This window comes from Aquarana catesbeiana, linkage group LG05 (assembly GCF_042186555.1).
Source record: "Aquarana catesbeiana isolate 2022-GZ linkage group LG05, ASM4218655v1, whole genome shotgun sequence".
Lineage (NCBI taxonomy): Eukaryota > Metazoa > Chordata > Amphibia > Anura > Ranidae > Aquarana > Aquarana catesbeiana.
Window position 1 is genome coordinate 116645213 of NC_133328.1, and position 117500 is coordinate 116762712.

At 44.6% G+C, this 117500-nt stretch overlaps 2 protein-coding genes across 3 annotated transcripts in view; both read left to right on the forward strand.

Moving 5' to 3' along the window:
• The window catches only part of CCDC126 (coiled-coil domain containing 126), an 83523-nt gene extending 67685 nt beyond the window's left edge, over window positions 1-15838 (forward strand). Inside the window, exon 3 of the mRNA XM_073630103.1 lies at window positions 13901-15838. Within this exon, the coding sequence (XP_073486204.1) occupies window positions 13901-14079 (179 nt within the window). The 3' untranslated portion in view covers window positions 14080-15838. The remainder of the gene's footprint in view (window positions 1-13900) is intronic.
• A 35025-nt stretch (window positions 15839-50863) lies between these two features.
• On the forward strand, window positions 50864-96403 carry FAM221A (family with sequence similarity 221 member A). Of its 2 annotated transcripts, none has more exons than XM_073630105.1 (7): window positions 50864-51063; window positions 62799-62972; window positions 72413-72603; window positions 78165-78371; window positions 87100-87192; window positions 90922-91010; window positions 96026-96403. In XM_073630105.1, exons 2-7 carry the CDS (start codon window positions 62881-62883, stop codon window positions 96086-96088), a joined length of 735 nt encoding a protein of 244 aa, XP_073486206.1. In that variant the 5' UTR covers window positions 50864-51063; window positions 62799-62880; the 3' UTR covers window positions 96089-96403. The 2 variants fall into 2 exon arrangements, with proteins under 2 accessions (XP_073486206.1, XP_073486205.1); XM_073630104.1 differs by having other exon boundaries at window positions 50865-51051.
• The last annotated feature ends 21097 nt before the right edge of the window (window positions 96404-117500 follow it).

The window sequence follows — 117500 nt, forward strand, 5'->3', positions numbered from 1 at the left end:
ACTCCTCTCTGAATGAACTCAGTCTCTGCAAAGCTCTCCCTTAAAAAAAAAAAAAAAAAAAAAAAAAAAAATCCCCCTTCCCAGCACAAATCTCCTTCCACCCCACAAATCCATATCCCAGCACAGCTCCTCATCCCAGCAAAGATACCCCACCCCAACATCCCCCAAGCATAAATTCTCTCCCCCGAATCTCCCCTTCCAGCACAACAATCCTGGAACAATTCCTCTTCCCTTGTCCTCAGTCCTCCAAGCCCCTCCTACACAAGTCCTCTCCCCAGTTCCATCACATGTCTTCCCACCGAAATCCCCCTGCCAGTACAAACTTTTCGCCCACAAACACAAATCCTTTCCCCCTTTCTAATCCAAATTCAAACCTCCATACGGTCCCAGTTTTAATGGGCCTTTCTTGAGATTTAAACAAAATCCCAGCATCCCATGAATCCGGGCTGAGTCCTGGAGCCCAGTGCTGGAACAAGTTCTGGCACTAGGCTTGTCAAGCAGGAGCTTGTGTGGGCCTCCAAGGTAAATGTCCTCCATCTCTCGGGGTCTCAGATGCCATGATCATGCCCTCTGTGAGAAGGAGAATATCTGGGAGGGAGATGGCTAGTGCTGGAAGGGGGGGGGGGAGATGGCTAGTGCTGGAGGGGGGGGGGGGATGGCTAGTGCTGGAAGGGGGGGGGGGAGATGGCTAGTGCTGGAAGGGGGGGGGGGATGGCTAGTGCTGGAAGGGGGGGGGGATGGCTAGTGCTGGAAGGGGGGGGAGAGATGGCTAGTGCTGGAAGGGGGGGGGGAGATGGCTAGTGCTGGGAGGGGGAGAGGGCTAGTGCTGCAAGGGGGAGGGGGTAGAGGGCTAGTGCTGGAAGGGGGGGGTAGTGCTGGAAGGGGGGGGGGCTAGTGCTGGAAGGGGGTCTAGTGCTGGAAGGGGGAGGGGAAGAGGGCTAGTGCTGGAAGGGGGGGAGAGGGCTAGTGCTGGAAGGGGGAGGGGGGAAGAGGGCTAGTGCTGGAAGGGGGAGGGGGGAAGAGGGCTAGTGCTGGAAGGGGGAGGGGGGAAGAGGGCTAGTGCTGGAAGGGGGAAGGGGGAGAGGGCTAGTGCTGGAAGGGGGAGAGGGCTAGTGCTGGAAGGGGGAGAGGGCTAGTGCTGGAAGGGGGAGAGGGCTAGTGCTGGAACGGGGAGAGGGCTAGTGCTGGAAGGGGGAGAGGGCTAGCGCTGGAAGGGAGAGGGCTAGTGCTGGAAGGGGGAAGGGGGAGAGGGCTAGCGCTGGAAGGGGGAAGGGGGAGAGGGCTAGCGCTGGAAGGGGGAGGGCTAGTGCTGGAGGGGGGGGCTAATGCTGGGAGGGGGGAGAGAGAGGTCTAGTGCTGGAGGGGGAGAGGGCTAGTGCTGGAAGGGGAAGGGGGGAGAGGGCTGGTGCTGGAAGGGGGAGGGGGGAGAGGAGGGCTAGTGCTGAAAGGGGGGGTTGGAAATGTGCTGGGGGAGAGGGGGGCTAGTGCTGGAAGGGGGGGGGGTTGGAAATGTGCTGGGAGGAGAGGGGGGCTAGTGCTGGAAGGGGCTGTCAGGTTTCAAATTAATCCCACACTGATTTCTGGCATATGTCCTTTCTCATACCAAAGCACATATCCTCCTAATCCCCCAATCACTCCACCAAGTGTACATCGTTTTCATTTCCTCCTTCCAAATCCCAGCCACTCTCTCCCCCCTCCTCCCTGTCTATCTATAAAGCATAGAAAAGTCTGTACAGACCTGAAGTCAGCGCGTGTTCCTGCTCCCCCTCCTCTTGTGTATACAGAGCTGGAGGGGGAGGGGGAGGGGAGAGCTTTGTTCTGCTGTGTGTGAGTGAGACAGGCTGCTGCAGGGACTGGAGACATGCATCTGATTGTGCAGACAGCAGACATGTCACTCCGAGGAGAGTGCTGCCAGAGGTTCCGTAATGCAGTTCCGGTGAGTTACGGCTGAAAAAAAGCCCTGGGTTTGGGGGATCGTATGCTCAACTGGATCACCAAGATAAACTCACGCCCGACAGCCCAAGTTAAAGCCAATGGGATTCTATCAGACACTTTCTTTGTAACAAATGGGACTAGACAGGTGTGTCCCTTATCCCCGCTGCTTTTTTCTCTCTCTCTGGACCCGGACATCACTGGTGTTAAAGACGGCGACACACAACATAAAGTATCGGCCTACGCTGATGACTTGCTGTTTTCCTTCTCCAACCCATCGGTGTCCCTTCCAAATTTACTCCATAAATTCGATACTTATGGCCTGCTATCAAACTTGAAGATCAATTTCGGCAAATCGAAGGTTACGAGGGTGAGAGTTCCCCCCACGCTGCTTCAGACCTTGAGACTGAGCTTCAAGTTTAAATGGACTGAGATAGTTTTAAAATATTTAGGAACATGCATCCCTTCTGACATGTCCCGGGTCTTTGAACTCAATCCCCCCCCCTCTCCTGACCAGAACCCTTGTTTTGTTAGAGCGTTGGCATCGGGGCTTGTATTCATGGTTCGGAAGATGTAACCTTCTCAAAATGTGTATTTTACCTAAGTATTTATATCTCTTCCAAACCCTGCTCAGATACCGCCCCACTACTTTAAACAGATTCACTCCTTATTAATTAAATTTATATGGGCACACAAGAGAACTCGCACACCCGATGCCAGCTAACCCTGCCTAAGCACTGCGGGGGAATTGCACTCCCTGACGTTCTGAAGTACTAATAGGTGATCCACCTGGGAAGACTTATAGATTGGAACCGTCATTTGGCTGGTAAACTCTGGGTGCAAATTGAACAAGCCCAGAAACATGTGTAACTGAAAGGGGCACCATGGTGTTTTGACAACCTACCGTCCGACATAAAACTACACCCCCTAATAGGTCCCACAGTCCTCCACTTATGCTCACATATTTTTACACAAATGTCTCTCACAACCTCCGATTCACCCCTGCTGCCCATCCTTGGGAACCCACGGTTCATCCCGAGTCGGAGAGACCATCATTTTCGCACCTTACATTTTCGGGAATCGCATTTTCTAACCTCGGGACATTGACCTTCCATCTCTTGGTAAATGGAACCCACCGGTCCCTTTTGCTTGCCGTTTTGGAGTGCCTTACAACTTCATCACTTCCTCCATTCTCTGCAGGTCCCACAGAGCTTTAGTCGACAGTTGTGCACATTTGAAGAATACTGCTCGGATGATGGGACACTGACACAAGTGCTCTCAACAACGTATAGTCTACTGATTACCATTCCGGAGCAACTGCATCTGTCTTGGATGGGGAAATGGGAGAAGGAACTGAATTATAAGTTCACACCAGACTAAACACAAAAGATTATTAGGTTCTCGCTGAAATCATCCATCTGCACAAAAATTCAGGAAACCAATTACAAAATACTGACGCGGTGGTACCATACTTCACAGATGTTACATAAATTCTACCCTGAGGTGGCTGAACACTGCTGGAGGTGCCAGGAGGAGGGAGGTACGATGTTGCACATCTTCTGGTCCTGCCCCAGGATAGTACCATATTGGAGTGAAATTGCTACATGATACGCCTATTCCAGCAAAAAAATATAAAAAATCAATTGTCCTCCATTTGTTGTGTAAGGCGGAGTTGTGCATCTGCCTTAACTGGAAAAAAAAACAGTTACCCCCAACTGTCAGTTGCTGGCTCCATAAAGTGGAAGAGATCAATAAAATGGAAAATCTCACACTATCAGCACAACATAAACATGAAAAGTACTCTGAGTTGTGGAGACTATGGAATATATTTGTCCTCTCTGATGAGGGTCTAGCCTTGCTTGGCACACGAGTCTCAGGCAGCTGTATCAGGAATGGATGCCTGATTAGCTGATGTCCAACTCCAACTCAAGATCCCCTTTCTCCTTCTCTCCCCCCCCCCCCCCTCTTTTCCTCCTTTTTTCTTTCTCTACTTTCGATTAATTTTTCTTCCTTCCTCTCTCTGGATACTTGGAAAATGGTAGAGGCAGTCCTAGAACCTACTGCTGACAGCTTGCCCCTTGGCAGACACACTACATTGTTAATTTACATATTATCTGTACCCTGCATTGATATTCGGATGCATACAGTTTTAATCTCATTTGAATGTCTATAGAAGTGCTATTGGTTAAGCATTGTCAATGTAATAACTTGGATATGCCTCTTGTGTCTTAAGTAAAATATTAAAAAAAAAAAAAAGAAAAAAAAAAAGAACAAGGAGTTCTGATGGTTTGGACCCCACAGAGCCCTGGTCTCAACATTGAGTCTGTCTGGGATTACATGAAGCGATAGAAGGGTTTGAGGCAGCCTATATCCACAGAAGATCTGTGGTTAGTTCTCCAAGTTGTTTGAAACAACCTACCGGGCGAGTTCCATCAAAAACTGCAAATGTATTGAGAAGAATTAATGCTGTTTTGAAGGCAAAGGGTGATAACGCCAAATTTGATTCAGATTTCTCTTCTGTTCATTTGCTTTTCATTTTGGTAATTGATAAATATAAATTTATAACACTTTTTTTTTTTTTTTTATTTCTGAAAGCATTTTTCATTTACATCTTTTTTTTTTTTTACACCTACCTAAGACCCCTTTCACACCGAGGGCGTTTTGCAGGCACTATAGCGTTAAAAATAGCGCCTGCAATCCACCCTCAAACAGCTGCTCCATTGTCTCCAGTGTGAAAGCCCGAGGGCTTTCACACTGGAGCGGTGTGCTGGCAGGACGTCAGGAAAAGTCTTGCCAGCAGCTTCCTTCTAGCAGTGAAGGAGCGGTGTGTTTACCGCTCCTCCACCGCTGCTCCCCATTGGAATCAATGGTACAGCGCTACGATACCGCCGGCAAAGCGCCGCTATTGCGGTGCATTGCGGGCTGTTTTAACCCTTTCTCGGCCGCTAGCGGGGGGTAAAAGACAAAGCCTTTTTGTATAGATATAAAAAAAAAAAAAAAAAATTTAAACATTCCCCCCCCCCCTTTTTTTTTTTTTTTTTTTTTTAATAATGATCACATTTTCTCTGTTCTCAGCTGCATAAGACCTGGGGGAGGAGAAGCAGCACACTGAGCTTGCCAGTGAATGGCTGTGCAGGGGAGAGTGTCAGGACAAGTCTGATCATTGGAGGAGAGTACAGGGAGCTCCCAGCGCCACTAGAGAACTGACCATGCTGTGGTCTCCTGCTTAGTGTGGTCAGTTTTTAAAGAAAAGCAAAGGGACTAGCAGGAAGGCCAGGGTTTTCACATAAAGGAATCAATACAAAGAGAACAGGATACGGTCTCATAAAGCAGGCACATATCATAAATATGAAGTGTTGGGGTAGCAAACGCTTAAAGCACTGCTGTGGGCTGGCAACAGACAAGTTAACAGACTTACAATTCAACACTACCACACATTTTGTGGTAAGTTATCCTTGCTATCTGGGTGCGTATCCTTTATGATATTGGAAATTGTTTCATAAATGAGATACTGAATGCCATTGCATTCTCTATCTTCCATATGTGTTTCCTCCACTTTCTACACAATCCAGTCTCTAGCCACCTCTCACAATCTGGTTTTAGGTTGATGTTGCACTGGTAAATCAGGATTGCCCATGTGATGTGGCTCTTGCTGTATTCTAGCACAAAAAAAAGGAAGAAATTAAAAATGGGCTTTTAAGGTTGCTCCTGTAATCCCAATAGGAAAGAAAATGGTCTCACGTTATAATAAAATATCAAAATGTATGTATGTATGTATAGGTATGCTGAACAAGGAAAACGGCATAGATGGCCCATAGAATGGTATCACTGTAGTTCAAGAAGATCCCTTCTGACTGGAGGTCAAACTACCGGAATCACAGTATCAGCACCAATGGATTGCCTTGCTGTATCCTCTCTCCTCCACTTTCACAATCCAGTCTCACTGCCTCTTTTGTCCCCCTCAACTCTGTTTAGCTGTGCCCAGGGCTACCATTAGAAATGATCGGGCCCTGTACAGCCTACCTGCCTCTCATTGTCTCCCCATACACTTTAAACATCCCCAGTGTCCCCTGAAAGTGTTACACTTGGCTGTTGCTTCTCTTGCTCACTAAGGCCCGGTTTACACTGGTGCAACATACGCTCCAACTTTGGGAGCACATGTCGCATGACGTGTACAAATCAATAGTTCCCTATGAGAGCCGTCTTAACTGGTCTGACACAAGTTGGTTTGACTTTAGAAAAGGTTCCTGCACTACTTTGGTCCAATTTTGGTCCGTTTTCAGTCTATTCAATAGACTTTGATCTAACTCATTGAAGTCAGATCAAAGTTGGATCCTTGTCCTAACTATCCAACTTGTGACATCTGACATGGTGATTACAGCAGCAGGAAAAGGAATTTATGTTGCACTGGGATTGTTTTGATTGATTGGTCAAAGGACAAGCCGGAATATCTCAAAGTTGGAGCAAAATTGTATCCTGTTTATTCAAGTTGATGGAAGTAGGACCGATGTCGCAGGGCAAAGTAGGATGACAGTCGTACCAGTGTGAACCCGGCCTTAACCTGAAAAATGTATCGAACGATTGGTAAACTCTAATGAAATGTCAGATGTGATGTGAATGCTGGAAGCACAGTTTCTGCATAAGATTGTGATGTGTACACATTGCGCATTTGTGTCATGTTGCTGGGTGGAAGAAGGCACCAGTCACTGGCTAGCACACGGCAATGTCGGATAACCTGAGTGCACATAAATGCACTCATTGCTACATATTCTATTATTTCATCTAATCTACAAGGACTGGCAATGGAGAGACTCCTTGATTGTATCTCCAGTTCAAACACTTGCGATCCTATGACACCCACTATTGGCGGTTCTGCCTATGATAGTGTCCTACAGGGAGCCAATGTACAGGTGTCCCTTACTGTGCATTCAACTTGTTCTCCTCTTGAAACCATCAGCTCTTGGGCTGATCTCGCCACAAAGCACTCCAGTGCTTGCACATTGAGTTTACTGTTGAAATGGAGAGACTTCTTGAATGGAGCTGAAGCAGCCCTTGCCTCTCCCTCTGTTCTTATGACTGCAGCTAGTAATAGATCACTATTAGACGTGATCTGTTGCTGCAAAGCTGCATGGGTGAGGGTCTTGATCAAATCAGCACTGAACATATCCAGACCTCCCGCCTTCCAAGATGGGGAAAATCAGTTAAAAGAAGTATACAAAGTGTATTTGTTTTAAAGAAACTGTGTAAGCGTCATGTGCTCGTCTAAGCACATGCAATGTCATTTGGAATTTTATCAATCACAAACCTATAAAAAAAGAGTGCTCTCCAGCCCCCTTGCAGTTCATTGAGAACTACAAGCCGTGTGCCATGGTGGACAGGAATTGTAGTTCATTCATTCACAGATTCCTAGAATGAATAATGCAGCTGTGCGAATGGAGCCACGCACCGCCTTGCTGTGTTTAAATTGTGACAGAGGGTGCAGGAAGAGCAAGAGAGGAACCCCCCTCCCCCTTGCTGTCACAGGAAAGGGGGAGATCAGGGGGTGCGGGGGAGGTTGCTGAATATGTTACACCCTAAATACGGGTGTAACGTATAACCTGGTCAGAAAGGTGAATTTCCTTTCACTTTGCCTACAGCTGTACCATTTTGCTACATTGCAAAAAATCATAGTTATTGGAAACCCTTTTAATCAGCAGATTTTGATGGTTATATTTTATGGTACAGATCTGGGACTGCTTTACTTACATTTACTTACTTTTTCTACTTATAACCTAGAAAATCAAATCTGCTATGAAATTAAAGCTTTATCTGACCTAAGAAAACCAATGTATGACAGGTTAGGGCAGACTACAAAATCTCAAAGATATAAGGTGCAAAACTGAGACATCGCTGAAACAAAAAAACATCTATAGGGGTAAAAAGGCCCTGGGATGCAAGTGGTTAAATCGATCATTCCCAGTTCATGTGCTTGTGTCTTGAATGTATAAACTGTAATCTGCTCATATCATTGTTGATGCAGCGTGTAAGTACACAGGAATGCTGAAAGTGCAAAGTCCTTCAGAGTGAAATTCTTATTGGTGTGTAGCAAAACAAGTGAGATTTCATTGGATGTAAAATGGGGAGTTGTACGGTAAAACCTTGGTTAGAGAGTAACTTGGTTTGAGAGCGTTTTGCAAGACAAGTAAAATGTAAAAAAAAAAATTGACTTGATATACAAGTAGCGTAATGTCGCAAATGAGTATAAAAGAGAAGAGAAGTGCCTCTTAAGTGTAGCAATATGGTTACATTTAATGAAGGTACAACATTTAGCAACTCACATGGTTGATGATTAAAACAGGAGAGGTTCAAGCCGCGCTTTCAGATCGCTCTACTGCAGGGTATCTTCCCGGTCACGATTGCAGATTGACAACGGTGAGAGCTGGCGGTGTGGGGGATGGTGTATGTGAGCAGCAGTGGTTAAAAAGGGCACATACTTAGATGTGCCCCTTTTAACCACTTCCATACCGGCACTCCTCTCCTACATGTAAAAATCATAATTTTTTTGCTAGAAAATTATTCAGAACCCCCAATCATTATCTATTTTTTTTTTTTTTTTAGCAGACACCCTAGGGAATAAAATGGCGGTCATTGCAACTTTTTATCTCGCACTGTATTTGCGCACCAATTTTTCAGACGTGTTTTTTTTAGGGGAAAAAAAAACAGTTTCATAATATAAAAAATAACAAAACAGTAAAGTTAGCCCAATTTTTTATATAATGTGAAAGATGATGTTATGCCGAGTAAATAGATACCCAACATGTCACGCTTTAAATTTGCGCACACTCATGGAATGATGCCAAACTTCAGTACTTAAAATTCTCCATAGGCGACGCTTTAAAATTTTTTACAGGTTACATGTTTGGAGTTACAGAGGAGGTCTAGTGCTAGAATTGTCTCTCGCGCTCTAACGCACGCGGCGCTACCTCACGTGTGGTGTGAACGGCGTTTACATATGTGGGCAGGACTAATGTGAGCATTCGCTTCTGAGCGCGAGCTACCGGGGACAGGGGCGTTTTAAATTTATTTTTTTTTTATTATTTTATTTTACTTTCCTTTACAACATTTTTTTTTTTTTTTTCTTATCGCTTTTATTCCTATTACAAGGAATGTAAACATCCCTTGTAATAGGAATCATTCGTGACAGGTCCTCCTTTATGTAGAGATGCGGGGTCATTAAGACCCCACATCTCTCCTCCAGGCTGGAAAGCATGAGATTGGAAAAAAAATCCACGATCCCATGCTTACCAGCCACGATCGCGGCTTTGTTTACAATCGCAGCCCGGACGTGATGTCATAACGTCGCGTCCAGGCCTCCGACGTCATAGAGATGACCGGTGACCATCTGGTCACCGGAAATCTGTATGCTCGTCACCTGGCAGCGGGTGATTCTTTCTCCGGGTCGGCATGACACGGGAGAGCCCGGAGAAGCACCTGATAGTGGCAGGAGGGGGGGAATGTCCCCTCCCATCGCCTGTAAGAACGATCAAGCGGCAGAACCACCGCTATGATCGTTCTTATGGTGCACATAGCTGCAGGCATCATTCAGATATTCCCTCTGAAAGTCCTTGGGTGGGAAGTGGTTAATCATCAACCATGTGAGTTGCTAAATGTCGTACCTTCATTAAATGTAACCATATTGCTACACTTAGAGGCGCCTCTCTTCTCTTTTATACACTGTAGCTTCTGCTGGATTTTGCTTCTAATCCCCTTGTGGGGGCTACCATTTGTGGATGGACATTTTATGGTTACACAACCTATCACATAGCTATAATCTTTTATTATGGACTATAAACTGAAGGATTTATTAATAAATGGTTGTGGAACTAATCATTTGAGTTTCCATCATTTCTTATGGGAATATTTGCTTTTGAGTGCTTTGGATTACAAGCATGTTTCTGGAACCAATTATGCTTGCAATCCAAGGTTTTACTGTATGTATTTACTGTACTTTTTTGTTCTATAGTACAGTGGTCATCAACCCTGTCCTCAGGGCCCACTAACAGGCCAGGTTTGCAAAATAACTGAAATACATCACAGGTGAAATCATTTGCTGCTCAGTGATTGCAGTATTCTAGTCTGCATCTCCCAAAGGTAATACATAAAACCTGGCCTGTTAGTGGGCCTTCTGCTTGGGACACTCATGCATTCCCTCTAGTACGTATAGCGACATACCCTGTGATTACTTTGGCCATCGGCAGAGCACTTCGCAGACCAGGGCACAGGGCCAATGAAGGGCTAGTTCATACTATGTGTGGTGACAGATGTTTTACTGCATTGTAAAATGTCTGTCACTGTAAGAACACATTGGGACAAAGAACAATTGTTTTCTTTCACACTGCAATGCAGCCTAGGTCTGCGCTAAAATTCAGACATGCTGCATTTTATTGCAGCGCACCGTACAGAATCGCATGGCACTGTATAACAGCGCATAACCTGATAAAAAGTCAAATGCAGGTACTTGCACTGCTTGCACAGCACATTTGATGCCTTATTAAAGTGGTTGTTAAGCCACTATGTTATGTTTATACCATCCCCATTAGATAAGAACATGTATCCTAGTGTCTGTGCTTTAGAAAAAAAGAAAAGCAGATTTCTACCTGATTTCACAGCGCCTCCCCGCACTCACGTGACTGCTCGGCTCTCTCCTTTCCCCGTCTGACAGCTCCAATGAGAACTCCTGCTGACGTCAGACGGGGGGGGGAGAGCTGAAAAGTCACGTGAGCACCAGGAGGTGCTGTGAAATCGGCTTTTTTTTATAAAGCACAGACACCAGGACACATGTTCTTATCTAACAATGTGGATGGTATAAACATAACATCTTTTTGTATCAGCGGGGAAAGGAGCAGAGCAGCACTAGTGAGAGCTGACAGGCAGGGGGGGGAAGGGGGGGGAGGACCGAAGGAGACACATGAGAGCTGCAGATAGCAGCGGATGACGGAGACACATAAACTGACCTCAATGTCAGGGCTCAGCAGCCATGATAAACCGTGGTCAGTTTACAGGGGGGAGGGCAGGATCAGCAAGGTATTTCAGGTGATGGAGAGGTCCAAATTACCCAGCACAAGCACTGTGCTGTATAACATGCTTTAAAGGAACAGGATCCTTTTAAAAAAAAAACAATTAGGGTAACAAACACTTTAAGTACAAAGGAGCTAAAATGTTTGTCTTTTAAAACCCCAATTCCAACAAAGTTGAGACGCTGTGTAAAATCTACATAAAAACAGAATGCAATGATTTGCAAATCTCATAAACCCATATTTTATTCTCAATAGAAAACATATCAAATGTTTAACCTGGAAATGTACAACTTTATAAAAAAAAATAAGGTCATTTTGAAATGAATGGCAACACGTCTCAAAAGGAGACCAGTTGCTGGAGTTTTGGGAGAGGAATGTGTCCCCATTCTTCCCTAATATTGGATTTTACCTGCTCAACAGTCCTGGATCTTCTTTGTCATATTTTTCATTTGAAGATGCGCCAAATATTTACAATTGGTGAAAGATCTGGACTCCATCAGAGCTGCAGGCTTTTGAACTGAGCGTTGATAAGAAGCTGGAAGGTCCCTCTCTTTAGTCCGGAGGGCGCAGTGCTCATGTTGCCAAAAAGAATGTAAAACTTTGACCTTGCGCACAGTTATTTCTCCAGATTCTCTGAATCTTTTGTTGATTTTATGTACTGTAGATGATAATACTTTTAAAGTCTTTGTTATTTTATGTTGAGGAACATTATTCTTAAATTGTTCCACAATTTTTTGATGCAGCTTTTCAGATTGGTAAACCTCTGGCTCCCTAAGAAGATATTTTTAATTTTTTTTATACCCAATCATGTTACTAGCCTGTTCCTAATTGGTTGCAAAATGTTCTTCCAGCTCTTCCTTGCTAGTACCACTTACTGCGCCGCCTTTTTGTTGCCCTTTCCCAACTTTTTTGAGATGTGTTGCTGCCATCAATTTCTAATTACCTTATTATTTTTTTCTTAAAATGGTACATTTTCTTAGTTTAAACTTTTTGTTTTTTTTTCTATTGTGAATAAAATATGTGTTTATGAGATTTGCAAATCATTGCATTCTGTTTTTATGTAGATTTTACACAGCATCCCAACTTTTTTGGAATTGGGGTTGTATATTTTCCTGGAGTTTAGCTTTAACAGAAGTAAGAGTCAGCAGGCTGAGTGTTAAAGTGGAGCTAAACTTGCCTTTTTTTCAACAGTTCCTGTCCCTCACCAGCACCAACATCTTCTTTTGGGTGCCGGTCTTCAGCCGTTTTTAGTTTTTATCAGTCGTGCAGAATGCCATCCCTCCTGTGCATTTGCAGGAGTCTGTCATCCCAGCACACAGGCACTGTTCCGGGGATGTAAGCTGAGTTGTGTATGCTATAAGAAGGTAGATAGGCGTATTGTATTTCAGAAGAGCCTGCCTGCTCACAGTTTGTGACAGCACTTTAAAGCGGTAGTTAACCCTGCAATAAAGAACAAAAAAAACCTTTCTCCTGAAAAATACCATAATGTGCTAGTAAGCATCACATGCGCAGTATCGACCTGGCTGTGAAGGATTCCCTTACCGGCAATGGAAACGCTGGCTGGGGTGCCGTTATCGCTGGATTTCAGGACAGGTAAGTTTCCCAACATTAAAAATCAGCAGCTACACTATGTGTAGCTGCTGACTTTTAAATTCTGGAGGGGGGGGGGGGGTGGCGTAACTCCGCTTTTAAGATTAAAAGAGGAATCCCGTGGGATTTTGGAATCTACTGCTGGCCATACACTATACGAAAAATCGTCCGAAATTCAGTCATTTAGATAGTTTGTTTGTTTTTCAGCCAGTTAATGGGCACAAAATCGATAATTGTTGGGACGTTTTTGAGCCGAAAAAATGAAGGACAAGTTTGGAAATTTTCTGCTGAACGAACAATACATTGAAAGGTTAATGTGTTTCCCGTACGAACTGTCTTCACTAGGTATATGTAAAAAAACAAATTAATTTTATGTTCACTGAACGATTTATCTGTCATTACATGATGGCACTATCGTTTGCGCTCACGGCCGAATGTTCGATTTTCGAAAATGGGTTCGGCCGATTTCGTATAGTGTATGGTCAGCATTAAAGTGGAATTAAACCCACAGATTTAATGGTTTCCCAAAACAGTTACACTCAAGGCATGCCTGGAGTGATAACTGTCACAGTTACTAGTGCACTTATGTTATCTCTCAAACAAAATGTCAGTTCATCAAATAGCTGTTATAGTTGATCACATGCAGCACCAAGGCAATGGCAGATTAAACAGAGGCTAATGCCGCACACACACACACGATCGGAAATTCGGCCAGCAAAACACCGATAAGAGCTTTTGGTCAGAAAATGCGACCGTGTGTATGCTCCATCGGACTTTTGCTGGCTGAATTCCCGCCAGCAAAAGATTGAGAGCAGGTTCTCAATTTTTTGGTCGTAAAAAGTTCCCATCCCAAAATGCCTTCGTCTGTACAAATTCCGACGCGCAAAATTCCTACGCATGCTCGGTAACAATTCGACGCATGCTCGGAAGCATTGAACTTCGTTTTCTCAGCTCATCGTAGTGTTGTACGTCACCGCGTTCTTGACGGTCGAAAGTTCAGAGAACTTTTGTGTGACCGTGTGTATGCAAGGCAAGCTTGAGCGGAATTCCGTCGGAAAAACCATCCAAGTTTTTTCCAACGGAAAATCCGATCGTGTGTACAGGAAATTGGATGGCAACTTCCTTGGCTGTAAAGGATAGGAGGGTTTGGGTCTGCTTTAATATTTTACCTAATTATGTACAGATTTATCCAATCCCTCACTGAACTAAAGCAGAACATCTCTTTAAGGTGTACAATCAGTTTAACTGACCCCAGTCATCAATGTGTCCAGTGCATGTTTTCTGCCATGTATTAATCAGAATTTTCCTTTAATCTTGAACAGCTGATCTGAAGAGGACAATTGCAGTTCTTCTGGGAGACATCCTGGAACGCCTCGGAAAGTTAGAAAACAAAATTGACTATTTTATTGTGAATGGATCATCCAGTAACAGCACTAACAGCACCACTGGGAATCCAGTTCTAACTACTAGCAAACGCATCCCAGCCACTGGAAAGAGATGATATCAACAAAGAAACCAAGTACTCCATGCCAAGCTGACCGAAAGATTCTACCACAACCTCTCCAGCTATAACAATGGGTATAATAAATTGTTAATTCAAGAGCTTTAATATGAGGAAAGACTGCGCTAATGTCAAGTGTTTAGCACTTGTCACAATTCAAGCATACCTGGCCATATTTTTTTTAAACAATAGGGTATGTTTTCTATAGGAGTGAATTTTAATAATCTGTTGATTTGCTCTAGATTATATAATTAGTACTGTTTTAGTGATAAAAGAGAGAAAATATTTTGAACCTGTTGTACAGACGTGTATACTTGTATATTTATATTTTGCTACTCAAGAGTGTTTTATGCTTAAAGAATAAGTGCACTTTAAGAAACCTTTGGTCCTGATTTATCAAGCTGCATTTGCATTTAAGGTACCTTTTTAGGGCTCGTTCACACTTGCGGCAGTCCTTTCTGACCCTATGAAAAGCAATCTGCAGTGGATCGCTTTTCAGAAGGTTGTAGTGCAGTAGCTGCCAGGCATTTAAAAGGCAATACTTCTGTTTCCTGAATTCCCGTTTTTTAAAATTTTTTTTACAGTCAAAATTTTACATGTAAATACCATGCTGCAACCGCAAGCCAAGCACTTGGCTCAAGGTTGCAGTGCAGCCCCATTCATTTGATTGAGTCACATTTGGTGGTGGTACTGGCCTCCAAGCAGGGTGTCATTTTTGCCATGGCATATCTACAGCCATGAGCGGCTGCATGTTTTCTGTTGGGTGGATGGCTGGGGGGGGGGCAGTGAAAATGTCACTCAACCACCGTTTTTTACCGTCCAATGGCCACTCGTGTGAACAAGACCTTAGAGTGAACTTAAGGCATGCTAAACTGACTTTTTAACCAATATTATCATGTTCCATGCCTTAAGCAACATTTAGCACTGCTTAACTGATATTGCAGCTTTCTGAATCAAGGCCCTTAGCTCCTATAACCTATCTGGGCAACAAATCAAGCATTTTTGCAAGGTTTATCTGTCTACTCGTCTCTTCTTTCCCTATAAAAGCAGTGAAAGGATAGATTTTTTGTTTTTGTTTTTAGATCTCATACATACCTAGGTGGATGCAACATTGTTCCGATGCTGCATCTGTCCCCTGCCCCATGTAGCCCGAGAACTGAGCGATCAAACACCGCTGATCGCTCAGTGCTCCCCGAGCAGAGAGCTGATTACTGTCAAATTCCAAATCCACATATGATAAGTCTAATCAGAGTATATTGTTAGTGAAATCTGTATGTCAGCATGATCCGTATATGCAAAAATCTCATGAGCTACAGTTCTATTCAAATTTTGACTTTTCCTATGAAAAGTCCCTTCCTGTTCTACCTCCCAAGCCTCCCTATTGGTCTTCTAATGTCATAGGAAAACCGGGGTCGGGATTTGCATACAGTTTCAGCTGTCTGTATCTTTGAATCTACTGATTATGGTTTTTATTGAATTCAGTCACTGCTTTTTCATTTTTCTTCTCATTTTTTTTCTCTGCTATATTTGCGTTTTTTCCCCTTGAGTAGGCACTTGAAATAACAAAATATACGCGTTAGCATAACACTGATTATTTTGTCAGAAAAGTACACTCATCCTTTAAAAACAAAGATTATTGAAAGTGTGACCCAAAGAATGTATTTATTTGCACTATTTGTTAAAGTATAACCATAGAAGACGTGCTGTACTGCTTATTATTTTTATGAGCTCACATAACAAATAAAAAAAATAAGAAAAATTGCAGGTTGTTGTATTTTAATAAAATCTGACACTTTAAATATCTCAGTTCAGAAATCGATGTCTTAAGCCCCATACACACGATCCGAATATCGGACGAATGATCGTCCGTTTTTGTTTGCCTGCTAATCTCACATCGAATCTGATGAGTTTACTAAAGTCCCGAAAATTCCCGTACGACAGAATAAAAATTCGGAAACGATGTCATGTGTTGTAATGCATTTGTATTGCATTTTCGAACGATAGCTGTACCGATTAAACGAAAATCGTACGATCGGGCATCGTACGGAAAAAATTTCCGTGCATGTCCGATAGAATAATATCGGATGAACTGTCCTGATCGGCTCTCGAAAGCTCTGTACTAACGATCCGATTATCGTACGATCGTTTCGAATGCGGCATTTTTCGTACGATTTTCGGATCGTGTGTACGGGGCATTAGGGGTGACTTAATTTGTATAATTAATTCCAAGGTTATCATTATAAATATTTGTCAAATGAAAGTGATTGTAAACTATCACCTTGTAAAACAACCCATTGTTTTACAAGGTGCACACTGAGCTTCCCAGTGAATGGCTGTGCGGGAGGGGGGCGTGTCAGGACAAGTCTGATCAGTGGAGGAGAGTACACTGAGTTCCCGGCACAGCTAGAGAACTGACCATGATGTGTTCTCCTGCTAAGTGTGGTCAGTTTCTCAGTTTCTAATAGGAGAGCAGAGGGACTGGCAGAAGTACCAGGGATTTCACATAAAGAAAGCAATACAAAGAACAGCATACTTTTTCATACAACTACATGGTACACCAGGCACATATCAGGAATATGAAATGCTGGGGTAACAAACTCTTTAAGTTTTTATGCCAATGGCTGCACAAAGACCAGGAAATATCAGCTGCATATGGGAAAGATTTACCATTAGTTTAGGAAGGCTATAATAGTCAAAATACTAAAAAAAAAAAAAAAAAAAAAAAAAAAAAAAAAAAAGCCCAACTCCAGGAATTAGACAATATCTACCTTTGCCAGGTATTTCTGATGGGAACCTCAATGTAGGGGGGTATTCTGGTGTGCTCAAGTTATTTTCTTTGTTTTTACTGAATTTCTTTTTCTGTTTTTTTATTTATTCGTTTATAAACTGATTTTTTTTTTTTAGCCTTCAAATATTTGTAAAAATATACAATGTGACCCTCATACTGACACATTTGGAGGCCTCTGCCCTAGACTGAACAAGCATTTAACCATTGCAGTGCCTCGCTTCAAGACTTTTTTTTTTTTTTCACTTAACCCAAGTTCCATTTTACCCTCACACCAAGTTTATGCCTGCTTATTTGTACCTATTCTGTGCCAGTATTGGTTTTGAATACACTGTTCTCTGCACTAAACCAAAGTACTGAAACAAACAGAATGAGATGCATTAATACATACTGGACTTGTGGTATTCAGATGCTACTTTTGGAAGTTGTAGGATCTATCATCTATATCTTCTTATTTTGTACAGCTTTGAAATTCATGCACATTCATCAATGTTTTATCACTATTAAACAGATGCAAGTACAAAAAAAATAAATAACTTGACATGCCAAAAATATACATTACTCAGTCCTACCTTATTTTTGCCATGAGAGCACAACTCTGAATGTGGGGTCTGTCAGCCTTGCCTACTTTAAAGTGATTGTAAGGTCTCGTTTTTTTTCTATTAAAAAAAATAAACGTTATACTTACCTGCTCTGTGCAGTGGATTTGCACAGAGCAGCCCCAATCCTCCTCCTCTTGGGTCCCTCTTCTGTGCCCCTGTCCCCTCCTTCGAGTTGAGTGCCCCCACAGCAAGCAGCTTGCTATGGGGCCACCCAAGCCGAGTCACGGCTCCCTGTGTACATTCAGACATGGACCCATGGCCCGGGCCCTGCCCCCTCTCTCTTCTGATTGCCTAGCTGACTTTGACAGCAGTGGGAGCCAATGGCGCTGCTGCTATGTCTCTGCCAATCAGGAGAGGGAGTCTCAGATGGCTGATACACTCATGAACATCGCTGGACCTAGAGAGGGCTCAAGTAAGTATTAAAAAAAACTAATATAAAAAAACTATGAACTTTAAATATAAAAAACTAATTTATTCATCAGTTTAGGCCAATATATATTCTTCTACATACATGTAAAAAAAAAAAAAAATCCCAATAGGCGTATATTGATTGGTTTGGGCAAAAGCTATCACGTCTGAGATTTAGGGACTTTTTTATATATATATTTTTTTAAATTGTTTTTACTAGTAATGGCGCAATCTGCGATTTTTAGCTGGACTGCGACATTGTGGCGGACAAATCTAACCCCAAATGACACTATTTTGGGGGACCAGTGACATTATTACATTGATCAGTGCACTAAAAATGCATTGATCAATGTAAAAATGACACTGGCAGGGAAGGGGTTAACACTAGGGAGAGATCAAGGGGGTATTCGCCTTGTTTCAAAGGCAGATCCCCTTTCTGCTTTTGTACTAGGCGATTGCGGGTCGCCTGCGGACATCAAGTCCGCACGACCCGCGGGCCCGAGCCAATGTACAGCTACGGCGATTTGCGCAACCTGCCGCTGTATAACGACGGCGGCTGGTCGGCAAGCAGTTAAAGCGGGGTTCCACCCAAATTTTGAACATTATCTCTATGCATTCTCTTCCTTGCCTAGATGCTGACATGCTGTGTAAAAAAATTTAAATCGCCGTAATTACCTTTTTTTTTCTAATCTTCTTTGCACTTCCTGGTTTTCCTCCCATGGGAGTAGGCGTGTTTCTAGCCTCTCCCAGACCTCCCACAGTCCCTGGGAGCTAGTCTCAGGCTTCCCAGCATGCATTGTGCAACAGCGTCATCACAACATCTCTGCTCCCAGCATTCACCGCATCCAGGAAATACATGCTTGTGGGCTTTAAATGCCCACAATGAAGATGGAAATCGCCTTCAGTGAATTTTATAAGTTATTCTTTACAACGAAATCGGACACAGGCGGACTTATTACACAGAACATGTGAGTAGATAATCATGAGAAGAAAAGTTTGTGAATGAACTCCAAAAAAAAAAAAACGATAGATAGGTGGACCCCCGCTTTAAGTTCTTATGTATTACAAAGAACACCCCCTTGCCCCCTAGATCGATAACCCCCTCTTTGTGTACAGGCAAAGAGCATGGGAAAGTATCAGCTCCCAAAATTTATGGCAAAAGCAACAGGTACTGTATATCTTAAACATACAATATAATCATAGACACTGAGTTATAGGCTGCTACCTTCTGGTGATTAGAAACTGGCAAAGCTTTGCTGGACACACCCCCTGAGTGTATCCTTATATCCCTACCCAATTCAGTCAGACCTGAGGTTTTTTTTTTTGTTCTAAGGTGATGGACCAGTTCTCCCTTATGGAGAAATCATTCTATGCTCAACTAATTTATCATTTTACTTAGAATTCTTTAAAGCCCAACCTCCAGAATATTAGCAACCTCCCTCTGACCCCACCCCCACCTCCTCTAACTAACCATTGGTAGGAAAAAAAATTAAACCTATCCATATGCCCATTTTACTTGCCTGAAACCACGATCACGTGATGATCCCTCTCTCATTTGTTTACTTCCTAAGATCCCTCCTCAGGTGTCCACATTGCTGCCTGCTTGATGTGCACACCTTCTGATGGAGGCAACACTTCCAATGGCTGCTTTCTTTCTCATAGCAGGAAAACTCATTGGGGTGGTGAGGGGACCAGTGTTTAAGAAGATAATGAGCAGGGAAAATACAGGGGGTCCCCTAGTTACAAACATCCCACTTACAAACGACTCCTACCTACAAACGGAGGGAGACAACAGGAAGTGAGAGGAAATCTACCCCTAGGAAGGGAAATTCACTCCTGTAAGAGCTAATATGGGAAAAAGGTACCTCCACTGATGCTTTAGTACCAAGGCTTGATTCAACAACAACCCAAAATTTTCAAAATCCAATTGTCATTGGGACAGAAAGTGAGGTGAAATCTTCTGAACAGGGGCACACACAGCAAAACAAATGTTACAGGGGTGTTAACCTTTCCCTATGATATCCAAAAAGCTTAAAAATAGTTTTTTTGGCTGGAGCTACACTTAAAAAATGTACCTGTTCCAACTTACAAACAGATTCAATTTAAGAACAAACCTACAGTCCCTATCTTGTTTGTAACCCGAGGACCCCCTGTATCTGGTCTCCAGGGCAGTGGGTTTGCTTTTCATCTTAAAGAAAACTGTAACTTTAATCCATTACACTGCAGGATGGCTTAGGAGATGGCGTTTGAAATCAAGACTGTGGGGTAAAGTAAATTGATGCACAAAGCACTATTTAAATTTAATTATTTATCCCACTGAGTAAATAGATACCTAACATGTCCTGCTTTGAAATTGCGCACACTCGTGGAATGGCGACAAACTACAGTACCTAAAAATCTCCATAGGCGACACTTTAAAAAAATGTAATGGTTACCAGGTTAGAGTTACAGAAGAGGTATTTTGCTAGAATTATTGCTCTCGCTCTAACGACCTAAAAGATCCCAAATTCCTCCTTTGCACTTCAAAGTATTCAGATCGCCAAAAAAGGACGCTTCTGAATACTGTCTTTCTTTTTTTAAAATCTGAGCCATTGCCAGCTGATTAAACTGGAAGTGACGTTGTTTCCATGTTTTTACATAGGAGACTGGTTTCCGGCTTTGTTCCAGTTTCAGCCTAGCCGATGGAAGTGCAGGATCGTGGATCGGGTCTCCCGATGGGACGGGAGGCCCGGGAAGAGTGGTGGAAGGTGGCGGGAGGGGGGGCACCCTCTCCTGCTCCTTTAGGATAACAGCCCTAAAAGTTATCCCTAAAAAGCCGACCGCCCGCTCTAAAAAAAAAAAAAAAAAAAAACCCGGTATAACCCCTTCAAGCCGAAGCCCCATATGTGCGTACGGTCGGCACTAAGGGGTTATTTTCAATTTTTTTAAGTTGGGCTTTAATCAATTCTTCAATCAACTCCTCACTGTCTTCTAATACAAAAATGGAAGCGGTCGGAAAGTGAAATACTTCCTCTGAGGACCCAGACATAGAGGCGAATAAAGAGAGCTCGGGTGGTGTTACAGTAGACCACAGAAGATTTATCTTCCCCTGGCTCTCATACACCTAATGCTATGGCCTCACATAATATGTTTGACATTATAGAAATTCTCACTTCTGCTTTTCGCAAAAGACTTTTTATCACCTTGTGTGATATGTTGTGGTGTCAGTCATTTAGAATAGTAGTAGGTCCTGACAAATGTTCACTGGAGCACATGTTCTGCAGTAAAAAAGAAAAAGGTGAAGGTCTGGTTTTAATTAAATTTCTACGCATTGTCAGCCTGTAAATGGGCTTCCCCATTAAGACATTGCTACAGAACAGCCAGGGGTGGGGGGACCCTTAACATCTTAAATACCACCCTGTATACAGCCCTTCATTACCAGGCCATTTTTTTGTTTTCAGTGATGTGATAGTTTGACAATTACCATCATGCAATAGTGTACCCAAATGAATTTTACCCTCTGGATTTTTTTAATGTTTTACTCTATAAAGGAAACCATTACAAAAAATGTTAAAAAAATGTATTCCTTACATTTTTTGTATTCCTCATGCAAGCTGGGGTCCAAAAAAGATGGTCGAGGTGGGCCCACGGCTGCAAATTTTTTGTCCCTGGAGGACCCGTCAGAGTTCCAGCCCTTGCCGTTATGCAACTTACAACACTTCGTGATACTTTCAAAGGGACTGAGAGTTCTTAAGGGGCTTTTACATTTTTATCTTCAGAGACAGTCAGTGTCCAGACAGTTCAAGATCTTGTACATAGGGAGGAAGTCATTGGTTATTGTTCATTGATTCAAGTTTGGCATCCCATATATCCCTTCACCCCATCCAAGTTGTTACCCCTACTAAAACATAAAAACAAAGTCAAGGTACTGACTTCTTGTGTTTGGATGCAAGCGAAAAATGTGTGTTGCCTGGCTGTGCAGGGTAGGGGAACCGTTACTAGCGGTCCATGTGGGGGTAGTGCTACATGAACATAAGTATAGGTACCTTTAACTATGCTGTGAATTAGCAACAGGGTAATAGTCATGAGCCCGTTTTGTGGTAAATGAACTCAATGTATTGGTATGGGTGGTTCGAGCATAATGAGCATACAGAATGTAGGTTCAGACACAGTCCACTAGACAGTATAATCACTATACCAAAGTAACTTAGAATAGAGTTCTGTACCACTAGACTGGAATGAACTCAAATTAGCAAGTCAACAATAAACAGTGCAAATAAACATTACCTGCAATGTGAATAATAATACTATAATTAGTCTAGAGTGGGCTAGGATATGGTGCAATGTCCCCTGAGAGGTACCTCTTAGCATAAGCAATCAGTAAGTGTCTCTCTGTAGCAGCTGTAAAAGGGCAGTCTTTAGTCCTAACTCTCCACCTAGCTAGCGGTGGGGCCCAGGGATACCATTGATGTATATGAGAATAGTCCCAGTCAAGCCTGCAGGCAGCAATAAGGCTACTACAGTGGGTATAGAAAATAATTCACCCCCTTTAAAATAATCACATTGTGTTGCTTTGCAGCCTGAAATGAAGACAAACAGTTTTGTTTTATCCAGCTGTATTTACTCATTGTAACTTATAACATCCAAGTCCAACATGTCAGAAAAATTTAAAAACAGAATTACTGAGTGTCAGTATTTTGTTGCACCACCTTTTGCTTTAATTACAGCCTTTAGTGTGTTGGGATATGTCTCTACAAACTTTGCACATCTAGACTTTGCCATATTTGCTCTCTTTTCTATACCCACTGTAGATGGATGGATGGTGAGTTCCTGAAGGGCTCAGTCTCTTAATCCCCACAGCAGCAGCTCATCAGCCCCAGCGATATTGCAGCTCACCATCCAGTGACAAACACCAATCAGTCCACTCTCTACTTAGCACCGAGGTGACCCTGGCTGCTGGCACCCCAATCTCAGCACTCTGAATCCCACTCAGGTCGCCCATATGCTGCAGTGGTGGTGCACAATGGACAGCAATGTGCACTCTCTGGCCACCTTCACGGCAAATGGTTATGTTCTGTACAGCCCAGGAAAATGCAACTCTTTTCCCCTCCTCCTAGAAATTTCCTCTCTGGGTAAGGCCTGGTTCACACCGATGCAGGTCACGGGTGATGGGTTTTCCAGGTGCATCTTTGCATTTTTTTATGTCCAGTTTTGACGCAATTTTAATGTATTTTTGATGCATTTTGGGAGGTGTCTGTTGTCTTGCAGCAGAAATGCATAAAAAATGCAAGCACCGCAATTTGATGCATTTACACTGAAGTCTATGGAACCAGAAACACAACCTGCGGTGGGAGTAAAAGTCCCTGACCCTTTCCGAAAAACGCACTGTGGAAAACGCAGATGTGAGCGGGACCCATAGGAAACCATGTTACATAGACTGTAGTGTATTTCTGCAAAAATAAAAATGCATTGAAAAACAAATAGGTGTGGCAGACCTTATGTAGTTCAAAAGCTTTTGATCACCACAGCATAGTCTCTCCTATGGACTACAGTTCTCACAGTGCATTGCTCTCCGATTCAGTTTATTAAACTCTTCCTGCTCAGCAGCTCCCCCCTCTTGCTGAAACAGCTGTTAACCAGTTAAGCACTGCATGGCAGCAACTACAGAGAGCAGCTACAGCCAGTGTTTCTCTCACTCTCATTCTTAGTCAAGCACTTAGAATGAGCATGTACACGTGCATACTCACACAGCATGCAATGTCTCCTGTAAGACAAAGGATTGGAGACTTCCTCCTACTCAAATCTCTTCAAAGCCTCCAAGCTCCAGATCCTGATCCGGGATTACCAAACGCAGAGAAAACTGAAATCCTGGTCTTCTCCATTCAGAAACAATATTCTAGAGCGTACTCTGCCTTAGTGCGAATCCTGTGTGTTTTCTGCCTATCCTCATCCAGAGGCAGGGCCTAGCGCTGTCACACAGCATATGGATGTGCAATAATCAGGACAGAGGAAAGAGTTTTCTCATGGTGTAATAGGTCTATTTTAAAAAATGCAGTTAAAGGAGGAGTATGGCCAAAGCTTTTTTGTCCCTACTTCTATGGATCACAAGATTGAAGTTCGTACTGCACTCCTGTGACCTGTTTTCAGCCACTAGCGGCCTAAAGTCAGTGTCAGAGTCAGCCACTATTTCCCACACCTTGTTATAATGGCCTCCTTCACCCCATTCCTGTGTTAATGATGCAAATAGGGGCAGGCAAGTATAGTTAAGCTGGCCATACACTATGAATTTCGCTCAATGAATGTCAGCTGCCTCCTGCCCGACACACTTCGATAAAAAAAAAAAAAAAAAATCAAAGGAATCTGTCAGAAAATGGCCAAAAATTGCTGTCTCCAATCAGATGCAGTTGCTGTTCAAGTATTTTGACAGCCTGTGGAGAAATGTGTCCATCTGCCCTGTATAGTGTGGATGGAGGAATCTGTTATATTTTTAATTCAGCCTACAGGCTGAAGGGAAACAAAATTCTAGTGTATGGCGAGCTGTACTATCAATAAGGCCTTAGTTACACTTGTGGTTTGGAGGTAGTAAAAACTAGCAGTTTCCCCTAAACTGCAAAGGAAGGTGGAAGGGGGTGTACATGTGCTGTGGCATGGGGTATCAACTTAATGGGGGGGGTCTGCAAGCACATGCAATGCATGCATTTGTGGTGCGCTGGTGCAGGGCAATACAACCCCTGGCAAAAATTATGGAATCACCAGTCCCTGTGGATGTTCCTTCAGTTGTTTATTGTTGTAGAAAAAAAGCAGATCACAGACATGGCCAAAAATTAAAGGCATTTCAAATGGCAACTTTCTGGCTTTAAGAAACACTAAAAGAAATCAAGAAAAATAATTGTGGTGGCCAGTAACAGTTAGATTTATAGAACAAGCACAGGGAATAAATTATGGAATCACTCAATTCTGAGGAAAAAATTATGGAATCACCCTGTAAATTTTCATTACAAACATTAACACCTGCATCAGATTAAATCTGCTTGTTAGTATGTAGGTAAAAAGGAGTGATCACACCTTGGAGAGCTGTTGCAACAAGTGGACTGACATGAAGCATGGCTCCAACACCAGAGATGTCAATTGAAAAAAAGGAGAGGATTATCAAACTCCTTAAAGAGGGTAAATCATCACACAGTGTTGCACAAGATGTTGATTGTTCACAGTCGGCTGTGTTTAAAACATGAACCAAATACAAACAACATGGGAAGGTGGTTAAAGGCAAGCATACTGGTAGACCAAGGAAGACATCAAAGGTGAAATATATATCACAGCAGCTGATGAGAACAACTGCCGTGATAAACTCAGTGAAAATATGACAATAGAATGTGATAATTATGACATAATGGAGTCCAAACACCAGTGAACGAAATCCAAATAAACTCTTAAAAGTAATGTCCACTCAAATGGCTATGATGGAATCCTTTGTGACTAATGGTTGGAATGATGTAAACACAAGAATAGCTGTGCAACACAGAACATGACGGATGAACATTCGTCTATTGAAAGATTATGGATGGGCACTTCTTACTAGACAACGTGGACCCACCTGTCATATGACAGTGGGCCAATGAAGTGTGTATGTTTACCGAAAGCCAGGTGCTCATCAGTACTACCGACTGAGAGGTGGACGAAGCCAGTGGAGGGATCACTCCAGGAGCAGGCGTTGTGTCAATCAGCCAATCAGGTTCCAAATAGGACGACCAAATGTCCAAAGCTCAGGCAAATCTTCCATGCTAAGACAGCAGTGGGGTGTCAATGGGTCCTGTTTCTGTCAATCACAGCCAGGGAGCCAATAAGAAGAGAGAAGGGGCAGGACTTAGCTGTGGCTCCATGCCTGAATGGACACGCAGAGCAGCAGCTTGGTAATCAACCTGCTTGGGTGCCCCCACAGCAAGCTGTTTGCTGTGGGGACACTTGGCAGGAGGGAGGGGCCAAAAAAATCAAGATTATGCAACACAGCATTAAGATTTTCGTTTAGTTAGGGCAAATTTTTAAATTGCATGAGTACCTTTAGATTTAGCAAAATATTTTATTAAACTAGTTTACTTTTCCACTGCAAATGCTTTAGTATCTATATCTATATATCTATATAGATATATATATCTATATAGATATATATGTCTATATAGATATATATATCTATGTAGATATATATCTATATAGATATATATAGATATATATCTATATAGATAGATATATATCTATATTTTTTTTTTTTTTGTGGAAAATACTCCGCATCCAGTTGATTTATTTAAAATACCATGTAACACTTTGTAAGGAATCATTTTTCAAACATACCTCTCCTGCCACCTTGTGGCAAAAGTATCCAAATGCATTTTTCCTTATGTGAACCAATCAAGCAGATTGATCTAACACTGAGATGGTAGCTTACTTTCACAAGCAGCTAATGCATTACTAATGATCTATTATACTTTAGTACTTGTGATGGACACAAGCATTGTTCAAAAAGTTTTGGGTCACAAAATACCGTGCTGGGCTTACTCTCATGTCCTGTTTAGTTCAATAGGCATGCCTTCACAGTTGCCAAAGAGTGTTCTTGTTGGTACTTGTAGCGCTCTCCCCGACCTCCAGAGGCCTGATGGTGACCCCCAGAGACAGGGAGGGTTGACATTCCTCCTCAGGGTGCAGGTTACTAGGCATGGTGTGTGTTGTGCAGAATAGAAAGATGGGCGCCAGTCACTTTTAAAAATGAACAGAGAAGTTTATTTCTCTTAACAGGAAAATGTGGGAGAGAGGGGTAGGGCTCAGGGCACCCTTAGGCAAATGCAATGGCAATTTAGCAGACTGGCAGACTCCTCAGACAAAATGCAGAATCAGGCAGACAGCAATACAGAAAAAGTGCCTTTAAGCTGGACCAGGCGATCTGTATTCTATAGCAACAGCTGTCTCCTGTAGCAACAACTTAACTCACAGTATCCCACTGTATTTCCTCGGATGAGTTCTCTCCCGAAGCTTTTCCAGCCACTTCATAGTCCCCTATAAAAAACTGCATAAACATAAACTGCATTCTCTGTTATTCATCACACTGATGCCAAAGGTAACAGTGCCACCTATTGACAAAAGGGAGAAATCGCCCTTTTGGCCGTTAACACCAGGCTTAGGGGAAACCCATATGATCAATAGATTACAAATTAGCCAGGCTAGCTGCCCCCTAGCACATCTAGATTTATTAGCAGTCCTGTTTAGGACAAGGGTGCTACATACTAACAGACTCAAAAGTTTGAAAAAATACAAATTCTATTAACCATCAATGAAAAAGTAAGTATGCAAAATAATACACCAGCTTGATTTGGCCCTACAGTTGTAAGGCTTCAGTCATAGTATTTTCATGGTATGCCCTTGATTGTAAAAAAAATGTTCCAGGCACACTGCCACTGAATTGCATAAAGTAGAATTCCAGGTTTATGTCTATCACTTTAAACAGTTTGTTTGGCCAAGGTGGTCCAAACAAATTATTTACATGTAACAATGATCTGGTTGTTAGAGCTGTTGTAATAGACTGAAGGAGCATGAATTACATACAGTAAGTGGTGCTGTGTTTCAGCAGCAGTATGGGCACTTCCTCTCTGCTGCTGGGTATAAATCAAGTTGGTCTTAGCCCATCCCTGCCATTCAGGAGAAGCCTTGTGTTTTTATCAGCGAATGTAAGGCTTCCTCTGACTGGCTGAGGTGAAGATCCCTACATATCCACCCACCTCTCCACCTCCGGCAGTCAGTGGAAACTCTGTATTTAATGATAACAATACAAGACTTCTCCTCAATGGTGGAGATGCACTAAGACAGACTTGCACTTAATAATTATGCTAAGGTCTCTTTTTATTATTTTGGGTTTAACAGTGTGAACTTAACTAAAGCAGACAAAGCTGCCCTTTGTTTGAAGTACATCACCACACATGGTACGGTGAAGTGCTCCATAGCACCACATTCCTAAGTGCACCAAAGCACCACATCCTCATTCCTCCTATTGCCATAACTGATAACTCTGTATTTATAATGTCAGGTAGGCCTAAAAGGGGAGACAGAGGCATCTGCACATGCAGCTAGTAGGGGGTGAGCAGATTCTGCATCTTCAGGACAAAGGTGGTTGGGCTGTATCCTTGAGAGGTGGGGCACATCTGCCTTTTTTCTTGCAGCCAAAGCACCTGGAGGAGGAAGTTGAGTGGCCAAGCAAGTCTTCCTGATCTTCTTTCCATCAGATAAAGAATGTCAAGTTTTCTGAAACAGCTGCAAATGCACCCTCTTCGTCATCCTCCTCTACTACTAATCCTATTGTAGCCCACCAACTGGCATGCAGGAGTCAGCTAAATTATTTCAGCACGCTTGCTGTACGAAGATATTTGAGAATTCATATTGTTATGTTACTGCCAAGTGGGCTCAAGCAATGAGGAGGGTGGGGATGATGAGGTGGCAGACCGTATTTCAGTGCCAGCAATTGTAGACGAGAAAAGTGGGGGCCAGAAAAGCAGTGAGTGAAGATTTCCTCCAGGGACAGGGGCAGGTTGCAGAGAAATGGGGGTAGCAGCCATCCAATTCCTTTCGGATGGTACTGCCCCATGCGAACAGACCACTCCTATCCCCAAGGCTGCTCCACATAGCTCAGAACAGCATTGTGGTCTGTATCCTCTGCCTGCAGCTTATCAATCAAGGTAAAACTACCAGTCATTTTGGTACCACATTAAGGTTTCCACCTTATCTTTTAAACCCAAACACATATTAAATACAGAGGTTTTGTTGCTGATTAAGGTGGTAATTAAACTCACTTAGTGCCTTATCTGCATTAAATTAGTCTCAGAACCTGTTTAATATGTGTTTGGGTTTAAGGGGATGAGGTGGCAACCACATGCATGAAGAGACATATGAATCTGCTCTACAAAGCTCAGTGGAGGCAGCCCCTCAGTGATACAAGTTGGCCTGCCCTCCTCCTCTTCCTCCTTGTTCTTCACTTTCCACCTCTCTCCCCACTCTGCAAAATTTTTTCCTGTCGCATCATGGCAGCATACACTTTGGGTTGTGACTCCGCCCCTCACAACCTGATAGGACCACATAGCTATAAGTTGTAAAGATGGCCCCGCCCCAGTATTCTCTTATTTTTCCTCACCTGAATGACTGAAGATGTCAGAAGCACCCCCTTACCGAATTCGCCCCAGCCAGGTTCTAGCCTCTCCTGGGTGGAAGTCCTTACCTGTACAGCCTCTAAATGAGCTAGATGGAAGGAACCCCACTCTGGTGATCTCAGGGTTATGTTGCGGCTCCAGTATAAGCCTTAAATAGGCTTAGTTGTGTGCAGCGGTCTCCATTACACTTTTCATTCCTTCTGTGTATGCGGTGCACACTCTCAGGGCGGCCTGGTCGGTTCGCCAGGTTCCAAGATGGCGCCGAGCGGGGCGCGCCGCTACTGAGCATGTGCGGGCGGGTCGTGACCTCGGCGGCCATGGTGGTTCTTTTAAAAGCCTCAATCTGTCATTATATGATGCCTCTGGTTCCTGAAGACACCCTGACTGCTTTATCAGCTCTGTTTTTCCTTCTGGCATTCCCCCTTGGGGTAAGTGGTTTCTCCTTTCTTCTGGTACCTGTGTTTGGCTGACTGCATGTTTATACCTGCCTATATCTCTGCCAGGTCTATCTGGTACCTGTGTTTGGCTGACTGCATATTTATACCTGCCTATATCTCTGCCAGGTCTATCACAGTTTCCTTTCCATGGAGACCGCTGCCCCAGCAGATCACCATCAGCCCAATAGGTAAGGGGGGGATTTCCATGGTAAGTAGTGAAGATTGAAAAAGAGAGCAGGATCGTACTAATGCTGCCTAATTGGTCAGCCCTACCAGGTCATCAAGGTCGTCAAAATCAAGACGAAGAGAGACCTCTCGCAGGAGAAGCCGCTCCAGCCATAGGCGAAGCCGCTCACGCAGCAGAAGCCGCTCTGCCCACAGAGGAAGCCGTAGGAGGAGTCGTTCCTACTCCAGGCATAGGCGTTCCTATCACAGGAGATCCCCTGCACGTAGACGTCAGTCTCCTGCATATCCCTCCTGGCCGGCAGGGAATGCTTGCTGGGTATGCGGGGCCACAGCCCTACCAGACAGATTAGCCTGCCGCAAATGCATGGACAAAGCCACCAGAGAGAAAGAACTGGTCACTGTAGAGCCTACCGGAGTCCCTGCTACGCATATCTCAACTCCAGACGTGGAGGTTACAGCCCTAAGCACCTCCCCATCCCATCCCAGTACATTTAGGGAACAAGAATTCCCGTCAGATGAGGAAGAACTGGAGGCGGCAGCAGGCTTTGATTTTTCGCTCATAGGCCCCTTTGTGAAATCGGTCAAGGAAGCGATTAACTGGGAAGAACCTGAAGACGTACAACAGAAACAAAGGAAGTATTTTCCAAATCTCTAGAAAGTACCTGAAGCCTTTCCATTCATAGAGGAACTGGATGAGCTTATTAAAGATGAATGGCAGAATCCAGAGGAGAAAGTTAGTCTCTCTAACAGGCTTACCAAGTTGTATCCTCTAAAAGAACCCAGGGTATCTCCCCTGGTTTCCCCTCCAGTGGTGGATGCCTCTTTGATGCGCCTAGCCAGGCATGTGACGCTTCCCATTGAGGACGCAGTGACGTTCAGGGATGTCCTGGACAGAAAGGTGGATACGGACCTTAAAAGGGCTTAGGTTTTCGCAGAGGGTGCCTGCAGACCAGCAGTGGCACTGGCCGCCGTCGGGAAAGCTATTTCCAGGTGGTCTGCAAACACCGCGAAACTCGTGGCTGAAGGCGCAGATCAAGACCAGATCGTTAAAGCCCTACAGGAGACTTTGTGGCGGAAGCCTCGGTGGATACCATTAGGTCCGCTTCGAGATCTATGTTAGCCACGGTAATGGCCGGGAGGGCGTTGTGGCTTAAACCCTGGTCAGCCGACCCGGCCTCAAAGTCCAACTGGTGCAGGATTCCATATGATGGAATTAACCTCTTTGGCGCAAAGCTGGATACAGCAATATCCAAAGTGACAGGTAGGAAGTCTGGTCTTATCCCTTCAGACAGAAGACCAAAACAGCAAAGAGCGCCTCCCTTCAAGCGCAATCTTCCGGAAAGATACAGGGATGCAAAATCCTATAGACCTGGGAAGGAGTACAGGAGAACTTGGAAGAACCCTCAGACGTCCTTCCTCAAGTTCCAAAAAACCAAGACCCCGGCCTCCAATGAACAGAAACCGTTTTGAAGGTACACCCGCCCAACCAGCGGTAGTGGGTGCCAGGCTCACAAGTTTCAAGTTGGTTTGGGCGGAATTGATAAAAGATCCATGGACAGTATCCACCATCCGGGTCGGGCACAGATGGTCGTTCAAGAACCGCCCTCCAAGGAGTCACTTCTGCGCAACCAAACTTCCTCCTTCCAGAGAGAAAAGGCTGTCCTTGGTCCAGTATATCCAGGACCTGTTAAGGAAACAAGCAATAGTGGAGGTCGCACCATCTCAAAGAGGTCAAGGTTTCTATTCCCCACTCTTCCTGGTAAGGAAAAAGTCAGGGGACTTTCGTCCCGTCCTGGACCTAAAGAAACTCAACCGGTCAATTCGGGTAGAAACATTCAGGATGGAGAGCCTTCAATCAATTCTCCAGGCGATAAATCGGGGAGACTGGAGGCTCTTAATCGATCTTCGAGACGCATACTTACATATCCCGATTCACACAGAGTTCCAGAGATTCCTCCGATTTACGATAAACAGCTGGCACTTCCAATTCCGAAGTCTTCCGTTTGGAATTTCCACCGCACCCAGGACGTTCACGAAAGTCCTATTGCCCGTGATAGCCCACTTGAGAGAGAGGGGATTAAGAGTCCACCATTACCTGGACGACATCCTGCTTCTCTCGGACAACAAGGAATCTCTCATCCAGCATCGGGGAATCCTGGTCTCCACCTTACAGTCTCTAGGGTGGCTGATAAACTGGGAGAAAAGCAGTATCCATCCCACTCAGAGAATGGTCTTTTTAGGGGCCGAGCTGGACACGAGAGAGAACACGGTGGAGCTTCCAGAGGAGAAGATTCCTCCCCTGATTCAGAAGGTGAAGAAGGCTATCTCGGCCAAGAGGCTACCAGCCAGAACATGCCTTAGTATCCTGGGCTCTTTGGCATCCACCATTCCGATGGTTCAGTGGGCGCAGTGGAACTCGAGGCCTTTCCAGATTTCCTTCCTGCGCCAGTGGAATGGGATTTCAATGTCCCAGTCGATTCACATCCCTCAGGAGGTGAAGCAATCATTGCTGTGGTGGACTCGGCCTCGCAACTTAAGAAGGTGCAAGAACATTATCACCCCTCACCAGGAGACGGTGACCTCAGATGCCAGTCTGCAGGGGTGGGGAGCTCACCATCAGCACTTTGCGGCTCAAGGCCGCTGGCCATTCAGGGCACAGGACACAGTGTCAAATGTGTTAGAAATGAGAGCAGCACTCCAGGCGCTCCTGTCCTTCAGCTCCCTCTTGAGAGGAAGACACGTTCTTCTGAGAATGGACAACAAGGTTGCGGTTGCCTATGTCAACAGGCAGGGGGGCACCAGAAGCAGGTCCATGATGCAGGAGGTCCGTCCTGTCCTAGAGTGGGCACAAGTGAACCTGTTAAGCCTAAGGGCAATCTATGTTCCGGGAGTCCAGAATGTGCTGGCCGACTCGCTGAGCAGAAATTTCACCTCCAACCACGAGTGGTCTCTGAACCCACAGGCCTACGCCCTCATATCCCGGACTTGGGGTTTACCAGAGATAGACCTGGCGGCAACCCCAGAGAATGCGAAATGCCGGAGATTCCTATCAAGAATACCATTCCCTTCGGCGGAGGGGACGGATTGTCTCCTGCACTCCTGGAACTTCCAGCTGGGATACATCTTCCCTCCAACTCCTCTCATAGCGAGGTTTCTCCTGAGACTCAAGGAGTCATTGGCACTGGTGGTGGCAGTGATTCCCTTCTGGCCGAGGAGGCCATGGTTTACCACTCTGATGCAGCTGAATACGGCAGATCCCCTGCCCCTTCCGTTGTCGTCAGACCTACTCTCCCAAGGTCATCTTCTTCACCCGAACCCGGAGAAGCTACATTTGATGGCTTGGAGACTGAAAGGGCTAGGTACCTAGAGCAAGGCTGTTCCCAGAGGGTAGCGGATACCCTTCTCCAGGCCAGGAGGCCTACCACGAATAATACTTACAGGTGAGTCTGGGAGAAGTTTACCGCCTTCGCTCAACAGCAAGGTTGGAACCCATCCTCACCATCGGTGTCACAGGTCCTGGAGTTTCTTCAGTTCAGGCCTAGAGAAGGGCCTTAGGTCAAGTACCTTAAAGGTCCAAGTCTCGGCCCTGTCTGCCTTGACAGGAGTCAGATGGGCACAAGATCCCCTTGTGGTTCAGTTCCAAAGGGCCTGTCTAAAGCTGAGGCCGCCTAGGAAACCTTCCTTCCCAGTCTGGGACCTCTCAGTCGTACTGGAAGCTTTATCTAAGGAGCCGTTTTTTCCTAATGAGAACATATCCTTATGGGATCTGACGCTGAAAGTCTCATTCCTGATAGCCATAACATCGGCTAAGAGGGTGTCAGAGATGCAAGCCTTAATGGCCAGTGATCCATATCTGATTGTATTGCCAGACAGGTTAGTCTTGAAACCTTCGGACCGGTTCATCCCCAAGGTATCCTCGTCCTTTCACTTCAACCAGGAGATTAACCTTCCGGCCCTCAGTACGGAACAAGGCGACCCTCACCCTCTGGACGTCAAGGGTAATGTCCTGCAGTATCTTTCAGCTACCAGATCCATCAGGAAGACCGAAAGTCTCCTAATCATTCCACATGGATTCAAGAGAGGTCAAGCGGCATCCTCACGCACAATTGCGTCATGGCTGGTGAAGACCATCAAAAAGGCCTACTCACTAAGCAATAATCAAGTACCTGAGGGCTTAAGGGCACACTCCACTAGGGCAGTGGCAACCTCCTGGGCAGCATATTGTCGAGTCTCGGCAGAGACAATTTGCAGAGCGGCCACCTGGTCTTCCAGGAGCACCTTTATGTCCCATTACAAGGTGGATTCCGCCTGCTTATCCACGGTGGATTTCGGAAGATCCGTTATCCAGGCCAATTCTTCTGTTCTTTGTTAATAAACTTAGTTTGAATTCCCACCCAGTCTTTGCGAGTTACTCCCCAAAGTGTATGCTGCCATGATGCGACAGGAAAACGGAAAATTGTATACTCACCTTTCCGTAATTTTCCTTTCCTGTCGTATCTTCATGGCAGCATACAATCTCCCACCCATCTGAGGTGATATATACGGAGAATACTGGGGCGGGGGCCATCTTTACAACTTATAGCTATGTGGTCCTATCAGGTTGTGAGGGGCGGAGTCACAACCCAAAGTGTATGCTGCCATGAAGATACGACAGGAAAGGAAAATTACGGAAAGGTGAGTATACAATTTTCCGTTATCTCTGCATCAGCTGCAACATCTGCAGCCTCAAGCTCAAGGAAAGAAATCTGAAAGGGAAGATAGGTTTGAGAAGATTTTCACATCAAACAGGGAAAATGGTCATCATAGGGCCACGCAGAGTAGGGTCAATCATAGGCTTGAACCTCGCCAAAAGTCTCCTAATGCCACCTTGCTGTCTCTAGCAACATTCTTGTCCAGACAGGTGTCTCTTCAGCAGGAGGTGGAGCAGCAGAAAAAAAAAATCCCTTAATCACTCTCATGCCCAGTGTCTCAAAGCCATCTTAACCCAGCTGCTATTTTTTGCCCAAAAGGCCATCCCCATATCCTACCAATATGTGGAAGGACCAGCAATGAACCATATGATCAGTGGCAAGGTCTGCATGGGTTGATTTGCTGGTGGCTGAGAAGGATGCAGGATGAGGCACACTACCTGGACTGGTGGTGCCGCCCCATGCTTTACACATTGATGATGTTGACAGAGCAGTTACCTTCACCCTCACCTCCTCAGTGGCCTCATCTGGTTACCTTTCAGAACCATTAGTGCAACCAAGTGCCCCAGAGCCAGCCAGGAAAACTGCTGCCATGCTATTTTGTAGCTAGTATGCTTAGGTAACAGGAGCGACGCTGGGCAGAAATTCTGGCAGCTCTTCAGGGGTAGGCCAAGAGGTGGCTGACCCTATGCCATCTTGTGACAGGCAAGGTCTTGTGTGACTACCTGCTGCCCACCTTTCGGCAGGGAAAGTTCACACACGTCTTGGCTGGTACATGTCCTAAATCTGTGGTACAGTGTAATTTCTGTTTAGGTACCCTAGCTTCCAAGATGTTCTGTAACAGGCCAGAAGAGTGTGTGGTCACTTTAAGTGGTGATATCCAGCAAGTGTTTTTCTGGAAAAATGCAGCAGCAACACAAGCTACCTTTTAAAACCGCCTGATATGCGATATACCCACACCCTGAAACTTGACGTTAGCCATGCTGCAGTGGCTGCAACAGCACTGGCAAGCCATGAACAAGAATTTATGTGAAAGTATGGGATAAGAAAGGCTTTGGGTAGTTGGGGATTTTTTCACCACGTCAGTAGCTTATGATAAATGATGCTTGCTATATATTTGTCACCTTTCCATTGCTATTTTAAGATAAAAACTGCATTGTCTCCTCTGCTTATGTTGTGACCTACCCCAGCTGCTTACATACTCTCCTGTGGCTGTACAATATTTGTCTCTGAAATAATGCACTCAAATTTGTATTCAAAGAAATATTAAACACAAAACCAGAAATGTAAAATATTGCAGCTCACCAGTCATTAGATATGGTTGCGGCATAAACAAGTTCTTAGGTTGTGGCATAAACAAGCTGCTTACATACTCTGCAGTGACTGTACTATATTATTTCTGATAATATACAGTGGAACCTCGGATTACGAGCATAATCCGTTCCAGGACTATGCTTGTAATCCAATGTACTCGCATATCAAAGCGAGTTTACCCATTGAAGTCAATGAAAACGAAAATAATTTGTTCTGCATTGACTTCAATGGGATGCAATACCGCATGCGGCCAGAGGCAGGTGGCACCGGAGAGCCTCCGAAACAGCCAAAAAGGCCAGAGGGACACTTCGGCGGACCGTGGCAAACATCGGAAAGACTCCGTTCACGAGCCTTTCCGAGGTCAGTTGAACTGTCCTTGGGCCTTTCCGTCTATTTCCGAATGGCGCCGATCGGCGACTTTTGGCTACGCTCGGCTCCCCCCACTTCAGGCCAAAAGCGGTACTGCACACCTCTTTTGGCCTGAATCTTGCTCATTTTGCGAGACAACACTCGCAAACCGAGTTTGGACTTTTAGAAATACAGTGCTCGGTTTGTGAAACACTCGTTAACCGCGTTACTCGCTAACCGAGGTTCCACTGTACTCTAATTTGTATTTAATGATATACAATTTCCTGTCCCTCCCTTTTAGGTTTCAGCCCAATCAAGCTGCTTACATTCTCTCCAGCCACTGCAATACACACTATAAGCAAGGTCCATAAAGATATGGATGAGCGAGTTTGGGGTGGAGCAACTTAGCTGGCCTGCACAGAGACCTAACCTCAACCGATAGAACACCACTGGAATGAATTAGAGTGGAGACTGCGAGCCTCATCCAACATCAGTGCCTTACCTCACAAATACACTTCTGGAAGAATGGTCAAACATTCTCATTGACACCAGTGGCGGCTGGTGCTCAAAATTTTTTTTTTGGGGGGGGGGGCGCAAACAAAAATTCTGAAAAAAAAAACATTTGATGGCAGCAGCCACTGTGTCATCAAATGCAGCCACTGTGCAAATCAAATGCTGCCACTGTGTCCATCAAATGCTACCAGTGTGCCCATCAACTGCAGCCACTGTGCCATCAAACGCTGCCACTGTGCCCATCAAACGCTGCCACTATGCCATCAAATGCTGCCACTGTGCCCATCAATTGCAGCCACTGTGCCCATCAATTGCAGCCACTGTGCCCATCAATTGCAGCCACTGTGCCATCAAATGCTGCCAGCGTGCCCATCAATCACAGCCACTGTGCCATCAAACGCTGCCACTGTGCCCATCAAATGCTGCCATTGTGCCCATTAAATGCTACCAGTGTGCCAATCAAATGCTGCCAGTGTGCCCATTAAATGCTGCCAGTGTGCCCATCACATGCTGCCAGTGTGTCCATCAAATGCTGCCAGTGTGCCCATCAAATGCCGCCACTGTGCCATTAAATGCTGCCAGTGTGCTCAGCAAATGCTGCCAGTGTGCTCATCAAATGCTGCCACTGTGCCGTTGAATGCCGCCAGTGTGACCCCCCCCTGCACCCGTCGTCTGCCTGGCATTTACCCTGTCTCCGTGGGGCAGCGGGTGACAGTGATGAGCGGGGTCCTCCATGCGTCTCCTGCCATCCTCATCTCCCGTCCCCTCCTCCTGATAGGCGTCCAATAGCGGCATCTGTCGTTTCAGCCAATCAGGTGACAGGTAACAGACCCGAGCACCTGATTGGTGGAGAGGCGGTTCAGTGTTAGGAAAGCGAATATTCATTCGCTTTTCTAACACACCTGGGTGAACTGCGAGCCCCAAGCAGAAGGGGTGGCTTGAGAGAGGGGGCGGCGCCCGTGCGCCCTTACGGACGCATGGCCACTGATAGACACACTCCTAAACCCTGTGGAAAGCCTTCCCAGAAGAGTTGAAGCTGTTATAGCTGCAAAGGGTGGGCCAACTCAATATTGAACTACAGACCAGGCCCAGACTGGGCCCAAAAATAGGACCGGCATTTTAGACTAAGCAGGGTTGGAGGCGTTCACGGGGGGGGGGATGGTTGGTGACGAGATTTGGGGTTTCAGGATGTGTTGATTTGGTTAGGTACCTGTTTTAGTTTAATGTGACAGATTGGGGCCAGTGTAGGTTCTTGGCGATCGGAATTTCCGACAACATTTGTGCGACCATGTGTATGCAAGACAAGTTTGAGCTAACATCCGTCGGGAAAAAATCCACGGTTTGGTTGTCGGAAATTCCGATCGTCTCTACGCAGCATTAGAGTAAAATTTCCTATGGCTTTTAACTTTTAAGGAATTGGTGTTTTTTAATGTCACCCTCGACATTGCATAAAAGGAGGACCTTTTAAACATTTTTACTGTATTTGGTTCATGTCCCCTATTTCAGTGCTTTTCTCCCCATGCCATTTAAGTGACAATTCCTTCACAATTAGCCTTAAAAATAGCCAGATTTCAAGATTTACCCCAATAGACTGGATTTGAAAGCAAACCCAGACGTATTCACTCATCCATTTCTCTGACCCTCCAGAGAGTGCATGTGACCAGAAGGTAAGAATGGTGGAGGGAGAATGTGCTGATGTTTTATCGCTTTTTATTGCACATGGATTGACTGCTTGTTGCCTGTATATTGTCACAATTCTCTCTTTGCTTGTATATTGCAAGAATTGCTCTTATTTTAACCATATATTGTCACTATTGTCTGTTTGTTACCTGAATATTCCCATGACTGCCTATACATTGCCTACATATTTTCTGGACTGTCTCTTGATCCTCATATTATTGTCCATGTTATTACTACAATTCAGAAGCTCACAGGGTTACAGAAGTACCTAAGTTTGACATTGCTGAACTCCGATATAGAAGATATAAAACGGTGTCCATGAGCATACTAGTGCAGACAAAAGTACATTAGAAAAAAAAAGGATGTAACTTGCAGATTGCAGACAATTGAATAAGCACACATTAACACTTAAGACATACATATGTGCGGCCAACCCCTCCCCTACTTCCCAAAGTAGCAGAGACCCACAATGAAACATGGCTGTGACCACTTTTTAGTTCTGCGTGTGTTTAAACTGAAAATCTGTTGCAAGTACAATGGTAAATCTCTAACAGATGTGTGCAAAATTGTCACATTCAGCTGTCTGGGATTACAAGTACAGAGACTACAAATATACACAAATCCTATCCCAAATCCTTTGTGCTAGATAGCCAGCTGTTTCTTTCAATATCCTGTTTTAAAAATGTTACACTAAGTTTGTATTCACCAAAAATATTATGGGTTTTGGAAATTATAATGGGGTTATGTTTTAAGCCATTATATTTTGGTGCAAATAGCAAAGTTTGTTGTACATTCAACAAAAATCCATATATTATATAATTATTTTACCTCTGCTTTTGAAAATTCTATCCCACATTGCAATATACACAGCAGTCATCAAAGCTGAATTTCAATGTTTGCAGCACCCTACAGGCTCCTCTACATTGAGTCTAGGTTCACATCTATGCGGCTGCACTTAATGCGTTTTTCAGGCACGTTTTGCAGTGCGTTTTGTGTTTTTAAACCCTAGTTTTTTATGTGTTTTTGCATGCAGTTTTCATGCACTTTGTGTTTTTTTTCTCTTTAAACACACTGTAAACACACCTGTATATAGCTGGTTGCTAAGGAGGGGGCCGGGAAGCCAGACCCTTATCCGAGCATGCAGTAGGTCAGGAAAGGGAGGGGACGAGCAACTGCCCCCCCTCCTGAACCATACCAGGCCGCATGCCCTCAACATGGAGGCATGGGTGCTTTGGGGGGGTGCTCTGTAAAGCACCTTGCACCCATGTTGATGGGGACAAGGGCCTCTTCCCGGCTACCCTGGCCGGTGGTTGTCGGGGTCTGCGGGCCGGGGGCTTATTGGAATCTGGAAGCCCCCAGAACCCCCCCCCCCCATATGAATTGAAATGTAATTTATGGTGAGGGCATGCAGTCTGGTATGATTGGGGGGGGGGGGGGGGGCGCTCACTTGTCCCCTCCATTTCTTGACCTGCCGGGCTGCATGCTTGGATAAGGGCCTGGTACGGACCTGGGGGGGGGACCCCATGCTGTTTTTTTTCACAAATTTATTTTTGCCAGCAATTTTTTCTTTTTACATTCATCTTGTAGCGGGAAATCCCGCTGACAGCTGATGACTCATCGGTTGTTAAAGCGGGGGTCCACCTATCTATCTTTTTTTTTTTTTTTTTTGGAGTTCATTCACAAACTTTTCTTCTCATGATTATCTACTCACATGTTCTGTGTAATAAGTCCGCCTGTGTCCGATTTCGTTGTAAAGAATAACTTATAAAATTCACTGAAGGCGGTTTCCATCTTCATTGTGGGCATTTGAAGCCCACAAGCATGTATTTCCTGGATGCGGTGAATGCTGTGCTCCCAGCATTCACCGAGATGTTGTGATGACGCTGTTGCACAATGCATGCTGGGAAGCCTGAGACTAGCTCCCAGGGGACTGTGGGAGGTCTGGGAGAGGATAGAAACACGCCTACTCCCATGGGAGGAAAACCAGGAAGTGCTAAGAAGATTAGAAAAAAAAAGGTAATTACGGCGATTTAAATTTTTTTACACAGCATGTCAGCATCTAGGCAAGGAAGAGAATGCACAGAGATAATGTTCAAAATTTGGGTGGAACCCTGCCGGCTTGCCAGCCTCCTCCTTAGCAACCAGTTATATACAGTATTTTAAACAGAAAAATGCAAAATGCAAAATGCAAAACACATCAAAAATCCCATCACAACAACACTTGCGCTTCTGGTGCGATGCCATTGAAGTTTATTACATGCAAAATGTAAAAAAAAAATCCCCGACCCTTTCCAAAAACGCACTGGCCTGCAAAATGCATAGATGTCAACCCGTACCATAGGAAACCCTGTTAAATGGACTGTAGTGCTTTTCTGCAAATTGCAAAACGCTCTAAAAATGCATAGGTGTGAACCTAGGGTTAGGGAGAGTGCTTGTTCTCTCAAACCATGTTTTTTAGTTGCTTAACCCCTTTCCGACCGGCGCATGCCAATGTACGTCGGCAGAATGGCACGGCTGGGCAAATGGACTTACAGGTACGTCCATTCGAATTTCCCGCCATGCCATTGTGTGCTCTGGCCGGGAGCTCCGTGAGTCGGGTCACGGGTCCCGCGGACTCGATCGCCGCGAGGATACCCGTGATCACCTCATGGAGAGGACGAACGGGGAGATGCTGATGTAAACAGCATCTCCCCGTTCTGCCTAGTGACAAGTGTCACTGATCACAGCTCCATGTAATCGGGAGCAGTGATCAGTGTAGTGACACTGCTAGCCCACCCGCCCTACAGTTAGTAATCACTCCCCTAGGACACACTTAACCCCTCCCCGCCCCCTAGTGGTTAACCACTTCACTGCCAGTGTCATTTACACAGGAATCAGTGCATTTTTATAGCACTGATTGCTGTATAAATGACAATGGTCCCAAAAATGAGTCAAAAACGTCCGACATGTCCGCAATAATGTCGCAGTCACAATAAAAATCGCTGATCGCCGCCATTACTAGTAAAAAAAAAATTATTAATAAAAATGCCATAAAACTATCCCCTATTTTGTAAACGCTATAACTTTTGCGCAAACCAATCAATAAGCGCTTATTGCGATATAATATAGAAGAATACGATCGGCCGAAAAAAAAAATTTTTTATATATTTTTGGGGGATATTTATTATAGCAAAATGTAAAAAATAATGCGTTTTTTTCAAAATTGTCGCTCTTATTTTGTTTATAGCGCAAAAAATAAAAATCGCAGAGGCGATCAAATACCACCAAAAGAAAGCTCTCTTTGTGGGAAAAAAAGGACGTCGATTTTGTTTGGGAGACACGTCACACGACCGCGCAATTGTCAGTTAAAGCGACGCAGTGCCGAATCGCAAAAAACGCTCTGGTCAGGAAGGGGGTAAAATCTTCCGGGGCTGAAGCGGCTAAGGGTCCTATCACATGGGTCTTACTGTCAGGTCCACCTCTCAGTTAATCATGTGGCCCTGATCAGAAGTTCCATGTTAGTTTATTGGTAGGCAGATGTAAATGGACGTATGTCTATTTATATCCACTAACCTCCAGGTCCACCCAGCTCTGGAAGCAAAAATGGAAAAGGACAGTGTCCTTTTGTGTTTTTCTGGACCTATACCAGGTCCGGATCTAGCCTACCTGATCTGGGGGTGAATTATAAAAAGTCAGGGGGATATTGTCAACAGTGTGACAGAGATGCAGGGAATTGGTATTCCCTGTTCACTCAGCATGCTTCTGCACAACCTGGAAATATCATCTGATAGGAAGTGCAGAGGCGGTACAGGGGTGAACAGGGAACACTAGTATGTATTAGGCCGTCATTAGATTAGGATGAATAAACAGAACATGTGCCTCCTTATAACAAGTCTCACTACCAGAGCCCCCTTTACATAGCTAGTCAGGTTGAAAAAAGACACAAGTCCATCTAGTTCAACCATAAAAATAAAAAAATAATATCATGGGGACGTGGTCTGGACATGACCGAGTAAGGAAGTGTGCTTGCTGAGCTCCCGACCCTTCTCAGTTTAACCTGGCCTATACCTTTCGGATTTCCCTGGCATGTACTCAGTTAGGGAGTAAGAGTAAGGGTAAAAAGAAGAAATCCCCCAAGCCGCAAACTAGTGGTGAAATCCTCCGTTATCTCTCACACACTCCAGAGGCTTCCCCGGCTACCAAGATGGTGGATCCTGCAAAGCTTCACCATGAGGGCCTACACTCACAGGAGCCCTCCACCTCTCCAGCAGCCTCGACTACATCAGAGGCCTATTCTGACATTCTGGCGCTGTTTCACACTGATCCCCAGGAAACACATCATTTGCCGCTCACGCTGAGAGTTGACACCGAATTGAGGGCACTTCTGCAAGCCCTACCCTGAGCATGTCTCTGGCGTGGGAAATTTCAGGGCTCAGGTAAGTAAAACAGAGGCCGCTAACTGCCAGGTGTTTTTTTTTCACCTTAATGCATAGGATGCATTAAGGTATAAAAACACGAGGGGGGCGTGGTCTGGAGATAGAGACATGTGTTCGCTGAGCTCCTGACCATCTCCTATCCACCCAACCTTTTCAGTTTGATCCAGCACAACATGCACTCCTCTAAGAGGAAATCGGCCAAGAGGAACACCAAATCCACTAAACCCACTCCCTCTATGCCTTCCGGGGAGGTTGTCATGGTTATGCAATAGAGTTGGTCTGTCAGCTTACCTGTCTCCATGTGTTCATTTCTAGAGACCAGCTGACTCTCACCTGACTGCTTTTATAATCTCTCCTCTAGCATGGCTCCACCCCAGCTCCTATCAGAGAACTCTATATTAACCTCTGCACTGCAGGCCAGCCCTGCTGATCAACCTTTGTGTGTTTGGCTTCCTGTTTGCCATGTGTTCTATGGTTGTTTCTGTTACCTACCTTGGCGTTTTCTCAACTATTCCTGTCTGCTCGTGACCCTGACCTTTGGTGTGTCCCCGGCTATCCCTGTTTGCCTGTGACCCTCAACCTTTGGCGTGAACTCTGTTGTCCTTGTCTGCTTGTGGCCCTGACCTTGGCTTGTCCCTTACTATCCCTATCTGTTGCCTACTGTGCACGTGAGCTGGGGGACCCTGGGGGTCGCAACCTGGAGCCAGTTGCAGCTCAGTCCATCCTCACCACTAGAGGCTCTGGTGAACACCTGCTGGCTCTTAGACTCCGCGCCCTAGGGAATCTTACGCTCTAACCCCGGTGGGATCTGTGTTGGTGTTCCAGCGGCCCTGCCTTCCTTACCATCCTGACTACCATCCGCAGCAATCAGCCGTAGGGTCCACTACCTTGCGGTGCACTCCTGATTCCAACGGTGTGCATCTGTCACCTAGCCTCAAGGTGACCTGACAGTTTGATCAGCCATGGACCCGGCTGACGTGCCGCTTCCTGCAGCCGATCTATTGCAGGGCATAGTTCGCAGACTCGAGACCCTGGAATCTAATTAGACTCCGGTGATGCGATTCCTTCAAGATCTGGCTTCCCACTTCGAGCAGCTCCAGGCCTCCTTGGGAACCTCCGAACCTGCAGCCTCAAGTACAATCAGCAGCTGCACCTATTGCACCAGTGGCAGCCACGCATTCATTATTACTGCCAGCTCCGTCCCGTTTCTCTGGGGACTTCAAGGCCTGCATGGGCTTCCTCAGCCAATCCACCATTCATTTTGAGCTCCAGCCTCAAAACTTTCTGTCTGATCCGGCTAAGGTAGCCTATATCATTTCCCTCCTCTCCGGTGAAGCTTTAGCTTTCCAGCCTGTCCGATTTCTTGAAACTCTTTCGTAATATCTTCGAGGAGCCAGCTCGGGTTTCTTCAGTGGCTAGTGCCCTTTTACGCCTTCGCCAAGAATCTTGTTCAGTGGGACAATATGCGCTTCAGTTCCGTATCCTCACAGCTGAATTGAGCTAGAACAATGAGGCCCTGGTCGCAACTTTTTACATGGCCTCTCTGACCAAGTGAAGGACGATTTAGCAGGAAGAGCCATCCCCACCGGTCTGGACAATGTAATTTCCTTGTGCAATCAGATTGACATTTGTTTCCAGGAGAGGTCCCTAGAAAAAAGACGCCAGCACTCTCTAGGTCCTTGTCAGCCTGAACTCTTCCCCCATCGCCCTGGGGAGCATCCTCTGCCTGCTGAGGAACCTATGCAGCTGGGCCGGACCAGACTAACCCCCGAAGAACGTGCTAGACGCAGAACTCTGGGCTTGTGTCTTTATTGTGGGGGCAAGGGTCATTTTCGTGACTCCTGCTCGATTCGTCCGGGAAACGCTTGGGTCTAATACATTTAGAAGGTGGAGTATTGGACCCAGAAACATCACCTTCTCGTCTTCTTCTTCCGGTGTTCCTCCATGTAGGCACTTCTGCACAATCGGTCTTAGCATATTTGGACTCCGGGGCTGCCGGCACTTTTATGGACTGGAGAACTTCTTCTATGAAGCCTACCCTTTCTCCCCTCGCTACACCACTCGTAGTCTCAGCAATTGATGGCACTGTGCTCCCAGGGGGCCCTATCCGTTTCCAGACGCTACCTATTAGGATGTCAGTAGGGATACTCCACCAGGAGTGGATTTCCTTCCTCATTCTACCCAAGGCCTCTACCCCCATTGTATTGGGCCTTCCTTGGCTACAGCTCCACTCTCCACATGTGGACTGGGTCTCTAGGCAGATCCTGGCTTGGGGTCCTTCGTGTTTCTCATCCTGTCTTCTCAAGGTGGCCCCCAAGGAGAGACTTCCCATTGCTACCACATCTGTATCTTCTGATCTTCCCCGGCATACAGCAATTACCGGGATGTGTTCTGTAAGAAGTCTGCTGAGGTGCTTCCTCCCCACAGATCTTTTGACTGTGCCATTGACCTTGTCCCTGGAGCAACTCTGCCCAGGGGTCGTACCTACCCTCTGTCCATTCCAGAGACTCAGGCCATGTCTGAGTATGTCGCCGAGAATCTGGAGAGGGGTTTCATCCAGAAATCCTCATCGCCTGCAGGAGCAGGGTTATATTTCGTTGCCAAAAAGGATGGTACCCTCAGACCCTGCATCGACTATCGAGGTTTAAATGCAGTGACTATCAAAAACCGATACCCCTTACCTCTAATATCTGAGCTATTCGACAGGTTGAAGGGGGCTTCCATTTTCACCAAGTTGGATCTCACAGGTGCATACAATCTCATTCGAATACGGGAAGGTGAGGAATGGAAGACTGCGTTTAACACTAGGGACAGGCATTAAGAATGCCTGGTTATGCCTTTTTCTTTGTGTAATGCTCCAGCTGTGTTCCAGAACTTTGTCTATGAAATCTTCAAGGTTCTACTGTACCAGTTTGTTGTCATCTATCTGGATGTCATTCTCATCTTTTCCGAAAATCTGCTTGCTCACAGAAACCATGTCCGCACCGTACTTCAGCGCCTTAGAGAGAATAACCTCTATGCCAAGCTGGAGAAATGTTCCTTTGAATGTTCTGAGGTCCTGTTTTTGGGATGTTTTGTTTCTAGTTTGGGTTTTCGCATGGATCCCGGAAAGGTCTCGGCCATTACCAACTGGCCCCTTCCTGCTAGCCTCAAGGCCACTCAGTGCTTTCTTGGCTTCACAAATTATTATAGGCAGTTCATAAGGAATTACTCTTCCGTTGCCGTGCCTATTATGGCTTTGACCAAGAAGGGTGCGAATGCCAAAGACTGGCCTCCCGAGGCTGTCTCTGTATTTCACGATCTGAAACAGGCCTGTTTCTGGACCTCTCTTGAGGAGACCAAATCCTGGGGACCCATTTCTTATTGAAGTAGACGCTTCTTTGATGGGGGTGGGAGCTGTGCTTCTTCAGTTCTTTGAGAAGAGACGTCAACCATGTGCGTTCTTCTCCAAAAAATTTTCTCAGGCAGAGAGAAATTATGCCATTGGTGATCGGGAACTTCTCGCAATTAAATTGCCGTTGGAGGAGTGGCGTCATCTCTTGGAAGGTTCCCCTCACTCCATAACGATCTTTACTGATCACAAGAATCTACAATACCTACAGAATGCTAACTGACTGAACCCCAGACAGGCCAGGTGGAGTCTCTTCTTTTCTCGTTTTAAATTCACAATTACGTACAAACCTGGTTCCTGCAACGGTTGGGCTGATGCGCTCTCTAGGTCATTTGACACTTTGGACAAGGAGTCCACCCCTGATCCTGAGCCAATCATTCCGACCTCATGCATTGTTGCCCATTCTACCACCCTGGAATCAAAAATTCCTCCTGGCAAGACCTTTGCTCCCACGGAGCTAAGAGCCTTCATTGGGGACATGATTCCCAGGTGGCAGGTCATGCTGGGTTCCTCCGATCCTTCCTGCTTATCAGTCGTCACTACTGGTGGCCTAATCTCCGCTCGGATGTTAAAAATTACGTTAAGGCTTGTCATGTCTGTGCTCAGTCTAAATCTTCCACACAAGCCCCTGCTGGTCTTCTCATTTCCTTGCCCATTCCTAAGGAGCCCTGGTCACATCGCCATGGATTTTATCACCGATCTTCCACTGTCGGAGAATAATACAGCCATTTGGGTGGTAATCAATCGGTTCTGCAAGATGGCTCATTTTGTTCCTCTTCCTGGTCTCCCTTCTGCCCCTGCCTTGGTTGCCATTTTTGTATGAGAGATTTTCTGCCTTCATGGTGTTCCTTCCCATGTCGTTTCAGACAGGGGTGTTCAGTTCACTTCTCGTTTTTGGAGAGCCTTTTGCAAATCCCTCAACATTACCTTGGATTTTACCTCTTCTTACCATCCTCAATCCAATGGCCAGACTGAGAGGGTCAATCAGGAGTTGGAGGTCTTTCTCCATACCTTGGTCTCGGCTTATCACGATGATTGGGCATCACTACTCCCGTGGGTAGAGTTCTCCCACAATAATCATGTCAACGTCAGTTCTCAGAAAACACCCTTTGTCACTGTTTATGGAAGACATCCCCAACTCCCTCTTCCTATGACCTGTTCTTCCGACATTCCAGCTTTGGCTACTGTTCAGGAATCATTCAATTCCATGTGGGCTGACGTTCATGATTCCCTCCAGAACGCTGCCAACAAATTCAAGAGTTTTGCTGACCATCGCAGGCGTAAGCCACCTTCTCATCAGCCAGAAGACAAAGTCCGGCTCTCCACCAGGAACATCAGACTCCGGGTTCCTTCTCTCAAATTTGCCCCAAGATTCATTGGTCCGTACACCATAACTTCTAAACTGAATCCGGTTTGTTTCAAGCTCCAGATTCCCAAAAGCCTCAACTCTCTAACTCCTTCCATGTTGCCCTTCTGAAGCCTTTAGTCCTCAATAAGTTCTCTCGTCCTCTCTCTACCGCAGCGCCAGTCTCTGAGGAATGAGGATAGTACCTCGTGCATTGGAAAGGGTTTGGTCCTGAGAAGAGGTTGTGAATCACGGCTTCTGAGGTCTTTGCCCCTCGTCTGTTGAGGAAGTTTCATTTGAAGTTCCCCTCTAAACCTGGTCCCAGGCGGTGAAGGGGGAGGCCTCGTAAGAGTGGGGGTACTATCATGGTTATGCAATAGAGTTTGTCAGCTAACCTGTCTCCATGTGTTCATCTCTAGAGACCAGCTGACTCTCACGTGACTGCTTTTATAATCTCTCCTCTAGCATTGCTCCACCCCAGGTCCTACCAGAGAACTCTATATTAACCTCTGCACTGCAGGCCAGCCCTGCTGATCAACGTTTGTGTGTCTGGCTTCCTGTTTGCCGTGTGTTCTACGTTTGTTTCTGTTACCGACCTTGGAGTGTTCTCAACTATTCCTGTCTGCTCGTGACCCTGACCTTTGGCGTGTCCCCGGCTATCCCTGTTTGCCTGTGACCCTGAACCTTTGGCGTGAACTCTGTTGTCCTTGTCTGCTTGTGGCCCTGACCTTGGCTTATCCCTTACTATCCCTATCTGTTGCCTACTGTGGGCGTGGGCTGGGGGACCCTGGGGGTCGCAACCTGGAGCCAGTTGCAGCCCAGTCCATCCTCACCACTAGAGGCTCTGGTGAACACCTGCTGGCTCTTAGACTCCGCGCCCTAGGGAATCTTACGCTCTAACCCCGGTGGGATCCGTGTTGGTGTTCCAGCGGCCCTGCCTTCCTTACCACCCTGACTCCCATCCTCAGCAGTCAGCCGTAGGGTCCACTACCTTGCAGTGCACTCCTGATTCCAACGGTGTGCATCTGTCACCTAGCCTCAAGGTGACCTGACAGTGATCCAGCGCTTATTTCGGCTGCAATCTCCGGAGCTCAAGATGGCGGATCCACATGCTGCTCCCTCGGGAAACCATGCCTCCCACGGCTCGCCTGGGAGGCATGAGCTCAGAGGCTTACCTTGACATTCTGCCAGCCTTCCTATTGGACCCACAGAGATCGTCACCCTATCCACCTGCGACCTACTGAGAGGACAATGAATTGCGGACACTCCTCCAAGCCCTGCCAACTAAGTCCAACATAGAGGCTGTCATTGGGTGGGTTGAGGCATCCCATAGAAATGAACTTCAGGTCGTGAGAAAGGAGGTACAGGCGCTCTCCTCCAGACACGGGGAAAGCCTTGCTCTCCAGGCTGAACCAGCGAGTGTCTGCACTGTAAGCAACACAGAGCACGCACACAGAGGCGGCAGTGCATCTGCAGGGTGCACTTTGAAAGATATGGAGGACCGGAGCTGCCGGCTCCAGGGCTTGCCAGAGGCCACTGAAGCGGAAAATCTAGCCGCCATGGTAACGGACATATTTAAAGGCATAGCGGGGGTGAACCTACCGGAACGAGTGGAGTTAGATCGGATCTACAGGGCGCTGGGCCCTAGATCGAACAACACCACCAGACCCCGGGATGTGATCTGTAAGCTGCATCATTACACATCGTCCGGAAGGCCTGGGAGGTAGGAGATCTGGAATTTGACAGAGCCCCGATCAAGATACTTCCAGACCTCTCCAGAGCTATGTTGCAATGCCGAGCCATGCTCTGACCTCTCCTTGATCTGGCCAGGCGGCTGGATTTCACATACCGGTGGGGTCAGGAAAGGTTCCCTCTTTTTGTGGAGGGGACCAATACTCTACCTAAGTGCACTTCTTTCTGTGCATTCACATACACTTTTTTGGTTTGCTTTTGGTGTTTTGTTTTTGTGCATAGCACTGCGGGCTTGTAAAAAAAAAAAAAAAAAAAATGGCACTTTGTAAAAGTGAGGCTATTAGGAACTACTTGCATCTGTCAGACATGTCATTAAAGCTAATAAAACTGATGGCAGGGCTTTTCTGAATCTGGCACTGGATGTTTGAAGGGGCCATACTGCCAGAAAAACCTCAATAGGAATTTATTAGTTAAAACTTTTTTTTACCTTAATGCACCTTAAGACAAAGGCATAATGAGCTAGTATGCATAGCTAGCTCATTATTTACCTGCAGCCGTCCTCATACACAGCTCCGGCGGCCGACATCGCTCCCGGGGTCACTTCCGGGTATCGCGGGCTGTGGCGCTGTCATTGGCTGGAGCCGCGGTGATGTCACGCCTGCGCATGCGCCGCTGGAAATGGCAAACTCACTGAAGCAACAACTTCGGCACATGCAAATACAGGGGATATCTCCTAAACCGTCCAGGTTTAGGAGATATCCAGGGTAGCTACAGGTAAGCCTTATTATAGGCTTACCTGTAGCAAAAAGTGTGTTGTAAAGGGTTTACAACCACTTTAAGGTTAAAAATGACCCACTACCTGTTCGCCCCCCCATACTTATCTGACTCCTTTACCAATCCAGCAATATCCCATCTGCAACATCGCTCTCCCCTCTTCGGCTAGGTTCACACTGTTGCTGGTGGTTGTGGGCGTGTAAATCACACCTATTCCCATACAAAGTATGAACAGCGATCTCTCATCTCCCCTTCACTGTTAACCCCTTCACTGCCAGTGACATTTTTATAGTAATCAATGCATTTTTATAGCACTGATCGCTGTATTAATGCCAATGGTCCCAAAAATGTGTCAAAATTGTCCGATGTGTCCACCATAGTGTCCCAGTCACGATAAAAATCGCAAATCGCCGCCATTACTAGTAAAAAAAAAATAATAATAATAATAAAAATGCTATAAATCTATTCCCTATTTTGTAGATGCTATAACTTTTGCGCAAACCAATCAATATACACTTATTGTGATTTTTTTTTTTTACCAAATATATGTAGAAGAATACATATCGGCCTAAACTGAGAAAATATTTGCTTTTTTTAAAAGAAAATGGGGATATTTATTATAGCAAAAAGTACAAAATATTGTGTTTTTTTCAAAATTGTCGCTCTTTTTTTGTTTATAGCGCAAAAAATAAAAAAAGCAGAGAAGATCAAATAGCACCAAAAGAAAGCTCTATTTGTGGGGGGAAAAAAAAGACATCAATTTTGTTTGGGACATCGCACGACCGCACAATTGTCAGTTAAAGCAGCGCAGTGCCGAATCGCAATAAGTGCTCTGGTCAGGAAGGGGGGGTAAAATCTTCCGGGGCTGAAGCGTTTAAGGAGAACAGCCATTAATTCCTGTATTGAGGCGAGCCCCCTTGTGTTTTTCCAGTCTAGGTCTGGTACTGAGCAGTGACACATCCCTGGGAAATAATTTGAAATGTAGTCAGCTGTATAGTGTGGGCATGCTGGGACTTGTAGTTCTGTAGAAGTGCAGGCTTGTCTATGCAGGCAGCTGGGATCAGACATCCCTGTTGTAGCAGGTTGGTGAGGAGCCGCCCACATGGACAGCCCAGGCTCCTTCCGTGTCAGCTGTCTTCCTGGGTCACCTCCTCCACCTGCCCCGACACCATGGAGAGACTTCACTTCCAGGGGGCCGCAGGGGCCATAGACGACTACGTGGAGTACAGGAGGTGAGTACCCCGGTCAGTGGGCACCGTTCATTATATGATCTATAGAGGGGAGGGGGAGGGGGCTCGTTCTATCTCACTGTCTAATTCATTCTATACACGGCATTGGTTGCTAAGATACGACAACTACAACTCCAGTCACTGTCTGTTCAGCTGATGTGTCCTTCATTCTACTAAATCCCAGCAATATGGGACAGCACTGTGCATCGCCCTGTTACTGATTATTGTCCTCACACATAGAGATCTATAGGGGTCATTGGGGGGATTTATTGATGACCAGTCATACCTTTTTACATGAGCCTCAAAAAGCGCCCATGCACTACTTTTGGACACCGCGGTGTACTACGACGCACAGAGCTTTTACGGCTCATTCACACATCTGTCTAGAACACTGCGTTTACATCAAGATTTGTACACGTCTGTCGGAATAAATGGGCTGTACACACATAGCTGCGTCTACAAAAGGAAAATGTGTGAAGTAGGACGTAGCTGTGTCCAGGGCCAGCAGAATGTATGAGTGTAAACACACACACGTGTGTGAAGTCATTAGAAGAATTATATACATCTTAAGACCCGTACACACAATACGAAAATCGGAAGTCAAATTTTGTCAGACTAACGATCTACCGATTTTCGGTTAGTCGATTCTGTTTCTTCGTCAGACAAAAGTTGGTGGCAGGGCTTTTCTGAATTTGGCACTGGATGTTTGAAGGGGCCGTACTGCCAGAAAAACCTCAACAGAGATTTATTACATTCAGCTAAAAGTCACAACTTTTTTTTTACCTTAATGCATTTCCTTCATTAGCCCCCTTTCGCACGAGGCGGACTCCGTTTCCACGGAGCCTGCCTCAGTCCGCCGGCTCAGCGGGAGATCTGTCCGTTGATCTCCGCTGAGCCGGCGGATGACAGGTCCCTCTCTGCTCACTGAGCGGGGAGGGGCTTGTCAGGCGCCGCTGCCGCCTATGGAGGGATCGGATGAAAACGGAAAGCATGTCCGTTTTCATCCGATCTCACCCGATCCGATCCGCCAGCGACGGACCTGGACGTAGAGCCATCCGTCTGCTTTTAGCGGATCGGACGGGATCGGATGTCAGCGGACATGTCTCCGCTGACATCTGACGCTCCATAGACTAGCATGGAGCGCCTGTTCAGGTCCGCCGTCAAAACTGACAGGCGGACCTGAACGGTCCGATCGTGTGAAAGGGGCCTAAAGGTTAAAAATGTCCCACTACCTGTTCAAAAAATCCCCCGCCCCCTAATACTTATCTGACTCCTTCACCAATCCAGCGATATCCTATCAGCAGCATCTGTTAACACAATATAAAATTATTGTCAGATGTGAACTCAACGTCTGATTTTCGTTTAATTAGTATGGTTTTTGTACGAAAAAAATCATAAGAGCAAGACTACGCATGTTCAGAAACGAAAGAGCACATACAAAATTAATCAACACCAGTGGCGGCCTGTGCACTGTAGGCGCACGGGCGCCGCCCCCCGTCCCCTCAGCTGAGTTGGCTGCATTCCCCCCTCATCCCCCCTGATCCACACGTTCGGGGGGGGGGGAGCAGCCAGAGGCGCAAACCTCGCGAGTGGGGGGGGGGGGGGGGTGATGGGCACAGGTGGCTGCATTTGATGGGCACAGGTGGCTGCATATGATGGACGCAAGTGGCTGTGTTTGATGGGCACAGGTGGCTGCGTTTGATGGGCACAGGTGGCTGCGTTTGATGGGCACAGGTGGCTGCGTTTGATGGGCTCAGGTGGCTGTGTTTGATGGGCTCAGGTGGCTGTGTTTGATGGGCACAGGTGGCTGCATATGATGGGCACAAGTGGCTGCATATGATGGGCACAAGTGGCTGCGTTTGATGGGCACAAGTGGCTGCGTTTGATGGGCACAAGTGGCTGCGTTTGATGGGCACAGGTGGCTGCGTTTGATGGGCACAGGTGGCTGCGTTTGGGCACAGGTGGCTGCGTTTGATGGGCACAGGTGGCTGCGTTTGATGGGCACAGGTGGCTGCGTTTGATGGGCACAGGTGGCTGCGTTTGGGCTCAGGTGGCTGCGTTTGATGGGCTCAGGTGGCTGCGTTTGATGGGCTCAGGTGGCTGCGTTTGATGGGCTCAGGTGGCTGCGTTTGATGGGCACAGGTGGCTGCATATGATGGGCACAAGTGGCTGCGTTTGATGGGCACAAGTGGCTGCGTTTGATGGGCACAAGTGGCTGCGTTTGATGGGCACAAGTGGCTGCATTTGATGGGCACAATGGCTGCATTTGATGGGCACAAGTGGCTGCATATGATGGGCACAGTGGAGCTGCAATTGATTTGGGGGGGTTCAGTATTTTTCAGTTTGCACCCCCCCAAAAATTTTGAGCACCGGCCGCTACTGGTCAACACATTACGTCACTTCTGACATTGTATTCTGTCGTACGAGAATTTTTGTATGGTGAGTAACCTCTTCACTTTTCACATGAGACTAGCATGCCACAAAAAACAGACAAACAGTCGTCCTAAAATCTGATCGTGTGTAGGAGGCTTAAGACCTTGTTTACAAGAGGCCCATATACAGTTGTATGCAAAAGTTTAGGAACCCCTGACAATTTCCATGATTGTCATTTATAAATATTTGGGTGTTTGGATCAGCAATTTCATTTTGATCTATCAAATAACTGAAGGACACAGTAATATTTCAGTAGTGAAATGAGGTTTATTGGATTAACAGAAAATGCGCAATATGCATCAAAACTAAATTAGGTGCATAAATTTGGGCACCCTTGTCATTTTGTTGATTTCAATACCTGTAACTACTTAGCACTGATTAATTGGAACACACAATTGGTTTGGTGAGCTCATTAAGCCTTGAACTTCATAGTCAGGTGCATCTAATCATGAGAAAAGGTATTTAAGGTGGCCAATTGCAAGTTGTTGTTCTCTTTGACTCTCCTCTGAAGAGGGGCAACATGGGGGCCTCAAAACAACTCTCAAATGACCTGAAAACAAAGATTTTTCTACATTATGGTTTAGGGGAAGGCTACAAAAAGTTATCGCAGAGATATAAGCTGTCAATGTCAACTGTGAGGAACATAGTGAGGAAATGGAAGACCACAGGCACAGTTCTTGTTAAGGCCAGAAGTGGCAGGCCACATAAAATATTGGCGAGGCAAAGGCGAAGGATGGTGAGAACGGTCAAAAACTGCCCACGGACCACCTCCAAAGACATACAACATCAACTTGCTGCAGATGGTGTCACTGTGCATCCTTCAACAATTCAGCGCACTTTGCACAGGGAGAAGCTGTATGGGAGAGTGATGCGAAAGAAGCCTTTTCTGCATACATGCCACAAACGTAGTCGCTTGAGGTATGCAAACGCACATTTGGATAAACCAGCTTCATTTTGGAATAAGGTGCTGTGGACTGATGAAACAAAGATTGAGTTATTTGGTCATAACAAGGGGCATTATGCATGGCGGCAAAAGAACACAGCTGTCAGGGCTGGGCTCAGCCCTTCCTTCTCTGAGCTGGCCGCTCAGCTGTCGGCTAATTGCCAGCTCCCATCTCTCTCCACAGTTACCCAGCTGTTGTTGATTCTGCTCGTCAGTCCTGCCTACTTAAAGTTGTCCAGCTCACTTGATCTCTACCTTCACCTTTGTCAACATCACAGAGACTTTCTCCAGCGTTCCTGTTGAAGACTTGCTCGGCTGACGTTCCTTCTGGCTCCTGATCCTGCTTGCTGTACTACTACGTTTATCTCTGGCTCTCTGACATTTGCTTAGAGCCCTTGCACACTGGGGCGGTTTGCAGGCGCTATTGCGCTAATAATAGCGCCTGCAAACCGCCCCGAAAGTGCCGCTACTTTCATTCCAGTGTGCAAGCCCCGAGGGCTTGCACACTGGAGCGATGCGCTGGCAGGACAGTAAAAAAAGTCCTGCTAGCAGCATCTTCGGAGCGGTGAAGGAGCGGTGTGTATACCGCTCCTTTACCGCTCCTGCCCATTGAAATCAATAGGACGGCGCGGCTATACCGCCGGCAAAGCGCCTCTGCAGAGGCGCTTTGCGGTGGTATTTAACCCTTTCTCGGCCGCTAGCGGGGGGTAAAACCGCCCCGCTAGCGGCCGCATACTGACGGTAAAACGCCGCTAATAATAGCAGCGTTTTACCGCCGACGCCGCCCCCTGCCCCAGTGTGCAAGGGCTCTTACTGAACTCTGGCTTGCTTTGACTACGCTTACTCTGTTTACATTATTATTATTATTAATAAACAAATGTGATTTAACTTTACGTCTGTCTCGGTCTGATTCATGGTTCCTGATAGTAGGCGAAGGCCATGAATTCAGAAGATACAGTCAATCCACTTGTTAGTAATATTTTTTTTCCAGATTGGATGAGCAAGATCACTGCATGGATCAGTTTGCCATAGCGTTACAAACACTCCTGAGTCGCACGGCTCACCTGGAAACGCCCACTGTGGCTGCTCTGGTACAACCTGAGTTGCAGGCCGTCCCTGTTGCTGTGCCAGTCTCTGTGCAGGCACCCGCCTCGAGTATTACCTCTATAGGAGGTATGTCTGGTTCCGCTCTGCTTCCACAGAGATTTGGGGGCGATCCAATTCAATGCAGAGGGTTTCTCTACCAGGTTGAGATTTACTTTGAGATGCTGCCCCATTCGTTTCCTACGGACAGAAGCAAAGTAGGTTTCTTGATATCTTTGCTTTCTGAGAGAGCCTTGGCCTGGGCAAACCCTCTATGGGAGACGCAAAAACCTGTTGTCTTGCGTTACCCTGACTTTGTGGCCTCCTTTAAAAGGGTATTTGACGTTCCCGCACGCTCTGCTTCTGCTGCCAAGTGCCTCATGTCCATCAGAGTACGAGAACTGTTGCCGACTACGCCATTGAATTCCGTACTCTGGCAGCAGAGGTTGCTGGGAACAATGAGGCCCTCGTGGCTGCTTTTTCTCATAATCTCTCGGATTCCATCAAGGATGAGATAGCAGCCCGAGATATACCCACTGAGCTGGAGAGGTTGATCACGTTTGCATCCTCATTGACTCCAGACTCAGAGAGACTCTCTTTTAAGGAGCGCTTTTGGAAGCCACCTGTACGTTTGCCTCCGAGCTTTGCAGTCCCACCCGTGCCTCCCTCACCTCCCATGCCTCCTGGTACAGAGTCGGTCAGTGAAGATGAACTCATGCACTTGGGCTTCACGCGTCTCTCTGCGGATGAGAGAGCCTTTAGTAGGAGGGAGAGATTGTGCCTTTATTGTGGCCAGGCAGATCACTTTTTGAAGTCTTGTCCTACCCGTCCAGGGAACGCCCGAACCTTGAGGTCCTGTCATGGACAGACCTTAGGTGGCGTTGTTTCATCCCCAGTTATACAGAAGGATAAGCCCCTGGTTTCGGTCACCCTTTCTTGGGCTGAGTCGTCCATCGAGATACAGGCTCTAATCGACTCTGTGGCTGCAGGCCTGTTCATTGATGCTGCCTGTGTATCGCAGCACTCGATTCCGCTGCAGCTGCGTGACACTCCACTTGCCATTGAGGCTCTTGACGGGAGACCTCTACAGCCTGCCCATGTGACTCATGAGACGGTTCCGTTGTCCATGGCCGTAGGGGCTCTTCACCATGAGATAATCCAGTTCCAAGTTATTTCCCCACCTAGGTTTCCGCTGGTTATTGGTTACCTGGTGCCATACCCCCTCGTGGCCGGGTTTACCCTTTGTCGGTCTTGGAGGATAAGGCCATGGAGGAGTATGTTGCAGACGCACTTTCTCGAGGTTTCATCCGCAAATCCTCGTCTCCTGCTGGTGCTGGTTTCTTCTTTGTGAAGAAGAGCGGTGAACTGAGACCTTTTGATTATAGGGGTCTCAATTGTTTCACGATTAAGAATGCGTATCACCCCCAGTCTAATAGGGCCGCAGAACGAGCCAATCAGTCCTTGGAGCAATTCTTACATTGCTATATTTCTGACCATCATAACAACTGGTCAGACCTATTACCGTGATAACAGCATTCCAAGAAAAACACTTGCTACCCACAGTAAAATTTGGTGGAGGGCTGTAGGGCTGTGTGGCCAGTGCTGGTACTGGGAATCTGGTTAAAGTTGAGGGTCGCATAGATTCCACTCAATATCAACAGATGCTTGAGACTAATGTTGAATCAGTCACAAAGTTGAAGTTACGCCGGGGCTGGATATTTCAACAAGACAACGACCCAAAACACTGCTCAAAATCTACTCGGGCATTTATGAAGAGGAACGAGTACAATGTTTTGGAATGGCCATCCCAGTCCGCAGACCTGACTATCATTGAACATCTGTGGGGTGATTTGAAGCGGGCTGTCCATGCTCAGCAACCATCAAACCTAACTGAACTGGAGATGTTTTGTAAGGAGGAATGGTCCAAAATACATTCATCCACAGTCCAGACACTCATTACAGGCTATAGGAAGCGTCTAGAGGCTGTTATTTCTGATAAGGGAGGCTCTATTAAATATTGATGTGATTTTTCTGTTGGGGTGCCCACATTTATGCACCTGTCTAATTTTGTTTTGATGCATATTGCGCATTTTCTGTTAATCCAATAAACCTCATTTCACTACTGAAAATTTACTGTGTCCTTCAGTTATTTGATAGATCAAAATGAAATTGCTGATCCAAACACCAAAATATTTATAAATGACAATCATGGAAATTGTCATGGTTTCCTAAACTTTTGCATACAACTGTATTTTTGCCTCCCTAGCTGGCAGGTGGAACGTGCAAGAATCCCATTCAGGTCTGTTAGGACGCGGCTGCTGCACACACACACAGCCACTTGTCTAATGTGATAGGTGTGCAGGTAAGTGGCCTCAAATCAGAGAGTGTGCGTTTGGGGCTGCTTATCCACACCCGCACATCTGTCACGTTAGGATGAGTGGCTGTGTCCATGCAGTTTCAGTGTCTTAAAAGAATGAGCTGCTTGCGTGTAGCTCTTGCCGGCCAAGAAAAACAGCCCATTCACAATATTAATTTATTTCAGGTACTTTTATATAGCGCCATCAATTTACGTAGCGCTTTACATATACATCGTACATTCACATCAGTCCCTACCCTCGAGGCGCTTACAATCTAAGGTTCCTAACTCACATTCCTACACACACATAGGGCCCATTTAGACAGGAGCCAATTAACCTACCAGCGTGTCTTTGGAGAATATATGGGCCTTCTGAACGAGGCATAAACACAAGTAGTTTAGGTGCATATCTTACATAGAGTCTTCTGCTAGATCTTCATTCCAACCAGAATTGAGCCCTAAGCCTGTACAGACAATGAGATTATTGGACAAATGATCATTTGTTTTTTTTTTGCATGCTAGTCTCCATATTAAATGTGAATAGGTTACTAAAGCGTGAAAATTCGGAGACGCATCAGCGTATAGCCTGTACTCGTGTACCCATGTAACCAATAAAGAACTTTTATTCAAGAGCATCCGAGTTGGCAGCCCTTTTTGATTCAAACATCTGATTATTGACATAAATTAAAGTGCACTGTGCAAACGTTTCTGTATATGAAACCAACATTAATAGTATAATCCCATTGGTGATTCATTATTGAAATATCAATTCATTCACATGTATTTGTGGGAAGATATCCAAGAGTGTAGAACTTAAAGAGGAAGTAAACCCTGATGGGTTTTACTTCCTCTTTATTCCCCCGCAAAGTAAAAGCATAATGGGCTAGTATGCATTGCATACTAGCCCATTATGTTGCACGTACCTGAAAACGAAGCCCGCAATGTCCCTGCTGGTGGCCGCATCCATCTTCACCCCTCTTCCTTCCGGGGCTGTGGACTCCGGCTCTGTGACTGGCCGAGTGGCGTGATGTCACTCCCATGCATGCACGTGGGAGCCGATGGTCATGGCGCGGGCCCTATAGAAGCGGCACGATCATGCCCTTTCTTTAGCGTGCATGCGCCGATGACATTGGCACAAGTGTATATGGTAAGTATCTCCTAAACTGTGCAGGTTGAGGAGATATTTCCAGTACCTACAGGTAAGCCTTATTATAGGCTTACCTGAAGGTACAAGTAGCGTGTAAGGGTTTACAACCACTTTAAGGAGTCTCCATGATGTGTGCATCCACCACCAAGGGGAGAAAATTAAATACGCTTACCAGAAGGCAGCAGGCATATAATTGTCAAGGGGTCACAGGAATGTTGTCCACAAATAAGTGGTGCAATTCCTCCTTCGCACCTGAGCCACTTGTCAACCAAGCAAGGTGGTGATCATCAAGATGGTATCCATAAACAATCAAATTTCCTTCACAGCCAAATCATTTGGTAGGTTATAGATTGTGGCATCCAAAAAAGACAAAAAGCCTCCACATAGTGTTAAAACCGTTTGGTTACGGATTTAGTAAAAGTAGAAAGCTTTACAGAAAGTGCGGGATATTATGCATCAATTAAACGTGATCGCAAAAGCATGAAAAGTTCAAAAAGTGCAATGGCATAAAAAGGACTTGTCAGATTTGACGCGTTTCATCCACAAAGACTTCAACTGGGGTATGAGTCCAAATCCATGCATTGCACAATAATACACACACAGTAATTGGCAATAATTAAACAAACCTGTATAAAACATTTTGACGTGGCCACGTCCATCATGGTATCCGGCGTGCGCTCCAAGCCTCAATGTGAATTCCAGTAGTGATAGGTACTAATCCACAGTGAGGCTTGGATAGAGTTGAGCCCTAGCCAATAGGACATCTCTCAATCATGCAGCCTTATCCTTCATGGCTTCCTGGTAGCGATCCACGCCTCTGTCTGAAACTGAACAGTAATCCTCCCTGCAGATCAAGCCTCTGTCTGAAACTGAACAGTAATAGGATCCCTGTGGATCAATCCTCAGCATGATCATCAGCTGATATGCCCTCACAATTCAGCTAGATGACACGGGAGCCATCCGGATGAATAATAATAAACCAGAGCTGAGCTAAGTATATGAAACGCATTCCAAGCCTCACTCTAAAAAACATTCAATATGAGCAGGTCTCTGGAATGGAAACCGAGTCTCAATCCGGCACTGGTCAAGCATCACTCTGGACAGCATTGAGCATAAGTGGGTCCCTGGAACGTGAACCTGGCCTCATTCTGGACTGGTCAATAGTCACATTAATAGAACAATTAAATAAAACGTAAGATGTAAACGTGATTGTACAAAGGACAATAAAAATTCAAGCTGTATTGATAAAAGCATTAATGTCCCAGTCAACATTCATGCCATATGGCCTATAAGATTTAAGTTCGTATATCCAAAAAGTTTCTAACCATGATACATCCATTATGCTAGGACCCACCCCTCCCCCTCCATGGAGATAAATATTTATCAATGATAAGGAATTGAGTACCGTTAGGGTCTTTATTGTGATATCGAAGGTAGTGTTTGGGGACGCTGATTTGTAACTCCTTTCTTTATATTTGCTATATTATATGCTCATTAACTCGAACGGGAAATGGACGTATGGTCTGTCCAACATATTGTTTATTATATGGACATGTAGAGCCTCAATGTGAAGTCCAGTAGTGATACAATGAATTTTGTCGCAAAAGTGGTAAAGTGCTTCATCTGATAGCTCTCACAAGTTGCTTTAGTTCTGTTTTTTTTTTTTGTGTCAAACACTCAAGTGAAAGTGGAAATGTTATAAAGCATTGCATGTAACCACACAGTTTACAAATACCTTTTATGTACATTTGTTTTTTTACCTATTTTCAGTTTGTTTTGGATAGAACCTCCCCAATGGGGACAGTGAGAGAATTAAAAAAAAATAAAAATTATTAGTAAAGGGAAAAGGGGAAGGTTAGAACCTCAATGAGTTTTTTTTAATTGCTGCCTGTGTTTCCTGTTTCATTGAAACAACCCACCTATTTTGCTTTCAATTATGTTTATTCAGAGAATATAAAAATAGACAGAGATTACAAGTGCCATTATACATAGCAACACACATCTCCTTTTCATAACAAAATAAAAGATTACCAATCTAACCGTAACAACCTTCCCAGTATATAAAATGAGTAACGGGACATAAAGGCTATCATTGTGTCTAAAGTAGGCTAATTAAGATTACTGGTCAAACATTCTTCCCGCCTGGTCAACCTCAGCATATTGGGAACGACTTGTTACCCATCTACCTTAAACAAGCTTATCATCATGGTAGTGTGTAAAGACATAAGGCGCAGGGCAACCACGTCCAGATTCTGGGTAGCCCAGGCTCTATGAGCAACCACGTCCAGATTCTGGGTAGCCCAGGCTCTATGAGCCTTCTATGGACACACGCCACATCCTCAATCCTCCACACACCCCCACTTCCGAAGGAGTCTTCCCAAAACAATGGGAGATTATTTTAAAAAAAAAAATGTTAAGACTTACAACCCACTTTTTTAATTTTTTTTTTGTCCTGGTTCCTCTGGGATAAATAATGAGGGAAATCTCCCCAATGGTTTAATTGACAGCAATAAAATCCTGAGGTGTCCATAATCTATTCAAAAAGGTTTCGCTGAAGTTGTAATTTAAACATTGAATCCCATGGACATACGCTATATTACTAAAAGTATTGGGACGCCTGCATTTATACGCACATGAACTTTAATGGCATCCCAGTCTTAGTCCGTAGGGTTCAATATTGAGTTTGTCCACCCTTTGCAGCTATAACAGCTGCAACTCTTCTGGGAAGGCTGTCCACAAGGTTTAGGAGTGTGTCTATGGGAATGTTTAACCATTCTTCCAGAAGAAACAACAAATTTGACCATGTATCACCACAGAGTGGTACTGTGGATACTGGGAATATAAAAAGTGCCATATCCTGATTAATCTACAGTATGTACAAACCATTAGTGTGAATTTTAAATCTTATTGTCATTATTGCGTATTTTTATATACATTAAAGATGTTATTTGCGTAGTGTTGTGCCTAAAAAGTCCAAAGCTCCCTTCTTCTTCTCCATTCTTATTCTTCCAGAAGCGCATTTGTGAGGTCAGGCTCTGATGTTGGACAAAAACGCCTGGCTTGCAGTCTCCCCTCTAATTAATCCCAAATGTGTTCTTTTGGGTTGAGGTCAGGACTCTGCAGGCCAGTCAAGTTCCTCCACCCCAAACTCGCTTATCCATGTGTTTATGGATCTTGCTTTGGGCACTGGTGCACAGTCATGTTGGAACAGGAAGGGGCCATCCCTAAACTGTTTCCACAAAGTTGAGAGCATGAAATTGTACAAAGTGTCTTCGTATGCTGATGGCTTAAGAGTTCCCTTCACTGGAACTAAGGGGCCAAGCCCAACCCCTGAAAAACAAACCCTTATCATAATCCCCCCTCCACCAAATGATTTGGAGGGGTGACTCAATGCTTTTGGCAATATAGTGTGCATGCGCGAGTTTGGGATGGAGGAACTTGACTGACCTGACCTCAACCCGAAAGAAAACCTTTGGGATGAATTCGAGCAGAGACTGCGAGGCCAGGCCTTCTTGTCCAACATCAGTGTCTGACCTCACAAATGCGCTTCTGGAAGAATGGTCAAAAATTTCCATAGACGCACCCCTAAACCTTGTGGACAGCCTTCCCAGAAGAGTTGAAGCTGTTATAGCTGCAAAGGGTGGGCCAACTCTGGGATGCCATTAAATTTCATGTGCGTATAAAGGAAGGCATCCCAATAATTTGTTAATATAATATATATCACGTAAACCTTTCATTTTATTTTGCTCCGATTGTGACTAATGTGGGACTTTTTTTTTTTTTTTAAGAATTGTTGGTGAAGATGATGGAGGAAAACTTTTTACCCCAGAAGAATATGAGGAATACAAGAAAAAAGTACTTCCAATTAGAATGCAAAACAGATTATTTGTCAGCTGGAGATCACCAACTGGAATGGACTGTAAACTTGTGGGACCTGAGACCCCCTGCTTTTGTACACACAGGTAAAGGTACCCCATATCTTGTTCAGTCTTTCTCAACCTTTTTTCTCAACCGCTGCTAAAACATATCTATTGGAGGTCAGTGGGAAAATACTCCACACATTGGTTCTCAGTAAGAAGAATGTCCCTCTCCCCTTGCAGACAGCAACAAAGATCCTTGACGTCATGGTGCTGGCTCTGCCAAGTGTCGATAACTCCTGGGCTATGCAGGCATCGTTAAATGGAATGTCAATTATCCACAGCAGGAACTCGGTAGGAAAAAACGATGGCGCTGCTGTAGCCAGACCAGTAATGCAGCGGGGTAGATGTGTGGGATGAAAAAGGGGGGTAAATAGTTAAAAAGATCAACATTTTGGAGGGAAGAGGCAACACCCCTATATAGATCCAGTGTAAATCAAGTGTGTGAAACCAGAAAAAAAGCAGGGGGCGCCTCTATCTGAGTGTGGAGTATTGCAAACAGCTATTTTGGTACTCCAAAAATTATCCTAAACTTCAAAGTTTCTGCAATCTTATTCATAATGTAAATGTAATTAAACTAAACAGCAAATATGTGCATCACCCTATGCTCAACAGGGACAGATTTATAACCCAATGTAACAACTAGATCAGCCATTCTAAAGAAGAGTTCCGTGGAATCCAAGTGTTCCTCCAGAGTTTCTCAAGCGTTCTTTGAAAACAGAAAAAAAGCAGGGGGTGCCTCTATCTGAGTGTGGAGTCTTGGAAAGAGCTATTTGGTAGCGATGACTGTACATAGCACTCACATTTGATGGAGGAAGTATCGGATTGTCATCTGTGGAAGTCTTAACATCTCTAGCAGAGATCAGCAGGAAAGCAGATGGTGTTGTGCAGAGATCAGCCGGGAAGCTGGTGGGTGGTGAGAAGGAAGCGCTGAAGAATGGAGAGGCCAGCGATGTGTGCATCAGCCTCTGGGTGTCCTTGGCTTGCTTGACAAACTTCTGAAATGCAGAGTTCAGCCAGGAAGCTGCTGGTCAGAAACAGACAGGAGTGCTGTGGCTGGGGAAGCTAAACAGTGTGCAGTGCTGTAGAGCGGTGGCTTCTCTGTGTCCTCGGCTGGCTCGACAAACTCCGCTGGGATGAGGTGATGATGTCTCTCTGTCAGGGGGCTTGGTTACGCGTTTTGGGGCTCCACCCCTTTGTTAAACCATAGGGAAAACTTTCCTGATGGAGAGACGTCATCACCTCATCCCAGTGGAGATTGCCGAGCCAGCCAAGGACACAGAGAAGCCGCCACTCTACAGCGTTGCACACAGTTTAGCTTCCTCGGCCACAGCACTCCTGTCTGTTTCTGCCCATCAGCATCCTGGCTCTGCATTTCAGAAGAGTGTCAAGCAAGCCAAGGACACCCAGACGCTGCTGCCTCTTCATTTTCCACTTGACTGCCGATCTCTGCTAAAGATGTTAAGACTTCCACAGATGACAAGCCAAAAAAACTTCCTCCATCAAATGTGAGTGCTATATTTATTCATCACTACCAAATGGCTCTTTCCAAGACTCCACACTCAGAGGCACCCCCTGCTTTTTTTTCTGTTTTCACGCAGCATAAAGAACGCTTGAGAAACTCTGGAGGAACCCTTGGATTCCATGGAACTCTGCTTTAGAATTGCTGATCTAGTTGTTACATTAGGTTATAAATCCGGCCCTGTTGAGCATAGGGTGACACACATTTGCTGTTTAGTTTAATTACATTTACATTATGAATAAGATTGCAGAAACTTTCTCTGAAAAGTTTAGGATCATTTTTGGAGCACCCCTTTAGTATTAATGACTGTATAAAGTGAATATTTTACAAAGGTAAGTAAAAAAAAAATATAGAAAAAAGGAAAATAAACAATACAGCAGCAGTAGTGTAAAGCCAACAAACAGAGAAAGTGAACATTAATTCTTTATTCTTCCAGAGTGTGGAGTTGGTTATTTGGCAGTAGATGTTTTTTTATAGGTAAATTATATTTGTGTGTTTGTGGAAAGGAAAATAGGTCTATTTGTCTTATTGCTCAGCTATATACTGCAGTAAAATACCCAGTGCTATACCCCCAGGAATAATCACACAAATTTCCCCCATGTCAAAATTTATATCAAATATTTATTGATGTACTGTGAAACCCAAAATCAATGTGCAATAAATCAATGTGACCATACACCTTAGGGACTACATGTAAAAATCATGTGAAGTGTAATTATTATTATTATTATTATTATTATTATTATTAAGGATTTATATAGCAGGAACATCTTTACAACATGAGAAAGAGAGAAAACCCCTCAAAGAGTTGGTGGGACTTTAAAGGCAACAAAGTAGTAAAAAACAATTTTATTGATACAAATGTACAAAAATATATAAATATAACAATATGAAAAGCATCTAATACAATTCACTGCATACACAATAAAATAAGGATATGGATATGCTGGTGTAGAATTTGAATGTATATTCGTGTAATCTTCCACCTAGGGCCTACGCGTTTCGGGACTACCTAACGAATCCCTTCATCAGGGGCAATTGGTAGGAGGAATCACACTGCATAATGAGATGTAAATTGGAATAATTAGAAATCATATGCATTAACCATATTGTCTGCATCCTAGACCATTCAGTATAATTGGACATCAAAAAACATGGAAACTAGAACAAAAGTAACCAATGAAAATAAAAAATAAAGATGACATACGAAATAAAAATGAAATGAAAAATAAAAATACATACCCTAGCATATTCAATCACAGAGACTCACTGCCAAGATCCCGGGGGGGGGGGGGGGGCAAAGCGCCCTGGACCTCCAAAGGAAAGCCGGGCGTGTTACTGGCTCCGCCCTGTCTACACTGGTCCCAGTGTAGAGAGGGCGGAGCCAGCAAAACGCCCGGCTTTCCTTTGGAGGTCCAGGGCGCTTTGCACGCGCTCGCCCCCGGGATCTTGGCAGTTATAGTTTCCATGTTTTTTGATGTCCAATTATACTGATGGTCTAGGATGCAGACAATACGGTTAATGCATATGATTTCTAATTATTCCAATTTACATCTCATTATGCAGTGTGATTCCTCCTACCAATTGCCCCTGATGAAGGGATTCGTTAGGTAGTCCCGAAACGCGTAGGCCCTAGGTGGAAGATTACACGAATATACATTCGAATTCTACACCAGCATATCCATATCCTTATTTTATTGTGTATGCAGTGAATTGTATTAGATGCTTTTCATATTGTTATATTTATATATTTTTGTACATTTGTATCAATATCAACTCTTTGAGGGGTTTTCTCTCTTTCTCCTGATATCAGGGATGGTGGCAACCTATATGGCCTATTTGGATGGTAGTTCCCTTTTTAGATTTCTTTACAATGTGAGGACACACAGTACAGCTACAATACAATTCAACACAGGAGGAATCAGAGGGCCTTGCTCGTAATATAAATCAATAAAAATACATCAGTAAAAATAAAATAAAACTCAAACACAGTCTCATTTATGTCACCAGTATGAAAAAAAAAAAACCAAAGTGACTCATTTAATGTGCCTTTTTTCTTCCAAATCTTCACCTCCTCAGTGTCAAAGTGCTCAAATCCAACACACTCATCACCTTTAGCACCAAGGAGGTGAACATTTGGTGGAGGAATGGCACAGTGAATGAATCACTTTACTGATTACCCCCACCAGTAATCACATAACTAATCGGTAATGTGATTTCTGGTGGGGAGATGACGCTGAGCATTTTGATGTAATTTGTTCTGATTATCCAGGGGGATAATTTCACCTAACAGCTTTGTGGATTTGGAGAGGAAATTGGGGTAGCACAGGGTGATTTTTAATAATACATTTTTAAAACCGTAACATGCCCCCAGTTCGTGGGGGAGACTAGATACTCTTGTACAGTCAATGCATAATACTAGCAAACTGCTATTCATGAGACTGAATTTCATATCCTGTTCAGTTGATAGCTAGGCAATATTGTTGAGGCAGAAGGCTGACCAGGGCCGTCGATAAGGGTGTACAGCCAGTCACATTCTGTATGGGCCTGGGCCCCATCAGGTGAGCAAGGGGGCCTGGGACCACCAGTCATGTGACAGGTAGGGGAAGAAATTGGGCTGTCAATTAATTTGCCAGAAGGAAGAATGGAGAATGGTGAGGGTGGCTGGGGAGGAGGAGCAACAGTAGTGGACAGGGAGAAGGAAATAGGACTCAACCCTCCCTACACCGATCATATTCTGGGAGGCAGGAAGACTGGTGAGTGCGGGACATGATTGTTCTGTTATGTGTGGGATCTTTATCACATTGCCTGGGGCTAATCACTATGGCGGAAACTCATGTGGCAGACAGAGGAAGAAGCTGTCACTTAATTTGGCAGAGGGGAGGATACAGAGTTGTGATGGAGAGTATGGCATTGGGTTAGCAGAAAGGAGGTCTGCACTGATCACATGCTGGGCAGGAATACTGGTGAGTGCAGGACCTGATCAGTATACAGTGAATATAAAAAGTTTACACACCCCTGTTACAATGTCAGGTTTCTGTGATGTAAAAAAATGAGACAAAGATAAATAATTTCAGAACTTTTTCCACCTTTAACGTGACCTATAAAACTGTACAACTCAATTGAACAACAAACTGAAATCTTTTAGGTGGAGGGAAGTAAAAATAAAATAATATGGTTGCATAAGTGTGCACACCCTTAAACTAATACTTTGTTGAAGCCCCTTTTGATTTTATTACAGCACTCAGTCATTTTGGGTATTAGTCTAGCAGCATTGCACATCTTGACTTGGCAATATTTGCCTACTCTTCTTTGAAAAAACACTCCAAATCTGTCAGATTGCGAGGGCATCTCCTGTGCACAGCCCTCTTCAGATCACCCCACAGATTTTCAACCGGATTCAGGTCTGGGCTCTGGCTGGGCAATTCCAAAATGTTAATCTCCTTCTGGTGAAGCCATTCCTTTGTTGATTTGGATGTATGCTTTGGGTCGTTGTCATATTGAAAGATGAAGTTCCTCTTCATGTTCAACTTTCTAGCAGAAGCCTGAAGGTTTTGTGCCAATATTGACTGGTATGTGGAACTGTTCATAACTCCCTCTACCTTGCCTAAGGACCCTGTTCCAGCTGAAGAAAACCAGCCCCAAAGCATGATGCTGCCACCACCATGCTTCACTGTGGGTATGGTGTTCTTTTGGTAATGTGCGGTGTTGTTTTTGCGCCAAACATATCTTTTGGAATTACAGTAAAACCTTGGATTGCAAGCATAATTCGTTCCGGAAACATGCTTGTAATCCAAAACACTTGTACATCAAAGCAAATTTCCACATAAGAAATAATGGAAACTCCAATGATTCGTTCCACAGGCATTTATTCATAAGACCTTCAGTCTATAGTCCATATAAAAAGATTATAGCAATGTGATAGGTTGTGTAACCATAAAATGTCCATCCACAAATGGAAGCCTCCACAAGGGGATTAGAAGCAAAATCCAACAGAAGCTACAGAGTATAAAAGAGAAGAGAGGCGCCTATAAGTGTAGCAATATGGTTACATTTAATGAAGGTACAACATTTAGCAACCCACATGGTTGATGATTAAAAGAGGCACATCTAAGTATGCAGGTATCCAGGGTAAAGCTATCCACATAGACCATTGCCTGCACCGCCGGCTCTCACTGCTGCCAGTCTGCAATCATGACCGGGAAAACTACCCTGCAATAGAACGATCTGAAAGCGAGGAGGATGGTCTATGTGGACAGCTTTATCCCGGATGCCTGCATACATAGATGTGCCTCTTTTAATCATGAACCACTTACGGACCGCCCGTCGTCGTTATACGGCGGCTGTTTGAAGGAGGATATCGTTGTTATGGCAGCAGCTAGCTGCCATAGCCCTGGTATCCTCGTCTTCAGCGGGCGGTCTGCTACAAGATAAAAGTGGTCTCTGCGGCGGATTCGCAGCAAAATAACTTTTATCGGTGGTGGGAGAGGAGCCCTCCCGCCGCGATCCGGTGCCCTCCGTCGCTTACCAGAGCCGTCGGCATCGGCTTAGTCGATCGCGTCCCGTCAGTAGCTGGGTATGGAGACGAGTGAGGGGAAGATGGCCCCCACCGGTCTCCATACAAGTGACAATTTTTTTTTTTTTTTTTAAACAGTGCTCGTCCTGACGAGCTTGCATGCAGGACCGAACGCATACGTGAGTAGCACCCGCATATGAAAATGGTGTTCATGTGAGGTATCGCCACGATCAGTAGAGCGAGAGCAATAATTATAGCTCTAGACCTCCTCTGTAACTTAAAACCTGCAACTTGTAGAATTTTTTAAACGACGCCTATGGAGATTTTTAAGGGTAAAAGTTTGTCGCCATTCCACGAGCGGGCACAATTTTGAAGCGTGACATGTTGGGTATCAATGTACTCTGCGTAACATTATCTTTCACAAAATAAAAAAAAAAATTGGGCTAACTTTACTGTTGTCTTATTTTTTAATTCAAAAAAGCGTATTTTTTCCCAAAAAAGTGCGCTTGCAAAACCGCTGCGCAAATACGGTGTGTCAGAAAGTATTGCAACGACCGCCAATTTATTCTCTAGGGTGTTAGAAAAAAAATGTGTAATGTTTAGGGGTTCTAAGTAATTCTCTAGCAAAAAAAAACGTTTTTAACTTGTAAACAACAAATCTCAAAAAGAGGCTCGGTCCTTAAGTGGTTAACCATGTTTCTAAATGTTGTACCTTCATTAAATGTAACTGTATTGCTACACTTAGAGGCACCTTTCTTCTCTTTTAAACTCAGTTGTGACGTGACGCTACTTGTATATCAAGACATCGCTTAAGTCAAAATTTATTTAAAAATGTTACTCTCAAACCAAGGTTTTACTGTATGGCTAAAAAGTTCAACCTTGGTTTCATCAGACCATAACACATTTTCCCACATGCTTTTGGGAGACTTTAGATTTTTGCAAAATTTAGCCGAACTTGGAAGTTTTTCTTTGTAAGAAAAGGCTTCAGTCTTGCCACTCTACCCCATAGCACAGACACATGAAGAATACAGGAGATTGTTGCCACATGTACCACACAGCCAGTACTTGCCAGATATTCCTGCAGCTCCTTTCATGTTGCTGTAGGCCTCTTGGCAGCCTCCCTGACCAGTTTTCTTGTTGTCTTTTCATCAGTTTTGGAGGAACGTCCAGTTCTTGGTAATGTCACTGTCAGGGCTGGCGCCAGCATAAGGCAGCCAAGGCGGCCACCTGAGGGCGCCAGCAGAAGGGGGGGCGCCAAAGCCAGAGGTTCCCCAAGAATTGCTTATGCTGGCGCCGGCGGCCGGCCCTTCTCCAACCTGTGCACAGCGCAGCTCATCCGCACACTGACAGGAGGCAGCGCAGCTGTTAGCTTCACTTGCATCTCCTTACTAAAATCCCGGCCCTGCCTACTACTGCACTCCTCCTTTCCTCCTTCTGTGCCAGCTGAGCTGCAGCGCAAGACTTTAACACTGACACTCGATGACACCGTCCCCCTCCCCTGCCCTCAAGGCGAGGGAAGATCGCTGGATGATGAAGAAAAACAATTCCTCCCACCTTGCTGAACGGTAGCAACGCCTCCATTTCAGCAGCACACAGAGTGTGGGAGAAAATGGTGAGCCTGGGGAGGAGCTGGAAGCCGAGTGAGGCCTGGAGGAGGGACCAAAAGCACCTTTGCCTGTGTAGTCAAAAATCCTTGCATCGGCCCTGGTCACTGTTGTGCCATTATTTCTCCACTTGATGATGACTGTCTTCACTGTGTTCCATGCTATATCTAATGCCTTGGAAATTCTTTTGTACCCTTCTCCTGACTGATACATTTTAACAATGAGATCCCTCTGATGCTTTGGAAGATCTCTGCGGACCATGGCTTTTGCTGTAGGATGCGACTAAGAAATGTCAGGAAAGACCTCCTAGAACAGCTGAACTTTATTTGCGGTTAATCAGAAGCACTTTAAATGATGGCAGGTGGGTACTGACTCCTATTTAACATGAGTTTGAATGTAATTGCTTAATTTTGAACACAGTTACATCCGCAGTTATAAGAGGGTGTGCACACCTATGCAGCCACATTATTTTAGTTTTTTTTTCTTTTACCCCCTCCCCAAAAGATTTCAGTTTGTTTTTCAACTGAGTTGTACAGTTTGTAGGTTACATTAAAATTGGAAAAAGTTCTGAAATGATTTATCTCTGTCTTTTTTACATCAAAGAAACCTGACATTTTAACAGGGGTGTGTAGACTTTTTATATCCACTGTATATGGTACCTCCTTTACATTGCCATTGTGATCTCCATCGCAATATTGGGAAACCTAAGAGGGGGGAACGCCTAATTCCTTCCCCTTTACATCTCTTCTTATTTCCCACTCATCTTCCTTCTGTAGCAACTGTACATGCAACTACCAGCTGCTATATAGTTGAGAATCCCCTTGAGGACCCTTTCACACTGGGGTGGTGGGTGCGTCAGCAGTAAAGCGCCGCTATTTTTAGCGGCGCTTTACCGTCAATTTCGCTGTGCTATTCAGCCACTAGCGGGGCGCCTTTAACCCCCGCTAATGGCCGAGAAAGGGTTAAAACCACCCGCGCTTTTCCGGCGGTATAACCGCGCTGCCCATTCATTTCAATGAGCAGGAGCGGTGGAGGAGCGGTATACACACTGCTCCTTCACCGCTCCAAAGATGCTGCTAGCAGGACTTTTTTAGCGTCCTGCTAGCGCACCGCTCCAGTGTGAAAGCCCTCGAGCTTTCACATTGGAGAGACCGGAGCGGCTCTTTCAGGGCGCTTTGCAGGTGCCCCAGTGCAAAGGGGTCTTGACCATTTGATTCATCTTGTTAGGCTTTTAGTCCCTGAATTATCAGTTCTGCTCACATTTGTTACATTAAGCCCTGGCTCACACTCATGTGGTGTGGGGAACGCAGCAATTCCTGTGCGCTTTCTGCACCGCATAGCAAATTGCGCTGCTGCGTGCATCAGTTAAAAATTAATAACACCCCAAAAGCAGGTCATAAACTGCTAAACGTCCATGTGATCTGGTACCAGTGTGAACAAAAAAAAAAGGCTGCCGCACCTTTTTTCTTGCAGAAACCAGTGCAAGTATGAATGGGTTCAATGTGCACTGCACATAATCACATGTGGTGCGATTCCTGTGCAAATTGCATCGCGGTGTGCAGTGGGAACCAGGGCTTAAATCGCACTGCACAGAATTGCATGTGATTGGCACAGGAATGCTGTGCGACTCCTTTGCAAATCGCATGCGGTGTGCAGTATGACAGTATGAACCAGACGCGGCATGTAGACGCGGCCAAACGGACGTTTTAAACATGGGTTACTGTCTGTCAAGTTAAATCGTTCAGGAGAGGCTGTGAAAACGTCCCGTGTACATTAAGCCTTATTGTGCTAAACCATAAATGTTTGATTTCTCTGTGCTTTAAAGCTGTTACCTGTCTTTTAGGTACAAACAACATAAGACCGACTTTAAGGAGCTTCCTAATGAGCGCCCCATTCACTTGCCTTGTAAAGTCAGTAAATGCCAGTGCAAGTGTTATCACTATGTGCCTCTGAATGGGTCGCAGCCTATTCGCTGCAGATGCAAGCACTTTGCTGATGACCACAGTCCGGCCGGATCCTACCACTGCACAAAATGTAAGAGATATTCCTGTTATCTAATCCATAGTCTTTACAGGGTTATTACAAGGGTTTTTCAAAAAGTTTTTGCACTTTTTTTTTTTAACGCTTTTTAATAAGAAAAAGTGCAGAAACTTTTTGAAGACCCCTCATATGTAGTTCTGTCCATTACTTTTCTTCAAAATATGGGAAATCACTTTATAGGTGTGCCAGCTTTTCTCTGTGTAGTCAAAAAACAATTCTGTTCCCTTCCTGATCATAGTAGGTTTGATGTTTTGTAAATATGACCATTTGTCAGAAAATCATTCTTTTGTTTTTAAAGTGGAGGTTCACACAAAAATGGAACTTCCGCTTTTCGGAACCCTCCCCGCCCCTTCGGTGTCACATTTGGCACCTTTTGAGGGTGGGTGGGGGGTGCAGATACCTGTCTAAGACAGGTATTTGCACCCACTTCCGGCATAGACTCCCAAGGGAGTCTACGTCCCCTCCCGTCCCCACCGCGCTGTCTGCTGGGACACACACGAGAGACAGCGGGGACCAGTTAGGAAGCGCAGCGTGACTTGCGCATGCGCAGTAGGGAACCAGGAAGTGAAGCCGCAGGGCTTCACTTCCTGATTCCCTTACAGAGAATGGCAGCACCCGAGGACCAAGGGACGATTTGGTCTCGGGTGCCGACATCGCTGGACCCTGGGACAGGTAAGTGTCCTTATTTTAAAAGTCAGCAGCTGCAGTATTTCTAGCTTTGAAATTTTTTTTTTTTCCCGGGACACCCTCTTTAAGCATGCATGTCTGATCTCCATATTTTATTTTTACAAGGGAATTTTTTTTTTTTTTTTCAATAAATGTTTATTAAAATTTTTCAGATATACATAAAATCACAGTTATCGGGCATACATTGAAACAAAAGCTGTTAATACAATCAATACGTCATACGATCGACAAATAAAGCAGAAATGTAAGAACGAGTTCAAAATACGGCCAACTGAGCCTCTTACTAGGTCACTTCTGCACTAGTGGTGTAGGTGAAATTCCGACCCAGTAAAGTTTTCCTATGGTAAAGCGGGAATACCCTAATTAACAAGTGTATAAACTAAGGATCATTAAGCATCTCCGTGTGAGGGAGAAAGGGTTGGTGTGGGGGTAGGGGTCCAATCTGGGTAATGTTATGTACCAATCAAAGCCACCCTTAAACCTATTCACCCCTAAAGGGTTCTAACTGTGAATGGGTGGGGGCCATGTGTAGTAATGTGTGTTCACTATTCAGTACCCATATGATTGAGAGGAAGCTCCGTAATAATAATATGTTATCTAGGAGTGAGGGGGGAGTAAGGAAACCAGAAACCATTAGGGTGTGTGCTCCTGCCGGTGTCTTGCCGAGAAAGTTCCCCTGGCGGATAAGGACCCCCTGTACTGCGCATGCGCTGCGCTTGCGCAGTACAAACTACTACGGTGATGCCGAAAATTGCCGAACATAAACAGCTGTGAGTGAACTCTACACTGCGCATGCGCAATTAACATGACATTCTACCAAACTATGCCGCACGCTCCCGATGCTCGTGCTACTCTGCAAGGGGCGGGTCTATTATTACTGTTATATCGTCTAAGCAAGGGGCGGGTCTATTATTACGATAATATCTGTAGGTATCCGCCCCTTACACGATATAACCGTAATAACAGACCCGCCCCTTGCAGAGTAGCATGAGCATCGGGAGCGTGCGGCATCGTCTGGTACAATGTCATGTTAATTCCGTATGCGCGGTGTACAGCTCACTCACAGTAGGATTGGTGAGGATCAATTGGGTAAGAGGAAGGGAGGGCACGATCAGCCAGACACTATGACGTTTCTGCGACAGATCAATATCTATCGTGGCTGAGAGGTTGGGTCACCGGGCGGAATGATCTGCGTCGAGGAAACTCTAAAGTGCAACCAGCAAGCCCATGTTGTATTAAATTTTGTCGGATTGTCTTTTGCTTGGTAAATTAGTTTTTCCATCTCGGCCGTTCTATCGACTCTTTTGAAGCATTCAGACAAGGGAATTTTTAATGTTAGTTCCAATTTTGCAGTCAAATTTGAGAATTTTAGATTGGAGTCGATTAAACTGAGTTATTTGACTAGGTTGGAAAATGATCAATCGTTTTGCATCGATTGGCAGCACTGAGATACTATGTTCATTAATGTGTAGTTCCATCGATTAGAGTGCATGGTGGAAACAGAGATGTGATCAATAACTTATTATTGAAAGATATGGTCATATCTTAAAGTGGAACTATACTCACTTCGGCTCCAGCAATGTGGCGTCCCTGAGCTCCCCATCTGGATGCTGACATCTTTGGTTGGCCGGCTGGCGGGGTTGACGTCACTCCCGCGCATGCGCAGGAGTTTAGCCAGATTCGGTATTGCTGAATTTTTACAGTGAGCCCTGCATGCAAACAGACACGTAAGTAACTTTAACCCCTTAGAGCCGGTGCCTGCCGCCCCTTTAAGGGCCTAAGGACACTGGGGGAGGTGGGGCTTATGGTCATGTGACCGCTGCGTTTTGCTGTCACGGAGGTCACAGGATCAGAAAGCTCTCAATCGCAAGCAACGAACGGGAGCTTTCAGTTAGCTGCCAGTAACCGCTTTCGGCACACCAGCTATTGGCGCTATTGCATGCAAATATGCAGCCGCTTTGCACCAAGGCCCGGCTGCCGAAAGGGTGCATATTTGCGTACGCTCAGTGCCTAGGGGTTAATGCAGAAGAGACAAAGCATTAAAATTCCTGCCTCTTTGCCCAGTTTTAATTCTGGCATGATGTTCCACTTTAACTATCTATCGAATATACTCCCCCATGTGTCCTATTGATCGAATGGGTTGTTGACTGTAGATCGTTTATTCTTTTGAAAGAGATTGATCAGAAAAGAAATGGATTATTTATTATTATTATTATTATTATATTATTAGAAAATCTACCCTTTAAAGTTTCTATTTATACTTTCACTTTGAAAATCTGGTGATTCTGATCACCGTTCTTCTGATCACCGCTGGGAGTTACAGGACGCTGTGCCAAGGCACAGCATGCCTGTATCTCCCGTGATCAGTTGTTCAGCCATGCCTTCTACCTGACCATTTTAGTAAGGGGGCCATCTTCCTTATACATACACCGTGAGGAAGATTCCTGTCTCCTCATCTGTAGATTACATCATGGACAGTGGGCAGGCGGTGTGGAAGAAGAAGAAGTAGTTAACCAGCAGACCCCCAATGAAAAGTAAGGACGTAGAACAGTGTGCAGAGGTCAGTAGTAGGTAGGGCAGTGTACAGAGGTCAGTAGTAGGTAGGGCAGTGTGCAGAGGTCAGTAGTAGGTAGGGCAGTGTGCAGAGATCAGTAGGATGTAGGGCAGTGTGCAGAGGTCAGTAGTAGGTAGGGCAGTGTGCGGAGGTCAGTAGTATGTAGGGCAGTATGCGGAGATCAGTAGTAGGTAGGGCAGTGTGCGGAGGTCAGTAGTAGGTAGGGCAGTGTGCAGAGATCAGTAGGATGTAGGGCAGTGTGCAGAGGTCAGTAGGATGTAGGGCAGTGTGCGGAGGTCAGTAGTATGTAGGGCAGTATGTGGAGATCAGTAGTAGGTAGGGCAGTGTGCGGAGGTCAGTAGTAGGTAGGGCAGTGTGCGGAGGTCAGTAGTAGGTAGGGCAGTGTGCGGAGGTCAGTAGTATGTAGGGCAGTGTGCGGAGGTCAGTAGTATGTAGGGCAGTGTGCGGGGGGTCAGTAGTATGTAGGGCAGTGTGCAGAGGTCAGTAGTAGGTAGGGCAGTGTGCTGAGGTCAGTAGTATGTAGGGCAGCGTGCGGAGGTCAGTAGTAGGTAGGGCAGTGTATAGGAAACGTAGGCAGTGGATGTGGGTCAGCAGAGCAATGTAGGGGGGGCTCAGGAGGGCACAGTATGGGGGAGTCGGGGACATGCCACTGGCGGCCTTAGAGGGGGCACACCACTGGGGTATCGGGGCGAATTACTGAGGAGTTTGGAGAGCACACCACTGGGGGCTCAGGATGACAAAAAAATTGTTACCTGATGCAGCTACTGTGGCAGGTCCTCCCCTCTCGTCCATCCCACTTGATATCATCCATAAGCATCTTGGATGGACTGAGGAGGAGGGAGGGATCAGCACAATGCACTCCAGCTTAGGTGCCTTCTGAAAGAGCCAGACCCCGGCAGATGCTTTCCTAGCTCCGCCCACACAACGTCATCGGCGGCAGAGACTTTCCTCGACCCGCAGTCTGAACCTCGCTACATAGACTGCAGAGGCTTCCCACACCCCACAGCCGCATGTAAGCAAAGGGAATGCTGAGGGGGGGGGGGGCGGGGAATGCCTTTGTTGGCTTTTGACAAGTTCCCTGCACTCGTGGCTTTCCTGCACAGCTCTGTCAGTTGCGGGTCGGCAAGGCAGGGACAAGCATCTACTATTTAAATACTAGCGGTCGACTAGTAGATCGCGGTCGACTGGTAGATCGCGATCGACTGGTTGCTGACCCCGGGCTTAAGATGTAAAATCTGAAATACATAAATGGTTCTAATTTTAACTTGTATAAGGAGCAAAGTTTTTTTTTTTTTTTTTTTTTTTTATGGAATTTATCTGGTTACTTTGGTTTACAAGAAGCATATAGATTCTTTTGCCCACTAGTATATATCCTTAAAGTATAACTACGAAGCAAAACTTTTTTTATTTTTTTTTTTTTTAGCTTTGGATAGAGTGGAGAAGGATTAGGACACCTGTCAGTTTTTATTGCTGTCTGTGCCCCCGTTAAGGAGATTCATCCTCTCTATTTGTACTTTTTAGCATCATCATTGAAAGTGAAAGTAAATATGGATGTGGTATCTGTAGTTCTTGTGTGTTCTCTTTAAAGTGCGGGAGCCGCCGGTAACGGCACAGTCTAACTGAAGGAACGGCACGTATGGGCCATTGCTTAAGTGCGCATGTGCCGATGACGTTGGCACATGCAAATACAGAGTTTAGGAGATATCCAGGGTAGCTACAGGTAAGCCTTATTTATAGGCTTACCTGTAGCAAAAATTGTGTTGTAAGGGTTTACAACCACTTTAAATAAAGTATTGGGGAAAAAAAGAAAGTAAAATAAAATCCAAAATTTTAAGTTGTTCCCAGAAAAGTAATAGAGGGGAAATCTTCCAGTGGGAACACTAGTTCTGGTGACCTGGGGGTCCCCAAGGAATTCCCTTAATTTGCAGGGATTTCCTCTCACTTCCTGTTTGTCTATGAGACAGGAAGTAAAGTGAAATCTCTGTAATAGGACACTGACAGGGGTTATAACCCTTCCTTACTGTATTCAAAATGAAAAAAAAAATATTTGCCTATAGTTTTACTTTAACAAAAAATGCATTTTGAATTTACTGACCTTTTATTTGATCAAAGCATGTATTAGGAGCATATGACCAAGGACATTCTTAAGGTTGTCTTTGACTAAAGAAAGTGTGTAACTCTATTCTTGCATGACCCTACTTGTCTGATGGAAGGCAAAATGTATATGATGCATTCAGTTGTACATGGTTATTAAGGTATAGCAGGTATTACAGTTACTCATCTCTTCACACAGGCTCGGGTTGTGCAGGATTTCACAGTTCTTTCACATGTGGTTGTTCTCAGCCAGCATTTGCTCATGACACTGTGGTGGAGACAAAGGAAGAACGTTTAGCCCAGGGAAAACCCATTGGCCAAGATGTCCCTTACACTGCTATGGGAGGCCTTACTGGCTTTAGCTCTCTCGCTGAAGGATACATGAGACTAGATGAAAGTGGGGTTGGTAAGTAAAGTAAAGATCTATTTCAGGTTCGGACAAATTTGGATTCTAAGTGTGATGTAACTACAAGTCACTTTGAATGAAAGTGTGCTAACATTTTGATATTTGATGTGGGATTCCAGACATAGAGAGAAATATCCAGTTGAAATACATAACATAAAGTAAAATCTTTTACCAGCTAAAGTATTTGTAACGCTCTTCAACCAGTTTTGTGATCCATTAATCTCTACCAGTGAGCACAGCCTGGTCATGGGCCAACATGCAGAATACACTGCAGTTAAGCAATGCACTTCAGTCCAGGTCTTAACCCAGCCTGTTACCTGACATCGGGCAGCACACTGTTGGGGTAGTGCCAACTATAATGGATGGAACAAGAGGCTATACAGTGCTGTGAAAAAGTATTAGCCCCCTTCCTGATTTTTAAAAAATTTTTTGGTATATTTGTCACACTTAAATGATTCAGCTCATCAAACAAATGTTAATATTACACAAAGATAACCTGAGTAAATAAAAAATGCAGTTTTTAACCTCCCTGGTGGTTTTCCCAAGTGTGGCTCGGGGTTAAATTTCAGCACCATTAGCGGTAACCCGAGCCACACTCGGGATTGAATTGCAGGATCCTGGTGCGGTATACTTGCCTTGTCCCCAGGATCCTGCGATGTCCCCCCCGCTGTGTCCGCGGGCTCTGTCCTTTGCCTGATGCCTCTGTGTGCCAGGCTCCGTTCCTTGCGAGCGTTGCGATGCACAGGGGTGGAGCCCGGCGGCAAATTCAAAAAAGTGAAAAATCATAATACATACAGTACACTGTAATCTTACAGATTACATTACTGTATGAAATTATTTCACATACCTTTTGTCCCCAGTGCTTTGTCCAATGCCCTGCATGCAGTTTTATATTATATATACTGTTCTTTCTCAAAAGGAAAAGCTGGGCAGCATGAGACTATAAAAATGTGGTAGCATATATCCACATATATTAATTGTCCATATCAAATGGAGGATATAATTACTCCCAATCTAATGACTTAAAACACTAAATTACATGGATCTATAATATAACCATGCGCATCACGATGTTTGAACATAAATGCATTAAAAATTGGCCACACCATAGATGTCAAAAGTGTCCTTTGAAAAATTCATATCAACAGAAAGTCCTCTAAAAGAGCAATGTTGCCAATCGCATAGTATTCCCAATTGTATGAAATGTCCTCAATTTGCTGGTTATTAGTGACTTAAAACAGAAAACACCGTAGAAGTAGTGATTTGGGATAGAAAGATTCCTCCACCTGGGAAATAACTGCCGCTTACCAACTGCCTTGATCTCTTTTTAGGGAGATCGCATCCGCTTATGGCTTATACCCCAGCCAGGGTCTCTATAATTGTCAACCAGATGTCACCTCTCTCTCTCTGCTAGAATGGCCTCTGAGTGACTCACGATCAGCAGTTCCCCATGTTAAAAAGAAGAGCTTCCATAGTGTAATTCCGTAAACATTTATTAATCCAGATAAGTTGGATCTCAAATGATAGAGATCAGATGCGCCTATGCATTAGCTTGCCGGCAGGTCAGCTTGCGATGGTCAAACGACAGGGAGATATCCACCTGTTACCAAGGAACCAGCGAAGGAAAGCTTCACTTCCGGGATACTTTCTACTACTTTTTAGTACTTACTACTTTAGTGTTTTATATCATTAGATTGGGAGTAATTATATCCTCCATTTGATATGGACAATTAATACATGTGGATATATGCTACCACATTTTTATAGTCTCATGCTGCGCAGCTTTTCCTTTTGAAATTACTATATTGTATCTCACATTTAAGCTGCAGCAGGACCCATTTTTTATGGTACTACTTTTTAGTAGAATGGCTCGCTAGACAGCGCTGTATTTCCACCCTTGACATACTGTTCTTTCTGCCTGGAAACTTGAGATTGTCCATAGCAACCAAAAAGTGTCCCTTTACATCAAAAGTGGTTTTAGACCAGCTAGAAAACAGCGATAGTAAATTAGAACACCTGCAGAATTGAGCGATAGTGAATTGTGGAGAAATTAATTTTATTATTATTTTTTTTTATAATTATTTATTATATTATAATTTATGATTTTGTGTTTCAAACTTCATCATACCCGGGATATCTACTAGACTCTTGGCGGACAGATTTAAGTGTGTTATTGCTAAGAATTACAGGCCTACAATATAAAACGCCAAATTTCTATGCAAAGACACAAAAATCTGACACAATCATACCGCCAGGGAGGCTACATGATGATTTTATTTATTAAGGGAAAATAGCTGTCCAAACCTGCCAGGCCCTATGTGAAAAGGTGATCCCCCTCCCCCCACGCTAAATCCCGAATGAACTGTGATTAACCACATTTTTTGGAAAGCTTAGTTAAATTTCACTTGCCACACCCAGTCCTTATTACTGCCAGACCTGTTGAATCAAGAAATCACTTAAATGGAAGCTGTCTGGCAAAGTGAAGCTAAAAGATCTAAAAAAAACAACACATCATGCCGTGATCTAAAGAAATTCAAAAACACATGAGAAACAAAGTAATTGACCTGTATTAGTCTAGAAGGGGTTACAAAGTCATTTCTAAGGCTTTAGAACGCCAAAGAACCACAGTGAGAGCCATTATCCACAAATGGAGAAACCTTGGAACAGTGGTGACCCTTACCAGGAGTGGCCGGCCTACCAAAATTACTCCAAGAGCACCACGGCGACTCATCCAAGAGGTCATAAAAGAACCCAGAACAACATCTAAAGAACTGTAGGCCTCAGTTAAAGTGGTTATAAAGTCATAAGGTTTTTCATCTTAAAGTGGATGTAAACCCACTCAAATGAAATTTGAGCTGGGTACATATATCTGTAGTATTTTCCTATCTCTCTCCAAACCCCTGAGTCCCATTTCTTTCTGCTGTTTGTTGTTCTGTTATCAGCATGATAATTTCCGACAAGTTCTCTGTCAAAAAAAACAGCCTGAAATTTGTGTCCAGGGAGGTTGCTATATGTTTATAAGTCTCTGCCTATGTGGGAGGGGGGGTGTGCCTTTCCTCCAATCAGCTGTCTTGGCTGTATGCCAAGAATCCACTACCAGTGCTGAACAGGAAGAGAAAATCTCTAACATGATGTTCACTTACTAAAGTATATAAAGCTAAAGACAGCATATATACATGTAAAACTTATGTAGGGAGATTTGTTTCATCCCTGTGTATCATCTGAGCCTGTTCACTTCACTGGTTATATGTGAGGGTTTACATCCACTTTAATGCATTATATGCACTAAGATAAAAACCTTCTGTGTGCAGCAGCCTCCCTCAGCCCCCCTAATACTTACCTGAGCCCTGTCTCTCTCCAGCGATGTCCACGAGTTCCTCAGCCGTTCAGAACTCTCCTTCTGATTGGCTGAGACATAGCAGCGGCGCCATTGGGTCCTGCTACTGTCAATTAAAGTCAGCCAGTCAGGAGAGAGAGGGGGCAGGGCCAAATCAATGCTCCGTGTCTGAATGCACACAGGGAGCTGAGACTCGGCTCGGTTGCCCCCATAGCAAGCTACTTGCTGGGGCACTTGATGGGAGGGAGGGGCCAGGAGAGCCGAAGAGGGACCCGAGAAGAGGAGGATCCGGACTGCTGTGTGCAAAACTAACTGCACAGAGGAGGTATGTATACCACGTTTGTTATTTCTTTGAGGGGAAAAAAGGAGACTTTACAATCACTTTAACCACTTGCCGACCGACGCACACCGATTTACGTTGGCAGAATTGCACGGGCAGGCAGAAGGAGTTTGCCCCCTAGCGGGAGCATGTCCGTGGGTCCCACAAACTCTATGTTCGCCAGCGGCCCGTGATTGCGGTGAGGAGAGGCAGAATGGGGAGATGACTCTGTAAACAAGGCATTTACCTGTTCTGCCTAGCAGCATGACAGGGATCTACTGCTCCCTGTCATCGGGAGCAGTGTTCTTTGTCATGTTCTAGTGAACCCATCGCCTCTACAGTTAGAACACACTGAGGGAACACATTTAACCTCTTGATCGCTCCCTAGTGTTTAACCCCTTCACTGCCAGTGACATTTACACAGTAATCAGTTCATTTTTATAGCACTGATCGCTGTATAAATGTCACTGGTCCCAAAATAGTGTCAAGTGTCCAATCTGTCTGCCATAATGTCACAGTCCCGATAAAAATCACAGATCGGTGCCATTCCTAGTAAAAAAAAAATAATAATAATAAAAATGCCGTAAATCTATCCCCTATTTTGTAGACGCTATAACTTTTGCACAAACGAATTGATATACACTTATTGCGATTTTTTTTTTTTTTTTGTTTACCAAAAATATGTAGAAGAATGCATATTGGCCTAAACTGTGGAAGAAATGTGTTTTTTTTTTTTTTTTTTAATATATTTTTTGGGGGATATTTATTAGAGCAAAAAGTTAAAAATATTGCTTTCTTTTCAAAATTGTCGGCCTTTTTTTATTTATAGTGCAAAAAATAAAAAACGCAGAGGTGATCAAATACCACCAAAAGAAAGCTCTATTTGTGGGGGAAAAAAAGGATGTAAATTTTGTTTGGGTACAACGTCGCACGGCCGTGCAATTATCAGCTAAAGCGACGCAGTGCCGAATCGCAAAAAATGCTCTGGTCAGGAAGGGGGTAAATCCTTTTGGGGCTGAAGTGGTTAAGGTCAGTGTTTATGATTCAACAATAAGAAAGAGACTGGGCAAAAATGGCATCAATGGGAGAGCTCCAAGGCGAAAGCCACTGCTAGCCTAAAAGTACACAAAGGCTCATCTCACATTTGCTAAAAAAAAAAATCTTGATTATACCTAAGACTTTTGGGCAAATATTCTGTGAACTGTTGAGACAAAAGTAGAACTTTTTGGAAGGTGTGCATCCCATTACATCTGGCATAAATCTAACACAGCATTTCATAACATCATACTAACAGACATGGTGAGGTAGTGTGATGGTCTGGGGCTGCTTTGCAGCTTTAGGACCTGGGCGACTAGCCATAAATGATGGGACCATGAATTCTGCGCTCTACCAGAAAATGTCTGGCCGTCATTTGGTGACCTCAAGCGCACTTGGGTTATGCAGCAGGACAATGGTCCAAAACACACCAGAAAGTCCACCTCTAAATGGCTAAAAAAAAAAAAAAAAATGAAAGTGATTGTAAAGGCTAGTTTTTTATTTATTTTTTTTCAATAACAAACATGTCATACTTACCTCCGCTGTGCAGCTCATTTTGCACAGAGTTGCCCCCGAACATCGTCTTCTGGGGTCCCTTGGCGGCACTCGCGGCTCCTCCCGGGGGGCTTACCTTGTGGGCGTGCTCCCGAGTCTAGCATTTGCGTCCATAGGCACTTATGCCAGACTCGACCCCGTCCCCCGGCGCCCACGTCATTGCATTTGATTGACAGCAGCAGGAGCCAATGGCTGCACTGCTATCTATTCAATCAAGAGCCGAGAACCCCGGGCAGAGGAAGAGCGCGTCTTTGGCGTGTGAAATTCCAGGGCTTATGTAAGTAAAACGGGGGGGTTGCAGTCATTCCCAGGTGTTTTTTCACCTTAATACATAGGATGCATTAAGGTGAAAAAACACGAGGGTTTACAACCTCTAAGGTTTTGAAGTGGCCTAGTCAAAGTCTGGACTAAAATCCGATTGAGATGCTGTGACATGACCTTAAACAGGCTGTTCATGCTCGAAAACCCTCCAATGTGGCTGAATTAAAATAATTCTGCAAAGAAGAGTGGGCCAAAATTCCTCCTCAGCGATATGAAAGACTCATTCTCAGTTATGGCAAACGCTTGATTGCAGTTGTTGCTGCCCAGGGTGGCACAACCAGTTAGGTTTAGGGGGCAATTACTATTTCACACGGGGCCAGATAGGTTTGGACAGCTTTTTTCCCTTAATAAATTAAATCGTCATTTAAAAACTGCATTTTGTTTTTACTCAGATTATCTTTGTGTAATATTAAAATTTGGTTTGATGATCTGAATCATTATTTTAAGGCAAATATACAAAAAAATAAATAAAAATCTGGAAGGGGCAAATACTTTTTTACAGCACTGCAAATTGTGGAGAAAGGAGGGGAACTTAGAAAGGGAAGAGGGCGAGAACGAGGTGTGGGGCCAGGCTGGAAACTCCCACTATAAAAGACATTGGGGGAGATTTACTAAAACTGGTGCACGTAAAATCAGATGCAGCTGTGCATAGTAACCAAACCGCCTCTAGGTTTTATTGTCAAAGCTTAAAGCGTTAGTAAACCGCTGGCTTTTTAAATTTTTTTTTTAACCTGCAAGGCGATGTCATAATGTGCTAATATGCATTGCATACTAGCACATTATGTGAAAATTACCTTAGAACGAAGCCCTCCAGCTGAAAGCGCTTCCAGCTTCACCTGGTCTTCCTCCTGAGTTTGCGGACTCCGGCTGTGCAAGTGTCTGTAGCTGCGTTGACGTCACTACTGCGCAGACACGGGCATGCCGTTCCTTCAGAGCACATACGCCGGTGAAGTCACCGGCTGCATCTTTAGTAAATATCTCCTAAACGGTGCACGTTTAGGAGCTATTAACAGTACCTATGGGTAAGCCTTATTATAGACTTACCTATAGCTACAAATTCATGCATGGAAGTTTAAAGAAAGGAATATTCCCGCGCTGCCTAAAATAGCAGGGATAGAATCCTAGTTGCAGCAAACAACGAATAGGTCAACCAAAACCCAAGTAATGAAATAAAATAAAAATCAATGTGTGATGTTTGTGCACTAGGTATTGACTAAATAGATATAACATACAATATATGTAAAATACAGCCCTCAGTAATAGTCACACAGTGCCAAGGGGCAGCCAGTATATAGAAATAAGGTGCAGGTGCTACAAGTAATAGTGAAAGAATCTTTGTGTAAACTAATGTTACAATAATAGAAAAAAAGGTAATTCATAGGAAATATATTAAAGTTCTTAATAGTATATAAAAAGTCCATATAACAGTCAACTAGAATAATGACATGCTATGCAAAATAGCAGTTAGTGCACATCTGGAAGTGACGTCAGGTTGCGAGCTCGCCACTTGTGGTGCTGTGCTTTGTTTGTTTATTTTAAATGCGAGTACGTTTGGCTCTTTGTTTTAATAAAACGTACCCATTCTTAACATACTTCACGATCTGGACCTCTATTTTCTTTCCCTCCTATACATCATATTGGACCTGGAATTCCCCCCCCCCTTCTTTTCTCATACCTACCATTGAGGTATTCAAAGAAAAATCCCTACTGGCTTGTGGCAAGAATTTGGATTACCTTTGTCATCTTTGCATTTTCTCACGCCGTTACCTTACGGTGGTAAGGTAAGGGACCACCTTGCACAGAGGTGTAATTTACACTGAAGAATTTTATCACCAAGTCGCCAATAATCTCCTCTGGATTTGCACTAACTGCTATTTTGGATAGCATGTCACTATTCTAGTTCACTGTTATATGGACTTTCTATATACTATACACTTTAATATATTTCCTATGAATTACTTATTTTTTTTATTATTGTAACATTAGTGTACACAAAGTTTCTTTCACTATTACTTGTAGCACCTGCACTTTATTTCTATATACTGGATGCATGGGAGTTTACTATCACTTTATTTAAACAAGCTGATGCTGCTGTGCATAGTAATCAATGTGCCCCAGTTTTAGTAAATCCCCCCCCCCCCTTTGTGTCATTTTTAGAGCTCGAGTAGAAAGTGGTCAAGGTTCTAAATATCATAATAGTCATCCAGAGTGACCATAAATTTTATGACATTTACAGTGGGTATCGTTCATTATAGACGTGAGTTGCTCGTGGATAGTGGTACCTATCACCTTTTGCTTCACCATGATAAAGTTCAAAGTAGGTTGTCTGCAAACTTTAGCTATGGTTTGGCTTGTGCTTAGAAGGATAAAGGTTGTTTATTTTCTTTAATTTCTGGTGAGGTCAGAGATTGGTCCGTTAGGTAACACAAAAGTACTTTTCAACTGAGAGTGGAGTTTGCTGGGAGTGAAAAAGCCAACATGGTGAAAGGTTAAAGGGGTTGTAAGCCCTAGTTTTTTTTGTTTTTTAATAAAAATAACAAACGTGCCTATACTTACCTGCCCTGTGCAATCTGTTTGCACAGAGCAGCCCCCATCCTCTTCTTCTGGGGTGCCCCGCCGGTGCTCCAGGCCCCTCCTCTTCATCGGGTGCCCCCACAGAAAGCCACTTTCCATGTGGGCACCCCTGCGGGCTCACTCCTGAGTCACACTGCTATGTCCATTGACACAGACAGCGGGACTCGGCCCCACCCCCCGCTCCCATGTCACTGGATTTGATTGACAGCAGCGGGAGCCAATGTGCACATCGCTGTATCGGATTAGGCTCAGGTAAGAAAAAGGGGGGGTCTGGGGGGAGCTGCAACACAGAAGGTTTTTTACCTTAATTAAGGTGAAAAACCTTGATGTTTTACAACCACTTTAATGTAAGCAGCCGGAGGGAAGTAGAAAAAGAATAGACGAGGATAGAAGATGCTAGGAGAGATGGAGAAAGATGGGAGGGGTGAAGGAGACAAAGGGATGATGGGGGGAGTTGTTGAGGTAAGTAGGGATGGGGAAAAGTAAGTAGGATGGGTATAGGTAAAAGTAAAGCGGAGGAATTAAGTAGATCTTGACTGCGTTGTCACTGAATGACGTAACATATTTTGGGTTTTAATTTCTTTCAGGTGCTCCTGACAGGAGTTTTTTGGAAGCACCAGAAGATTGTGGATCCCACCCTTTTCTAAGAGCATATGGTCCTTCACTCTCAACAGTTGCTGGTAAGTACATCTAAATACAGTATATTAAGACCCCATTCACACAGGGGCAACACGACTTGCAGGTCGCCTCAGCAAAGCGACCTGCAAACGACTGCCTGGGCGACTTGCAAAACGACTTCTGTATAGAAGTCTATGCAAGTCGCCCCAAGTCGCCCCCGAAGTCGTACAGGAACCTTTTTCTAAGTCGGAGCGACTTGCGTCGCTCCCCTTAGAACGGTTCCATAACACAGAACGGGAGGCGACTTGTCAGGCGACTAGGTCGCCTGACAAGTCGTCCCTGTGTGAATGGGCTATAACAGTGTGATTTTACATATTTGCGCTTCCATTAGATTTGTTTCTGTCTGGTGAAAAATGTTGCAAACCCTTTACAAAGCAAAACACACATAAGAAGCCTATATTGGAACAACTATTGCCCAACTCACAGGCTGCATGATAATTGAATTATGTTGAATACACAACCTTGGATGTAGCATGTGGTCAGTGAGTCAGAGAATGGCAGCTTCCATCAGAGGCTTTTGAAACTTTTGTTTAGTGAAAAAACATATTCTGATATTGTTAATGGGATCCACCATCTGTAAAAACAGTTATGCATGTCAGTTCCACTTGTTTTCTTTGATTTAAGCCTTTGTACAATACAGCCCCTCTAAACACACTGGAAGTTTTGTTGATGCAAGCAAAATCTAATGGTCTGAAAGATAAATAGCATTAGATAATGGCAATTAGTTGCATGAGAAGATTTCCCTTGGGGATTTTTTCGAAGAGTCCCACTGCTTAAGTATATTAATATTTGTGGTTTTATTCTAATAAAAATGGCAGGGGTTAAGTGGGAAGACATCAGGCTTCATGCCATCGGGAAAATTCACACTTTCAGAGCAACATAAACACTGTTAAAATGCAGTATTTACAGCGTAACTGCAAACAGATGTTAATGTGTCTTTTACAGCATGTCATACACAGCATTAGTTACTTGTCTGCCAACTTCCTTGTCCTCCCGAGTGCTGCAGTCTGCCAAACACACCTTTGAATGCTAAAACTGAACCTCAGCTAAATACACAGATTGGGTATACATAAGGGAGCTGTCTCACCAGTTTTGAGAATTACACGGCTCTGTCACTGCACAGCCCTTTCTATCAGGGCAGGAGACCTGAATTTTCTCTGCTGCAGTTTAAAGTAGAATTCCAAGCTAAACCTAACTAGTTTTAAAAATACATCTTATTTACATAGGCTAGTCAGCATAGGCGTTAGGAGGGATGAGGGAGCATTTTTAAAACTAGTTAGGTTTAGCCTGGAATTTTACTTTAAGTAACACTTGGTTTTGTCCCTTTCCCAGCTGATACCAAGTGAAATTCAGGTACTTGCACTACTTGCATAAAATATACATTTACTGGGGTATTAATGAATACTGTATTTATTGGCGTATAACACTCACTTTTTCACCATTAAAATCAGGTGCCAATAGCATGTGCGTGTTATACGCCAATACTTCAATTTCAGCTGCCTTGGAACGGGGGGGGGGGGGGGGGGGGGAACGAGTGCTGTCAGATTACATACAGTGAGAATCTCCTGTTTACTTGGCGGCCTCTGTAATAGGAAGTCAGTAGATGGCAATGGTGAGGCTGCTGCATTGATGGCAATGGTGAGGCTGTATTGATGTGGACTAATAAGGCTGCATTGATGACACTTGTGAGGCTGCAGGTGGGCATTAATCAGGCTGCATTGATGGCAATGGTGAGGCTGCAGATGGGCACTGACCCTTATTTTGCTTCAATGTTCCTTATTTCAAATTTAATTTTTTTCCTGAAACTTTCCTCTTAAAATGAATGTGCGTGTTATGCACCTGTGTGTGTTATATGCCGATAAATACGGTACATACTGCGTTAATTTTTGTCTTTTTATCTGCATTTAGCTTTAAAGCGGGAGTCCACCTAAAAAAAAATATTAAAAGCCAGCAGCTACAAATACTGCAGCTGCTGACTTTTAATAAATGGACACTTACCTGTCCCAGGGTCCAGCGACATGGGCAGCCGACTCCGATCACTCGCTTGACTCTCGGCAGCTGCCACCGCCATCCTAGGTGAGGGAATCAGGAAGTGAAGCGTTGCAGCTTCACTTCCCGGTTCCCTACTGCGCATGCGCGTCTTAACTGGTCCCCGCTATCTCCTGGAACCTGTGTGTTTCCCAGGAGACAGTCCAGTGGGGTTTGGGTACAGCTTCCAAAGCTACAGCTGAGAAGGGACGGGAAGAGGCGTAGACTCCTGTGGGAGTCTATGCCAGGAAGTGGGTGCAAATACCTGTCTTAGTCAGGTATCTGCACCCCCCTCCCCCCTGCAAGGTGCCAAATGTGACACCGAAGGGGGGGGGGAGGGTTCCGAAAAGCGGAAGTTCCATTTTTGTGTGGAACTCCGCTTTAAAATAAGCTTATAACTAAAATATTTATATCTATATATGTGGTGGCTGCACTCATTTTTTTTTTCAGGTTAAGCACAATTTGAGCAAGTACAGAAAATACCGGTTGATCTTGTCAGATAAGCGCCGTCCTTGTCACTTCCTTTGAGCTTAATAGAACGTATAAACCATGTTACATTCTTCTGTAAACAACTAATGCCATAAACCCCAATGAACAAAGACAGACATGTTTAAAGTGCATCCTGGGTGGCACCAGTGGCTTCCTCCATAAATACAATGGAAGAGTAAATGTAGCCACTTAGAGACAGGAAGTGTGTTGGTCAAAGCATAATTAGATGAAAATAAAGAATGAAAAGCCTAAAACAAAAAACGAATGCAGGCACCTCATCTAAGGAATAGTAAGCTGCAATTTAAAAGGATATGTGTACTTCCCATAAAATCCATTTCATGGAGTTTATTGATGGACACATAAATTCAGATCCTGATGGTTTAAACAAAAAAAAACAAAAAAACAGTGACAGCTGGCATAACCCTTTTCTGTCCCCAGTATGCCTCAGCTTTGTATAAAAAAAAAAAAAAAAAAAAAAAAAACACGTGGGCAACAGCAACAAAGCACTAAAGCCTGGCACACACTACAAACTGACAGCTCAGGTCGGAGATGCTTTACTAACTATTAGATATTAGTACAGTGATCTCCCCTGCTGTTCTATTGTGTTCCGACAAGGGGGCACCCTCCCTTGCCAGTACACTCTCGTCAGCTCTCTCAGCTATTGGCTGAGAGCGGTGATCGGGAGCCAATCGGCAGACCTTTTTTTGAAAGGCTGGCTTCTGTCAGATCAGCTGCAGTACACATGGGCCGACTGTTGCCCGACATTTGGCCCATGTGTACTAGGCTTTACAAGCACACAAAACATACTGGGGACTGCTTGTAGCTTACTCAGCCTACTCATAAAATGCATCTTCAGAGACAAGATGACATCTGAGTCTGGAAAGTGCCACAATGCAGAGCCTATACATTCCTCATTCCAGGCAAGCCTCACGATTATCAATCCAATGGGGTTTGGGTACAGCTTCCAAAGCTACTGCTGAGGATATGCAGATCCAAACAGCAAAAACAACGGAGGCATTCAGGAAATATAGGTGGTTATACCGTTGTTAGTATAACCCAACAGTCTTTGAATTCCTGTGTCGCACAACGAAAAAGAAAAAAAGTTCATTTTTGTTTTTGGGTTACCCTTCGTAATCTCTTTATAACAATTCAGTAGACTGATAGAACTTGTCACTGCTCCGTGGTTAAAAGTATCTTTTCTGTTTCCCCTTTAGGACTTCCCAGTGCAGATAAACAGTTGCCCAGTGTGGTGAGAACAGAAGAAGATGACATGATTTATTTTGAAAAGCGATACCAAGAAAGAGTAAGTAGAGCTGGCCATACATGGATTGATTAGGGGAAGCTATGTTTCTGGTTAAGGGGATTATGTGCAGTTATTGGCTATTTCTGAGATGCTAGAGGGCAATAATGGAAACTTTAGGCAAGTACTTGTTATCGTAGAGGGAGATTTTTCAACAAATGTCACAATGCTACCTTCTATGAAAAAAAAGTGAAAGACCCAAATTAATGCAATACATGCACATTTCTGCATGTTATATCACTTTTACAATTGAAAAACACATGCAGCGCTCACTTCAGGGTCCCAGAATAGACATAAGGAATCTGAATAGTCAATGCTCTGGCTCTAAGGCTCCATACACACTGGAGCTCATAAACGGACGTTTTTTTTGGAGTTTTGGCGTTTTTTTTTTAAAGCCCATGAACTCCACTCTATGTTATCCTATGTATTCATGCACACATGGACATTTTGGGACGTTTATCAGCAGTGGAGTTTATGGGCTGTTTTCTGAACGCCATAAAATTGCGTTCAAGAGCAGTCCTGGAAACGCCAGACTCCGGTAAAAGGTGTTAAACGAGGGCGTTTTTCTGCCTCTGTTCAAAATCAATGGTTCCTTATGAGAGCCCATTAATTTGAATAGAAGTCGCATCATCATGATCCGACTTGGGGTGCGACTTGTGTGCTGAGGATGAAGGGGAACCCCGCCAAAATGAAAAAATTGAAGTGGGGTTCCCCCTTAGACGATACCAGGCCCTTCGGTCTGGTATGGATTTTAAGGGGAACCCCCTACGCTGAAAAAACGGCGTGGGGGTCCCCCTAAAATCCATACCAGACCCTTATCCGAGCATGCAGCCCGGCCGGTCAGGAAAGGGGGTGGGGACGAGCGAGCGCTTCCCTCCTCCTGAACCGTACAAAGCTGCATGCCCTCAACATGGGGGGTAGGGGCTTTGGGGCAGGGGGGGCCTGCGCCCCCCCACCCCAAAGCATCTTGTCCCCATGTTGATGAGGACAAGGGCCTCTTCCCGACAACCCTGGCCATTGGTTGTCGGGGTCTGCGGGCGGGGGGCTTATCGGAATCTGGGAGCCCCCTTTAATAAGGGGGCCCCCAGATCCCGGCCCCCCACCCTATGTGAATCATTCACCTGGAAAAAAGTGTCAAAAATAAAACGCACTACACAGGTTTTTAAAGTAATTTATTAGGCAGCTCTGGGGGTCTCTGGGGGGTCTCTTCTGACTTCGGGGGTCTCTTCCAACATCTCCGCTCTCTCTTCGGTTCTTCTCCCATCACCACCCGGGGCATGATGGGACGGTGACGTCATAAGGGGCAGGGTCACCAGATGACATCACCCCGTGACCACGCCCCATGCCAATATAAGTCGTTGCACACCGCGCGCGCGTCATTACAGCGGGAGAGAGCGTCGCGTCAACATTGGAAGAAGAGAAGAGGGAAGATGTACCCCATACCCATTCACATAGGGTGGGGGGCCAGGATCTGGGGACCCCCTTATTAAAGGGGGCTCCCAGATTCCGATAAGCCCCCCGCCTGCAGACCCCGACAACTAATGGCCAGGGTTGTCGGGAAGAGGCCCTTGTCCTCATCAAAATGGGGACAAAGTGCTTTGGGGTGGGGGGCGCAGGATCATGATGATCCGACTTCTGGTGCGACTTCTATTCAAATCAATGGGCTCCCATAGGGAACCATTGATTTTTGAATAGAGGCAGGGAAACGCGGCTGAAAGCTATCGCCGCTAAACGTGCATTGACGGCAATGCAAAACGCTGATGAAATTGCGTTTTTAAAGCAGCGGTTTCCTGCCAGCAATCCGACGTTCAGAACGACCTTTTTGAGCATCCTGTGTGCATGGAGCCTAAGTGTCCTCCAAACACCCAAACAGAATGCAGATGGATAAGGAGAGGTGGCAACTTGCACATCCGTATCAAAGTCTTTATTTAGCAACAGAATAGTGAAGATAAGAACAGCTTGTTTCGGCAGATAACCTTAGTCACTATTCTGTAGCTAAATGAAGACTTTGATACGGATGTGCAAGTTGCCGGCTTTCCTTATCTATATCACTTTACAGACACTGCAAGTACAAAAAAAAAGAACCTAGTGATCTGCCAGACATCCAGTGTACGCCTTACTTTCTGTTTGAACAGACAACACAGTGCCTCTGCAGCACTAAATTTATTAACATAATTTATGGACTACAGAACCCCTCCCTATCTCCCTAACCTAAGGGGGGGGTGTTTTGTAGCCCAGCAGATGAGATCTCAGACCGGGTAAACAGTACTGCATGGGATTTCAGAGCAGCAGAGGCAATTTTGTCAGCTTCTACAGCAAGTTATAAGCACTAGATTTCTGGCTAGATCAACAGGTTTTTTCTGTACAGTGTTTTTACAGAGACAAAACATGGGGAAACATATTGTGTTTTTTTATTTTCTAAAGCTCTACACTTTGATGTTTTTAGTGAGGCTGCTGTAAGCTCTTTGTGACTCAGTTTCTCAATTCAAGAGAGAAATGCCAGATGAAGTAAGTGGACTTTTAACTGAGTTTCAGAGCTTCTATCTAAGGCTTGCTAAAGAGCTTTGGCAAAAGAAAAGGAGCAATAAAAGGTTAGATTGTATAACAAGAGGAATGCCATAGGTTGCTTGAAAGCGGCATTAAACCCAAAACCAACAATGTAATATGTTGCAGATTACCAATCATTAGATGTAGTGGCTGCATTAGTTTTATTAGCCTCTTTTCCCCTCTGTTTTCACCTGGTGCTGTGGCCAGTAACACACCACCTGTATAAGAGTGACACCACTCTGGGAAATGTACTAGCAGATTTAAATACACCAACAAACCGTTTGTTTTTTTACCTTTTGGGATAAATGTTTTACATAATTGAATAAAAGCTTACCAATGTAAGCATCACTGTCAGTGGTAAATGGTTTGTCTGATGCCTGTAACTACTACATCCTTATGAGAGCTTGTTCTTTTGAAAAACATCAGACTTACTGGTTGGATAACCAGGTGAAAATAAAAGAGAGCCTAAACAATAAAAGTAATGCAGCAATCGCATCTAAGAATTAGTAAGCTGCAATATAATGTTTGCTTTTGGGTTTAGTACAGCTTTAAAGTGATTGTAAAGCTTCATTATTTATTTTATTAAAATAACAAACATGTTATACTTGCCTGCTCTGTGCAGTGGTTTTACACAGAGCAGTCCCTATCCTCCTCTTCTGGGATCCCCTGCCGGTGCTCTGTGCTCCACCCCTGTCGAGTGCCCCCATAGTAAGCTGCTTGCTATGGGGCCACTTCTTGCCCCTGAGCCCTGCTCTGTGTGTCCGTAAGACACACAGAGCAGGGCTTGGCCCTGCCCCCCCTGAGCCAATGAGGAGCGAAAGAGTTTTGGCTCTTGTGCACATCACTGGACATCGGGTTTAGGTATGTATTTGGGTGGCTTTAAGGGGAGCTACATGCAGAAAGTTTTTCTGCCTTTACAATGACCTTAATCTCATTCACTTTTGTTGCAAGGAAGAGCTTCTGTTGTTCACACTGAGCCCCTTTCTGATAATCTGATATTAAAGGTTGACAGCTAATCGACTAGATTTCTAAGCTATTTGGATCATCTGCATTTTGATTGTTTTCATTCATACAGCTCAAAAAAAGATTTTGTATAGCCTTACATAATACATAGAGTTATTTATACAAGTCCCTGCCTCAGGGAAAAAAATTGTTTCTCTGATAGCACAATTCTACTTGGAGAAAGTGTATTTCTATTTGAATATCCATATTTTATAGTATATCAGGGTTCAAAAAAAAGGTTGTGATGGTAAGTGCATTATCATAAGAATCCCTTTTTACAGTGAATTATTTTACAAAAATTTGTTAAGATGACTAATTGTGTTTAGTGAGAGATGTATGTTGCAGGCACCTGTCAGGTTCAGGCCTGCCATCAATGAAAAAAATTCAGTTGAAGAAAAATGTGTTAGTGAATAGTAACACAGAACATTACTTAAAGAATAAAGAAGGTTGTATCATCTGAATCAAGCTGATACACATTTATGTGTAAAAGTATGTGGTTTGATTTTTACTTCAACAGAAATATTGTAAGTGAAAATGTTATATTGTAGAATAGCCACAAGATGGCACTGTAGCAGTAGATAAGGCTGTATTGAACAAGTTCATAGTGTGGGCTGAGAATCCATGATAATAATTGGCTTAAAGTTGTTGTAAAGGCTTAAGGTTTTTTTACCTTAATGCATTCTCTGTGTTAAGGTAAAAAAACCTTCCGTGATCAGTTTCCCCTCAGCCCCACTAGTCATTGGCTCTTGCTAATGTCAATGAAATCCTGTGAGGAGGGAGCGGGGGGTGGTGTTGAACCATGCTGTCTGTGTCTTTAGACGCACACAGCCCAGCTCGGGATGGAGCCCACGTACGAGTGCCTCCATAGTAAGCGACTTCCAATGGGAGCACTCGAAAGGGAGGAGGAGTCTAGAGCGCAGATGGGGGAACCCAAAAGAGGAGGTTCAGGGCCGCTCTGTGCAATACCATTGCACAGAGCAGGTAAGTATTTATTTTATTACTATAATTCAGTCAGGTTGCACAAACAAGAATAGATGTGGCTTTTTTTTTAGTGTATTATTATGCTGCAGCCTTTGTTAAAATGTGATGCGTTGGCAGTACGTTGGAGGTCAGAACTGCTGCTCAACATAGAGCAATGGACCGATACACCCCTGCATATAGCTCCAAGAAACAATGCTTCTCTGAGAGCATGAGCGCTGTTTTTTGGAGCACTATGTATAAATCCTGTATAATAATATATAGGAGATGTGCTGGATTGCTGGTGGTCTGGACAACTGCACAACACAGACTGCTGCCAACATTTTAACAAGAACTGCAGCACAATAGTACATTAAAAATAAATAAAAAGACTTGCACATCTATTACTGTTTATGAAGCCTGACTGCATTACTGCATTAAAAAAGTTTGGATTTATTTATATTTTTTGCATTACCAGTGGTGTTCTGTTGCTCATGTTGCATGTTTTGTAGTTGCAGAAAGAAAAGGAACAAAAAAGACAAAATTCCAGACGTCCTTATACCCAGCGACCTTGAGTACGGAGGTCTCTAGCAAAATTTCTGCTTTTCTTATATTTAAAGATGTTTTTTTCTAATCTATTAGTTGTTATCCAATAATCTATGATTGTGTGTATGCAGGCATCTTGACCAATGCAGTTTTAGTAATATCTCATTTTTAATGTAAATCAAAGAAGAGAAGTGTGCAAAAATATAGTTCAAATCCAGTTTTCTTTGATTTTATGCCTTATTTCTTCAACAGGACGCTGTTATTCTAATATTTTTATTTCTAGCAGGTTCATTTTCTAAAGTTTATTGTATGTAGAAACATTGATAGTAAATTATTGAACTTTCTCTTGTGGTGTCCAAATTTTCTCTAAAGTTAAGTTGGCAGTTGTGCATAGGACGGATCTCTTCTGCAAACGTCAGCTGTTGTAAAGCTCACTGGAGATCGCCATCCATACACTCCCAATTTCTATTACAGTGCTGTAGGATTCACCTATTGCTGGCTGTGTTTCCGTTGCTGCTCAGGTCACAAAAAGGCATCTATGAGTAACAAAGAGCATACTGTAATAGTGCTGCACATTTTAAATAATTCATTACACAAAAGAATATTAAGCCATTAGACTGCCAAGGATTGGGGATGAGAGATGAGTTTGTTCAGATCTTAATCTGAACCCAAGTGAGTGAGCAAAAAAGGAAGCTGCCACCTGCACTGGGGACATTTCTCACCCTGCAGCCACATATATACAAGGGGCGTGTTTTCTTGCAGCCCAGTACAGATGACAACTTTTTGGCAGACTTGCCACTTGGGTTCAGATTAGAATTCAAACACATCCAACCTCATTCCTACCAAGGAAGTGTTCCACACGTTATTACAATCAAGGGGTTTCAACAAGTTTGTAGCTGTAATAGCAGCCATGACCCATAGCAGCCATGAGATTTTTTTTTTTTTTTTAAATTTCATCAACATCCTCTAAGCTGCTGCACATTTCAAATAATTTTTTTGCACTAAAGGAGATTAAAGCACCCAAAATATAGTGTGATAAGAGGGCTGAAAAGCTTGAATAATCACATCCGCCTCTCTGTTTCTAGAACTTCTGTCCAACCCTGACTGATACATGATACTTGTTTTCATGTTTTATGGGTATTTTCCCTTTCCATAGAGTTTGTGGTATGATCTTTTTTTTAAATTTTAAATTGAATGTATTACTTTGATTTGAACCTCCACTTTCCCTGCTTCCTAGTTTTCAGAGAGTGGAGTTGTTTGTCACAAATTCATTAATACAAGTCTTTAGGTCAATTTAGTAGCAAAGTAAGAAGCTGCTGAATATAGCTGCAATAAATGGTATAAACTTCAGTTCAAACTTACACTGTACCTTTTTTACTTTAAAAAGTTTCAGTGTCACATTCATCCACCACCCATAATGAAAGTGGAAGTCCACCGTGCAATCATTAATGTGAGCTAAGTTCAGCCTTATGTCTCAAAATGAAAAAATCCCAGTTTTTCTACCTTTTATTTTGCAGAATCCAGTGCCGTCACATGACTTCAATTCTACTTCCTTCTGAGAGTAAAATCAGCCAGTGAGTGTGGTTGCTGAAAGCTAGTGATGTCACTTCCTGGAAGGGACACTGTTCCTGTGTAGCCAGTGGGTGTATACAGGATGGAAGGAGCTGATCACAGGTTCCTGCCCAGTGTTCTCTCATTGTACACCAATGTAGCACCAATATTTAAAAAGGGCCCAAAATACATCCCTGGCAATTACAGACCAGTTAGCCTAACATCAATAGTATACAAGCTCTTGGTGGGGATGATAAGGGACTATATACACGATTTTTGTAATGAGAACGGTATCATTAGCAGTAATCAGAATGGATTCATGAAGAATCGTTCTTGCCAAACCAATCTATTAACCTTCTATGAGGAGGTTAGTTGCCATCTAGATAAAGGAAGGCCTGTAGATATGGTGTATCTGGATTTTGCAAAAGCATTTGACACAGTTCCCCATAAATGTTTACTGTACAAAGTAAGGTCTGTTGGCATGGACCATAAGGTGAGTACATGGATTCGAAACTGGCTACAAGGGCGAGTTCAGAGGGTGGTGATAAATGGGGAGTACTCGGAATGGTCAGGGATGGGTAGTGGGGTCCCCCAGGGTTCTGTTCTGGAACCAATCCTATTTTCTCCAAGCGTCTTCCAGGACAGCCCATGAGACCTTGGGCTCCTCCTACCAGGACAGGAAACACGTCATCCCCCACCAGATAAAAGGGCGGTCCTCCAGGCCCATGTCAGTTATTTGTGTTTCCACCGGACGGGGAGGTAACATGTTCCTGGAACCTGGTCCCTAGGTCTCATGAGCAGGGGCTCTATAGGGCTATTTGGGGCATTTCACTAACCTCTCCTCTGCCAGTAGCAGCACTCCGCTGGAGAGGTTGGCTGTGCTGCGATCTCCTGTGTCTCAGTGCCTGGAGAGGGCCAGGACCGGCATGGTGTCAGCTCCCATAGTGCTGTTCTTAGGAAAGCAGCGGTTCCTCTCCTCACAGGCAGCGTGGCTAGTTGTGTGAGGAGAAGCAGGAAGCTGTGGCGCTTGAGTAGGGGGCGGGGCTTCTGTGCTCCAAGCTGGCCCACAGGAAGTACTGAGCAGGTCTCTTCCGGGGCATATGACATCATCGCCGGGCGCCAGGGACGCCGGGTCCAGTCTCCTTAAACGGCGCGAACAGGAGACACTGGCCGCTGGTGTCTTCTGGTGAAAGCAGCCAGGCTGTGGAAAGCCAGAAAGGGGCAAGATGGATCAATCTGCAGTTCCTACACAGGCAGTCGATGCGCCCAACACCAGCACCTCACAGGTAAGCCTGAAGTCTTATGTCACTATCTTGCTCTCCCTGTGAGTGTTCCCTCCCCCTCCCCTCTCTGTAGTAGTGGGTTAAGGGGACACATTTCCTCCCTCCTGCACATGGTGATTTGGAGTGGTGGGGTGGCTATGAGTCTCATTAGGGGTCACTTATCTTTTTGTCTTACAGACCAAGACCCAAGACAAGACTCAAGCGCAGCCACCTAAAAAGAAATGTGCGGTGTGCGCAAACAAATTGAGCTCCTCGTGGAGCAAAGCCGTTTGTCGCAGCTGTATAGATGGCCTTGTAAAGGATGACCCAGTTACCTCTTGTCAGAAAATGCTAACCTCTGTTAGGGACGAGCTTGCGTCCACCTTTAGTTCTTTTAGAACACTTATTGACGAGCTCCAGACCCCAGTAGAGGGTCCGTCCACACAGAGAGCTTCAGTCAGCACTCCGCAGCAGGCAGAGATTGAAGACTCTGAGGCTGAGGTCAGATCTACCCGTTCTTCCCCTGAAGAATCAGGGTCAGATATAGAGCCCACGGATAGAGAATCCACTCGAGGCTCGAGATTTAAGTTATCTGTAGAGGATGTGGATGACTTGTTAAAGGCTATCTATACCACCCTTGAATTGAAAGAAGAGGAGGTTCAGTTATCCAAACACAATCTTATGTATAAGGGATTGCATAAAAAAAAAAAACCTAGAGTTTTTCCAGTCCATAGTTCATTGATTGATACTGTTAAACTGGAATGGGATAACCCGGAGAGAAAACCATTCTTCTCTAGTAACCTAAAAAGAAGGTTCCCTTTTGATGAGGACACTGCGCAGCCATGGAATAAAAAACTGAAGCTGGACGCACCTCTTTCAAAGGTTTCAAAAAATTCGGACCTAGCGTTCGATGATATGGGCACGCTTAAGGATCCGATGGACAAGAGGGGGGATATCCTTCTCCACAGAGCCTGGGACTCAGCGGTTGGGAACCTGAAACCAGCTCTAGCCTCCACTTGTGTGGCCAGGAATCTGGAGGTTTGGTTGACTCAGATTCAGTCATACCTGTCAGCGGGTACCTCGAAAGAGCAGATTTTGAAGTCCTTTCCTCTCCTCTTTCAAGCTGTAGGTTTTTTGGCAGATTCTTCCGCAGAGTCGGTAAGAATGTCGGTCAGGACTTCGGCTTTAGTGAACTCGGCCAGGTGAAGCATCTGGCTTAAAACCTGGTCAGGGGACCCAGCCTCCAAATTACGCCTTTGTGGGCTTCCCTTAACAGGCGATCATTTATTTGGCCCAGGACTGCAGGAGGCTCTGGAACGCATGGCTGATAAGAAAAAGGTGTTTCCAAAGAAAAAGAATCTCGACAGCCAGGAAATTTTTTTCGTGGCCAAGGCAGGCAACAGAGTCCTAGAGAAAAGGACAGCAGGCCGAAAAAACATTGGACTGGGCACAAAGGCAGAGGCTAAGGGGGAGTGCTGTTTAACCCTCCTCAACAGCCCACCAAGCCACAGTGACTTGTGTTCCCCGGTGGGAGGAAGATTGAGTGCCTTCATCCCACAGTGGGCAGCAGTCACTTCGAGCCCCTTCATCCTGGACCTAGTGACCAACGGGTACAGGCTGGAGTTTGTTCACCAACCATCAGAACGATTGTTGGTCACCTTTCCTCCACAAGATCGAGAGAAAGCGAGGGCTCTGGGTCTCCAGATCGGAGACTTATTGGATCAAAAAGTCCTGATTCCTGTTTCACAGTCAGAGCAGGGCAAGGGATTCTATTCCCATGTATTTGTGGTCAAAAAGCCGTCGGGAAAGTTTCGACTTATCCTGAATCTCCGGACCTTAAACAAGTCCATCAGATACAAGCATTTCCGTATGGAGACGGTTTTTACAATTAAAAACCTACTATACTCAAACTGCTTTATGGCCACGTTGGTTGGACTTAATGGATGCCTATCTTCATATCCCTATCCATCCAGCCTTCCAAAAGTTTTTGAGATTGTCAGTGAAGACGACTATGGGAACCCGACATTTTCAATTTCAAGCCCTCCCTTTCGGTCTTTCCTCAGCCCCACGCATCTTTACGAAGGTGTTGGGGGAAGCGCTGGCTCCACTAAGGTTAAAGGCGATAACTGTGATCCCTTACTTGGACGACCTCCTGATAGTTGCAGAATCATACCAGAAGTTATTGGAGGATCTCCAGGCTGTACAGGACTTCTTACAGTCCCTAGGCTGGCTGATAAACAAAGAAAAATCATCCTTGATCCTGGCCCAGAAAGTAACTTATCTGGGTTACGATTTTTGCTCCGTGAACCAAAGAGTTTTTCTTCCTCAGGGGAAGATTACCAAAGTTTTCCAGACTATGTTAGCATTGCAGATCAACCAGTCGGTCTCTCTGCGAGAGGTGTTGAGGGCAGAAGGTCTTATGACCTCTTGTTTTCCCGCGGTACCATGGGCGAGACTCCGTCAGCGTCCGTTACAAATGTTTCTATTAAGAAACTGGGACAGGGACGTAAGGTCCCTGGAGTCAAGGATCCGGCTTCCCACCAGGAAAAAAAGAAGCCTGTGGTGGTGTAGAACTGGCTAGCACCTAGCAGGAGGTCTCCCATGGTCCTTTCCCATATCCCGAAGAATTACCACGGATGCGAGTTCCTGGGGATGGGGGGCCCACCTCAGCAATTCAGTAGCACAGGGAGAGTGGTCCTCGAGGGAGGCAAGGGCCTCATCCAATCAAAGAGAGCTGCTTGCAGTCCAGAGAGCCCTGCAGTCTTTTCAGATGGAGATCAAAGGTCACAACCTCCAAATTCTGTCAGACAATATCGTGACAGTCGCGTATATCAACAAGCAGGGAGGCACGAGAAGCCGGATGCTTCAGTCCATTGCCCACAAGATCCTTTCATGGGCAGAGGGGAATCTAGCTTTAATTTCGGCTGTACACCTGAAGGGGACAAACAATAGCCTGGCAGATTATCTCAACCGTCACAGGATAGACCGAAACAACTGGTCCCTTCATCCCGAAGTCTTTGCAGACCTCACCAGGGGATGGGGTTATCCCATAGCGGATATGTTCGCAAACCGAAACAACCGCAAGACGGAGATATTCTTTTCCATGAACCCGGCAGACCAAGCCTTGGGGATCGATGCTCTGGCAAACCCGTGGCCTTCAGGCCTATGCTATGCCTTCCCGCCAATCAGACTGATTCCAGAAGTCCTCCGGAAGTTTCTGCTAGAGGAGACGGATCTCATTCTAATTGCCCCATTTTGGCCCAAGAGGCCATGGTTTTCCCTGCTACAGTCTCTGGTTTCAGAGCCTCCGTGGAGTCTTCCGAAAAGGGAAGACTTATTATTGCAGGGTCCAGTATCACACCCTCAGGTGGTTTCCTTAAACTTGATGGCCTGGTATCTGAAGAAAAGATACTGAGCGCCCAGGGGTTCTCTGACAAGGTAGTCAAGACTCTCGTTAATTGCAGGAAGCTGGTTACTAGAGCCATATATTCCAAAGTTTGGAAAAGGTTTAACTCATGGTTATCTGAAAATGAAAGATTAACCCATGATATTCCGTCTATTTTGGAATTTTTCCAAGAGGGTGTCGACAAAGGTCTTTCAGTTAGTACCTTAAAGGTACAGGCGGCAGCTGTTCAACTTGGGACCTGTCCCTAGTACTTCAAACTCTGGTTGAATTTCCGTTTGAGCCTCTGGGAAGTATTTCAGTTAAGTTACTTACATTAAAGACTGTGTTCCTTATAGCTGTTACCTCAGCTCGTAGGGTAAGTGAGTTGCAGGCCCTATCAGTAAAGGAGCCTTCCTCACGATTTTTGAGGATCGAGTTGTTTTACAAACCGATCCAGGTTTTTTGCCCAAGGTGGCAAGTACATTCCACCGATCTCAGGACATTGTACTGCCAACCTTTTGTAGTTTGCCACAGGACGACCTAGAAAGAAAATTTAGTTTTCTAGATGTAAGAAGGATTCTCTTAGTCTATCTTGAGGTCACCAAGACCTTTAGGAAAACTGATGCCTTTTTTGTCCTCTTTTCTGGAGTTCACAAGGGGAATAGTGCATCTGAAGCCACATTGGCTAGATGGATAAAGCAAGCCATCTCTGAAGATTACAAAATTAGGGAGGTTCCTACACCTTTTGTTACTGCGCACTCAACTAGAGCCTTGTCTACGTCTTGGGCTGAGAGGGCTGGTGCCTCACCGGAACAAATTTGCAGGGCTGCCACATGGTCCAATTACTCGACCTTCATTAAACATTATCGCCTGGATCTCCTATCAGCTCAGGAGCAGACGTTTGGTCGTAAGGTCCTTCAGGCAGTTGTCCCTCCCTAGACTGGTAAGTTCTGGCTCATCGTCTCATGGGCTGTCCTGGAAGACGCTTGGAGAAAAGCTGAGTTAGACTTACCAGTAACTCCTTTTCTGAGAGTCTTCCAGGACAGCCAGATCCCCACCCGGTTCTGTCTGAAGTTATATGTATTATGCATATGTTTTGCAGGGTCCTACGGTTCTTGAGAAGACTGACATGGGCCTGGAGGACCGCCCTTTTATCTGGTGGAGGTGATGTGTTTCCTGTCCTGGTAGGAGGAGCCCAAGGTCTCATGGGCTGTCCTGGAAGACTCTCAGAAAAGGAGTTACCGGTAAGTCTAACTCAGCTTTTTAATTTGTTCATAAACGACCTGGAGGATGGGGTAAACAGTTCAATCTCTGTATTTGCAGACGATACTAAGCTAAGCAGGGCATTAACTTTTCCGCAGGAGGTGGAAACCTTGCAAAAAGATCTGAACAAATCAATGGGGTGGGCAACTACATGGCAAATGAGGTTTAATGTAGTAAAATGTAAAAAAATGCATTTGAGTAGCAAAAATATGAATGCAATCTATACACTGGGGGAATCTAGGATGGAAAAGGAACCTGGGGGTCCTAGTAGATGATAGGCTCAGCAATGGCATGCAATGCCAAGCTGCTGCTAACAAAGCAAACAGAATATTGGCATGCATTAAAAAGGGGATCAACTCCAGAGATAAAACAATAATTCTCCCACTCTACAAGACTCTGGTCCGGCCGCACCTGGAGTATGCTGTCCAGTTCTGGGCACCAGTCCTCAGGAAGGATTACTGGAAATGGAGCGAGTACAAAGAAGGGCAACAAAGCTAATAAAGGGTCTGGAGGATATTAGTTATGAAGAAAGGTTGTGAGCACTGAACTTATTCTCTCTGGAGAAGAGACGCTTGAGAGGGGATATGATTTCAATATACAAATACCGTACTGGTCACCCCATAAGACTCGTGGCCACTCAATAGAATTAGAAGAAAAGAGGTTTAACCTTAAACTGCGTAGAGGGTTCTTTACTGTAAGAGCGGCAAGGATGTAAAATTCCCTTCCACAGGCGGTGGTCTCAGCAGGGGGCTTCAATGGTTTAAAAAAACTTAGATATGCACCTGAACGACCGCAACATACAGGGATATACAATGTAATACTGACATATAATCACACACATAGGTTGGACTTGATGGACTTTTTTTCAACCTCACCTACTATGTAACTATGTAACATCCTAATTCATGAGAAAATTAAGAAGTAAAAAGCCCCATCCACACAGGGGGGATGGGAGGTGCAGTGCGCATATACAGTATAGCTGTGCACAGGAGAAGGGAGCTGGACTGGACACAAGGGGGGGCACCCGTTCCCATCTATGCGACTTTGAAAATCAGCGATTTTGAAAAGGTACCTGCAATGCCTTTATGCGACTTTAATGAAGAGAGTGTAAAGTTGGATCAAAGCTGCACTCAAAGTCGCACTCTAAATCGTGCAACTTTGGGGTCGCAATAGTGGAATCGTAGACTAAGGCTCTGTTTTCACTAGTATGAATTGTCATGCGACTTTGGACACATAAAGTCGCATGACAAGTCACAGCCCATTGATTTCAATGGCACCCGTTCCCATCTATACGACTTTGAAAATCAGCGACTTTAAAAAGGTACCTGCAATGCTTTCATGCGACTTTGATCCAGAGAGTGTAAAGTTGGATCAAAGTCACACTCCAAAGTCGCACTCTAGCCTAAGCCCCGGTTCACACTGAGGCAGCGCGACTTGCAGCGCGACTGCCTCAGGCGACCTGGACACGACAGGGGCGGCGACTTGCAAAACGACTTCTAAATAGAAGTCTATGCAAGTTGTCTCAAGTCGCCCCCAAAGTAGTACAGGAACCTTTTTCTAAGTCGGAGCGACTTGTGTCGCTCCGATTAGAACGGTTCCATTGTACAGAACGGGACGCTACTTGTCAGGCGGCTAAGTCGCCTAACAAGTCGTCCTAGTGTGAACCGACCCTTAGGCTACATTTCCCCTAGTGCGACTCCAATGCTGTGCAATTTAAAGTGAGACTTTGAGTGCAGCTTTGATGCAACTTTACACTCTGGATCGAATTTGCATCAAAAGTCACATTAAAGTAGTGCAGGCACCTTTTCAAAGTCACATAGATGGGAACGTTTGCCATTTGAAATCAATGGGCTTTGACTTGTCATGCGACTTTGTGTCCAAAGTCGCATGACAAATTGCACTAGTAGAAATGGAGCCTTAAACTCATTTTGTAGCTACCTTACTCACATGTAGCTCCCTCAGCTGGGCGTGTGCCACACTGTGCCATCATAATGCCCCTCACAGTGCCATCGTAGTGCCCATCACAGTGCCATACAGAAACAACCACGTGGTTGTACACTAGAAAATCTGCAGCATGTTGCATTGTAATCTATATTACAGTTTCAAACAAATGTAACATACTTCCAAAGCCTGCCTCCTCCTCCCCCCTCTCTCTCAGGAGAAACTGCTATCCAAAACGAGGCTATGAAGACAGGTGGAGATCTGAGAAGGAGGGATGGGGGTGGGGCTGGGCAGATCTAGGCATGTCTGTCTAAATAGAGAGGGTAATCAGTGCATTTTTATTGCACTGATCGCTGTATAAGTGTCAAAAGTGTCCAATGTGTCCGTCGCAATGTCGCAGTCACGATAAAAATCGCTGATCATCGCCAGTACTAGTAAAAAAAATAATAAAAATGCCATTAATCTATCCCCTCTTTTTGTAGACACTATAACTTTTGCGCAAACCAATCGATATACGCTTATTGTGATTTTTTTTTTAACCAAAAATATGTAGAAGAATACCTATCGGCCTAAACTGATGAAGACATTTGTTTTTGTTTTTTTAAATTTGGGCAATTTATTATAGCAAAAAAAAGTACAAAATATTGCTTTTTTTTCAAAATTGTCGGTCTTTCTTTGTTTATAGCGCAAAAAATAAAAACGGCAGAGGTGATCAAATACCACCAAAAGAAAGCCCTGTGGGGAAAAAAGGACATCAATTTTGTTTGGGTACAACATCGCACGACCGCGCAATTGTCAGTTAAAGTGACGCAGTGACGTATCACAAAAAATGGCCTGGTCAGGAAGGGGGTAAATTCTTCAGGGGCTGAAGTGGCAGCAAGGATGCTGTGGATGGAACATTAGAAGGGCAAAGATCTCTGGCACCCAAAGTAAAGATGCCAAACTGAAACTACACCCTCCTTTCCTAACTGAAATGGAACATGTATGTACACTGATTTAGGCCAGTGTAGGGGCAGAGCTTACAGCTGCCACGCTCTAGCCCTAGGCGTGACATTTTTTGATCCATGCAAATGTTTTGTTTAATTACAATGAAAATGATGAAACAGATACAGGATTTCATTTATACTATGATAACCAAAATGTGTTCTCCCGTCTGTGAACTAAAGTAGCGCAAAACCTTTTATGGTAGCTTGAAACATCTAAGATTAAAAAAGCTAATCATTTTTTTTTTTTTGTTATTATAAGGCACAATTCTGTTTCAGTACAAATAATGGAGAAGATATTTGAAGGTAAATATTTTAGCACAGTTATAATTTAAATAACTTCAGGCTAATCTTCACTTTGTGAGCCACACAGCTGTCTTATGAAAAGCCTCCTGGCTGGGCTGCACATGCCTGGTACAATTCCCATACATTTCAATGAAAGGCTGCCATCATAAGTGCCTGTGGTGTGACAGACCTACTGTGCCTGAGGAGGCTGTGTGGCTTTCTGCAAGTGACCTACATGGGACAGGTAAGTGTACCGAAGTTAAGCGTTCTTTTGATTTTTCATTTATCAGAAAGAAATTAAAGGGGTTGTAAAGGCGGAAGGTTTTTTTATCTTAATACATTCTATGTATTAAGATAAAAGCCTTCTGTGTGCAGCAGCCCCGACCCCCCAACACTTACCTGAGGTCCCTCTCTGTCCAGCTATGTCCACAAGTTTCTCAGCTGTCCAGAGTCTCCTTGCCGATTGTCTGAGACACAGCAGGAGCACCATTGGCTCCTGCTGCTGTCGATCAAAGTCGGCTAGCCAATCAGGGGAGAGAGGGGGCCGGGTCTTGGCTCCATGTCTGAATGGACACAGGGAGCTATGACTTGGGTCAGGTGCCCCCATAGCAAGCTACTTTCTATGGGGGCACTGAACAGGAAGGAGGGGCCAGGATCCCAGAAGAAGGACCCCATAAGAGGAGGATCTGGGCTGCTTTGTGCAAATCTACTGCAAAAGAGTGTCCTATTTATAAAGTCCTGTTTCTAGAGCAAACAATTTCTGCCTTGGGAAAACTTTTGCTATAGTTTCTTTGCTGCAAATTTCTAAATTAGCCCTCACAGGTTCCCATGCTGATAATACTGGTTTTAATGCCAGATTCAAGTAAGTCAACTAATATTAATCACATACTCTTTCTTCACTGTCTTACTTTTAACATTCCTTTTCTGTATAGGTCTAAGGAAGATTACATTATTATTATTATTATTACAGGTACTTCTATAGCGCTGACTATTTATGCAGCACTTTACACATATATTGTACATTCACATTACATGTTCTTAACTCTACTCTTCTCTTTATGTTTCTGCTATTTTTTTTTCCAAAAACAAGAAACAACAGCAGGTTTAATGCTAAACTAAGCTATCTGCAAAAGAATAAAGTGAATAGATTTTATTTTTTCTGCCTGCACCTCTAGAATGCCGCTCTCTTGAATTAACATCTTTAGCTGAATTCTCCACAGCACTCAGTGGTTCAAATACCCAGTAGTGATGTAGAAGGTGACAGAAGGAAGCACTGAGCTTCGCAGGGGACCAGGAAGATCGACGCGTCCAGAAGGATCAGTGGTCTTTAGCAGAGGATTTTAATTGCTTGCAGAGGTGTCCTGGCAATGCAGAAAATAAAAAAGCTGTGTATTCTCCAATTTTTTTTACTGACAGCATTGCTTTAAAGTCTTACCTATGCTGAACAGCAGGCACCTGTAATTCCCTACATGTTCTGTCTCATCCCTGCAGTATCCACCCTTCTTTCTCATATGCCTAATGCCGCGTACACACGAGCGGACTTTTCAGCAACAAAAGACCGACGGTCTTTCCGACGGACTTTTGATGGACTTCCGATGGACTTTTGAACGAACGGACTTGCCTAAACACGATCACACCAAAGTCCGGCTGCCCAGTATGCGGTGACGTACACCAGGTCCGACGAGACTATAAAAAGGAAGTGTAATAGCTTGTGCGCCACCCTTTGGGCCCCTTCTGTTAATTTTGTGTTTATCTCGTGTTAATAGAAGTTTGAGAGACGATTCGCGCTTTTTCAGACTCGTGTTTTTCAGATCGTTTAACTGTTGTTCAGTTTGTGTTTGTGAGGTTTGTATCTGCTTTTCAGTGTGTGTAGTCAGTTCGCATTGATTTATCAGTGTGTTCTTGTCCGCTCGTTGCTGATTTTCAGCTCGCTCTTCACAGGCCTTGCTGTCCTTCAGTGCATACTGTTAAGTGCGTTCTGACCAGCCGACCGTTTTGAAGCCATGTTGCGGGTACGTACTCATCGTAGAGCTCGTGCATTGTATGTGCTTGGTGCTGTAGTTCATTCATTTTTCAGCCCAAGCCCAGTCCACGAACAGGGCGAGGAGGAGTTCATTGACGAAGAATTGGTTGCTCCAGCGTGACCAATTCTCTCACATGCCTTTGCTCCGTGAGAATAATCCTGAGGATTTCAGGAACTTTCTCAGGATAACGGACCCGGTTTTTCACCATTTGTTGGCTTTGCTGACCCCTTATATCAGCAGGCAGGATACCTGCATGAGGCAAGCCATCAGTCCGGAGCAGAGGCTAGTCGCCATGTTGCGCTACTTGGCGATGGGGAGAAGCCTGCAGGACCTCAAGTTCTCGACAGGCATCTCCCCCCCAGGCTCTGGGGATCATTATCCCAGAGACCTGTTCTGCCATCAGCCAGGTCCTGCAGAAGGACTATATTAAGGTAAGATTTTTATCCTTTAACATCACATTTTATTGTATTTCTTTACTCAAACACTAATTACCATGATTGCAATATGCTGTGAATGTCCCCTTTGTCCTCATGCATGCTGTAATTTTTTAATGCTCTTTTTTTGTCCTGCATGCATATTTGCCTTCACTAACCTCCCCAGCATGCTATGCTGGGCCCATATTCACCTAGTCTAGTCACTTAACAATGTATTTTGTCAGCTCCATTGTAGTGCTTTGCCTAAAATTTATCCAAATGGTCTGTGTGTCCTTAAATTGATTTATAACCCCCCCCCCCTAAAATTTATCCAAATGGTCTGTGTGTCCTTAAATTGATTTATAATCCCCCCCCTAAAATTTATCCAAATGGTCTGTGTGTCCTTAAATTGATTTATAATCCCCCCTCTAAAATGTATCCAAATGGTCTGTGTGTCCTTAAATTGATTTATAATCCCCCCCCCAAAATGTATTCAAATGGTCTGTGTGTCCTTAAATTGATTTATAACCCCCCCCCCCCCAAAAAAAATGTATCCAAATGGTCTGTGTGTCCTTAAATTGATTTATAATCCCCCCCCCCTAAATTTTTTTTATCAATGGGCCATCAGTGGGGGTGAAGAATCTGATAAGTGGGCCTTATATTTTGGTCTTTAAATATTACTTAAAATTAATGTTATACTGATGCTGGACAGAATGTTTTTTGTGTAATGTGCTTGCAATGCTATGTGCAAAAGTACTTTTTTTTTCTTGTTTGACTCCCCAGTTTCCTTCAATGCCACAAGAATGGCAGACTGTGGCATCCCATTTTGCCACTTGTTGGGACTTTCCCAACTGTGGAGGGGCTATAGATGGGAAACACGTCCACATCGTGACACCACCCCATTTGGGTCATACTATTTTAACTATAAGGGGTTTCATAGTATTGTGTTAATGGCGGTGGTGTCGGCACAATATGAATTTCTGTATGTGGATGTGGGGAAGAAAGGTCGGATGGAGGAGTCTTCGCCCAGACGGAGTTCTACCAGCGTCTCCAGAGTGGTGGCCTGGGATTGCTACCTGATGCAGATAACGTGGAAGGACTCCCCTTTGTCTTCATTGCAGATGAAGCCATTGGTCTGGGCGATCACCTGATGAGGCCATTCCCCCAAAGGACCCTCACCCCGGAGAGGAGGGTTTTTAACTACCGGTTGGCCAGAGCGAGAAGAGTTGTGGAGAATGCCTTCGGGATAATGGCCAGCTGGTTCCGCCTGTTTCAGACAGGCATCCACGTGGCAGACTACAAACTTAATCACATTGTTCTAGCATGCTGCATCCTGCACAATTATTTACACAAACATTCAAGCATTTATCTTGCATCTGTTGGGCCTGAGGCTGGACTTACAGAGAATCCTCTGATGGGCCTGGATACTGGCTTGGCCCCCCAAAGCGCTCGTCAAGTTCGGGATAAATATGTTGATTTTTTTTACGGGTAGGGGGGCCATTGCAATGCCAGAAAATCTTTAATTTTTCTTAATAAAAACTAATGATCAGATAAAATCTAGAAATGTATTTATTGCTTGCCTTTCTTTTTGGCTGTCTCCTAGGTTCTCCTAGTGCACCTGTAGTGCCAAGTGTATTTTCCTTTAGTAAATTAGCCCCATTGTCACTTAACTTACAAAACTAGTATTGAGCATTGAGAGAAGAAGCCACACATTTTGTTAACATAATTTTTACTCTGTGCACATTCACATGTGCGTATAGGAATTTTTTTTTTTAATATATATATTTTTAACAGGCAATATTGTTTTTTATTTATTTATTTATTTTTATTATAAACAGGCCTCTTTTTTTTTTTGGATTTTTTTTAATTTTTTTTAACAAACAGGCCTAAAATTGTTAAAAGTCAAAGCCCAGAATAGGGTCAGCAAAAAAGGAAATGAAGAACATGATCGATTTTTTTTTTTTTGGGAAAAAGGGATTAGATTCTCCCCAAAACATTGATCATGTTCTTAATTTCCTGCTGCATATTGTCCAGCTGATTACGCATTATGTCCAGGCTAGTGCGCTTGGCATCAATATCTCCATTCCAGGCAATGATCTGCCCAATTAATCTTTGGGCACTGTCCATGGTAAATGGTTCCCCTTCTTCCACAACCAGCACATCACCTAAAATTGAGGAAAAAAGATGTATTTAGAAATATGCAGGCATACATAGATTACCAGAAGCTGGGGTGTCAGACACTCACCTGGTGTGGTGCACATGTCACCCACTTCCTCCACCTCTCCTTTGTCAACATCCTCGGGGGGGGGGGGGTGCTGGTGCTTGGAACTGGTTCCACCGCTTCCCCTTCTACAACCAGAACATCACCTAAAATTGATGAAAAAAATGTATTTAGAAATATGCAGGTATACATAGATTACCAGAAGCTGGGGTGTCAGACACTCACCTGGTGGGGTGCCCATGTCGCCCAATTCCTCCACCGCTCCTTTCTCCACATCCTTGGTGGGGCTTGGGCTGATTTCCCAATCCGGCAGGCGAGGTCGGGGGTCCATGGGATCAGGTTGTCTGAGTCTTTTCTCCCCTATGAGAATGAAACAAAAGGTATACTTAAGCACACAGATATTTGAGTCCAGGAATAGGAATATGAAACATTGTATTGAAGTGGTGTACAATTGTCTGTTTGGGCAGAGATCCAAGTTGAAGACATGATTAAAACTCCCTTTGAAACAAGCCGGAATACTTACCCTTTTTGGCCACATTTCACGAATAGAGACACCCCAACAAGTATCCACTGGAGCACCTGTGTGGGTTACCCTAAAAAAGGTGCTCTGGTGTCCCACACTAGAGTCCAGATGTGTAAACAGCTGCTGAGTGTCCTCTCCTTACATTCCACTGAATGAAGTTTGCTATTCATGCTAGTTTCAAAGACCTCTAGACAACAATGTCCTAAACTTCTTTTAATAAGACAAATTACCAAAACCAAAATGTTGTTTAAACCCTGTATCAACTAAATACATCGTATATACTTGCTAATGATGTTTCCTACGAACGATGTTTCCAACGAACGAATAACGATTAAAACTGTACAGTAAAGAAAAGCACATGGAGCAGCATGCAAGTTAATAATCAGAATAGGAATACACGGGTTCCCCGCTGACGGCTGAATGTGAAAGAAAAGCGCGTGGGGTCCCCCCCCGGTCCATACCAGACCCTCCGGGTCTAGTATAGATTCGGGGGGGGGAACCCCCACGCCAAATATAAAAAAAAATAGCTTGGGGTCCCCCTCAAAAGCCATATCAGACCCTTATCTTAGCATGCAGCCCGGCAGGTCAGGAAAGGGAGGGGACGAGATGAGCGAGCGCCCCCCCCCAACCATACCATGCCCTCAACAAGGGGGGGATGGGTGCTTTGGGGCCAAGAGCCTCTTCCCGACAACCCTGGGCTGTGGTTGTTGGGGTCTGTGGGCGGGGGGCTTATTGGAATCTGGAAGCACCCTTTAACAAGGGGGCCCCCAGACCCCCCCCCATCGTATCCCTACCTATTTACCCAAAAAAGGTGAAATGTTAAAAAAAAACAAGAGCCGGTTTTTGACAAGCCCTTTATTAAAAAAAGAAGCCCTGAGCTGACAACACGTCTCGTCACAAGGGCCACGCCCCATGGCTTTAGGCATAAGAGATGCCAGGCAGCGGGCAACAACACAACGGAGGAAGACAGCCTTAGAAGAAAAGCTTTTTTCATTTTTAGCGGGTAACCGACCCGGAGTCTGCAGACCCCCCCATCCGGCGCCCGCAGATCTTGTCAACCACAGGGTTGTCGGGATGAGGCTCTTGTCCCCATCAACATGGGGGGGACCCTATGTCATTTAAAAAAAAAAATGGCATGGGGGGTCCCCTCCGAATCTATACTAGACCCAAAGGGCGGGGGAATGGGGGGACCACATGCTGCTTTTTTCACATTTTTTTTTTTTTGCCGGTAATGTATTTTTTTACATCCATCCATCAGTGGGGAACCCCCGCTGACAGCTGTTGACTCATCAGATGTTGGGGACGTGGCGGCCAACTTCCTGGCCCCCTCCTTTGCAACCAGCTATATACAGTGTTTAAACAGAAAAATAAAAAGCACAAAACACATCAAAAAATCGCATCACTAACACAACACTTGCGTTTCTGGTGTGATTCTATTGAAGTCTGGTACACGCAAAAAGCGTTGACCTTTTCTAAAAACACATGAGCCGCAAAACGCATAGATGTGAACATAGAACACATAGGCACACATAGATGTGCCACAGAAAACCGTGTTAAATGGACTGTAGTGTGTTTCTGGAAACTGCAAAAAGCACTAAAAATACATAGGTGTGAACCTAGGGTCAGTGTAAGTAAATCCTGCTAAATAATAGTGCTACCTAATGGCACTATTGTATAATCTTGTACATTCAATTTTAAGTTTGGTGCTATGAAAAAGTGTGAGCTGACAAGCACATTTTGATCACTCCTCCGATGAAGGTATGTTTATGTCATAGTAGCAATTACAAACTGTTGTATGATCATTATTTAACAAACTGACTAATAAAAACGCAGACAGCTTTTAAGTGCAAATGGGATGTATGCAGCATAAAGTGCTATAAAAGGATTTGTCCCCTTTGCTGACCCAGGGTAACTTTATCCTGGTGTTTCTCCCAATAACACTCTTCCTGTCATAAGGTGACAATGCACACTTGCTGCACTCTTTCCTGCTCTCTTGATTTGAATCACAAACACTTTCTTCCTCCTTATCTTCATTACATAGAGGGCGTTTCTTTGTAGTTCACAAAAAATAAAGAGAAAGCTTTTAACATTGCTTCCAGTTTAGTTTAGTTTATTAAACATTAACATTTATTCCAGTTTAGTCCACAGGATGTAACAAGGACGCAAGAATTTTGACAGGATCAATGGTATTTTTCTGTACTTGTGTAATTGTAATTGTGTTCTTGGGTTTAGATCTACTTGGATATACTAATGCAAGGAGCTAAGTAAATAGCCATGTTCACAACCTTTTAGTCCTTGCAAAAATTAATCAGAAAACCTTGCTTTATTCCAAAGTTACTGTATAACCAAAGGCTTCTCTGTATTCATCGGGCTAAAGAACCACACTCAGGCTAATCGCATCCAATGGCTAATTCACTGCTCATTAAAAATAACTTGTACTGTGGCATTTATGTTCAAAAGTAAGGCTATGAGAGGGAAAAGACATATTTACTTACCAGTATTGCATGTAGGCTCCCTGAAGATAATCTTTATCCATTACTGACTTACAACACATCTGGTAATTTGATGAGGTCAAGAAGCAGCAGGACAGGTGGATGAAGCACAGTTCAAAGGAATGAATTAAATCAGAGTCCCGTCCCCCCTCCAAAGATTAAAAGTCAGCAGTTACACATACTGACTTTTAATATTAGGATGTCCTACCTGTCCTGGATTCCAGCAGTGTCGGCATCCCAGCCAAGTTTCCTTCGGCTGATGGGTGCTGCCGCCGTTATTGCCTGTAAGGGAACCCGGGAGTGAAGACTTGCAGCTTCACAGCTAGGTCCCTACTGCACTGCGCTCTCTTACTGGCCTGACAGCAGGGGAGGGAGGAGGAGGGGGCTGAACTTCTGATGTACCTCGCCGAGGCTCCCCCCCCCCCCCCCGAAAGATGCCAAATGTGGCACCGGAGGGGGGAGGAAACAGATAAGCGGAAGTTCCACTTTTGGGTGGAACTCTGCTTAAAATATTGCAGGTACCCATGTAGGACATTCTCTCAAGTCCTCAAGGAACAGTGAGCAACACTTTTGTGACATCAACAAATCTTACTCTAGATCTTGTAAGACTAGCAGTCAGAGGCAGCAGTACCTAGATGGTCCTACACTGCAGATATATGGTTAGAGGACAAGAGTGCCTAGGCAAAACCACTGCCAGGAATGCACTGCTATTTTTTATGAGGAATTCAAGGCAAAGGGTAAAAATGTCAAAGTACTTCTTAGGCATTATTAATATTTCTAGATGTTGCCTTTGAGTTTAGGTCTACTTTAAGTCAACCATAATAAAAGGCTTGAGTAACTTATTGTTCTTATTAAAAAAAATTCTTGCAGCTTTTTCCCTTTGGTTAGATGGCCACGGAACCATTGCTCATATATAAACTATATCAAAGCGGTTTAAAGGAACACTGTTGCAAAAACAAAAAACAAAAAAATCATTTTGATAACTGTATGTGATTACTACATGTAACGGCAGTATGTTAATTGTTTACATATATCTTTTATATTTTACTCTATATTTGCATACAGATTAAGCTGTCCGGAAGAAAAGACTGGCTTTTTAAGCACATTTAAAGAGTGCATTATATATAGATAAGACACATATTAAAGCACATAGGGCTTTATATATATATATATATATATATATATATATATATATATATATATATAAAAGCTAATTACAGTTAAAAGTGGTAAAAGTGGAACAATCATCAAGAACAGTCCACTTATTGCTATGGTGATATATATTGCCAGAATAAGGAATAATCAAAGAACTTTACTTCACCTGGACACGGCGCATCTCCGATCGGCAGGAGGGCTCTGTGATTGGCCCTCCTGATCCTGACATGACGGCTGTGTCGAATCACAGCCGTCATGTGATGTAAATAGAGAGCCGTTTTCTAGGCAATTGACTCTCCTCTCCTCACACGGAAGTTGTCGGAGAGGAGAGCGGATCTCTGCAGCCGGCCAGTGATCAGTGGGTATGAGCTGTTTTTTACAGCTTTTTACACATTGATCACCAGCCTACTGTCCCCACACATGTCCCAAAACAATGTAAACACACAAAGTCCCCAAAACACTGTCCCCACACAGTAAACACACCTGTCCCCACATATGTAACAGTAAAATCATATGTCTCAATGATCATCTGCACACATGTCCGTGATCACCTGCGCACATCTGTGCATGATCATCTGCGTACATATGTCTGTGATCACACAAACCAACTATTATACACTTAACAGGATTTTTTTTACCAAAGACATGTAGCAGAATACATTTTGGCTTACATTTATGACAAAATTAGATTTTATTGGATTTCTTTAGAAAGAAGAAAATATTGTTTTTTTTTTCCAAATTTCCGCTCTTTTTTTCCGCTTATATCGCAAAAAATAAAAAACTGAGTCGTGAATAAATACCACCAAAAGAAAGCTCTGTTTGTGTGAACAGCGTTGCATGACCGCGCAATTGTCATTGAAAGTGTGACAGCGCTAAAAGCTGAAAATTGGCCTGGGAAGGAAGGGGGTGAAGTGCCCAGTAATGCACACAAAAAATAAAACAAATTGCCTGCTCACCACTCTGTCCCTTAATGCCCACCTCCTTTTTATAGGGCACACAGTGTATAATGTAAAACATGGTGGGATTTCCCCACCCAGGGGAAATACAACTTGGCAGTGGCGGGGCGTCCATTGCACCCGTCAATCTTCAATAGACAGATTCATGCATTGCATGAATCTATCTATTGTCGCTGCTGCCGCCCCCTATTCAGGTGTCCAGCCCTTGTCGGGCATCTGAATTACAGCGGCGGGGGTGTTTTTAGAAGTGCCTGATTAGAGCCGTCGGCTCTAATAGGCTTCCAAATTGGTAAACAGCGGGCACACTGCTGTGCGTTCGCTGCTTACACAGTGCTGTGTTAGGAAATCAAATAAATCGATTCCCTAACACTGACCCGCCTCTCAGCCAATCAGGTGCACTGGGTCTGGTTACCTGTCACCTGATTGGCTGAAGCGACAGGCGCTGTGATTGGATGCCTATCGGAGGGAGCGTGGAGCAACGCGCTGACCTGAGACAGTGCCGGGCGGGGGGACACTGGCAGGATTTAATGGGCAAACTGGTGGCAATTGATGGGGAAAACTGGCAGCAATTGATGGGGCAAACTGGCAGCAATTGATGATTACAGTGGCTGCGTTTGATGGCATAGTGGCTGCGTTTGATAGGCACAGTGGCTGCGTTTGATGGGCACAGTGGTAGCGCTTAATGAGCACAGTGGCTGCGTTTGATGGGCACAGTGGCTGTGTTTAATGGGTACAGTGGCTGCGTTTGATGGTACAGTGGCTGCGTTTGATGGTACATTGGCAGCGTTTAATGGGCACAGTGGCTGCAATTGATGGGTACAGTGGCTGCGTTTGATGGGGCACAGTGACTGCGTTTGATGGGGCACAGTGGCAGCAATTTATGGGTACAGTGGCTGCGTTTGATGGGCAGGGCACAGTGTTGGCAATCTATGGGCACAGTGGCAGCGTTTGATGGTATACAGCTTTTCAAAGATAATCTGGCACTTG

Bases quoted from the DNA above. Each gene is read 5' to 3' on its own strand.
- FAM221A (XM_073630104.1), top strand. From the start codon at position 50,990: ATGGAGAGACTTCACTTCCAGGGGGCCGCAGGGGCCATAGACGACTAC. The intron at 51,052-62,798 runs GTGAGTACCCCG...TTTTTTTTTAAG, and splicing joins GACTACGTGGAGTACAGGAG to AATTGTTGGTGAAGATGATG. The intron at 72,604-78,164 runs GTAAGAGATATT...CTCTTCACACAG, and splicing joins ATCCTACCACTGCACAAAAT to GCTCGGGTTGTGCAGGATTT.